The sequence below is a fragment of the Crinia signifera genome, chromosome 8, assembly GCF_055691185.1.
Source record: "Crinia signifera chromosome 8, ASM5569118v1, whole genome shotgun sequence".
Lineage (NCBI taxonomy): Eukaryota > Metazoa > Chordata > Amphibia > Anura > Myobatrachidae > Crinia > Crinia signifera.
Genome location: NC_139224.1, coordinates 19,274,203 through 19,397,017, shown reverse-complemented (window position 1 = coordinate 19,397,017; position 122,815 = coordinate 19,274,203). Strand labels below are relative to the sequence as shown.

The 122,815-nt window shown below is 47.8% G+C and overlaps 3 protein-coding genes across 3 annotated transcripts; 2 read left to right on the top strand and 1 right to left on the bottom strand.

The window, feature by feature from the left end:
* Window positions 1–46,038: 46,038 nt before the first annotated feature.
* LOC146026951 (CUB and zona pellucida-like domain-containing protein 1) lies at window positions 46,039–54,602 on the top strand. Its single transcript, XM_083157984.1, has 5 exons — window positions 46,039–46,588; window positions 47,168–47,409; window positions 48,657–49,024; window positions 49,343–49,599; window positions 53,822–54,602. The coding sequence occupies exons 1-5, from the start codon at window positions 46,186–46,188 to the stop codon at window positions 53,974–53,976; spliced, it is 1,425 nt and encodes a 474-aa protein (XP_083014110.1). The 5' UTR covers window positions 46,039–46,185; the 3' UTR covers window positions 53,977–54,602.
* An 8,391-nt stretch (window positions 54,603–62,993) lies between these two features.
* On the bottom strand, window positions 62,994–89,502 carry LOC146025825 (IgGFc-binding protein-like). Its single transcript, XM_083155911.1, has 6 exons — window positions 89,334–89,502; window positions 82,909–84,120; window positions 79,923–80,164; window positions 67,400–67,767; window positions 65,420–65,676; window positions 62,994–63,919 (listed from the first exon to the last, which is right to left on the bottom strand). Exons 1-6 carry the CDS (start codon window positions 89,440–89,442, stop codon window positions 63,765–63,767), a joined length of 2,343 nt encoding a protein of 780 aa, XP_083012037.1. The 5' UTR covers window positions 89,443–89,502; the 3' UTR covers window positions 62,994–63,764.
* Window positions 89,503–103,301: 13,799 nt separating this feature from the next.
* LOC146025824 (uncharacterized) lies at window positions 103,302–116,701 on the top strand. The gene is made up of 6 exons (XM_083155909.1): window positions 103,302–103,438; window positions 106,595–107,806; window positions 110,235–110,461; window positions 111,201–111,568; window positions 112,896–113,152; window positions 115,499–116,701. Exons 1-6 carry the CDS (start codon window positions 103,330–103,332, stop codon window positions 115,651–115,653), a joined length of 2,328 nt encoding a protein of 775 aa, XP_083012035.1. The 5' UTR covers window positions 103,302–103,329; the 3' UTR covers window positions 115,654–116,701.
* Window positions 116,702–122,815: the final 6,114 nt, after the last annotated feature.

Below are 122,815 nucleotides of genomic sequence, written 5' to 3'. Positions count from 1 at the left end.
ACGTATCGAAACATGGAATAAACTATCAGAGATATATCAGCGAAATATATTTTCTGATAGTGACCCGTAAAGGGGAGTCCTAGCCGTATCTGCAGTGAGCGACTCGCGGTGTATACGGCTAGTGGACCGTAATAACATGTTTTTTTTTTTCTCTTTTGCAAAACAAAAATAAATCCAAGACGTCAGAAAATATTTAAAATAAACTTTCAGGTGAACGTCCTGATCTCTCACCTCCACGCACCCGCTTGCGGTGACGGCTTCCAGCCCTAGATCCCCTCAGGATAATGCTCCCTGGACACTCTCATCCCTCGCTGCCTGTTATCAGCCTGAAAGCTGTCTCCTGTGCTCTCTATGGGATAATGAGCCGCCTAATTGAATGATGTCAGCCGCTGGCAGTGTTGTGTGGCACCGCCTGCCCATACAGGGATTATAGACTAGGCCACGTGGTACTCTGCCTGACGGGCCTTAAGCAGCGTGACCTGGCCCCGAATGACTGCAGAGCCTGGGTCTCCTGCTGCGGCCTCAGGGCAGAATTCAGCTTTGTTTTGACATATGTTTCCTGCTGTCAAATGGCTGAGGTAATGGGAGACGTTTACTGTCCCCATTTCTGCAATAAACGGTATTATTGGTTCATTTAATCCTTGGCGTGCCGCGTGTGGTGCAGTAGTGCGACAGGTGATCTAACGCGCGAGATTCTCCTCAGGATTGTTACATATCTCTTTATTTACATAGGTAATTCCTGGCTTTTATTACCTTTCTATAAATTCGGTATTATTGCCTTTTCTTTTACTACTTGATTCATAAACACATTATATGCAGAAGTTTAATTGGTTTCTGAAGAAAAAAAAATGCATTCCAGCGTTGTGTTTGCGGGGAAGACAATTTAGAAGCCTATTTATCAAGCCCCCTTTTACATAAAGTGAAGTAAATAAAAGTGAAGTGAGCAAGTGGAGACGTTGCCCTTGGCAACCAATCCACAGCTATGTATAATTATAGAATGCACTTGATACTTGTTACCTCAAAGCCGATTGGTTGCTATGGGCAACTTTTGCACCGGCTCACTTCTCCCCTCTCTTCACTGCTTCATGTATAGCCCCCATCATCTAATAAAGATTAGTTAGTGCCGCAGAATGCAGTCCCCATCATTCTGGAGAGCGCAGAGCATCTTCACGTGGTGTTAGCCGCTCTGTGTCTGCGGTCCTTCTCTCCCAACCTCCATCTGCCCCAGTGGTGAAGAATTGATGCACACCCATACCTCCCAACATGACACAATGCTCTGCTCCTGCTCTTTCCTCTTAGTGCAGTGGTTCCCAAACTGTGTGCTGTGGCTCCCTGGGGTGCCTCGGGACACATGCAGGGGTGCCCTGGGTTGGTGGTCCAGGACCAGTATGATTGCTCTCATCTGTGTTGAACAGGTAAATTGATAAGAAAGGCGCTTCAACACAGGTGATGGCAATTATAAATTAAGAGGGAAGTGCAGGAGCAGAGCAATGTGTCCCTCCTGGAGTGGGTCATGTTGGGAGGTGCGCATACCTCCCAACTGCCCTGATTACAATGGGACAGTCTCGCTATTTGGAGACCCGCTGTCCCTCCCGCGGGTGGCAATGTTTCTTCATGGCAGGGACAGAGCGGGGGTGGGAAGGGGTGCCCAGCTGTTTGAGGAGTGCTGGGCACACCCCTTTGACTGAGACAGTCTGTCGGATGCCACGCCCATTTTCCATATGGCTCCGCCCCCTCTCAGGCCAGATGTGCCAATGGTGCAGACGTTGGTAGGTATGCTGATGTGAAAGATGAAATATTATACATAGCACTGCACACATGGGCGGATTTAGGGGTGAGGGCGCCCATAGGCACTACAATAATGGCCGCCCCCTCTACCTAATTGTATTATTTTTATTGATTAGTTATAAGCCCTCATTTAATTGCAAATTTAATATAATAATAAAAAAGCCAACAACTGTAACTTTTTTTAGGTACTCTTTACCTAGAACGGCGCCCATCGCGACCATCACGACCATCGAATGCACTAAAAAACGGGTGCGATGCGATGCCCGCGATGGCCGCGATTTCCCATAGGGATCAATGTTAAAAGTGAGATTGGACGCGATTTTAGTGTTCAATGCCTCAATGCCCGCGATTTTTACATAGGAAACAATGTTAAATGGGCCACAGAGCCCTAATAGTCCCCCTGAAGTCTTAAATGGCCCCCACAATTTTTAACGCCACCCCACGATCAACGTGAACCCGAAGCGTGGCGAGCGGCGGCGGTACGCGTCCTCCGACCTTTTCATACCCCCACTATCCACGTCGGCGTGGAGTTGAGAATAGAATAGTGTGGCGAGCGCAGCGAGCCACCGAGCCCGAAGCGTGGCGAGGGGACGCGGATACCTTCACAGGTAAACACGTCCCTTCGCGGGCTTCACAGGTATCCGCGTCCCCTCGCGGGGCTCGCTGCGCTCGCCACGCTTCGGGCGCGGTGGCTCGCTGCGCTCGCCACACTATTCTTTTCTCAACTCCACGCCGACGTGGATAGTGGGGGTATGAAAAGGTCGGAGGACGCGTACCGCCGCCGCTCGCCACGCTTCGGGTTCACGTTGATCGTGGGGTGGCGTTAAAAATTGGGGGGGCCATTTAAGACTTCAGGGGGACTATTAGGGCTCTGTGGCCCATTTAACATTGTTTCCTATGTAAAAATCACGGGCATTGAGGCATTTAACACTAAAATCGCGTCCAATCTAACTTTTAACATTGATCCCTATGGGAAAATCGCGGGCATCGCGTCGCACCCGTTTTTTATGTGCATGCGATGTCCGCGATTTTTTAGCCCGCGATGCCAATCGCGGGCGCCATTCTAGGTAAAGAGTACCTTTTTTTATTATGTATACATAAGTAGGACCACTTACAGGGGCAGTACATGCATTTCCTATTCATTTACACTCTATTCAGGATGGAATATAGTACAGTACAGTGGATATTTTGCAGTTACTGGTACATTCCAGGCTGACAGTACTATCACATGCATCCAGGTGCCGCCCCCAAACATGTGCCGCCCCTAGGCACGTGCCTCACGTGCCTAATGGGAAATTCGGCACTGACTGCACAGTGAGGATTTCAGTCACCCACATCAGTCTCTGGGTCTAATTCAGACCTGCTGGTCCAGCTGCAAATTAGCAGGCCGCACGATTATTCATAGACTGCGCAGATCTGGGGCATGCCCGCTGCGAAAGTAATATGTGCTAAGTGCAGCAAAGCAGCTGGTCCAAGGCATGGCGAATGATGTGAGCCAATGCGAGGGTACGCGGTACACTTATTGGACCCAATTGATCCATACCCCCTGATATTAGCGTTCCAGGAGTCACCCGGGAGCAGAGAAACTGGGAGTTTCAGAGCTTGTTCCCTCATTTGCTGGCCACTGCACATCTGCTGTTTGCTGGGACTCTGCAGGAACCCCTGAATGAGACCCAAAGCATTCAGCATGAGTCAGGAAGAAAAAAAATCCTCGACCCATAATAATATTTTTTTTTTTAGGTTCAGACAAAGAGAACAAAAAGTGCAGTCAATGTGCAAAAAAGAACACAGCTGCCGTCAGGCGCTCCCCACATTATTCTCTGTCTGCTCTTTTGATCACAAAGGCACTGATGCAACCCCTATACTTGCTAAATCACATTATATTGGTAGGTACCTTGTAGTGATCTTGAAAACAAAACCACTTCAATCATAGCATCCTTCTAATCTCCTCCTCAAACAATTTAGTCAATTCACTATTATTATTTTTGGCTCTCCATCTGCCGCAGATCTGTATGCCTCAGCGTGTTTTTGTCAGTGACATGCATAATTCCTTATTTAGGAACACACGCTCCTGGAGTGCCTCTGATCCTTGGCTGGGGATCGCCAGCATGTCTCCGCTGGCGATCGTCGGCGCAGAGATTCTCCATCAGACTGGGACGTGCGTGCGTCTCACTTGCATGCGTGTGCCAGTTTCAGGACGGAGCCGCTGCGGGTCCCTGCCCGTCTTCACTTCAGGGAAACGGGCAGGGATAGGGGGGACAGCGGGGCGGCGAGGAGCACGGGGGAGGCGGCGGAGAAAGCTCCGTAGCCACGGGGCGCGCGCACCCCTGGCGAGAGTACTGTACTATATTTATAGACCTGGGTAGATTCGCTTTGCCATAACAGTCATTATACCTGGCGTGTGTCACAAGCAAAATAGATATCCCTGCCGCTTCCTGACATTACGGGCACATGACAACAGTGTACCGTACCTCGCAACTGTCCCCATTTTCACAGGACAGTTCCTTTTTTGGGACTCCTGCTGTCCTATCCCAGGGCAGTAGTGTAAAAAAAAAAGTAGTAAAAAAAAAAAAAAAACACAAAAAACAAAAACAAACAATAAAACGGTACAAATGACGTAACACACAATTACTGTATGTCCACAATGCAACACCCTGGAACTAATATGCCCGCTACAATGACATATATGATGACATTTAATGGTAAATCTCTTACTAACTGTTGCCTAGGGCTTGCACTCAGTTACGTATAAGAAAGAACAGAACATACCATTTGCGTGTTGAAGTCCAGTGCTGACTGTCTGTGAGAACACGTGTAGCTACCTGTTAATGTATGACAGTATGACAGTGCAGCGTTAGAGGTGTGTGATTCCTGTCAGGTTATAGACGTTGTACCGCACCTGCTGGGATACAGCCACACAAACAGACCTGGGTTTCTATGGACTTTGCCTCATACAGTCAAATAATTCTCCACATCAGATGTGTTTCCCTCTATATCCTGCTGCTTTGTCATTGAGCTTCGTCATCCTGGTGATTACTTCTGAGGAAATGGGTATTATAACAAGGATTAACCAGATGTTACGCTACCACGAACTATGTCCAATGTTTAATATGTTTTGTCAAATGTTTTACATTATAATGTAATTTATAGAGGCAATGGATGTATTGTTTTATTATGCTGTTACCTTGTTTGAGAGATTAGATCAATATGGAGCGCTAAACAGGGTAGCCATCTTGGATCCACAACCTATGATCTCCTCTGCGACCCCGACATATGACTATTCACTGTAGGCCCTTATCCAGAGGGGTATCCGGTCCCTAGGTCGTCAATGTCTACGTCGACACCTGCTACCGGGCTATCAGCTCTGGTAATTTTTCAAAAACATCCTGTAACATCTATCTCCACTTTATCCCTCTCCAAGGATTAGTATCATACTTACCTACTTTTATTGTTGCCTCTCCAGGAGAAACCCAAAGAGGCAACATGTTGTGGGGCGGGGATGAGGTTGATGTCAACAAACCCTGCCCCCATGCAACACAAACATGGCACCCGGGAAGGTGGACGAATCCCCCTCTTGATCCTTGGAGCCCCTGCACCCCCCCCTTCCCTGCTGACAAAAATACCATGATTTGCGGGTCCATGGTGAGGGGGCGTGGCCTAAATGTCGATAAAGTATGCTATTTTCATCATTAAGCTCCGCCCCCTCATCACGGACCTGCGAATCAAGGTATTTGTGTCAGCAGGGAAGGGTGGGTGAGGCAGCTCCATGGATCAAGAGGGAGATCTGCCCACCTTCCCGAGGGGGCCGGGAGGGGGACCCGATTTTCGGGAGCCTCCCAGCCATTCTTGGAGGGAAGGCAAGTATGGTTAGTACATCTCCCCCTATTTTTGTAATTTAGCTCTGGAATTGATGGTAATGTGGAATGTAATCTGGAATGTGGGTTTGAGGCAATGGCCGGAACAACTGCTAAAGACAGATGGCAAACCAATTTCATGCAGTGTTTAAAGGCTAGAAAGTCAGTGGTAGCTGTGACCGTAGTAAAAGTGCCTGGACCTATCTCTGGGGTGTGCTGTGGTGGAGAAGGATTGGGGCTAAGGAGTTGTGAGGGAGTCAAGGATCAGCGGTATAATACTTTACAGGAGTTGACTGCCACAGCTTCAGATATTGAACTTTTACTGGCGCCCAGTATTTAATAACTAGGAAACATTGCATTGTGTATTTGTTTTCTTCCATAATTTGGTGTACAGATTAGTGGATCGATTTTCTTATTTTATGGACCCAAGGTCATTCTGTACATTGCTCCCAAATAGGTGGATTGGCCATGCGGCACACAGGGAAGATTCCTGGTAGGACAATGTATATCTAAATCTGGCCATACATCAGAAGGACCTGCTCACAATCATGGATGTGTCCACATTTCCCTTCAACTCCCCGGAAGAATTGGTGATGTTTGGACACACAATGTGCAACAATCTATCATACAATCCAGCTGCTGCATACAACCAAAGGGTCAGTGCTCTTTGCCAAGGGCTAATGCTCGTTACCAGAGGTTAATGCTCATTGCCAAGGGTTAATGCTCGTTGCCTCAGAGCATTTGAGGAGACAGATACTAGAGGTCATAATTGACCTCTAGCGTCTGAAAGGGAGCACACCGCTATGCGCTCCCGGCAGCAGGGGAAGGCGGTGGTGGCGGGTTAAGGAGTGTGGGAGAAAGGAGGCGGTGGGCGGAGGAGTGCAGGGAAAGGCGGCAGCAGAGGAAGGTGGCGAAACCATCGAAGGACCGATTTCATGTGTTTAAAAAGAACATGCAATCTGGTCCCAATCATGACTGATCACATCCGATCAGAGGACCAACCATTCAACCTGCGGGACCGCGCATTGCACAATCGTGTGCACACAATCTTTGTGAAATCCGTCTTACAACCCCTCAAGATTGTACACTTGGGCACAATCTCGTTCTGGTGTATGGGGGCCTGGCCTGCTTTGTTTGCTGACATGTCCCCCCACCCCCCCCCCTGGTGCTGCCCATGTCGGGCTACTTCTACAAAATATTTCAGGGCCACTTATAGTTCCCAATCCACCCCTGGTTCTAATAAAATCTAATACATTTTTTTTAAATCTAAAGTGTGAATTTAGCTTTTGTTATAGAAAACCAAATAATTGTCATAAATAACAATTGTCCTCTGGCCTTTGCCATATCATTGTGAATCTGGTGATTTATCATCATTTATATTTGCCCTAAAAGGTATTTCTCTAAGGCGCAGTCATAGAGTCAGGGAGCTATAGGACACCCCTGTGTGGTGCCTGTTATGAAGAGGGCTTTATAAGTCAAAGAACCTGGAATTCTGACGGACGCCTCTGTACGGGAATATAGAACCTGCATTCCAGTAACGAAAGGACCAGCTGAACCAAAGGCTTCTAGAATAACGAACATGAAGGAACACGAAGTGTGATCAAAGGTCTTTTCCATGTCCAAGGATAATATTAACATAGGGGTTTTCTTTTCATAGCTGTGTGAGTTAAAGGCATAGTTAGCTTTCGGGCATGAAGCCCGCTTGGTCTGGGTGATCCATGAAGTGTGTAATCCATCACCTAAGAACTTGCTATAAATCTTAATCTCTGTACTAACTAGGGAGAGGGTTTATAGTGAGCACATGAATTAGGGTCGCTAGAAATTTTGCATCGCCCACCCAAAAAAGTTTCTGTTGCCCTCCTCCCCAACATTAATGAGTTTCTTTTTTTACTTACATGCTCGTTACCAGGACTACAGGCTCATTGTCAGGAGGTTACATGCTCATTGCCAGAGGTTACATGTTTGTTGCCAGAGGTTACATGCTCTTTGCCAGGAGGTTACATGCTCATTATCAGATGTTACATGCTTGTTGCCAGGTGGATTCTTGCTCAGAGCCAGGGGTTACATGCTCATTGCCAGAGGTTTCTTGGCCGTTGCCAGGGACTTCATGCTCATTGCCATGGGGGTTACATGCTCATTGCCAGGGGTTGCATGCTTGTTACCAGGGGGTTTTCTTGCTTGTTGCCAGGGGTTACATGCTCATTGCCAGTAGCTAAAGGCTCATTGCCATGGGAAAATTCACTTGTGTACTGTAATGTACGTTATTTTATCTACATTAACTATACAACTATTCAAATCTTAATAACAATAAGCAGTTTGTAATAGCATTTAACTATTGTTTGATGTTAAATCAAAACCTTTTCCCATTCCTAAAAGAGATATAATTCTTTAGAAACATTCAATATTACTTTGTAACAATTCATCTTTGTAGTATAAACACTAAGCAGTTTGCAATAAAATAATGATAAATAATGATAAATTCTTCACAGTAAGTTATGTCTACATGTTCTGACCCCTAGCAGGGAAACACATTGGGGGATATTTACTAAGATGGGAGTTCTATTTCACATGGGATGTTGCTATGGACAAGCAATCGGAATCTACTTCTTATTTATTTAGCACCTTCTAGAAGATAATAGAAATTATTTGATTGGTTGCCCATAGCAACACCCATATGAAATAGAACTCCCATCTTAGTAAATTTCCCCTAATTTATTTAAACAATATAGTTACAGTCCAAAATACATTCTGTCAATATTTGCTGTAAGGACAATTCCTGACTGGCTCATAATTGACTAGCAATTTTTTAATTGAATAGAAATTTCTTGGGTGTCCCAAAACTTGTATGGTGATAAATTGGGAACCGCTGTCCAACAAAGCTAAAAAGCTTAACGCCCTGTATCTCAATTTATAAACTTGGACACTTTCCCACATAGCGGGACCACCAGGCCCACAGTGCAGGACCGTCCATTGAGGAGACTCCCGCAGAGCGGCCTGAAATCGCGGGACTTTGTGGTCTCCGTATACTGTTCGTGACGCCAATAAATGTGATAATCAATTGTGGGACAGTTCTTTTTTTTTTAAATGGAGAAGCTGACTTTTTCCTCAGTGATAACAAGAGTTATCATTTCAGATGAGCTCTTTTAACTTATTCTATCTGTTTTCCTAAATAACAATAAGCAGTTTGTAATATCATTAAACATGTGTTTGATATTAAATCAAAACCTTTTACATTCCTACAAGAGATACAATTCTATATAAACATTCAATATTAACTTTGTTACAATTTACCTTTTTAGTATAAACCCTTTAAGCAGTTTGCAATAAAATAACGACAAAAGTAAAGTAAATCGTGTCTAGACTTCTTTCCCCTAAAAGAGAAACACAATGGGGGAAATTTACAAAGATGTGTATTCTACTTCCCATGTGATGTTGCTATGGACAACCAATCAGATCCTGTCTACTATCTTCTAGAGTGATAAATAAATAAGACATAGATTCTGATTGGTTGCCCATAGCAACATCACATGTAAAGTAGAACACACATCTTAGTAAATTTTCCCCAATATATTTGAACCATATAGTTAGTTACAGTCCAAAATACGGTCTGTCAATATTTGTTGTAAGGACAGGATCAATTCAAATTATTTATGGTCAATGTAACAGGCAAAACCAGTGTTTGTGGTTTCCATTCACAATATATGTAGTAAATCAGAAGCAAATCCTGTCCTACTCCATATAACTGGCCATAACGATGACATATAAACACTATTTACTTAATTGAATATTTTCTTCTGAAATTCTCAGTAAGAAACTTTTGGCCTAGGGGTGCCGTGAAAACATTTTCATGCTCTAGGGTGCCATGATGCAAAAATGTTTGGGAACCACTGAGCTAGCCAATGTGGGCTTAGTTAATGACAGTATTTAGTGGTCATCTGCTGCGCTATATAAAAAAATGTATATAAATAAGAGGTAACGAGGTACCAGTGTTTTCAACTGGGAAATCACTATCCACCTTTGTAACTGTAGGATAGAGAAGTACTAGTTTCTTGCTCGTTGCCAGAAGTTACATGCTCATTGCCAGGGGTTACATGCTCATTGCCAGGGGGTTTCTTGCTCGTTGCCAGGGGGTTTCTTGCTTGTTGCCAGGGGGTTTCATGGTTATCCGCACTTACTGGTAGCACTGTATGCTGTGTGCTCCCTGACAGACACTAGAGGTACAGTAGGACCTCGGCCATTAACCCCTTCAGTGGTGAGTTTTTCTAAAACAGGACAAACCTCCCAGAGCAGGTTTGTTTCTGCCCTAGAATTACTCACCCTGAATGGCCTGCCGATACTCCCCTAGACCCGCTGGTGCTCTCCTGCTGCTGCCCACTGTTGTATGTGTGGCTGCTCGCTTGTGTTCTGACACTCAGGTGCTCTCGGGTCCCCAGGTGATCGGCGTGGGGGAGTGATTGGCATCGGGAGCGGCATTGGAGAGGGGTGGGTGTGCAGTCGATGTGGTGAGCAGGGGGTGGGGCTATGTGTATGGGAGGGGGAGCAGCTGTACGGGTGGTGCTGCCAGATGGTGCACCACTGAAAGCATCACTGGCGCACACTTGGCTGTTGTGGTATGCCCGGAAATCCCGCACCGGCAGCACATCTCAGCCTGGAAAATGTCCTGGTAAACCACCGAAGTGGATAATGTATGTCGTCCATACTGTATGATGTCGACCTTTTGACTATTTATTATCTATATTTTAATCTACACCATTCTGTTTCTGGTGACTTGGAGGCGGAACCCTGTCTAACCGGCCAAAAAGGGGCCACACCCCACCAGCAGCATGTCAATCATTTGGGACACAGCGCACAACGTTGCAACCCCGGATCTGCACATGAGCAGTACGACTTCTGCCTAAGGACAGATCCAATGTAATTTCTCTACGTTCTGCTAGAACACTCTACACAGCAGCCAGTTTGGGGCAGAGGAACTCGCTGTTGTTGTTCTGTCACAATTACCGTAGGTGTCGGTTAACCCTTTCTACGTCCCAGGTACTCCGCGCTCACACAGAGAATAAAAGCATGTTTGTTATAAGCACCCACCCACTCATAACGACAACCTGCCAAGGAGCTGCAATTGGAGCTGTCAGAGAGTGGAGAGGGGCTCATCCAGCTGGTCTTTGTTTGTTCTGCATTGTGTCTGGATCCGTGCTCTTATCTGCTGCTCATCTGCTGGGATGCTGCTGATCTGCTGGGATGATACTGGGGTGCTGCTGATCCGCTGGGGTTCTGCTGGGCTGCTGCTGATCTGCTGGGATGCTACTGGGGTGCTGCTGATCCACTGGGGTTCTGCTGGGCTGCTGCTGGTTTGCTGGGATGCTACTGGGGTGCTGCTGATCCGCTGGGGTTCTGCTGGGCTGCTGCTGATCTGCTGGGATGCTACTGGGGTGCTGCTGATCCGCTGGGGTTCTGCTGGGATGCTACTGGGGTGCTGCTGATCCGCTGGGGTTCTGCTGGGATGCTGCTGATCTGATGGGATGCTACTGGGGTGCTGCTGATCTGCTGGGATGCTACTGGGGTGCTGCTGATCCGCTGGGGTTCTGCTGGGCTGCTGTTGATCTGCTGGGATGCTACTGGGGTGCTGCTGATCCGCTGGGGTTCTGCTGGGCTGCTGCTGGGATGCTACTGGGGTGCTGCTGATCCGCTGGGGTTCTGCTGGGCTGCTGCTGATCTGCTGGGCTGCTGCTGATCTGCTGGGATGCTACTGGGGTGCTGCTGATCCGCTGGGGTTCTGCTGGGCTGCTGCTGATCTGCTGGGCTGCTGCTGATCTGCTGGGATGCTACTGGGGTGCTGCTGATCCGCTGGAGTTCTGCTGCAGATGCTGCTGTATTTCATTAGGGAAAAAAACAACAAAAAAACCCAAATCAAACTGGGGAAAAGGCAAAACTACAAGCGTAAAGTCCATCATTCCGGTCAGTCCTGTAACAGGGAGCCAATGTTCCCTGAGCTTTACCTGCCCTCTGGATGGCGCTGACATCGCCATAAATAACATCCATTCGCACATTACACATCCACGCGAGCACATCGATTCGGAACAAGGGATTTCACTCTAGCGGAGCTGAACGCTGGCTGTGTGAATTCGCGGCCATGTGAGCCAGTCTGAATTACCCCTTTATATGCATAGGATGCACCAGAAATCAATTCTCCAGCCCTTGGGAATTCAATTAATTAAAAAAAAAACACTCAGTATTACGCAATAGCCAACCATCAAATAATTTTTCCTCTGTGCGGGATCATTCGAGCAGATGTGTAAGCATGCACATCTGCCCGCAGCGTATCGCAGGGATTCAGGTGGCGGGGTGGCGTTTACCTGCTCGCTAGGCAGTCTGGTGACCAGGTCTGAATCGGGCGCAGGGTTAACCCCATATTCTCACCATGTCTGAATCGGGCCCATAGTTTGAGTATATAGATTATATAGTGTAGATTCAGTTTAGTGTATATATAGTTTATGTTGGTACAGTATATTATGTCAACAGAGACCATGTTAAAATTCATAATGTGGACAGTGGACATGACAATGTCTACATGGTGAAAGTGTTGACAGACTTGTCAATATGCTGCGTGTTGACATTCATCATGCCATGGTGACAGTGTCGACAATGCATTTTCAAGTGAGCCTAACTCTAACAGTAATGTAGACATTTTCACTATGTCAACATGGAATATGACTGCATTTAGTTGTTGACTTGATATATGTCAACATTTAACCATTTTGACATCAGAACATTACACATTCTGAGGTCAACATTAAGAGGATATCACTGCGATTACTGCACTAATGGTTAGCATTACTGCCTCACAGCGCTGAGGTCATGGGTTCTATCCCCACCATGTGTTATATATATACGGGACAGTACGGATGGTGTAATGGTTAGCATTACTGCATCACAGCACTGAGGTCATGAGTTCTATCCCCACCATGTGTTATATATACGGGGCAGTACGGACGGTGTAATGGTTAGCATTACTGCCTCACAGCACTGAGGTCATGGGTTCTATCCCCACCATGTGTTATATATACGGGGCAGCACGGACGGTGTAATGGTTAGCATTACTGCCTCACAGCGCTGAGGTCATGGGTTTTATTCCCACCATGTGTTATATATACAGGGCAGTACGGGTGGTGTAATGGTTAGCATTACTGCCTCACAGCGCTGAGGTCATGGGTTCTATCCCCACCATGTGTTATATATACGGGACAGTACGGATGGTGTAATGGTTAGCATTACTGCATCACAGCACTGAGGTCATGGGTTCTATCCCCACCATGTGTTATATATACGGGGCAGCACGGACGGTGTAATGGTTAGCATTACTGCCTCACAGCACTGAGGTCATGGGTTCCATTCCCACCATGGCTCTAACTGTGCGGAGTTTGTATATTCTCCCCGTACTTGCGTGGGTTTACTCCAGGTACAACTGTTTCCTCCCACAATCCAAAAATATACAGGTAGGTTAATTGGCTCCCAACAAATTAACCCTAGAATGTCTGTGTGTGCGTGTACATGTGGTAGGGAATATAGATTGAAAGCTCCACCGGTGCAGGGACTGATGTGAGTGTTCAACTATTCTCTGTAAATCACTGCGGAATATGTGTGCGCTATATAAATAACCGATAATAATAATAATAAATAATTAGGCTGTAGGTCACAGAGTACATAGATTTGTGTAACTGCAGTTCTCCCTGATATCGCTGGGCCGGCTGATCTGTTTCCCACTGACATGACTGTGAGATCAGGTGAAGTAAAGCAGGTGCCGGACATGACGCAGCGAGTAACCAAATCCTCTAATGGCAAACGTGAGCCAGCTGCTCTCCGCTACAGGAAGGCGAAGCTCAGTGATACGTACGTCTCGTCATCAGTGACATTACAAAGGCGCATCATCTGATACAGGCGCTGGTGGCAGCTTCCCAGGTGTCTGCTGTTCTCCTGCGCCACATTCATTATCTATGGGGGAGAATAGAAGAAAGAGGATAGGTAGATAGATAGATAGATAGATAGATAGATAAGTAGATATATATGATTTCATACAAAGAAGTATTAGAGTGCGCTAATATAGATAGTACCACCGCCTTTACAGGTTAAAACCTCTTAGGCATAGAGAGATTTAGCATTTTTTATTATTTGCATTAGAATAATAAATTAAACAATGATGAAACAATGATATAAAACAAAGTACAAGTATTTTGTTCCCAATGTAGTATAATAGATGCTTGATAACCCTACGCGTTTCGTCTTGATGACGTCATCAGGGGAGATTCAAAGCAAAATATTTTATTAGGTTCAATGATTCATTATCCAATGGTTCTTCATTGAAAGAAATCTGGAAAAATCCACTTTGATGGAAAGATAAAAATAATAACCAAATGCTCCGAATAAATTATTCTCGGTGGGAGGGGCTTAAGCCAGGGGATAACCAGCGGGACTGTGGTATCACATGTGTCTCCTTCCCACCGGATGTGATTTCATATAAATGTAGATAGTTCTAGTAGATTCTGTATAAAGGGGGGTGGACGTTCGGGGGGTGTCAGGCTGGGACCAGCTCATGACCCAGCACTTCAAATGCCAGGTAAAAGCCAAGAATTCTAGACATTTCTGTGGTATAATTTGAGATACAGATATAAGAATGTACTGATAAGGGGAATTGTCCTTTGACAGAAACGTTTCAGCATTGTTTATATTTTTGGGAGCCGTTACTTCCTATTGTTACTGCGGCTGTTTGATGTTCTCAGGGCTGATTCTCTGTGGCTGTATCCTGTGCATTCATTGTCCTCATTTCTCCATCATGCGGGAAGTCAGAAGTCACATTCCTGCTGCAAACTTTCTATAAGCTTCCCAGAGTTCTCCCCAGCCTGGCCGCAGAGAACCCGATCCGCCAGCCGCACATTTTACCTATTAGTTTGGAAGCTGTGGAATTTGGTTAAAGGAAATAGTCTGATTTCCTTCCACACCCAAGAAAGGGCGTTTTTATGTATGTTTATATACACACAGTATACACGTATACACTGCGGCCTTCTTCCCATTCTCAGCATCCTATTAACTGTATACTGAATCTGCTTATTATTATTATTGTTTGATTACATAAAGTACAGAAACAGCAGGAACACACAAACCAACAGTAAAGGTGACTTACAGGAGAGAACACTGGAGAACAAGGACACGGACATTACTGCACCAGCTGCCACAAGACCCACATCAGCATCAGGACGGGCAACCAATCAGGTCTGTTGTCCTTGGTAGTGGGGAGATGATGCTTTAAGTGCGGGAAATAAAAGCTCAAGAGGGGCGAGGGCCTTGCCCGTTGGAGCTTACAATCTAAAGGGGAGGGGTGACAGAGGGGAGATACACTGTCCATCATAACTTTTACGTAATATTAATGGGTGGCACTGGGCAGTAAAGCCGTGTACCATACTTTTTAATTTGCCTCTCCAGGAGAAGCCCGGAGAGGACAGCCGAATCTCCTGGTGGGCGGGCGGGGACAAGGCTGACGACTCAAATCTCCACCCCCTATCCAAGCAAACGCCACGATTCGAGTAGGGGGCGGGGCTAAAATTATGCGATTTGCGTAATTTTAGTCCCACCCCCTCCCATGGACCCGCAAATCTCGCCATTTCTTTCAGCTGCCATTGGTAGTGTCCTTGGTAGTGGGGGAGATGATGCTTTAAGTGCGGGAAATAAAAGCTCAAGAGGGGCGAGGGCCTTGCCCGTTGGAGCTTACAATCTAAAGGGGAGGGGTGACAGAGGGGAGATACACTGTCCATCATAACTTTTACGTAATATTAATGGGTGGCACTGGGCAGTAAAGCCGTGTACCATACTTTTTAATTTGCCTCTCCAGGAGAAGCCCGGAGAGGACAGCCGAATCTCCTGGTGGGCGGGCGGGGACAAGGCTGACGACTCAAATCTCCACCCCCTATCCAAGCAAACGCCACGATTCGAGTAGGGGGCGGGGCTAAAATTATGCGATTTGCGTAATTTTAGTCCCACCCCCTCCCATGGACCCGCAAATCTCGCCATTTCTTTCAGCTGCCATTCCAGCCAGGCAGTTTGGACTATATAGTCCATTGCCTAGTAATTTAGGCAGAATTGCTAGGCTGCAGAACTTCGGAGCCCAGCGATCAAGTAAACGCCACCCCGCCAGTGTCCTCTCGCCCCTGCGCACAGCTCAGAATATGATTGCAGCAGTGCACATGGGGAAATCCATTCTCAATCACTCACCTTCTAATGGTTTTCCCCCTGTTTGCAGCTGCAGAGTATAGACTTACCCAGCGCTGCGGTGGCCTTGGGGAAATGTAGGCCGCTGCTGATGTAAGCCGCCCTCCCTCCCAATGGCCGGGCGCAGCCTGCATTTTCTGGGGCACTCCCACCCACAAATGGCTGCCGGCTGTCAATCAACTTGCAAACAGCCAGCGATGGTGGCTCGGTGTACCATGGTGGCGATGGTGTACCATGTGCATGCCCGGGCGTTGAATAACCGCTCCAGCTGCAAATTCATGGAATCCATCACTGAGATGTATAAATGCGGTCTGACCGCGCTAATGGACATAAATAGTAAAAAAAACAGCTGCAAAACTTTGACCACTTGGTGATGCTGAATGGTCCCAATTATACCAGGGTTGCCTACCCTCCCGGAATGGCCGGGAGGGTCCTGGAAATCGTGTCCCCCTCCCGGCCCCCCGGAAAGGGGGGCAACCCTCCCGCATTGCCCTTCATCACTGGCGGACACCCCCACCCGGCCAGGGATCCCTGGGTTAAATGACATGATTTCAGATTTTTAGCCCCGCCCCCTGCCGTGCAATGCTTGAAATACAGGCATGGCACTGCGGGGGCGGGGCTAAAGTGATGAGATCACTATAAACACGCCCCTAATAGGACAGCCAGCCCTGTAGCTCCGCCCCATGAACCACCCCTTTCCCCTCCCAGAGATGGCCACGCCCCCCTGCTTTATTGAGCTGGCTGCCCAAAAAGTCGGCAACTATGAATTATACATATATATGAAAGGCTAACTACTCCTCAGGTCTATGAGCTGAAGTACCGCCAGTGACCACTAGAGGCCACTCCAAGGACCAAATGACTCAATTGTGTTCTAAAAGATGTCATAACAGAAAGTGAAAACTATTTTGGCAGGGACACTGATCTCTTTTAAACTTGCTGGATATGGAGAGAGGAAGCTGTGAAGACTGGAGGTGGAGCAGATAGGGAATGGGGGTGGGTGGACAGTTTGTGGGCTAAAAAACTGTCACAGCTCAAAGTGAAAGTAAAAACTGTCACTGCTCAAAGTTAAAGTACATTGCGGAAGCGGTCATTTTGACGGGCTTTTAACTAATTCCGCTCATTCTCCAGGGCTGGGATGGAGAAAGAAGCATGACGTGGCAAGGGGAAGGAAGAGATAGAAATGGATTTGGGAAGTGTATCTATATATATATAAAAATCGATGTGTGTATGTTCCCTCTGGACTGCAATACGGCCTGACCGATTTTGATGAAATTTTCAGGCAATCTTCAGATAAGCCCAGTGGGTGATCCTGTGAAGTTTGGTAGCGATCAGATCAACAGAATTTTTGGGGGGTTTGGGGGCAATTAATTGATCGTGCAACGAATGAGATTTCATTCCCGCCGAACTTATGTCAAATGCAACTGAATATTCAAGCCTTTGTCGACAACGTATTCCCAAATCTAACACCCAACTACAAAAATACGGATTGGCTGTGCGAACGTGCAATTTTGGCACCAAAAAATGATGATGTCAAGAAGCTCAATGAGCAAATTCAATTGAAACTGCCGGGCAAAACAGTCACATACAAATCGATTGACACAGTAACGGACGAAGAACAAGCCGTCAATTATCCGATTGAATTTTTGAATTCATTGGAACCACCTGGAATTCCACCGCACGTATCACCATTGAAGGTTGGATCACCGGTGATGCTTATTCGCAACTTAAACACACCAAAGTTGTGCAACGGAACCAGATTGACCATCGGCACTGTACCTATAGATATCTGCTAAAACTTTGTCACATTGCCGCACCCATCCATCCACCAGAAGTCATCTGGCTATAGATAATTAGTGCTTCCCATGCGAAGCCAGGGCGGGTCGCTAGTAAAATATAAACAGAAAAGTAAAACGGAGGCAAAACTTGATTCTACCACTAGATGGAGCCACTGCTGATTACCATTTACAACTACGGTGGTTTCAGCACAGAAGCTATAAGTATTCTGAGATTCTCACTGACCCACACAATGGCCACTAAGGCTACTATCACTATTGTATCAGTTTTATGATTATTTCCACGTAGAGAGATTACACCGTAAATGATAATGTTAGGCTGCATCGCTCTATTGTCTTGGATTACTCCCACCCTGAATGGAAATACACCAATGCGGCGCTAGGTTATTAAATTCCACTACAATAGAGTAGGTAGAAAAAAATCCCTTTTTTATTGGTTCAGAAATTCCACGCCAGGCTCCTGCGGACACTTTGTTCCCAAATCTCCTGTGCTGCTCACATTATTTACATTCAAGCTGGACTTAAGTTTTAATTTAGCTTTGATTTATAGCGGTGTTGATTGGGCATCTGCTTGGCCCCACTCACTGTATGTGTCAGCACACGGTGTTGAGCGGCTTGCACAGCACAGCAGACCAGTGCCAGATTAAGCCTTCGGGGGGCCCGGGGCACTTTAGACAGGGGGGCCCCCTTGCACTTACTGGCCGGAAACTGCATGGGGGAATATTACACTGTCAGAACTTCATGGGATATATATATATATATATATATATATATATATATACACACACACACACACACACACACACACACACACATACCACATGAAAAGCCTGTGTTTGTCCCTCTGCACCTTACTCTGTAGGAGACCTCACAGTCCTAGTGCTGCCTCTGATTAAAAACCCTCCCATGACTAGGCTGCTGCTGCTGTTATCCATGGGCCTGAGAAGCATGTAATGAGCTCCACCAATCAGAGCTCAGCACAGATAGGGGAAGCTGCAGCACTACCCCACTCCCATGCACAAAACCTTTAGCTAAATACATGCCAAAACCTTTTTTAAATACATGCCAACCACAGGGGCCCCTAGCTAGAGGGGGGCCCAGGGGCACTGACCCCTTGTGCCCCCATTATAATCCGGCCCTGCAGCAGACCCCTTATTAAAGCTACCCCCCCTCCTTCATCCAGTGATTATACAGGTGGTCCTTTAATTAAATATGGCCATTGTTCTCCCCTACTGCAAGAACAGTTTCTCTGGTAAGCCTACCGCAGAGTCTTGAAAGGGGGCGCACAGTACTGCTTTGGACCCTTTATGTGTAGCCCCCAATATGCAGGAATCTCCAGGTCACTGTGGAAAATAGACAGGTATGGTAAATGATAGTCTTGTCATGGAAACTTACATACTGCAAAATATTAGACATATTATAAGCATAATATACACCATGGGTCCTCAAACTGCGTCCCTCCAGATGTTGTGAAACTATAAATCCCAGCATGCCTTGCCACAGTTTTGCTATAAGGGAGTGTTAAAACTGTGGCAAGGCATGCTGGGATTTGTAGTTTCACAACATCTGGAGGGCCGCAGTTTGAGGACCCATGATATACACGATTATTTAATATTATTTAATATAAACCATCACATAAGCAAATGGGATAGGGCAGTGGTGGAATTTGTGGGCTGTGGCCCCAGGAGCGAAAATATGCAACACAGGGAGAGGCAGAGGGTGACAAGGAGAGGCAGAGGGTGACAAGGAGAGGCAGAGTGTGACAGGGAGATGCAGAGTGTAACAGGAAGAGGCAGAGTGTGATAAAGAGAGGCAGAGGATGACAGGGAGAGGCAGGAGGAGGCAGAGTGTGATGGGGAGAGGCAGAGGGGGACAGGGAGAGACAGAGGGTGACATGGAGAGGCAGAGTGCGACAGGGAGAGGCAGAGTGTGACAGGGAAATGCAGAGTGTGACTGGGAGAGGCAAGAGGAGGCAGAGGGAGGCAGAGTGTAACAGGGAGAGGCAGAGGGTAACAGGGAGAGACAGAGGGTAACAGTGAAAGCAGAGGCTGACAAGGAAAAACATTGGGTGACAGGAAAAGAGTGACAGGGGCAGCAGTGGGCCCCTTAGCCCTCAGGGACCCGGGTGTACTGCACCTGCTGCACCAATGGTAGTTTCACCTCTGGGATAGGGTTCTCCTGGGAAACTGATTTCATTTTTCAATGTACCTCTATGCAACAAATGCGGTGGCCTCCTGGAAGAGGGGATCTTCCTCTAATCCCAACAGGCAGTTGCCTAGGGTGTCACTTACTGGGGCCCCGCTGTATAAGGATCCTGTATGCTGCATCAGGGCCACTGACCATATGGGGACAGTAAGAGGCTGAGTGATAAATAAACAGTGAAATGATAGCTAAGGCCTTTTCCTTACTTACAGCTTCAGACCCATCAGTGTAATACATCAGGAAGAGCTCCATACCACCAGGGAGGGATCAGAAGATCCCTCTCCAGCTTTCCGTCCCATGGAGGAGATGGAGCTGTCGTCACCTGATACATAACGCACTATATACATCACATCCGTCAGCCTCAGACAATACGACTGTACAGTACCTGCACCTTGCTAACACACATCCCTGTAATAATGTACGCTGGATAATCACAGACACAGCAGCGAGATGTCTACTGCTCCAGCCACAGGGAGCGGAATGAGGTCAGCCGAGCACATATATGTGTGTGAGATCAGCTCGGACGTGACCATCCCAAAGGCAGCATATGACCTACATCTCCCTGGTGCTTGGCTGAGTGAGTGCTAGGCTCAGGGCCATGTGAATCTCAGCCATGTGACTAGCACTGAGTGAGCTGTACTACAGTCACTGCCAGCCCTCATCTATTTGTAGAGAAAATATTGTTTATACAATCGCTGATTGGCCCCATGATTGGTCTGTATTGCCTCCATTAATTATCTATGAGCATATTAATGTGGCCACTCAGTGCAATATCCTAATCCAGTGGCAGCCAATCAGCTCTAACTGCCAATCCTACAGGCTGTGTTTAAAAGATGGCAGGAGCTGATTGACCAGTACTTTATCTCTCTCCACTTTATCACTCTTCAAGGCTTTACATCTGTCCCTTGGTCTGATGTGATCCATTGGCATAAAAAACAAAAAACATCCCCAATAGGTACCTCTGAGACAGTGTGTGTGTGTGGGGTGGACTCTACATGTTGGGAAAAGATGCACGAAGCTTCAAAAGTGATGAAATAGAGAGTGATGAACAACCAGCCAATCAGCTCCTACCTGCCATGTCCCAAACGGTGTTTGAAAAATGTCAGGCAGGAGCTGATTCGCAGTGGTTTATCACTCTCCATTTTATCACTTTTGAAGCTTAGTGCATCTGGCTTGGAATCTGCTGAAAACGGCCTTCCAAAAATGGCTGCCAAGGAGATAGATGCAAGAGGTCCTACTGGACTTCTAGCATCCAGCGTCTGTCAGTGGAGTGTAACACATGCAGCGCTAACCGGATATGTTGGATTCCGGGAGTACTGTGAGCGCAAAATCCCTGGCAATGAGCATTGGCAGTGAGCAAGAAGCCACTGGCAACAAGCATGTAACACCTGGCAACAAGCATATAACCCCTGGCAATGAGCATGTAACCCCTTGCAATGAACATGAAACCACTGGCAGTGAGCAAGAAGCCACTGGCAACAAGCATGTATCCCCCTGGCAACAAGCATGTATCCCCCTGGCATGGCAACAAGCATGTAACCCCTGACAATGAGCATGTACCCCTTGGCAACGAGCAAGAAACCCCTGGCAATGAGCATGTAGGTAGAAAATATATAATGTATGGAGAAGGACACCGGAAACCTTTTTGGTGGTGGTGGGGTGGTAAACCCCCGGTGTGAATGCCTTTGGCAAGTTTCATACTCTATAAGCGTACAGAATGCCCACACATCTTCTCGCATGCTAGTGTTTGGCGGGGCAGCGCTAACCTCCTCTCTATGCAGGGAATATACGCTGCCTGGCGGACGGGTCAGAATCGGCTCCTCAGTGGCAGTTATCATCTGTATAGCAGGACTCGGAAGAAAGCACTAATTACACTGGTAACTTTATAAAGACCCATTGCTACAATACAGAGAATGTCTTGGAATTTATATCATTTTCTTGGTAATGGAAAAAACTCCCGGTGTACTTTACATTTCCCTGTAAAACTTATTTACAGGACGGAGAATAATCCCACATGCCTCCGAATTAACATCGATGATCCGCACCAGTGTACAGAGGTTTCGCAGCTGTGCGCTGGCCGGCACCGGGGTGACTCTGTTACTACACACGTCTGTGTTTTGATTTCAGGAGGCGCAGAGATACCGTGGGAAGAGAATCTCTTATTGTCTCTGGCAGACGAGAACAAGCACTGATGTGTTTCTGGTGTGAGACCTGGAGAGCGATATTCTGCAATAACAATAAATAATAACACACCTTTGCAGACAATTACCAGCGCTCTCTACCATGGTGCTCGCTCCCTCGATCAGCGAGAACACAGAGGCGCTGACTGGGAACCAACTGGAAGACAATATTGTTACTCCACAGGGAGACACTACTGGGCAGGCCGGCCATAAATATCCACACACTCATTTCTGGAGAGATAACACGCAACAGACTTATCAAAGAATGAAGACCAAATGTTTATTACAGAATTAAATGTATTTTTATTTTTAATCCACTTATTTAGATAAATACACATAGGTGGGGGGGGCATTCCGTCTCTCTCTCACACATCACCGTTCTGACACCTGCAGCTATTAATATTGATATTTATAGCTGCAGGTATCGTTTCCCATACACAGCAGCGCTGTTTGCGGCATTTTCTGGCTCCAGGCTTCACAGGGGAAATCTCACGAGATTTGGCTGTTGTGCTATGCGCTTTGACAGGGATTGGCGAAGGGGGAATTTTGCCCCCCCCCCCCCAATTCGGCGCCCAACATATCAATACATTTCAGTGTTACGGCTAGCTGCCTCGCTTCGGTAAAGGGTAAGGAGAAGGGGGCGGTGGGGACTTCCCCCCCACCACCACACCACACAGAGGGCCAGATTCTCTAAGCTTCAAAAGTGATAAACAGCCAGCCAATCAGCTCCTACCTGCCATATCACAGACTGTGTTTGAAAAATGTCAGACAGGAGCTGATTGGTTGGCTGTTTATCACTCTCCATTTTATCACTTTTAAAGCTTAGAGAATCTGGCCCAGAGATTGAGAAATTGCCAGGGGGCCCCCCTGGCTGGAGTGCACTGACATCACTAGCTGTCCCTCTTATGCAGCAGCAGGACCAAGGCCCCTCCAACAGGCCTGGGCTGGGAGTAGAGAGTACCTGCTCCCCCCTCTCAGCGCCACTGTATGTAGGATACAACAAAATTGCTGGCCCATTGCAATGTGCTGGGGGAATTTGTGTCATGTTTTTCTGTTTATTATCCGTGTATTTGTCTCTGACACTATTATTAGCCGTGTCCTATTACTATTGCTAAATTCATATTTTCTTCCACAAATATTTGTGCGGTTAAACGAGCGTAGTAACGAGCCTGTGATTTCCCTCACACATGGCATCTGTCATGGTAAGCCCCCTCACGAGTTCCCCCAGACACATCCACTGACTTGACGCTTGTGACATCACTGAGGGGCGTTGCAGGGAGCGACCAGACGGGCCGGTGTCTGTAACAAACCTGGTAAACAAAGAGCAGACGTTCGATCCAACGGAAAGTATTTGTACTCCAGAAAAGTAAAAGTTTTCCTCAACAATGGGATGAAAGGCGGAGGAGGACACGAGATCCCGCTCAGCTGTAGCCACGGGTATTTGTCAACAGTCGTCTCGTAGAAGAATTGTATAATAACTTCTATAAATGGCGATATTCACTAATAATAACAATAACAGAATTAGCCTTGTTCTAGGCTCCCAGCTGCCCCTGCAGTTCTCTTATTGACCACAGTGGAATTCTATTCATGCCGCCACAGCACCGAAAACGGGGACTGTGTCCTCACGGGAGCGTTGCGAGTATAGACCACACCCACTTCCTGCTAGGCCACGCCCCCACAATTTCGGTCATGCGCAGGCGTCCCTTCTCCTCCCTCCTTAAAGTTGGGAGGTATGCAAGTCTCTAGGAAACAAAGCGAATTTTCGCTGCTTAGAATCCCCCCCCCCCAGTGTTACATCACAGCATTGTGCTATTTACAGTCATTAGTCCTGTGGATACACGTCTATGTACGCTAACAGCCTGTGTTATTTGCCTGTATATAAGATGCCACATAAATAACACATTGTCACACTTATAAGATCCCAGCTCTCTCCCCGGTCTCCTAATGACTGTAATCACCTACTGGTTAATTAGGAGCCATCGGTGTTCTGTTTCCTGGTATCACTAGTAGGGACACGCTGATCTCTGATGTAGACACATGCTGTGCACACACTGACTATACATCTGCTTCCTTATGTACTTATATTGTTGTTCTTACCGGACTGTAAGGGATCCATGCCTGTAATAAGATAAAAAGTAGAATCTAAATGGTTGCTACGGGCAACATCCCATCTTCAATAGCACTGCCATCTTAGGGCCGAGGGCCGAGGCTGAAAACACTGATACGGAGAATAATGTCGGAACTACAACCATGGATGCAGCTGCTACAGGGCTCTGGAGGTGAAGGGGCAGGGCGGCACTGGCCATCTGGTGCCTCTGGCAAATGCATAGACAGAGCCCAGACAGAATGTGCCCAGCGCAGCTTCCAGGATCTCTATTTGAGTAAACCCACCCCGCTGATGGACTCTTGTGTCCAGGAAAGACGTGATGCGAGGCCTTGCCCCCAACTCGTGGCCCAGTCCGCGATTAGCAGCGCCCATGACCCCGTAACAGGGGCACGCACCCTAATGCTAGGGTCAAAATACTGTAGACACGCCTTTAGATGGGAGATCGGGCGGTGCTAACAATTAAATCCCCCCACAGAGCACCAAGCAGTGTATTATACAGGTAGTGGCGCGCTGTGGTAGCAGGTATCTCTAGAATATCGTGGGGTCTCTCAGCAGTGAAACACTTCCATGTGTCCTACTCATGCACAGTGTCAAGAAAACCAAACAGCGGCCATCTTGTTGAAGGTCTGAAGCCTCCCTGAAGGAGCACACTCCATATTTCAACAGTCTTTTCTTCTGTGAACTTACAAGTCCTCCTAATTTTACATGAGTAAAACATTGTCTGGTTCATGGGTTGAACGTCCCACACCTATTAGCTGCTACAATTTAGGGATTTCTGGGGGAAATACATAGCATTTTGGTTTGGAAGTCTCTTTGGTGCTGTGTTTTGAGAAGGAAGAAGGGGATGGATGGGATTTCTTGCAGAAAGAATCCTCCCTTTACAAGTGTTTGATCCTCATGAGTGGCCGTTAATCTCAGTGCAAACCGCAGAGGGCTGCGCTATCCCCACCGCCAGGCCCAGCGCAGCCAGCAGCACTGGGGAATAATTCCCACTTTACAGAGACTCATTATTCTTTTCTAAACAATTCCATCTGGACCGAGGCTGGAGAGCAATAAATTATTCGTATTTTTCTTCATTATTATTTTACCACTAATGGGAAAGAAAAACTCAAATTTATTCCTGCCTCGTCCAGGAAATGATACACAGATGAAGTGAGTCTGGAGAGTGGTTTCCTCTGTGTGTTATTTTTTGGGGCGATACTGCCCAGAAATGAGGTACACGGTTGGAGGTGAATCGGACTGCGCTGCTCACAAGAACCATGCGCAGAATAATTGCGCATTGCCACTCATATTCAGAGCAGGGTGCATCTTGGGAAGTGGCCCCTGCCGCAGGGGAGGTTAAAGTGAGGAGTGGGTCTGTGGGCAGGCTCGGTTTTAAACATACTTGCCTACTTTCAAACTCTCCTCTCTGGGAGAAGACTGGAGAGGACACTGTCAGCAGCACTTCGGGGGGGAGGAGCTTGATGTAGACATCATCAAGCCCAGCCCCAGGGTCCCCGAGGAATGGGTGGGGCTAAATGGCAATATTTGCATATTTAACCCCCCCCCCCCTTTTAAAAGCCGCGAATAGCAGTAATTTAACGCTGCGGACGAGGAGATGTGGGGTCCGGTGGAATCCAGGTGAATTGCCCATATTTCCGGGGGGGCCAGGAGGGGGGACAAAATTTCCGGGTTCAGTAGTCAACCCTGGTTTTATCCCCCTCTTCTCTGCTGAGCAGTAGACTCTGGATTTGGGCCAGAAGCTATGTTGCACATGGAAGTCTCCAAGAACATGGTGCTTGTACCATATATGTGGTGACTTCTCTACTGCCCATGTGCATGTGCACAATTTTCCTGGGGATTTTTGCTGCTGCTGCAGTGCCAAAGTGGGGGGGCAACAGAGAGATGATTATAATTATGGGTACAGGGTGTGCAGTATGGGCCTATATACCCTGCACCCATTATTATATCTCCCAACTAATTTTGGCAGGACAGTCCCATTTTGTTGGGACTGTCCCGCTGTCCCACTGACAGATTGTCCTCTGGTGTATGCGTGTGTGTGTTCCCCCATCTTCAGGGCCAGATAAACTATGCGGCAGCCTCCATATAAAAATATACCCTTTGTCTACCAGCGTCTATTCAGGTAGACAGAGGGTCTGGGGGCATGGCCAACAGCTCTCAGAGTGCTGCCTATGCCCCCAAAAGCATTACGGAGAGCAGACCTGGCATTTCCCCTATGTGCTCCGCATTACGGAGAGCAGGACCTGGCGTTTCCCCTCTGTGCTCCGCATTACGGAGAGCAGGACTAGGCATTTCCCTTCTGTGCTCCGCATTACGGAAAGCAGGACCTGGCGTTTCCCCTCTGTGCTCCGCATTACGGAGAGCAGGACCTGGCGTTTCCCCTCTGTGCTCCGCATTACGGAGAGCAGACCTGGCGTTTCCCCTCTGTGCTCCACATTACGGAGAGCAGACCTGGCGTTTCCCCTCTGTGCTCCGCATTACGGAGAGCAGGCCTGGCGTTTCCCCTCTGTGCTCCGCATTACGGAGAGCAGACCTGGCGTTTCCCCTCTGTGCTCCGCATTACGGAGAGCAGGACCTGGCGTTTCCCCTCTGTGCTCCGCATTACGGAGAGCAGGACCTGGCGTTTCCCCTCTGTGCTCCGCATTACGGAGAGCAGGCCTGGCGTTTCCCCTCTGTGCTCCGCATTACGGAGAGCAGACCTGGCGTTTCCCCTCTGTGCTCCGCATTACGGAGAGCAGGACCTGGCGTTTCCCCTCTGTGCTCCGCATTACGGAGAGCAGCACCTGGCGTTTCCCCTCTGTGTGCCGCATTACGGAGAGCAGGACCTGGCGTTTCCCCTCTGTGCGCCGCATTACGGAGAGCAGGACCTGGCGTTTCCCCTCTGTGCTCCGCATTACGGAGAGCAGGACCTGGCGTTTCCCCTCTGTGCTCCGCATTACGGAGAGCAGATCTGGCGTTTCCCCTATGTGCTCCGCATTACGGAGAGCAGACCTGGCGTTTCCCCTCTGTGCTCCGCATTACGGAGAGCAGGGCCTGGCGTTTCCCCTCTGTGCTCCACATTACGGAGAGCAGGACCTGACGTTTCCCCTCTGTGCTCCGCATTACGGAGAGCAGGGCCTGGCGTTTCCCCTCTGTGCTCCGCATTACGGAGAGCAGGACCTGGCGTTTTCCCTCTGTGCTCCACATTACGGAGAGCAGGACCTGACGTTTCCCCTCTGTGCGCCGCATTACGGAGAGCAGGACCCGGCGTTTCCCCTCTGTGCTCCGCATTACGGAGAGCAGGACCTGGCGTTTCCCGTATGTGCACCGCATTACGGAGAGCAGAACCTGGCGTTTCCCCTCTGTGCGCCGCATTACGGAGAGCAGACCTGGCGTTTCCCCTCTGTGCTCCACATTACGGAGAGCAGACCTGGCGTTTCCCCTCTGTGCTCCGCATTACGGTGCAGCCGGACCTGGCGTTTCCCCTCTGTGCTCCGCATTACGGAGAGCAGGACCTGGCGTTTCCCTTATATGCTCCGCATTACGGAGAGCAGGACCTGGCGTTTCCCGTATGTGCACCGCATTACGGAGAGCAGGACCTGGCGTTTCCCCTCTGTGCTCCGCATTATGGTGCAGCAGGACCTGGCGTTTCCCCTCTGTGCTCCGCATTACGGAGAGCAGGACCCGGCGTTTCCCCTCTGTGCTCCGCATTACGGAGAGCAGGACCTGGCGTTTCCCCTCTGTGCTCCGCATTACGGAGAGCAGACCTGGCGTTTCCCCTCTGTGCTCCACATTACGGAGAGCAGACCTGGCGTTTCCCCTCAGTGCTCCGCATTACGGAGAGCAGGACCTGGCGTTTCCCCTCTGTGCTCCGCATTACGGAGAGCAGGACCTGGCGTCTCCCCTCTGTGCGCCGCATTATGGAGAGCAGGACCTGGCGTTTCCCCTATATGCTCCGCATTACGGAGAGCAGGGCCTGGCGTTTCCCGTATGTGCACCGCATTACGGAGAGCAGGACCTGGCGTTTCCCCTCTGTGCGCCGCATTACGGAGAGCAGGACCTGGCGTTTCCCCTATGTGCTCCGCATTACGGAGAGCAGGACCTGGAGTTTCCCCTCTGTGCGCCGCATTACGGTGCAGCAGGACCTGGCGTTTCCCCTCTGTGCTCCACATTACGGAGAGCAGGACCTGGCGTTTCCCCTATGTGCTCCGCATTACGGAGAGCAGGACCTGGCGTTTCCCTCTGTGCTCCGCATTATGGTGCAGCCGGACCTGGCGTTTCCCCTCTGTGCTCCGCATTACAGAGAGCAGGACCTGGCGTTTCCCCTCTGTGCTCCGCATTACGGAGAGCAGGACCTGGCGTTTCCCCTCTGTGCGCTGCATTACGGAGAGCAGGACCTGGCGTTTCCCCTCTGTGCTCCGCATTACGGAGAGCAGGACCCGGCGTTTCCCCTCTGTGCTCCGCATTACAGAGATCAGGACCTGGCGTTTCCCCTCTGTGCTCCGCATTACGGAGAGCAGACCTGGCGTTTCCCCTCTGTGCTCCGCATTACGGAGAGCAGGACCTGGCGTTTCCCCTCTGTGCTCCGCATTACGGAGAGCAGGACCCGGCGTTTCCCCTCTGTGCTCCGCATTACGGAGAGCAGGACCTGGCGTTTCCCCTCTGTGCTCCGCATTACGGAGAGCAGGACCCGGCGTTTCCCCTCTGTGCTCCGTTATTAAGGTTGTTTGATATATTTACACTCAGCACAGTTCTATTTCCTTTCCCCGACTTCCCTGAGAGAAATTTTGGCAGCAAACGCCTGCACGGGTCACCCACAGCCTGGGCGTGACGGTAATTAGAATCCACTTCAATCATCCAGGATGACATCATTGTTCTGGGCTCTAAACTGTGAATGAAAACTGCCTCTTACATATACATCCAGCCAATAGAAATGTCACCTTGTCCTTCCAAACATCGTCTATTCTAAATACAATCATCATCATCCTCAGCAGCAGCAGCAGCAATCCTGTTACTTATTGGCTGCGCTCCTGCTATTGTCACCTGTGGTTCCCTGCACTGTCCAGTCCTGTGCTCCTGTAAGGATGTATGCGAGTAAACTCCACCCACTGCGCATACTCCACCCACTGCGCATACTCCACCCAAGCTGGCAATTATTTATCCACAGCGCGCATCATCGACAGTGGAGCCACAGATACTACCAGTGAGTCCCGGCTGGTGATGGAATTGGTATTCCCAAAATCCCGGGATTGGCCTCCCTAATAAAAATAAAAAAATGACCCAGACCTTAAATGTCACTATAAATGCCCCCCCCCCAAATGTCACTATAAAGCCCCCCCAACCCCTGACAATCCTCCCTTTCCTTTCCTGTCACTTAAGGCGGTGGTCCAGTGGACCATCTCCAGTGGGTGGGTGGCTGGGAGCGGAGCAGCACAGCGTGTGAGGCCAAGCGTCCGGTTCAGGACAGTGTGCTCTGCTGACAGGCATGGCGGTGATGTCAGGGGTCATGCTGCGCAGCCTGGGCGCCGCCATGCCTATCAGCAGCACAGTACACTGTCCCGAACAGCGGCAGTAGCAGTCAGCTGGGCAGCATCATATACTAAAGTACTAATCCCGGAATCCCGGGATTGGAAGCTTTAATCCCGGGATTCAAATCCCATTAATTTTAAGACAAAATCCCAGGATCCCGCTGATGTCGATCCCGGGATTGGCCTCCCTAGTTGGCAGTGGTAAGAATGGCAGTTGGTTTGGCTCCACTATTAGAATTTTGAATTGTGCTGCAGCCCCACCCCTGGATTCGCCACTGGTCACAGTCCCTCCACTGCGTATGGAAAAGCAGCACTAAAATGGTATGTGATCATTACTTCAACAGTGTCTAGGTTGACAATAAAAAGGTCGACCACTATTGGTCGACAGTCAAACTGTCGACATGCAAAACAAAAGGTCGACATGCAGTACAGTAGATCAACATGGTCAGAAGGTGGACACCAGCAAAAGGCTGACATGAAAAAAGTCGACATGGTATAAGGTTGAAAAAAAGGTCAACATGGTAAGCAGGTGCAATTCCAGCCGGCCTGCTTCAGCTCCCATCGGCCTCATTGGCTAATACCAGCTCTAGAAAGTCCATTTTCCCGTACAGAATAGGCATACAGCGCTACAGAGGAAAATGAGGGATTTGCAGCATCGTACATCTGTATAGTGTTTCTTGGAGTGGGTGTCTGAGAGCAGGAAGCAGCTCTGGCGATGAGGCTGCGGCACCGATGTCCGGGGATTTGTGCTTGGCGAATATAAGGGAAAATAAAGGTATTAACTGGACGTGTAAGACTGGACAGAGCCAGAGGAAGAAGCGATGACACAATGGGGTTATGGAGGCGTTAAGGGGACAGCGGAGGGGGGGAAACTTTGCAGTCAGTCCTGTTACAGTCATGAAGTCATTATTATATAGTAATAACTTAAAGTGGCTGTTCTGTCAGTTGACACATGAAAAGGTTGACACGCATTACTTTAACATGGTCAAACGGTCGACACAAGCAAAAAGCCAACATGGGAAAAAGGTCGACTTGAGTTTTTAATGATTTCTTATTTAAACCAACTTGTTTATACTTTACCATCCCTGTGGGCATAGAGCAGTGATTGTCAACCTTTTTCAACTCTGGGAACCAAGCCCGGACTGGCCATCGATGGCCTTGTGGGCCTATTTTGTGCAGAAAGTTCTTAGAACTTAGAGGTTCTTAGAACTTTCTGCAGCCACGCTGTTCACCCCCCCGCCATCCGCCGTCCGTCATGATGCGGCGCCACCCCTGTCATGATGCGGGGTGAAAGTGCTACTGAATGATGCTGTAGACTACAGCCACAGACCACATCACCCACAAGGCACCACCAAGTCTCCTCCCCACAGTGAGTTGAGCGCACCGACGTGGCCTATGTGCTCTATGCGCCGAGTCCCGCAGGCCGGCATCCTTCTGTAGCACTGTCACCCCGTCAGTGGGGATACAGACGTCATCTCAACGCGTGGCCACGGAAGGGTGCACAGCAGTATAGTGCGCACCGCACCCGCAACACACCCCGCCCCAGGACGAGCCATCTCCTGCCCAGCCGGGTACCGGACGAAGTCGCAACGCACACCAGGAAAAGCGTAAGAGGCAAGGTGCGGGACACCGCCCCTTGCCTATCCGTATCCCTCTCAACGAACAGCTGCATCGCACATTGGGGCAGATGTATTAAGCCTGGCGAAGATATAAACTGGAGATAAAGTGGAAGGAGATAACGCACGAGCCAATCAGCTCCCAACTGTCATATTTCAAACACAGCTGATTGGCTGGTGCGTTATCTCCTTTCACTTTATCTCCAGTTTATCTCTTCCCCAGGCTTAATACATCTGCCCCATTGCGCCCACCAGTTATTGGTGATATCAGCGCAGTGTGCAGACACCTACACGCCAGCCATCTGCGTGCAAACACAGGAGAGATAAGTCCACTCACATCCCCCATAGAGTGCGCAATCTAAAATCCCATAATTTGCCTCCTTTTTTGATGCCACGCCTCCTTTCTATGAGGCCACGTCTCCTTTCTGTGAGGACACACCCCTTAAGGGTCCCGTCTGCTTTAGGTGGGCCTGTGTGCTGAAAATGCCAGGGCCGATTTCTGGTCCCAGTCCGGCCCTGCTGGGCACACCAAACGAGATCTTAAAATTGCCAAGGCACGTCACCAGTCCCCCACAGGGAAAACACATTGGTCCCCACTGTAAGAAAACAAACCTACTGCCACCCAACAAAAAAACAATCAAACTGGTCCCCACAGGTAACAATTTAAAAACCACATGAAACCAAGTTGGCGGGCCCAGGTTTCAGAGGTGTGGCCAAACACAGCGGCGCGATCGCTTAGAAGGAGGTCATCCATGCTTGTACTGGGCCCCCTTTAAGCCCCCTACATGAGCCCAGGAAACCAGTACCCTCCCATCCCCCTCTTGGAACCCCCGCACACTGTCAGGTGGATCCATTTGTCTGTATACATTGTTACATTGTATGGTATTTCTATTCTGCCAGTGGCTCTCTCCTGACATTGCTGTTGTGTTATGTTGTGTAGCGCGGGTTGCTATGTTGTTTTATTCCGTAATTATTTTACCATAGACCGGAGATGTTTGTGTGGTTCTCTCATGTGATATTCTTGTATGTTTACAGTTTTCTATCCTTGTTTTTCTGGCTTCAATAAAAATTGTTGGAAAAATAAAATAATCTCCAGTCCGTGTCCCACAATCCAGATAGTCATTGTGTTGTGATCTTTTTTTTTCTTTTGTATGAGAAGAATGTCAACCAATCAGTCTAATCCCTGAGCCGCGGTTCAGAAGTCACAAGTGGGTCGGGAAGGGATACAGAAGCAATAGGATGGGGGCGGGCAGGCGAGTAACTGTGGGGGCAATTACCTATGGTTACTACTGTATGTGCTGCTACTGCTTAGAAGTGTCTTCTATACAAGCATTATGGCCCTTATTCTGGTTCACTCGCAAAGGAAAATTCCTTCTCAGATGGACAAAACCTTGTGCACTGCAGGGGGGCAGATGTAACATGTGCAGAGAGAATTAGATTTGGGTGAGTTATTTTGTTTCTGTGCAGGGTAAATACTGGCTGCTTTATTTTTACACTGCAATATAGATCTCGCTTTGAAGAAAACCCCACCCAAATCTAACTCTCTCTGCACATGTTACATCTGCCCCACCTGCAGTGCACATGGTTTTTCCATTTGAGAAGGAATTTGCCTCTAGCTTTCTTATAAAGGGGATACGGTCATTAGGTTGAAGCATGCATTAGGTCGACAGTCAAAAAGTCGACATTGAGGTTTTCATGTTTTTTGAGCCGACGTGCGCCGACAGGCAGCGTTTCATGCCCAACCATCTACTAGGGCGTGGAGGGAGAATATAATAGTCTGCCGAACGTAGCGAGGACCGTGCCCGAAGCATCCGAGGGGACACGGTGCACTTTTTTAGTGTCCATGTCGACGGTGTCGACATTCTTGATAATAAACACCATGTTGATCTTTTGACTGTCAACCTAGCCCATGTCGACCTAATGCATGTGTCGACCTAATCACCTCTCAATCTAACCCCATGGCGACCTTCAGGTGTGTTGACCTTGATGCATGTTGACCTTCAGTGGTCAACACAATGCATGTCGACCTTCCCCTTGTCGACCCTATGAAGCATCCCTTTATAAAGGCACTCAGGTACTAGCAGGTTACGTGTCCGCTATCAGTGGAATGTTAATCTGGAGTCGCAGCTCCTCATGAGATCAGGAAAACGTTGTGTGGAACAGACAGATAACTGGCAGCGAGAGATGACAGCGGCTCACATACCAGGCTGACACAGGCCAGGCCGGGCGGGATGGGGATGGGAGTGTGTGATGCCTGGTAACGAGATAGCCAGAGATTCACTTACTTTATCTTGTGACATTCTCAACACATAGTCGTCATTTATTATTAATAAAATAGTTACTCATTAATCCTTAAGATGCTATATGTTATCATACCTCCCAACTTTGTGACGATAAGAATAGGGACAAAAAGGGGGCGTTTTGTATGAAAATGAGGGCGTGGCTTATGCAAATCCCTCGTTTTCGGCTGCGAATAGACGCTGTGCGCATGCGCACAGCGTCTATTCTGTGAGATTGGGGGGGACTCCCAACTGCCCCCCGCAGCGGGACACTGCCGGCCGCGGGAGGGACGCGGGAACGTACCCGAAAATCGGGACGTTCCCGTGTTTAGAGGGACAGTTTGGAGGTATGTGTTATTGTCATCCAAATTATGGGGCAGATGTATTAAGCCTGGTGAAGTAATAAAGTGGTGATACGATGGAAGGTGATAACCAGTGGCAGTGTTTACCTATGGGCTGCCACCCCCCGCACCCGCGTCATCGGACGATTACAGTGGGAATGCCCATGATATGCTAGTCGTTCCCATGGGCTGTGTCCCCCCATGTAGTTCGCCGTGCACGCTCGCACATTGCATCTGCACATGTGCAGAAATGCAGGACCGAATCAATTAGAATAAGCGCCAGTGTGTGTGTAGAGCTTTAAATCATTCTAACAAGCCACAAAGAGGATTCATGCAGAAGCCAGGATTATTATCTGTCCTCTGCTGCCCTCTGGTGGCAGGTGAGAACTGTGCTGTCTAATTCACATTCTTAAGGAAAGCATGTTTATTAAACTTATATTGTGTACAAAATCAAATCCCTAACGCATACCTCCCAACTTTTGCAGATCAGCAGGCGGGCTGCTGCTGCGCGCCGGAGGCGCGTTGAAATTTTCGGGGGGCGCTATGGGGGCATGACCCAGAGGCTCTGTGAGCCTCTAGCCATGCCCCCAGCCCCCTGGCTGCGGGAATAGACGCTGTGCGCATGCGCACAGCGTTTATTCCCCGCTACTTAGCAGCTGACAGGGGGGACTCCCAACAGCCCCCCCACACCGCGGGACACTGCCGCCCGCGGGTGGGACAGCGGGACAGGCCCTGACAATCGGGACTGTCCCATTAAAATCGGGACTGTTGGGAGGTATGCTAACGTAAGTGTGTATATATTTATATAGATAGATATCATTTATTTATTTATTTCAGGGAGACTAGGAATAGATCTAGTGATATAATCAACAAATTATGTTTTACAGGTCATTTCACATTGAATGTACCCTATCCCACAGGCTCGTTGCCTAGGGGCCATCCTTGACTCTGAACTGTCCTTTCATTCCCCACATTCATTCTGTCTCCAAATCATGTTACATGCATCTAAAAAACATATCCAATATACAACCCTATCTCACACAAGACACTACCAAATCTCTTATCCATGCACTCATTATATCCCGCATTGATTATTGCAATAGTCTCCTAACTGGTCTTCCCAAGAACAGACTCTCACCACTACAATCCATTCTAAATGCTGCTGCGAGGCTGATATTCCTAGCAAGACGCTCATCGTCTGCTGATCCGCTCTGCCAGTCCCTCCATTGGTTGCCTGTATCTTACTGTATTCAGTATAAAATACTTCTACTCGCATATAAAGCTATTAACCATACTGCACCAGCATATATCTCTGCACTTATCACAAAATATCTCCCATCTCGACCACTCCGCTCTGCACATGATCTGCGTCTCTCTTCTGCACGGATCACCAGCTCCCATTCACTATTACAGGACTTTCATTGGGCTGCTCCCATCCTATGGAATGCCTTTCCACGCACAATAAGACTCTGCACTAGCCTCCAAACTTTCAAGCGTTCCCTGAAAACTCACCTCTTCAGGCAAGCCTATCATTTAAGTAGCACACATATAACCCTCTGAGGCACTTATGTATTATATAGCTTCCCTTCTGGACTTGTAACTTGGTGGGACTGCTATGCTGTTACTGGTGCCTGTCCTTGTGTTTCCCTCCTATGTCCCTATAGATTGTAAGCTTGCAGCAGGGCCCTCCTACCTCCAAGTCTGTCTGTTTGTTCTATCACGGTCTACAATTGTAAAGCGCAACGGAATCTGATCGCAGTACAAATATGTTCTCATAATGGGCAAAACCATGTGCACTGCAGGTGGGGCAGATGTAACATGTGCAGAGAGAGTTGAATTTGGGTGGGGGGTGTTGAAACTGAAATCTAAATTGCAGTGTAAAATTAATCCAGGCAGTATTTACCCTGCACAGAAAAAAAATAACTCACACAAATCTAACTCATAGAAACATATAGAAACATAACTCTCTCTGCACATGTTACATCTGCCCCACCTGCAGTGCACATGGTTTTGCCCATTTTGAGAACAAATTTGTACTGCGATCAGATCTGAATAAGGGCTTATATGTAAAAGATAAATCCTCCTCACCTCTGAGGTGCAGTACCATCAGTGACCACAATAGGCCACTCTATGGAACAAATGACTCCTAACAGAAAGTGAAAGCGAAATGATCTGTTTCAAACTTGCTGCATATGGAGAGAGGGAGCTGTGAAGACAGAGATTGGAGATAGGAGCAGATAAGGTGTAAACTGGCATTTAGGCTTTTAACTTCATCAGTGAGTAGTGAGCAGGACCGGTCTGAGTAGTTTATCACCGGCCAATCAGCTCCTACAGTAACTGTGAAGTTACTGTACTGTAAATGCTTGGCTTGAAAAAATGAAAGGTACTGTACAGCACAGTAATGTCCTGTACTATACAGTAGCAGCTGATTGACCGCGGATAAAAACCAGACATTTTGGGGGAAATTTACTAATATGAAAAACCTAGTTTTTCGTATTAGTATTTTCCCTACGACTGCATACGACTGTTTTAGTCGTATGCAAAGTCGTGTTCCGGAGGGGGATTTACAAAGCAGTCATATATGTAACCCTCCGATGTCGTAGGAATTCGTATTAGCGGCACATATATACGGCTGCTAATACGAATTATTTGTAGCAGTCTGCACGGATCAGTCAGATCCGTGCTAGCTGCAGGGTGTAAAAAAAAATTAAATAAATAAATAAATAATAAAAAAAAAAAAACGGCGTGGGGTCCCCCCCACAGCCGAAACCAGCACCAGGCTGACAGAGGCTGGAGCCGGTAATTAAAAATCAGGGAACCCGACAAATAGGGGTTCCCTGATTTTTAACAACCAGCCCCAGGCTCCTGCTCTGGGGCTGGTTCCCAAAATACGGGGGACAAAATGACTAGGGGTCCCCCCAGAGCCGAATTTCCCATTAGGCACGTGAGGCACATGCCTAGGGGCGGCACATGTTTGGGGGCGGCACTTGGATGCCTGTGATAGTACTGTCAGCCCAAAATCTACCAATACCTGCAAAATATCCACTGTACTGTACTATATTCCATCTTAAATAGAGTGTAAATGGATAGGACATGCAGATACGGCCCCTGTAAACTGTCCTACTTAGTAAATATGTATTCATAATCCATTATATTGTATATTATCAAATGAGGGCTTATATGTAATCTATAAAAATAATACAATTAGGCGGGGGGGGGGGGGCAACATTATTGTTGTGCCTAGGGGCGCCTTCATCCCTAAATCCGCCCATGGGTCCCCCGTATTTTAAGAACCAGCCCCAGGCAAAACCAGCCAGCAGGGTAATGCCACAGCCGGGGGGAGACTTTTTATGCAAGTCCCCCCGGCCAAAGCATTAACCCTACCGACCAGTCAGCCTGGCCAGGGGCCCTGGGGGAGTGGGGACCCCCCCAATAAAGGGGTCCCCCCCCTCCAGGACTTACCTGACCAGGCTGAAGCCTGGTGCTGTCCTCGATGCCCCTGGGCGGTGGGCATCGAGCTGATAGCGGTGTAAAAAATAGAAAAAACTATTGTTTTGACTGTGGCACTACAAGTGCCAGCAAGCTGGGACTTGGAGAACCACAAGTCCCAGCCTGCTGGGCATTAAAGGGCCCGCTGGCACTTGTAGTGCCACAGTAAAAAAAATAGTGAAATAAAACACACTGACACCCATTTAAAATAAAAGTTTAATACACACATCACAAACATACTGATACTTACCTATCTTGATCCCGTAGGTAGGTCGCTGGCTCTGGTGTCGGCGGCTCCGGGGTCGGCGGCTCCGTGTCGGCGGCTCCTGTGTCGGCGGCTCCGGGGTCGGCGTCCTGTCCATGGATAATCCATGTTGGACCTGTGGAAGGAAATCCTACTCACCAGGTCCACCATGGATGGTCTTCTGTCTTCATCTGTCGACATCCTGGAAGTCGTCAGCAGCTGCCGGCATCTTCCGCGACGCTCCCCGGCTTTCAGAGCCGGAGAGATCCTCTCTCTTCGCCGTCTGGGCTCAGAATGAATTCTGGCCAATCAGGAGGCGCCTAGCCGCCTAGCGGCCAATCAGGAGAGACACAGGAGCCGCCGACACGGAGCCGCCGACCCCGGAGCCGCCGACACCAGAGCCAGCGACCTACCTACGGGATCAAGATAGGTAAGTATCAGTATGTTTGTGATGTGTGTATTAAACTTTTATTTTAAATGTGTGTCAGTGTGTTTTATTTCACTATTTTTTTTACTGTGGCACTACAAGTGCCAGCGGGCCCTTTAATGCCCAGCAGGCTGGGACTTGTGGTTCTCCAAGTCCCAGCTTGCTGGGGAGGCTTGCTGGCACTTGTAGTGCCACAGTCAAAAACAATAGTTTTTTCTATTTTTTACACCGCTATCAGCTCGATGCCCACCGCCCAGGGGCATCGAGGACAGCACCAGGCTTCAGCCTGGTCAGGTAAGTCCTGGAGGGGGGGGACCCCTTTATTGGGGGGGTCCCCACTCCCCCAGGGCCCCTGGCCAGGCTGACTGGTCGGTAGGGTTAATGCTTTGGCCGGGGGGACTTGCATAAAAAGTCTCCCCCCGGCTGTGGCATTACCCTGCTGGCTGGTTTTGCCTGGGGCTGGTTCTTAAAATACGGGGGACCCCTAGTCATTTTGTCCCCCGTATTTTGGGAACCAGCCCCAGAGCAGGAGCCTGGGGCTGGTTGTTAAAAATCAGGGAACCCCTATTTGTCGGGTTCCCTGATTTTTAATTACCGGCTCCAGCCTCTGTCAGCCTGGTGCTGGTTTCGGCTGTGGGGGGGACCCCACGCCGTTTTTTTTTATTTATTTAATTTTTCTATTTTTTTTACACTGAAGCCTGCACGGATCTGACTGATCCGTGCAGGCTTAAAGCAAATAGAACAGGAAAATGGTGTTCTATTTTCCTGTCGTATTTGCGTGGGTGTTTCACACCACTAAGCAGCCGTATTGTCGGTACGGCTGCTTAGTACATCAGGAATCACCATTCTTTTGAATGGTGATTTCTGTCGTATCCTATCGATGGTGTAGCATTCGTATTTGTAAATACAAATACGAATGTTCCATCTTTAGGACTACGAATTGTTGTATTTTTGGGATTGTAAATCCCGAAAATACAAATTCGTAAAAAAAGGTGTATTTCTCCCTACGAATACACCTTTTTTCTACGAATCCATTTTGGTAAATGTCCTCCTTTATCACTTCACTGAGCTTACTAAATCTACAGTACCACTGTATACAGTACATGACTGTAACAGTGCTGTGTGTAAAATTAAAATGATCCCTTTACGAATCAGTAACTTACTGTGAATGTCATGACACCAAAAACAATACACGCATTAGCGTCCGAGCTGCTCCAGTGTAGTGCCCGTGTAGACGCTCAAACGTCCGTGCAAATTTAGACGCCCGGAAAGCCTTATTGGGAAGCTGGTAAGGTACAGCTTACTGGACAGTACAATAGTAGCAAAGTGTACTTTACTGTAGTTCCTGTGCTTCATGCACGCGCTGCAGCACAAATTTCACGCATGCGCAATGAGGATTTCAAAAAGTGACATCTGGTGGATGATCACTGGTAGTGCACTCAGCCGGAGATGCCACTGCGAATCGCCAAGCTTTTAAAATGTATTGCGATCAGGGCCGGCGCCACCACTAGGCAGCTCTAGGCATTTGCCTAGGGCGCCGGCACCTGGAGGGCCACAGTTCGCCCCTCACCCCCAGCGAACTGTGTAAAAAAATTGCTGCCCCGGCATCCCTGCAGTGCTGGGGCGGTCAGGGGTGTCCGTGCCGTAGGGGTACCTGCGGCGCCGTCATGTCTATAAAGCTGGCTGCGGCCGGCGGGGTCCTGGTAGTGAATAGCAAATAACTAGCGCTTCCCGCGCCGCCGTGCGCATAGCGCTAGTTATTTGCTATTCACTACAGGGACCCCGCCGGCCGCAGCCAGCTTTATACACATGACGGCGCCGCAGGTACCCCTACGGCACGGACACCACTGACCGCCCCAGCACTGCAGGGACGCCGGGGCAGCAATTTTTTTACACAGGTACTCCCTCCCCCCGGCACCGGGGCGCCCCCACCCCGACCTGCCTGGGGCGCTCCGGTGCCTTGCACCGGCCCTGATTGCGATGCTGCGCCCCGTGGCCTGCCATGGCGGGCTGGCGGTACAATCGCCATAGGTACAAAGGATGAACGGCGCTACATCTGTAGTAAGGGTATAGACATGGTACATTAAATGTGTTCTGATTGGCTGCTTTTACATTCTGTGCACTGTGATTGGTGTTATTTTTTAGTGGATTTTAGATATGGCGAATTGTGATGCGCATTGGCCAAATTACAGACCCTCATTGCAGCCCCCAGCTCGGGCATCTGATGAAGATGGAGCTGTGTATGTTGTGTGGTTGGGAAAAGTACTTTCGTTATCATCATAATATTGCCAGTCAAAAAATGATATATTGGTATTTGAGAGAAACTTTTTCCAATTCTCATCGTCATTTCCTTAGTACAGTAGTAAGGGTTATACACTATGGGCCTTATTCTGGTTCACTCTCAGAGGCAAATTCCTTCTCAAATGGACAAAACCATGTGCACTGCAGGTGGGGCAGATGTAACTTGTGCACAGAGAATTAGATTTGGGTGGGGTTTTTCTTTAAAGTGAGATCTATATTGCAGTGTAGAAATAAAGCAGCCAGTATTTACACTGCACAGAAACAAAATAACTCACCCAAATCTAATTCTCTCTGCACATTTTGCATCTGCCCCCCCTGCAGTGCACATGGTTTTGTCCATTTGAGAAGGAAATTGCCTCTGAGAGTGAACCAGAATAAGGGCCTATGTGAGACTGGTGCTTGGGATGTTGGCAGTCAGTGGAGCACTGGTGGTGGCCGTACTGCATTCCACAGCATCGCCCTCAACAGCAATGTACCAGCCAATCAGCTCCTAGCTGCCATGTTACTGGTTGTGTTTGTAAAATGACAGTTGGGAGCTGATTGGCTGGTATTTAATCGCCACAGACCCCCATCTCCGCTATCATTCTGTATACTCATGGTTACCTCTACACAATACCTGTGCACTAGTCTACAATAAATAAAAGCTTAATACCCACATCCACTAGGGTAGGTATCGCATGCGGTACCCCGTCAACGCACCCAGTGGCGGAACTCCGGGAGACAACGGAGCCTCCAGCCGCCGGGTCCTAAGCCCTCAAGGGGCACTTTGCTCTTTCACAATTCCTGCTGGCTCAGGGAGCAAGTATCCCTGGGCTCCTCCTCACCCGCCATGGATTGCTACGCAGGCGGTGATAGACAGCCACCGGCGCTGCAGAGCTATCAGCTGTCCATTGGAACATGTATCTGCAGCCACGGGCTCCATGACAGGACGGTGGGCAGGGCAGGAGCAGGTGGGAGGCCCGCATACATCAGAGGCACTGCAGGTCCTGTGGCTTCCGGCACCGCGGCTCCAGCAGTGTCACTAAGGTGAGGGCTGCTGGGAGCAGCCGGGAGTTATGCATGCATGTTACCTACTTTTACTCCCCTCTCTGCCTGGCCCCCCTCGTTCTCTGCCTCACCCCCTCTCTCAGTGCCGGTGCAAGGCGCCGGAGCGCCCCAGGCGGAGGGGGCACCCCAGCGCTTACCCGCTCCACGGGTGGGGGGTTGGGGAGGAATACGGCTGGCGCGCTAATCTGGGGGGGGGGAGGGACACGGCAGGCGCGCTGATCTGGGGGGGGGGGGATACGGCCGCCGTGCTGTTCCCTCCGGTGCATATATAATTACTCACCCGGGTCTAGCTCATCGGGCGGGAGCGAGAGCTGGAGGTCTGGCTTAGCAGGCAGGAGGGAGGCCTCGCAGTTCAGTCCCGGCGCAGTGTGACTGACATCTTCCTCCACCCGCACCGTGTACAGCCGCTCAGCCAGGCAGCGCTGAGCACTTGGCTCACCCTCAGACGCTGCCCGGCTGAGCGGCTGTACGCGGTGCGGGTGGAGGAAGATGTCAGTTAACATGCACCGGGACTGAACTGCATACAGCGCAGCGAGCCCTCCCTCCTGCCCGCTAAGCCAGACCTCCAGCTCTCCCTCCTGCCCTGCTCCCAACTACCGCCCCCCAGTGGCTGGCGCCCTAGGCAAATGCCTAACACTGCCTAGTGGTGGCGCCGGCCCTGCCCTCTCTATATGTCTGCCCCCTCATCCCTCTCTCTCTGCCTGGCCCCCCTCGTTCTCTGCCTCACACCCTCTCTATATGTCTGCCCCCTCATCCCTCTCTCTCTGCCTTAGCCCTCCCCCACTCTCTCTCTCTCTCCCCATTTCTCTCTTTTTGCCTGAACACCCTGTCTCTCACCTCTCTCTCTCTCTCTCTGCCTGACACCCCTCTCTCTCTGCCTGAACCCCCTCTGTCACCTCTTTCTTTCTGCCTGACATTCACCTCCTCTCTTTCTCTCCATCGCTCCCCCTATCTCATTCTCCCTCTCTATAGTGATCTATCAATGGGGGGCACCAGCTTTTATCTTGCCCCCGGCCTACATGGATGAACTTACGCCACTGAACTCACCCGAGCGGCAGGATCGCATACGATACATTGAAAGCAGCATTTCTAGGCAAAACCCTTCTAGCAGGGTTGCCTACTTTTAAGCTCTCTCTGGGATTGGGCAGCCAGCTGGAGGAAGCAGGGGAGGGCAGTGCTATTTTTCAGCAGGAACCAGCAGGAACTCAGTTCCTGAACCTCTAATTAAATATGACATTATCAGGAATTAAACATGTACCTCTCTCTCCCATTCTGTATTATATATATATTTTTTATTTAATTGATCCACCCCCAGACCTGGAGTTCCTGGACCTATTTTTCCAGAAAAATAGTGCTGGGGTGGGGCATCATTGTGGCCCCGCCACTGCTGTGAAATGCCGGTATTACAGTGGGGAGCAGAACCACGATGACAATATTCGAGCCATCGGATGCCCACGGATCCTCTGCCAACGGGGATTGTGGGAGGCTGGGGGGATTGCTGGGGACTTGTCCACCTTACCAGGGAGACGGGAGGTGGACTCAATTTTCTGCCTTCTAGTAGACCCAGTCCTGAGTAAGTAGGGCCCCCTGCTAGTTATAATAAGCCCCCGGGAAACCTTCTCACACAGCAACAGGTCTTAGTGGGTAAAATACTTTTTCAGACGACCAGAGAAAAATCCAGAACCTGAAAATGGCGTTCTTTCTACTTTCCGACAACCCATTGTAAATGATAGGTTTCCTATCTCCATCTGTGCGCCTCACATGTCACTTGTGCTATCAGTGCGTTCTGCTCATTTCCTTCCATTAATCTTTAAAAGTTAATGTGTAAGCAGAAAGGATCCCACAGCCAAATGGCACGGTACAGGCTGGGGGAGGAGACAGAGAGGAACCGAATCAGCCACACGATCATTAGTGAGCGATGCAAACAGCATAAGATGGGAGTTCTAATGAAAATGGGCTGTCGCTATGGGCAACCAACCAGAAGCTACTTATTTATTTAGCACCTTCTAGAAGATAATAGAACAAATCTGATTGGTTGTTGTGGGCAACATCTCATCTTCAACAGAACTCCCATCTTAGTAAATAAACCCCAATGAGAATATCACATTTCCTCCATCTTCTGAGAATGACGGAAGAGGCTAATGTGTACTCTAATGATGTTACAGAGATCTTCTAGGTGTCTGGGGCTGATACGGCATTGGGAACCAGGGCCGCCAATAGGGGGGTGCTTTGGGTACAGCTGTCCCGGGCTCCAGCCTCTGGAAGCCCTGTTGGGAACGACACCAGGCATCCTTCTGCATGACCAGAAAAAGAAAATAAAAGCAGCGCTACCCAAACGTAATTAATAAGTAGAAAAACGATTGGACTGTCTTCACAATTTTATATTGTAATAAAAAACTAAAAACATTATATACTGTATAATGAATATTTAAAAGCAAATGAATGATTGAAACAATTGCAGTAGCTTATACTCATTGATTACAGCCAATATGTGCATTCCTATTAATTGGAATGAGGTTAATTACCCTTAAAGTATTTATAATTATCAACCACCTTTCAAGCAAAGTGGTCGGAATTTGGTGCATCCGGTTCCCACTGGAGAAGGAATGGTTTGAGTCCCTTTATAGTCCTCAGCAAGTTATCAGCGTGGCTTGTCTGCTGGATTGCGGAAAAGATGGATGCAGTTCAAGTGACTCCCAGGCTGGTTCGGACAAAGAAGCAGTGGTGGGGGATGGCTATCAGCTGTGGTCTACTAACGCGTTTCGCTGTGTAGACAACTTTTTCAAAGGTGGACCACCTCTCTAGTGAGGTGCAGTCTGCACCGGGAGGATGACCCCAAAATGACATCGCCTCGGTGGCAGAGTCGGGTTATCATTATGCAACATTATCATGTGACATGTTACCATAGTAATGGATGAAAATGAGGGCATGTCATGAGGTCACACCCCTTTACTCAATACCACACCGTTGCACCAGATGTAACTGACCCCAGTGATGCCAATGCCTTTAGCCCCTCCTATAAAACACTTATTACTGCCTTTACTGATGGTACACCCATTGCTGGAATAACCACCAAGGCTACCTGTTCTACCCCAAAGGGTTGGAGAAGAGCCACTTGGGGACGGAACTAACACAGGTATTCTCCTCATACATTGTGATGAACACAACCATAAATGGCTGCACCAAGAAGACCTCTTAGACCAAATTGTTGCCTGTGCCCCCACAATAACAAGTACAGTATAAGGCAATGTAGTGTTTGTTCTTAGACAAAACAAGTCCGAAAAACAGATGGTGCCGGGCAATATCTACAGTTGGTCAAGGTTGAAAAATATTTCTTTTGGCAACAATAAGTCATGGTCAATAAACCTAATTTATCAATGAGTACAGAGTCTGTGGTAATCGGCAAATACACTAAAATTCAGTATAAAAATGATAAGGAGCTGTATAAGTTTCACCTACTTCTCAGACATCAAGATCATGGAAGGTCGTAAGGCGACCACCCTACGAAGACACTGCATCCTGCTGCTTCTAATGGGAATGTTTGTTGCTGGTAACAAGTCTTGAATAAATGTGTTTGGTGTTATGTTATGGCCTAGACAGTATATGCTATGCGATGATGGAAGGCTATCAGTATCTGCAAGCCCTCCTAGATGTCCTGTGACAATTGCCTATCATTGGTAGTGGTTCACAGGTGGCTCTTAAAGCTTTGTGACAGAGAGGTATGTGTGCCCTTCGCCTCTAATAGCCAGGAATGTTGTATTATATCCAGCCAGGGGTTAAAGTGTGTGTGTGGGGGGAACGGTGTGTAACTGAGTTCCACCACCTGTAATGGTGAGGTGGAACTAGTTCAGCCTCCACCTTGTCCCTGCACAGTAATTTTAACAGAAAAGCATTATAGTGGGGTGTCAATATCAATAACACTAGTTCTTGGTTCTTTTTTTTTTTTCCAGGACAGACTCAGAGAAAATATATAACAGCTTTCATGGAAAACCACGCCGCATCCCCTGATGTAATGTTCCAGCTGTATCTTGCGACATATGACCAGGCATCCACGGTTACGGTCACGGTGTCCAAGCCTCAATTCAATCAGACGCTGTTCATTGAGAGGGAAAGCAGTGCACTGGTGACCCTAAACTACATGTATATGATCACGGAAAGCCAAGAGACTTCCAAGGCTGTGCTGGTGACATCCGACAATGACATATCTGTCTTTGCTTTCTACACATATGCCACTTCTGCTGATGCCATGGCCTGTGTTCAACTTGAAGACCTGGGAACAGAGTATTACATAGCAACTACTGGGTCGGGAGCAAGCAAGCAATTTGCCGTTGCCAATGGCCTAGAAGAAGTTGTCTCAGTGACTGTGACCGTCTCTGGGTCCATCACCTTTAAAGGCATCTCCTACACCAGTGGAGATTCCTTCTCGTTCCAACTTGAGTATCAACAAGTCGTTCAGTTTCAGAGTGCAGATGACCTCACAGGCACCAGAGTCTCATCCACAGGCCCAGTGGCTGTGTTCAGTGGCCAAAAATGCTTCTTGTCTCTTAATGGGTGTGATGTCTTGGCTGAGCAGCTACATCCTGTGGAGAACTGGGGGAGTTTTCTTGCTGTGTTTCCCTTGCTAAACCACGCAAAGGATGTCATTAAAATTATATCAGCCAGTCCAGATACCCTAGTGGATATTAGTAGTCCGAAGGGAGACACCCACTACAGCCTACAAAATGGATCCTATATCGAAATTGTGGTAGAGAAAGAAATGACTATTAATGCCACCAAACCCATTATGGTTACATACATCTTCCAAGATTCTATACCAGGAGTAGTTTCAGTGTATGATCCCTTTATCACTAATGTCCCTCCCTCATTAGTCACAAGGATGCATTACAGATTTGTAACACAGACAAGATACTACAACTACCTCCTGATTGTATCTCAGGCGTCTTCTGGTGATGGCTTCTTCCTGGACCACCAAAGGCTCAGTTCATACAGTCTTTCATCTAAATCTTGGAATGGATTCCATGCTTGGGAGGTCTCTTTGGGTAAAACCGAGGGACCACATGAAATATATCATGAGTCCATGCCGTTTACAATCTACGTTTTTGGAATTGAGTACTATGTTTCTTATGGTTACTCAATGGGACAGGAAGCAATATATGCAGGTAATGACGCCTTATTTTCTCTTCTTCCGTTACACTTGTTCTCCCCAACCCACACCGGCATATTTTAGAGTAACGGCATTCTGAGATGGCCTAATACAAACATAGTGTGTATTAATCCAGGACCACACACGGAGATAACAACACATCATATACACTTACCCAAACATATATCCCACAGAAGACGAAAAATGTAACTCACGCCAAGGCTCCAGGTCCTCTACCATTGCACTAACCCAATACCGCACTTCTGGATTTATGGCCCGGCATGACCATAGGATATAGGATACCCCTATTGTTGTCTGTGCTTCTCAGACTTGTATTTATATCCTCAGATATGTCATTACTCTTTGTTGCCATGGGACACAACACAGATCCATTCTGCTGCATTGTTTTCAATCGTATCAAGATGGCAGCTATGTGGTGTCTCCCCCAGCTCATATAAAAACATGGTTACAAAGCATAGAATTACAGTAGTACAGGAGTAAACAATACATTAACGTTATCAGATGGAAAACAAACCACTGAAATATGCACTTACTGCAGTTATTGATGAGGCAAATATCTTGTATTTCTGGCCAGATAAACCGTCCCCAGCACCAACAGCTGAGCCGTCCCCAGCACCAACAGAGGACCCTAAACCCAAGGGCGCGCTGAGCTGTCTCTCTCATGGAGCAGAATACCATCTACCTCTCCGCTTGGTGACCGAGGCCAACCTCAATGTGTTTGATATTCACCTGGAAGACCCTCTGTGCCAGGCGGAGCTGGATGGAAATGTCGCTGTCATTAAAATACCGTTCAGCGGATGTGGATCTCGTGTCCTGGTGAGATTTACTGTACTTCCAGCAGCCTTTATTGCTGAGTTTATCCTAGCGCTAATCTTTAGTTACTAATCAGCTACTCTGGTGCCGAAACACAGTATTGGGGGCTACAGACACAGGGCCTTATTCAGATCTGCGTGCAGTACCGTATGTTGCGCATCTGCGCATGTGCAGGCGGGTATCTGCGCATGTGCAGGCGTATGGTATGTGCACCCACGGCGAGGGGGGGGGGGGGAGATGGGCGGGGGCGCCGAGCTGCCCCACTACCATATGGGAACGCCCAGCGTTCCATGGGCGTTTCCATGAGAACGCTGTGCGTTCTCATGGTAATGAGGCAGTGACGCGGGTGTGGGGGGCGGGTGGCTGACATCACCGGATGTCAGCTGCCCGCCCATATCCACATCAGCGTGCACGCAAATGTAAGTAACTGAAAAGTCACTTTTATAGGCGTGCACGCCAAACATCATTCGATGGTCGGTGACCATCGAATGATGTGGGCGGTTACCCGAGCCATGCGAATGGATGTTTATGCAAAACATCCATTCGCAGCTGTTCGGGCAAAGCCGCACTTTGAGGGGGCGGCGGCGGGGAGGGGGGGGGGGGCGTTCGCCGGGCGGGGTTTGGTGGACTCGCAAAGGCTACGAATTCAACCAGAATAACCCCCACAGTCTCACAAGAGTTTTAGGGGCACATTTACTAAGATTTACTAAGATTTCGCAATTGTTGCTGAAATGTATAATTTATCAGCACATATTGTAGAAATAAGAAAGTATTGGCAGAATTTACAAATGATCACTTATCTATGGTGGGAGCCCATTCCCGCTATGAGTAAAAGGTAATCCGTAATGTCAGCGATGTTCTACTGGTTTCAGACCCCAGTTGCACTAATGCACATGTGCTGGTTACCGGTTGGCTGGGGAGGAGGAGCAACCTGGGATCTCCCTCTGGAAAAACTTTGCATAACATAGACCATAGACTACAATGGCTACGCCATCTAAAGATGTGTTCGCATTTGGTGCCAAGCTCTTGACTCTTTTTCCAATTAAGCAGCCGCATAGTAACCTATAAAATAGGGGGACCACAGCAGATATCTCTGACACCCCCCTCCCCTTAAATTCAGGAGATACTGACATTTTGCCTGTATCCTTCAGGTAATTGCTGTTTTTTAGGGATTTCCCACAAATCAGATTGTAGTCTTTCTCTACACACTACAATCATGTAAACCTCCTACTATCTGGATGTTTCCACAGAGTGAAGACGGGGTGACGTTCTATGTAAATACCGTCTACGGAACGATCCCGGAGACCAACGTGCACCGCATAGAGATCCCAGTGAGGTGCGAAATGGAAGCCAATGAGACCCTTGGGTTCCTCTTTCATCCTAAAGTCACAGATGTGGTCTCCCAGGGTCACTATAACGTCTCCCTGAAGCTCTATCAGAACAGCGACTTTTTTGACCTTATTACCACGTATCCGTATGCGGTTGACATCCATGGTCATCTACATGTGGAGTTCAGAGTGGAGTCAGACGATAGAGAGCTCCAGATAATGGCAGAGAACTGCAGGGCTTCCCCGTCACTGGAGGATACAGAGCATATATACAGTCTCATCCAGCACGGGTAATTATTACATACATGTAGACTTAATACAACATGTTGGTATGTTATTGCCATGCTGTGGTGGGTGCACTAAACTGATCACAAAAATAGCAGCAGTAAAAATGACCTCAAACCTCTTACCCCCTTCCCCTAATGTGATATTACTGAACTGAGGTGGGGTTCAGTGAAGAAAGAAGAAATAAGGGAAGTATTTCATACCTCTATAATTGCATTATTGTATAGCTGTGGTAGGAAGTCTCACTGTGGTGGATCTTCAAGTACCAGAATGCCCTACCAGACAATGTTTTTCCATTACATTGTACCTCTGCTTGTTCTCAGGTGTTCCCGCGACTCTACCTTGCAGACTCACCCAGTCTCAGACCAGAGGCTGAAACGCTTCAGCTTCCATGTTTTTAGGTTTAACAACTTCCAGGAGGTTTATCTGTCCTGCAACGTCATCATCTGTCACAATGAAACTTCTCCAAACCGCTGTACACAGGGCTGCCTCATGGGGAGACACCGGCGTGATACCCAAAACTCTGACAGGCGGCTAAACTCAGCCAGGCTATCCCAGGGGCCTATTCTGTTTAAGTCTGGTGAGTAACTTCTACTACATTGCTTTCATTTGTAGTTTGCCCTTGTGGTGATATAGAAACATAGAAATCAGCCGTCCATGTTTAATGCGATCAATCAGCCGTCCATGTTTAATGCCAGGCACAGCTATGATCCCAATTCTTCAGCTTATTGATCAGAGCAATGATTGCCTTATAAATCTTGTCAGCAAGTAACATATGCCGAATTTGACGGCATATTAGAATCATTTGGCCCATCTAGTCAGTATCTAGATGAGGCCGTACCAGTGACCTATACAGAACTGGTCACAGTATCTAGATGAGGCCGTACCAGTGACCTATACAGAACTGGGCACAGTATCTAGATGAGGCCGCACCAGTGACCTATACAGAACTGGGCACAGTATCTAGATGAGGACATACCAATGACCTATACAGAACTGGGCACAGTATCTAGATGAGACTGCACCAGTGACCTATACAGAACTGGGCACAGTATCTAGATGAGGTTGCACCAGTGACCTATACAGAACTGGGCACAGTATCTAGATGAGGCTGTACCAGTGACCTATACAGAACTGGGCACAGTATCTAGATGAGGCCGCACCAGTGACCTATACAGAACTGGGCACAGTATCTAGATGAGGACGTACCAATGACCTATACAGAACTGGGCACAGTATCTAGATGAGGCTGCACCAGTGACCTATACAGAACTGGGCACAGTATCTAGATGAGGCCGCACCAGTGACCTATACAGAACTGGGCACAGTATCTAGGTGAGGCCGCACCAGTGACCTATACAGAACTGGGCACAGTATCTAGATGAGGCCGCACCAGTGACTTATACAGAACTGGGCACAGTATCTAGATGAGGTCGCACCAGTGACCTATACAGAACTGGGGGCAGTATCTAGATGAGGCCGCACCAGTGACCTATACAGAACTGGGGGCAGTATCTAGATGAGACTGCACCAGTGACCTATACAGAACTGGGCACAGTATCTAGGTGAGGCCGCACCAGTGACCTATACAGAACTGGGCACAGTATCTAGATGAGGCCGCACCAGTGACCTATACAGAACTGGGCACAGTATCTAGATGAGGCCGCACCAGTGACCTATACAGAACTGGGCACAGTATCTAGATGAGGCCACACCAGTGACCTATACAGAACTGGGCACAGTACCTAGAGGAAGCCGCACCAGTCACCTATACAGAACTGGGCACAGTACCTAGATGAGTCCACACCAGTGACCTATACAGAACTGGGCACAGTATCTAGATGAGGCCGCACCAGTCTCCTATACAGAACTGGGCACAGTATCTAGATGAGGCCGCACCAGTCACCTATACAGAACTGGGCACAGTATCTAGATGAGGCAGCACCAGTGACCTATACAGAACTGGGCACAGTATCTAGATGAGGCTGCACCAGTGACCTATACAGAACTGGACACAGTACCTAGAGGAAGCTGCACCAGTGACCTATACAGAACTGGGCACAGTATCTAGATGAGGCCACACCAGTGACCTATACAGAGCTGGGCACAGTATCTAGATGAGGCCACACCAGTGACCTATACAGAACTGGGCACAGTATCTAGATGAGGCCGCACCAGTCACCTATACAGAACTGGGCACAGTATCTAGATGAGGCAACACCAGTGACCTATACAGAACTGGGCACAGTATCTAGATGAGGCCACACCAGTGACCTATACAGAGCTGGGCACAGTATCTAGATGAGGCCACACCAGTGACCTATACAGAACTGGGCACAGTATCTAGATGAGGCCGTACCAGTCACCTATACAGAACTGGGCACAGTATCTAGATGAGGCAGCACCAGTGACCTATACAGAACTGGGCACAGTATCTAGATGAGGCTGCACCAGTGACCTATACAGAACTGGACACAGTACCTAGAGGAAGCTGCACCAGTGACCTATACAGAACTGGGCACAGTATCTAGATGAGGCCACACCAGTGACCTATACAGAGCTGGGCACAGTATCTAGATGAGGCCACACCAGTGACCTATACAGAACTGGGCACAGTATCTAGATGAGGCCGCACCAGTCACCTATACAGAACTGGGCACAGTATCTAGATGAGGCAACACCAGTGACCTATACAGAACTGGGCACAGTATCTAGATGAGGCCACACCAGTGACCTATACAGAGCTGGGCACAGTATCTAGATGAGGCCACACCAGTGACCTATACAGAACTGGGCACAGTATCTAGATGAGGCCGTACCAGTCACCTATACAGAACTGGGCACAGTATCTAGATGAGGCCGCACCAGTGACCTATACAGAACTGGGCACAGTATCTAGATGAGGCCGTACCAGTGACCTATACAGAACTGGGCACAGTATCTAGATGAGGCCGTACCAATAAAGATATTAAAGGGCACAGGTCCAAGTGTGAGTAGATGTGTACAGCTAGTGAAGACTTCACAGCCAAATGAAAATGTCCAATCCATTAGTTACACGCTCACCATCGTATGATTGTTACACTGGGCACCAGTCATCGCACACTAGGAGTAGCCAGAGACTTACTTAATACAGGCCTATCTGGCCTGGAGCTGATGTCACGCACCCTCTCATAAAATGCTTGGGAACGCTTGCATTTTCCTAGGCAAGCCCAGCGAGGTAAACGTCGCCACAAGCTGCCCCGTACACATGAAATCCCACCCATGTGCACGGGTGCAAATGCGTTCCTATATGCTGAAGTTAAGGTTGCACAGATGAGGTGATGTGTTGTATGTACATGTTTAAAATGCAAATAAGAAAGGCAAATGTGCAGGCAGGAATGGCTATCTCTTTACCTCTAAATCCCTCTTAATCAGTGGCGTAACAATATCCCCGCAGACCCCGCGGTGGCGGTGAGGTGCTGAGGAAGTGTGGGCGCCGGTCCGTGGGGCTATGGTTACGCCACTGATGGTCCCTGGCTCTCTCCTCCTGGCTCCTGCTGCAGTGCTAATTGAAACTAACCCTCACAAAATGGCTGCCCTCATACAGCAGACAGTTTTTCAGGATGCTAGAGGAGGCGGCGGCCTCCTTTAGTATCCTTAAAAACGGTCTGCTATTAAGGGCAGCCATTTTGTGTGGGTCAGTATTCATTAGGAGGAGCGCCGGACCGCGGCGCGGACCAGATCTGCGGGTCCCTGCCAAGAATGCGGTGGTGGCTGCAAGCAGCATATAGAGGGGTAAGGTTTACTGGGGGGGGGGTGCAAATTTACTAGTTACGCCACTGCCCTTAATGCCTGATGGCATTCAGACTGTAGAGTTGGGATTACATACAGTAGCCACACTGAGCAGCACCACTGTCTGGCTCAAATACAGCCCTGTCAGGGCCGGTGCTAGGGTGTCCGGCGCCCTCCTGCAAACCATACATTTTGCGCCCTTTCACATTCCCATTGCAACTAGCTGCAGACCAATGGTGGGAGTGTATGCAACATGCGATCCTATGGAGGATCTCGGGAGCATGTACATGTATGCATACACCATCTCAGTGCTGTGTCCGCAAAATGTTGCAGGCACTAAAGGTGCCCATACACGCTGCGAGAATCGCATACGTTATGGGCTAGATCGCATTGCACGGCATGCATGCAATGTGTGTGCGATGCGATCCGAAAGCAGTACAAAAAGTATGTGCAGCACTTGTGACTGAGGGGAGAGAAGGAGGAGATGAAAGAAGAGGGGAGGAGATAGAGGGGTGGAGTGTTGAGGACTGGCAGTGGCACTGGCACAGCACACTGAGAAGAGGGAAGGAAGGGGAGGCGGCGCTGCTGCCTGTTCGTCATTTGATTGACAGCTGACAGGCGCAGGGAGCAATGGGTAGGGGGCGGATCCGGACATGACATGTCATCCAGGCATTCACAGACAACGCTACATGCCTCAGCGCAAGTGTCCGTGAGGAAGAGGGGGCAGGTCGCAGGAGGAGGACAGTGAGTGCGTGGTGCAGGGAGCTGCTCAGCCTCTCCATGGCTGTGTGCACTCGCAGTGCAGGGAGCAGCTCTTTATACTGCCGCCCGCCCGCTGTCAGACAGGAGGCAGTGACAGTGAGGGCTGAGGCAGCTTTAGCAGAGCAGGGAGGGAGACAGCGCCTTTTCAGCATGGCGCCTCCCTGCTTTGCAGGAGCTGCTGAGTGGGTAGCGCCGGCCCTGAGCCCTGTGACTTACCGCAGTCACAGTACAATGAATATCTGTAACTTTATCACCCACTCTCTCTGCAGGTCAACTCCAGGCTGCGCATACCATCCCTTCCTCGGTGCTTGTGGCTGTGGTTGGAGTTATGGGCATCTTGTCTGTGCTGGGACTGGTGATCCAAAAGCGTTACTATAGGAGACACGACTATACCCTGCTGGGAAACGGGAGCCACCAACAGTAAAGCAGGACGGAAAATCAGCCAACATGGCCGATAACATTGAGTTTTTACAGAAGTTATTGTGGTGAAATACATAGGGGCCGATTCAGTCCTGATCGCTGTTGAACAAATTTACATCGGCGAGAGAGCAGACAGCTGCTGCTCACCATTGAATTAATTTTTACATTGGGCACCAATCATCGTAAGCTAGAAGTAGCCAGGGACGTGCTCGGCAGCTGTGATGAATACAGGTATATCCGGCCTGGAGATGATGTCACACACCTTCCCCTAAAACGCTTGGGCACGCCTGTGTTTTGGGTTGTTTGGGTTTTTTTGGCACATCTGCGCTTTTATTTTTACCACCCCCTGATGCCTACTTCCTGTCAATCACTTTGCGAATGGCTATTGCAGGAAAAAAGTAACAGGATTACCTTGCTAGCAGGTGCCGCGCACAAGCATTAATAATCTGCCACTGTTCAAATTTGCTCAGCAGTGATCAGGTGTGAATCGGCCCCATGATAAAATGTGTTTATATTATTTCTAATTACTGAAGGACAGTAGTCCTGCTACGTACATTACCATCTTGTTTTATTAATACCTTGTAAAGTGTTAATTCTCTCAAAAGCTCAGAACAATAATTAAAAAAAATCTCTTTGATCTTTGCCACAGTGATACTTGGTGAACAATAACACATTGCCACTAGGGAACCCAGAACTATGACACACCACTACTAGAGGCCCAAGAACAATGACACACCACCACTAGGGGACCCAGAACAATGACACACCACCACTAGGGGACCCACAACAATGACACACTGCCACTAGGGGACCCAGAACAATGACACATTGCCACTAGGGAACCCAAAACTATGACACACCACTACTAGGGGACCCAGAACAATGACACACCACCACTAGGTGACCATGAACAATGACACACTGCCGCTAGGGGTCCATGAACAATGACACACTACCACTAGGGGACCCAGAACAATGACACACCACCACTAGGGGACCCAGAACAATGACACACCACCACTAGGAGACCCAGAACAATGACACACTGACACTAGGAGACCCAGAACAATGACACACCACCACTAGGGGAGCCAGAACAATTACACACCACTACTAGGGGACCCAGAACAATGACACACCACCACTAGGGGACCCAGAACAATTACACACCACCAGTAGGAAGACCCAGAACAATGACACACCACCACTAGGGGAGCCAGAACAATGACACACCACCACTAGGGGAGCCAGAACAATGACACACCACCAGTAGGAAGACCCAGAACAATGACACACCACCACTAGGGGACCCAGAACAATGACACACCACCACTAGAGGAGCCAGAACAATGACACACCACCACTAGGAGACCCAGAACAATGACACACCACCACTAGGGGAGCCAGAACAATGACACACCACCAGTAGGAAGACCCAGAACAATGACACACCACCACTAGGGGAGCCAGAACAATGACACACCACCACTAGGGGAGCCAGAACAATTACACACCACTACTAGGGGAGCCAGAACAATTACACACCACTACTAGGTGACCATGAACAATGACACACTACCACTAGGAGACCCAGAACAATGACACACCACCACTAGGAGACCCAGAACAATGACACACTACCACTAGGGGACCCAGAACAATGACACACCACCACTAGGTGACCATGAACAATGACACACTACCACTAGGAGACCCAGAACAATGACACACCACCACTAGGAGACCCAGAACAATGACACACCACCACTAGGGGAGCCAGAACAATTACACACCACTACTAGGGGAGCCAGAACAATTACACACCACCACTAGGGGACCATGAACAATGACACACTACCACTAGGGGACCCAGAACAATGACAAACTACCACTAGGGGACCCAGAACAATGACACACCACCACTAGGTGACCATGAACAATGACACACTACCACTAGGGGACCCATAAAAATGACACACTACCTTTAGGGGACCCATAACAATGACACACTACCACTAGGGGAGCCAGAACCATGACACACTACCACTAGGGGACCCAGAACAATGACACACCACCACTAGGGGACCCAGAACCATGACACACTACCACTAGGGGAGCCTGAACAATGACACACCACCACTAGGGGACCATGAACAATGACACACTAGCACTAGGGGACCCAGAACAATGACACACTACCACTAGGGGACCCAGAACAATGACACACTACCACTAGGGGACCCAGAACAATGACACACCACCACTAGGGGACCCAGAACAATGACACACTACCACTAGGGGACCCAGAACAATGACACACTACCACTAGGGGACCCAGAACAATGACACACCACCACTAGGGGACCATGAACCATGACACACCACCACTAGGATACCCAGAACAATGACACACTACCACTAGGGGACCAAGAACCATGACACACCACCACTAGGGGACCCAGAACCATGACACACCACCACTAGGGGACCCAGAACCATGACACACCACCACTAGGGGACCCAGAACCATGACACACCACCGCTAGGGAACCCAGAACCATGACACACCCCCACTAGGGGACCCAGAACAATGACACACCACCACTAGGGGACCCAGAACCATGACACACCACCACTAGGGGATCATGAACAATGACACACCACCAGTAGGGGACCCAGAACCATGACACACCACCGCTAGGGAACCCAGAACCATGACACACCCCCACTAGGGGACCCAGAACAATGACACACCACCACTAGGGGACCCAGAACCATGACACACCACCACTAGGGGACCATGAACAATGACACACTACCACTAGGGGACCCACAACAATGACACACTACCACTAGGGGACCCAGAACAATGACACACCACCACTAGGGGAGCCAGAACAATTACACACTACCACTAGGGGACCCACAACAATGACACACTACCACTAGGGGACCCATAAAAATGACACACTACCTTTAGGGGACCCATAACAATGACACACTACCACTAGGGGAGCCAGAACCATGACACACTACCACTAGGGCAACCATCCATAACAATTACACACTACCACTAGGGAAACCTGAACAATGACACACCACCACTAGGGGACCAAGAACCATGACACACCACCACTAGGGGAGCCAGAACAATGACAAACTACCACTAGGGGACCCAGAACAATGACAAACTACCACTAGGTGACCCAGAACCATGACACACTACCTTTAGGGGGCCCAGAACAATGACACACTACCACCTCTTTGGAAGCCAGAACACTGGCACACTACCACTTGGGGACAGAAAACACTGGCACACTACTATTAGAGGACCAAATACTCTGGCACACTATCACCAGGGGACCTGGAACAATGGCACACTACATCATTGGGAACAGAACATTGGCACACTTTCTATTGGGGACTTAGAACAATGACACACTACTACTTCATGGGAAACAAGAACAATTGCACTCTACTACTTGGCACACAACTGCTAGGGGACACAGGACACTTGCAAACTATGACTTGGGCATCCGCACTTCAGCCTATTGGGAAACCAGAACAATGAAACACAATCACTAGGGGACCTACAACAGTGGTACAATACCACCAGGAGTACCAAAACAGTGGCACACTACCACTTGGGCATCCAGAAAAAATGCACACTAACAATTGAGCACTTAGAACAACCTGTAATCTGTAAACAATGGCACACTACCACTCTACATCTTTGTGTCCAAGAGCAATGGCACACTACTGTACCAGTAGGGGGACCCAGCACAATGCCACACTGCCTCTTGGGAACCCAGTATAATGGCACACCACCACTTCAACTCCTAGAACAATGCACTACCACTTGGGCTCCCAGAACAACTGGCACACTCCATCTTGGTGACCTAGAGCACTTACACATGGGCCGCCAGAACAAAATCACACGACCACTTGGACAATCAAAACAGTGACACACTACCACTTGGTCCCACAGAACAATGATACACTACCACTTGGGCCCCCAGAACAATGACACACTACCACTTTGTCCTTTTGTCCACACTCGCACTTTAGTAAATTTACCCCTATGTGGCAACATATCCACTGTATTGCAGTCTAAGGGTTGACACATGTACCCTTATGTGCTGTTCCCTAGAAGAGCTGTGCTGATAGCTGACCAAGTGGAACCGTAACAATAAATGCAGGCTCACTTTTCCTCAACTGTTCATATCCTGGTGAGTACACAAGCACACTGTACCTCCTAAAACTGGAGGTCTCCGCAGAAGGACTGTTGGGGTGCGGTGGAGCACACTGGTAAAACAGTGGTACACTAGTGTCAATGATCCAAGTTTTCATACTACAAAAAGTGGGCGGGGTCGAAATCACCAGGGCCTACCAGTGAATTCCCTGGTCCGAGGTTGGCTACATCATTCCCCGCTTGTCTCTGGGGTAAGTGAAGACTCTGCATCTTGGCAACTGAAACTATTTCAAAACAGAACTAATTATATTTCCACCGCTCAATAGTAGTTTTCTACCTGATATCTCTAACGCTGTTGATAACGGAACATTCAATCCTACCCCACAAGCTCAATGTCATCCTTCACTTGGAACTGGCCTTTGTTCCCCTGGAAGTGATTATATAGCCACCACAAAGCCCTGATCTCAACATCCTGGAGTCTGTCTGCCCCCTCAAACATGACAGCATTATGGGCATTGGGATCTGGAGTGAGAGGCAGAATTCTATTTATTCTGTGCCCCTCCCAAGTTGAAAACATACTGGCACCCCTGGCTATAATAACACTAAGTAAGGGTATCCTGGTATTCCACGCCTTCTTATTTAGAGGTAGCTCAGGGTTGCCGACCCTCCCGGAATTTCCGGGAGTCTCCCGAAAATCTGGTACCCCCTCCCGGCCCCCGGAAGGGTGGGCAACCCTCCCGGATTCAGGGGGGACCCCCGCTGACCCCCGGATCGCGGCATTAAAATGCCGCAATCCTCGGGTCTCAGAGGAGGGGGCGGAGCTAAAACGGCACAATCGCGTCATTTTAGCCCCGCCCCCTCCATGGAGATCCCTGAATTAGCTGCTTTTAACAGTATGGGGGCGGGGCTTAGTGATGTCACTCGTTAGCCCCGCCCCCTGAACGGCTGCTGAAACTCTCCTCTCCGGGCTTCTCCCGGAGAGGAGAATGTTAAAGTCGGCAACCCTGAGGTAGCTGTAATTAAGTATATTCTGCAGGCATTCCCAACCTCAGTCCTCAAGGCACACTTACAGTGCAGTTTTTAGTGTTATCCAGGTGTGGCATCGCAGACACTGCAGGGGTTAATAAAGTGACATGCCTTATCAGTGAGTGGGGGAGTGTATGACCCAAACCAGCTCTGCTAGTTCTTCCAGGTCCTGCCACATGTAGGGGGGTAGGACAGGAAGTGAGGGGAGTTTCAGAACAAAGGACACAGGACAGGTGTAGTGCAGTTTCATTAAGGGATGAAAGCCCAGGCTGGGACTGTGGAGAACCGGCAGAATGATTTTCCACAATCCCTGGCCTTATGGAAATGAGAGTAGTGTTTGATGAGTAACAGCATTTAAATCAGTGGAAGAAACAAGGGGGATCCCCACCTTCAGGGGTACCCTAGCAGCAGGATGGGAGCAGTGGCGTAACTATAGCACCGCAGCCCCCGCGGTCCCAGGGGGGCGCTGTGCATATGGGGGCGCCGGGGGGGCTGCGGTGCTATAGTAATCCCCCCGCCCCCCATCCCCCGCATGCTTACCTGTCCGCGCATCCCGGCTCCCCTCCTGGCTTTAAGCAATGCTATGGAGACGGACCACGATAAAATGGCCGCCCCATAAAGCAGACTGTTCTCTGAAACTGTCTGCGGTATGGGGGCGGCCATTTTATCGTGGTCCGTCTGCATAGAATTTATTGAAGCCAGGAGGGGAGCCGGGACGCGCGGCCGGACAGGTAAGCATGCGGCAATGGGGGGAGGGGGCACGGGGGGCACGCCGGACCGACGGGCTGGCAGGGAGGGGGGGCGCCCCCCATTAATGGCGGGGGGGCACCCCAAACAAAGCTACGCCGCTGGATGGGAGGTGTGAGTCTCGGGAGAGGACGGTCTGGGTGAATGGTAGGAAACCACGCGAGCCATGAAAGGCCCCCAGCGACGAAGTCAGAACAGATCCCACTTAGATAGAATGCAGAGATCCCCCAACGAATAGGGGGAGAATGCACCGATAATGATCTCAGTTTGCGGCCACCGCACTACTGATTCCCAGAGAACACTCAAGTATGTAACGTAATGCTGTCCCATCAATGTTGATGCCGCTGTTGCCATTGAAGTGAATTAAAGGAAATGCTAACCCGATGTAGCCTATAGGAATATTGTGCTAGAGAGAGAAGGGCAAGGGAAAAAAAGATGTGATTGCCGTGATAATCCTTTCTGAACTGTGAATAAGCTGCTTGCTGTTTATCATGAGATGGCCTGGTGTACCATTGTTACCTCCACTCCCATGCCTGGCACGGGAATAACACAGGTTTCAGTGCAGGTGACTTAATTAGTACCTACATTTCCTATCCAGCATATCATAGCATGGTGTTTCCAGAGTTATGCCTCTTGTTCTTCGGTTAGCTACAGTCATTAATCAAACAACTTTTTAATGGCATTTATTGGCTTTTAGTTTTTATTTTACATTTACATTTTTTTTTATAGCAGCCTAACTTAAAAACAAATTGAAACAGTATTAAAACAATTTTTATCTTGATATACATGGCTGAAAATGTGGCTCTTAATAATTTCAATGTGATTCTTGAGCTTGTTTCATTTCATTGAGCTGAGTTTTTTTAAATCAGGTTCAAATGAAGACAGATATAATCACAGATCAGGAGCTGCTCCGAAACGTATTGCAATATTTATGTACATAAGACTAGCATGCTTTTCTGAAGAAGCAGAGGAGTCGTGTGCGGTCAGGAATCGGGTCCCTCTGGGGAAAATTTACTAAGAATATGAATACGTCTTACCAGGAATGAATATGACTGGCAATGGCCATATTTTTGATAAAATACGATTCGTATTTGTACTCAGCCGATGGCGTAGGCAGTCGTATTCTGGCCAATACAAATTTGCATTTAGCGGCCGTATATACAGCCGCTAAATACAAATACAAGTCGTCAGCTTGCATGGATCAGCTAGATCCGTGCAGGCTGCAGTGCAAAAAAACCCCAATAATAATAATCTAAAAAAACGGCATGGAGAATTTACTGGCCCAGACATAAGCCTGTGTATCGTTTCATACATTAAATTCAGGTGGTTTTAATCTATTCCATCAGTAATAATTATTCTTTCCCCCAAAAAATTGCTGTTCCGCTGTATATATTGTGTTATGAAAGAACTAACATGGGTAACACTTTAATAAATGTACAGTAAGTTGTTAATTAAACAAAGGGAATTGTACAGTACATAGTAGTATACACAAGTGTAGTAACATAAACAAGGTGATACTGTACAGTACATAGTAGTAGACACAAGTGTAGTAACATAAACAAGGTGATACTGTACATACTGTAGTAGACACATGTGTAGTATCAGAAACAAGGTGATACTGTACAGTACATAGTAGTAGACACAAGTGTAGTAACATAAACAAGGTGATACTGTACATAGTAGACACAAGTGTAGTAACATAAACAAGGTGATACTGTACATAGTAGACACAAGTGTAGTATCAGAAACAAGGTGATAATGTACATAGTAGACACAAGTGTAGTTACATAAACAAGGTGATACTGTACATAGTAAACACAAGTGTAGTAATAGAAACAAGGTGATACTGTACAGTACAAAGTAGTAGACACAAGTGTAGTAACATAAACAAGGTGATACTGTACATAGTAGACACAAGTGTAGTATCAGAAACAAGGTGATAATGTACATAGTAGACACAAGTGTAGTAACATAAACAAGGTGATACTGTACATAGTAGACACAAGTGTAGTAATAGAAACAAGGTGATACTGTACAGTACATAGTAGTAGACACAAGTGTAGTAACATAAACAAGGTGATACTGTACATAGTAGACACAAGTGTAGTAATAGAAACAAGGTGATAATGTACATAGTAGACACAAGTGTAGTATCAGAAACAAGGTGATACTGTACATAGTAGACACAAGTGTAGTATCAGAAACAAGGTGATACTGTACTGTACATAGTAGACACAAGTGTAGTAATAGAAACAAGGTGATACTGTACAGTACATAGTAGTAGACACAAGTGTAGTAACATAAACAAGGTGATACTGTACATAGTAGACACAAGTGTAGTAACATAAACACGGTGATACTGTACATAGTAGACACAAGTGTAGTATCAGAAACAAGGTGATACTGTACATAGTAGACACAAGTGTAGTATCAGAAACAAGGTGATACTGTACTGTACATAGTAGACACAAGTGTAGTAACATAAACAAGGTGATACTGTACATAGTAGACACAAGTGTAGTATCAGAAACAAGGTGATACTGTACACAGTAGTAGACACAAGTGTAGTATCAGAAACAAGGTGATACTGTACATACAGTAGTAGTAGACACAAGTGTAGTAACATAAACAAGGTGATACTGTACAGTACATAGTAGACACAAGTGTAGTAACATAAACAAGGTGATAATGTACATAGTAGTAGACACAAGTGTAGTAACATAAACAAGGTGATAATGTTCATAGTAGACACAAGTGTAGTAACATAAACAAGGTGATAATGTACATAGTAGTAGACACAAGTGTAGTAACATAAACAAGGTGATAATGTAGATAGTAGACACTATGGGGGAAATTTACTAAAGGAAATTTGTAAAAAATAGGTGTATTTGTATTTAGAAATACACTTATTTTTGACATTTACTATCCCGAAAATACGGCAATTCGTATTCGTATTGATAGCACATCAATAAGAAATCGAATTGCCGTATTTTCGGGATAGTAAATATCAAAAATAAGTGTTTTTCTAAATACAAATACACCTATTTTTTTACAAATTTCCTTTAGTAAATTTCCCCCTATGTAGTAACAGAAACAAGGTGATACTGTACAGTACATAGTAGACACAAGTTTAGTAACATAAACAAGGTGATACTGTACAGTACATAGTAGACACAAGTGTAGTAACATAAACAAGGTGATACTGTACAGTACATAGTAGTAGACACAAGTGTAGTAACATAAAAAAGGTGATACTGTTTAGTACATAGTATACACAAGTGTAGTAACATAAAAAAGGTAATGATGTACATAGTAGTAGACACAAGTGTAGTAACATAAACAAGGTGATAATGTACATAGTAGACACTAGTGTAGTAACAGAAACAAGGTGATACTGTACAGTACATAGTAGTAGACACAAGTGTAGTAACATAAAAAAGGTGATACTGTACAGTACATAGTAGACACAAGTGTAGTAACATAAAAAGGTGATAATGTACATAGTAGTAGACACAAGTGTAGTAACATAAACAAGGTGATACTGTACAGTACATAGTAGTAGACACAAGTGTAGTAACATAAACAAGGTGATAATGCACATAGTAGACACTACTGTAGTAACATAAAAAAGGAGATACTGTACAGTACATAGTAGACACAAGTGTAGTAACATAAAAAAGGTGATAATGTACGTAGTACAACTGGTATTCGCAAGTAGCCACAATTGTAGCGATAAAAACCTGTTTAGTGTATTTTGTGTTCCAGCACAATAACTACTAGGAAAACACTTATATTATCGGTCATGTTGGCTGATTTTCTGTCCCGTTTTATTGTTGGTGACTCTCGTTCCTCAACAGCGGATTTTCGTGTCTCCTATAATGATGTTTTTGAATCACCAGCCCCAGCACAGCCAAGAACCCCATAACGGCAACCACAGCCACAAGCACGGAGGACGGGACGGTATGTGCAGCCTGGAAGTGACCTGCAGAAAGAGTGGGTGATAAAGTTACAGATATTCATCGTACTGTGATTTTGCTGCAGTAAGCCATAGGGCTGTATTTAAGCCTGGCAGTGGTGCTGCTCAGTGTGTCTACTGTGTGTAATGCTAACTCTACAGCCTGTATACTATGGAATAGAGCAGGGGTTCTCAAAATCGGTCTTCGTGACCCCTCACAGTTCACGTTTTCCAGGTGCACTCATTACTCATTGACACATTTTAATAGAGCCACAGGTGGAGCTAATTATTTCACTTGTGATTCTGTGAGGAGACCTGCAAAACATGTACTGTGTGGGGTCCTGAGGACCGAGTTTGAGAATCTGTTGAATAGTGTTATGCCCCATCACTCACAGCGACTTACAGATGGAAGTTAAAAGAGGCCCAGAATTAGCAATTGGTAATTAAAAGTAGTATGATAGCAGTGGCGTAACTATGAATTGGGCGCCCCCCCGCCGTTAATGGGGGGCGCCCCCCACCGCACCCCCCGCCCGCAGCCTTACCTGTCTTGCTGGTCCCGTCCCGGCTCCCTTGCTGGCTTCATTCTTCTGCTAGTGAGACGGACCAACACAAAATGTCCGCCCCCATACAGCAGACAGTTTCAGAGAGCTGTCTGCTATATGGGGCGGACATTTTATTGTGGTCCGTCTCACTAGCAGAAGAATGAAGCCAGCAAGGGAGCCGGGACGGGACAGTGAAGTCAGGTAAGGCTAAGGGCGGCGGATTGGCGGGCGGCAGATGGGCGGACGGGAGGAGGCTAACTATAGCACCACAGCCCCCCGGCGCCCACACATGCACAGCGCCCCCCCCCCCCCCCCGCGGCCGCGGGGGCTGCGGTGCTATAGTTACGCCTCTGTATGATAGTTGTAATCTAAAATGTTTGGCAGGGACTGTAGCTTCACAGAGCGTCCACACCCTAACTATAGTCTACTTACATGTCAGCCCCCCAGATATTCCTCTAAAAGTTAGAGTGAGGCCGTGGGCACTGATGGCATTATGGTTAGCATGATCAACCCACAGCACGGAGGTCATAAGATCAAGTCCCGGTCATGGCCCATCTGTTTGGGGGATATTTTATGTTTTTGCCTCCCTAATCCAACAAACCCAGACCTACATTGGCAGCTGTTTTGCTGTGGATGAAGCATCCATTGGATCAATTCATAAAAAAATTAAATATCTATGATGAGTTGAGCCATTGACACCTTCCAAATTCTGACAAATGTAAACTGGGACCCTGCCACACACTGAAGTTGCATATGGCCAAAAAGAGGATGCGGCCTCATGTCATTGGGCGTGGCTTTGTAGGAAATGCAGAGATTGCAAGCCACGCATTTTGGGAGTTGCTGGCCACGTCCACAGCATCTATTCACCGCTGATTGAGTGTGGCTGATCTACTTTGTTTTGCTGCCTGGGAATTGGATATTTATGGGTTATACGGGCAGATACCCCAAAATAATCTAACTACAAATGTAGTAGATGTTTACTCACCAGACTTAAACAGAATAGGCCCCTGGGATAGCCTGGCCGAGTTTAGCCGCCTGTCAGAGTTTTGGGTGTCACGCCGTTGTCTTCCCATTAGGCAGCCCCGTGTACAGTGGTTTGGAGAAGTGTCATTGTGACAGATGATGACGTTGCAGGACAGATAAACCTCCTGGAAGTTGTGAAACTTGAATACGTGGACGCTGAAGCGTTGGAGCCTCTGGTCTGAGACTGGGTGAGTCTGCAACGTAGAGTCGTGGGAACACCTGAGAACAAGCAGAGGTAGTTACTTGTAGTTACAGCCCCTTCTCACTTCAGTAACGTCACATCAGGTGGGGAGAGTATGGAGTTGAGTCTATAGAACCCACTAAAGCATGGCATTACCACACTCAGGGGTAGATGTATGAAGCAGTTATAAGTCAGGAGAGGTGATAAAGTGCCTGGTACTTTATCACCGGCCAATCAGCTCCTGACTGTTAAGTTACAGGCTGGATTTAAAATGGGTCATTTAGTAGCTGATTGTCCCGGGCACTTTATCACTTCTCCTCCCTTATTACTTCTTCATACATCAACTGTTAGGGATCTGGGTGTGAACCCACCGTTGGAGTACAGTGACAGGCACGTGTGGACGATGGTGGTGGACTGTGCCCTCAGCCGTGATTGCTGTTTAGGACGGCCACGGCGCACCCTACACTGACCCTATTGGCCTTCTCGGGCTGGTGACTGTAGACTGCGGATTGCTAGGCTTCTCCTGTAGTCGCCACGTTCAAAGGAGTGAGTTAAGCCCGCTCTAACCCTGATAAAAACCAGGTTTTAAGGTAATACAAGTCTACGGCGACCGCTCGAGACAGGACCAAGAGGAGATCTAACTACAGTCGCTAACTGGACAGGACACCCTGGCTAACGGCACCAGGCCAAGGATGGGGAGTGTGACCAAGTCACAGGCACCAGGCCAACTAATGACGGGGTGCCACCAAACAAAATACACACCAACAAAAATAGTACACTTAAAGCGATGGTACCCCAAAACAGGCGTGAACCCACAGTCATGGGCCTCTCCGAATCACTGAGAGCTGGACCAGGACAATAATAATAATAATAACAACTTAGGATAAAGGGCAGCTTGCCCACAGAAAAGAAAGATAAGGAACCAGGCTCCACAGGAGGACTTACGTGACCGGACCCAACCCTCCGGCAGCACAGGATGATAAGGTGCACGCCAGGGGTGGCTTGGCAGGACTGGATGGAAATTCGCTGACCAAGATGGAACGGGACCAGACAGGACCAGGAGTGGATAGTGACTGCACCAAGACGGGACCAAGACCAGACTAAGACAGGACTGGATGCAGACAGCAGCCAGATGACGACTGGACAATGACTGGACCACAACTGGACTAGGACAGGAGTGGATCAGGATGGGACCAGGACAGGATAGAGACTGGACCAAGGCTGGACTGTGAGTGGACCCAGACTGCAGCAGGACAAGACACTTGACAGGACCAGGATTAACAGGACCGGGACAGACCCAGACAGGACAAGACAAATCTAGACCAGGACAGGAGTGCAGCCAGGACAAGCTGCAGGGAGCAATGACCTGACAAATGACCAACGGAAGCCAAAAGACTGCAGCTCTTAGCAACAGGAAATTGCAAACAGGAAACTAGAAGCTATCACCGGCTCTGCATTGCTCAGGAGAATGCCTTCAGAAGGACTCAGGTGATTAACCTACCTGTGACATACCCAGCCAATCTGCCAGCAGGAATAATGAGCTCATTATCTATCAGCCTTGTGAATAAATCACGTTTCCAGAAGAGTTGAGCTGCAATGGCACAGACTGACCACTGGAGGCCACCAGTGAGTCAAATGCAAAACACAATCTGAACAGAACACAAGACAGAACTGAACCATTATTAATGGTTCCTAACATCTACCTCTCATTTATTAATTGCCCAACATGTTGTATTAAGTCTACATGTATGTAATAATTACCCGTGCTGGATGAGACTGTATATATGCTCTGTATCCTCCAGTGACGGGGAAGCCCTGCAGTTTTCTGCCATTATCTGGAGCTCTGTATCGTCTGACTCCACTCTGAACTCCACATGTAGATGACCATGGATGTCAACCGCATACGGATACGTGGTAATAAGGTCAATAAAGTCGCTGTTCTGATAGAGCTTCAGGGAGATGTTATAGTGACTCTTGTAGACCACATCTGTGACTTCAGGATGAAAGTAGAACCCAAGGGTCTCATTAACTTCCATTTCGCACCTCACTGGGATCTCTATGCGGTGCACGTTGGTCTCCGGGATCGTTCCATAGACGGTATTTACATAGAACGTCACCCCGTCTTCACTCTGTGGAAGCATCCAGATAGTAGGAGGTTTACACTTTTGTTGTGTGCAATGCAGGGCCATGTTGGGAGGTACGCACAGTACACCTTACCCCTCTTCCTCACGTCCCTCTTTTTTTAAGTCACTTAAGACAGGAGGGCGTTGGGAACATGACCCATTCCAGAAGGGACAAAATGCTCTGTGCCGGAACTTCCCCAGTAATATATGATTGGCATCACCTGTGTTTAAGTATTCAATTTATAATAAAGGAATTTCAACACAGGTGATTGCAGTTTTAAATTAAGAAGGAAGTCCTAGGATGGGTCATGTTGGGAGGAAAGGATTATGTCATTACAGTTAAACGTTATTAATTTAATAATCCCTAATACTGTCTATAGCTCCACCTAATTGAAAACTATTATTTTATAGTGTTCTTGTAGTCAAAGAAAGAAAATTTAAACCACCATAAAACACACACAGTGTCCCCGGCTTCCCCTCTTTTATCAGATTATGGTGCAGAGAATGACATTCATTTAATATAAAAAAAAAAAGACCGAACATCTAATAAAGTAAGCATTATATAAGTGATTTCTATTTCCTAACAATTTTACCTTCCCAAATTTATCAAATCAATTTTTTGGAGGAAATCCTTCATAATCAGGGGGTTACAGACAGGGGTTTATTTAGTAAGACGGGAGTTCTATTGAAGATGAGATGTTGCTGTGGGTAACCAATCCGATACTATATACTGTATTATCTTCTAGAAGGTGCTAAATAAATAAAAAGTAGATTCCGATTGGTTACTACGGGCAACATCCCATTTTCAGTTGAACTCTCATCTTAGTAAATAAAACCCAAAATGTCAGAATCTCCAGGATTTAAGAAGGGTGGGAGGTCAGAGATACAGTGGCGGTTTTGACCTATGGGCTGTGAGACTGCACTGGCTTCACTGTGACTGGTAGTGACTTCCTATTGGAGGTCCGACCTGCCAGTCACCCAAGGCAGTCCCATTGGTAGGTGTTCCCTCCTTCCAAGATGCCTCTATGTGGGCTGCTGCACGACAGCCCATGAAATTGGTTCTGCGCATGCGCAATACGGAGGACGTTACGGCGCATGTGCCAAGTCGGGACCCTGAATATTTGTCGGTGGGCTGCTACCAAAGCAGCCCATAGAGGCTGGGGCCAGCGCATGCGCAGTACCAATGAAGCTACGGCATCGCGGCAGCCCCCCTCCTCCACAGAGGTAAAAGCCACCAATGCAGAGAAATCTGCTGCAGTCCTGCATATTCCATAGGTTTCTATGAAGGCTTTTAAATGGAATTTGAGAATTTGGCGCTGAGAGTGATTGCCATCTTTACCGGTTGGCAGCTGTTGCAGTCTATGGCAGCGGTGTAGCTAGGTGCCATGGTGCCCGGAGCAAGGGCATATTTCGCGCCCCCCTACCCCGGTAATTGGGGGCGTGGCTAACATGTGTTTTCATGTTACATTTGAAAAGAAAAAACTTAAGTTAACTTAACCCCTTCCCGACAATTGACGTACATTTACGTCATGGTCGGGAAGTACTTCCCGACACATGGCATAAATGTACGTCATGGATGTAAACTGTCACCGCGTCTATAGACGCGGTGACAGTTTGGAGATGTCTGCTGTCCCTGACAGCAGACATCCCCCCTCGCCGCCCGGGGGGGGCAGGGATGCCCCCCCCCGGTCGGCGATCGCTGTGATTGGCTGTTCAAATGTGAACAGCCAATCACAGCTATTTCTGTGTTACCGGCGGCTATGCCGCTCGGTAACACAGAAAACGGTGGTGATCGGTGCTGTTAAGTACAGCACCGATCACCACCGATCCGCGGACACCCCCTCCCTCCCACCCGGCAGCACTATGTGCTTACCCGGCACCCGGCAGCCGCTCTCCTCCCTCTGCTATGCGCTGCAGCGCTGCCTCCCCCCTCCCTCCCCCCGCCAGCAGCAGCAGCAGCACTAGGGACAGTTTAAAAATGAAAAAAAAATAAAATGAGACATGAAATGAAATGATTATATATATATATATATGCACGTCTTGTGGTCCCCGGCACTCCCAATGCCCCTGCTGGAGGGGTTTCCTGCCCCGTTGCCTTCCCGGAGAAGGGGATGCCTCCTAATCAATACAGGTGAAATGACGGGCGGCACTCGGAGTCTTTATAAACGTGAAGCAGTGAAGGTATTTATTCTACGTTTCGGAGCTCGTGGCTCCTTCGTCAGGATAACACACCAAGTGTACAGCAAAGTGAATTTAAACATAACTTACCGGCATGTCTCCTCCCCGCCGCGCTCCCGCACGTCCTCCGTCGCCGGAACTCTCCTGTGACCGCTTCCGTCTTCCCCACTGGCTTCCGGCGGGTACTGGAGGTCCCTGGCGTCATTGGTCGTTATGGCAACGCGGCGTCGTCAGAGGCTGCACTACAGAAAAAAAACATATAGTACAAATATTGTTTAAAACACGTGTAAATTCATTGCAAACTTGCATCTGCAATGTAAGTGCTCTATACAGACACATACTGCGTGATACATTCTTAAAAAACGAAAGTGACCAACATCATAAGACCATGTATGCATACATGGATATACTAGTGTGCTAATTGAAGAACGCTACTAACATACATAAAACAAAGTACCCCTTAGGGCACCATGATTAAAAAGGAGCACCATCACCCTGTTTCTGCAGGGGAGTATAAGCTCCTGTGAGCGCTTCTACCTGTATCGACAGAGTCGACAGCATCTGTGTCGACCATTTGCAGCTGGTGACAAAACTTTGTCATATTGTTAATATATTTGCAACTGCTAGTTTTAGGAATTCTATTAGTGATGTTTAATACATCTATCTAATGGATTACTCTGCTGATAGTGTGTATTTAGACAAAATGAATGAGCCCTAGTGAATCATTGAGTCCTCGTGGATGGATGGTACTTAGTTTGTAAATCCATCTGGACTCTAGTTGCAAAAGTTTTTTTGCCCTATTGCCTCCTCTCATGCTTTCTGGTACATGATCTATGATCTTGTACTGAAGTGTGGCCATGCTGTGTTTTTTTATCGCAAAATGGCGTGCCACTGGTTGTTCACTTGACCCTGTGCTCAGGGCTGCTCTGATAGCTGTTCTATGTTGTGCCATGCGGGTCTTGAATTGACATTCCGTCTTACCGACGTAGTACAACCCGCATGGACAGATGATTACATAAACAACGAATTTAGTGGAACAAGTGAGGGGCCATTTGATGGGGTACCTTTTGCCAGAATGGGGGTGTAGAATGGAATCCCCTGCTGTGAGATAGTTACACGTAACACAACCTAGGCATCTGAAACACCCATTCTTTCTACGTAGAAAGTGTTGGGTGGTGTTTTTCTTGAAATGGGTGAGATCAGTTTTGACTAAAAGGTCCTTTAAATTGGCACTGCGCCTATAACTTGGCATAAGTCTGGTGTTATTAAGGGGGAGTTCCGTGTCTGTGGTGATAATTGGCCACAAGTTTTTAGCCATTTTGGCTACCTCCCTGCTCCCTGTGTGGTATTCTTGTACCCAGGGGCAGACCTTCTTTTTCTCGGTGGTCTTCTGGGGGAATAATAATTCATTCCTGGACTTCGCCAATGCTTTGCCTTTGGCTACTTTTAGCTCTTTGGGGGGATACCCTCTCTGGAGGAATTTGGTGGTCATTTTGTCTAGTTGTCTTTGAGTTTCTATTGGGTCACTAGTGGCCCTACATACCCTGATGAACTCTTGAAATACAAGAGGGAAAAGCTGGTAAAAGTCCAACAAGACTATGCCCAGCATAGAGTCTACACCTGGCTCAATACCCCACAGGGGGGCAAGAGAAGGCAATTTACCCCAGTTTACCGCCGCCAGCGTCAACCACAAGGCACACATCAATATTCCAGCACCTCAGCCAGCGAAACGGAGGACCCGGGACAAGGCACATCAACAACGACAGCGGGTGTCCCTTTAGGGGTCAGTACCCGAAGGGGTCCGGTCGCGAGAGGCAGAGGAAGAGGCGCACAAGGCGAGGGGGGCAAGCGTGGAGGGAGAAGGGCCAACAAATAAAAGCGAGTAAGGAAGAAGCCATTTTCAACTTGTCGTCTACACCGCTTTCGGAGGCTGAGAGACAAGTTCTAAATAAAGGCCTCACATTTGTGCCCACCCACCAACGAGACGACTTCACGTGGAAAGTGGACATGTTTAAGTTCAATCGTACTCTAAAGATCAAGGAACATTTCCACAAACACCCACAACCCCCTACAGCCCCACCACTACCACCATCTGTACAAAAACTTGGACCAAGATCCAGGTTTGACCCTCAATCGCATAATGCAGCCATTAAAACATTTAATAGGATGGTTGAAAAGGAGGGATTAAGTCCTACAGTCCACAGACATTGTAATCTAAACAGAGAACAACAGATGGCCCTGAAATCGCTTAGCAACAGACAGGACATAATTATCCGAGGGGCGGACAAGGGCGGCTCCATCGTGGTACAGGATACGGAAGAATATATCAAAGAATGCAATAGACTTTTGGGGGACTTGGACACATATGTCCAGCTACAGAAGGATCCCACAGTGCAATATCAACGGGAATTAAAACTGATCCTAGATGAGGCAACAAAGGGACAAATTATTTCACAACAAGTGTCCAATAAATTATATAATGAGCATCCAGTTGTCCCCATATTCTATAGCATTCCAAAAATCCACAAGGATAGTTCACATCCACCAGGACGCCCCATCGTGTCTGCAAGGGATTCGCTATGTGAAAACATAGCGATATACCTTGATGCATTTCTGCAACCGTGTATACAGGGCCTACCAACTTACCTCAGGGACTCTGGTGCCCTATTACAAAAATTGGATCAGTTGGGGGTAGTACCAGAGAACACCACCATGGCAACTATTGACGTTACGAGCCTGTATACCTGCATCCCGCATGGGGCAGGCCTACAGGCCGTACGCAGGCTCATTACAGGCAATGCAAGATACTTGGGCCCACAAATTGATTTCTTTATGTGTCTGTTGGGATTTGTCATGTCGCATAATTTTTTTCTTTTCCTGGGGAAATTCTATCGTCAAGCGATAGGATGTGCAATGGGGTCTGCCGTGGCTCCGTCATTTGCTAACGCGTTTATGTGGGAGGTGGAGGGAGATTTGTGGCTGTCCAATGTGGTGGCCACACCCCATATTTTGTTATATTATAGGTACATTGATGACCTCATACTGTTTTGGACAGGGAGCCTAGAGGCACTAGAAGAGGTCATCGAGGTCCAGAATGATTCATCAAGTCCTATAAAATTAACAATGCACACCAGTATAGAAACCATCTGTTTTCTGGATTTACAGATCAGCCTAAATTCCAGGAAGATCTCCACGAAGCTATATAGCAAACCCCCGGACAGAAACACCATTTTAAGCCACGATAGCTTTCACCCCCTGGCCACCACTAAGGGTCTACCATACTCGCAGTTCATCAGGGTATGTAGGGCCACTAGTGACCCAATAGAAACTCAAAGACAACTAGACAAAATGACCACCAAATTCCTCCAGAGAGGGTATCCCCCCAAAGAGCTAAAAGTAGCCAAAGGCAAAGCATTGGCGAAGTCCAGGAATGAATTATTATTCCCCCAGAAGACCACCGAGAAAAAGAAGGTCTGCCCCTGGGTACAAGAATACCACACAGGGAGCAGGGAGGTAGCCAAAATGGCTAAAAACTTGTGGCCAATTATCACCACAGACACGGAACTCCCCCTTAATAACACCAGACTTATGCCAAGTTATAGGCGCAGTGCCAATTTAAAGGACCTTTTAGTCAAAACTGATCTCACCCATTTCAAGAAAAACACCACCCAACACTTTCTACGTAAAAAGAATGGGTGTTTCAGATGCCTAGGTTGTGTTACGTGTAACTATCTCACAGCAGGGGATTCCATTCTACACCCCCATTCTGGCAAAAGGTACCCCATCAAATGGCCCCTCACTTGTTCCACTAAATTCGTTGTTTATGTAATCATCTGTCCATGCGGGTTGTACTACGTCGGTAAGACGGAATGTCAATTCAAGACCCGCATGGCACAACATAGAACAGCTATCAGAGCAGCCCTGAGCACAGGGTCAAGTGAACAACCAGTGGCACGCCATTTTGCGATAAAAAAACACAGCATGGCCACACTTCAGTACAAGATCATAGATCATGTACCAGAAAGCATGAGAGGAGGCAATAGGGCAAAAAAACTTTTGCAACTAGAGTCCAGATGGATTTACAAACTAAGTACCATCCATCCACGAGGACTCAATGATTCACTAGGGCTCATTCATTTTGTCTAAATACACACTATCAGCAGAGTAATCCATTAGATAGATGTATTAAACATCACTAATAGAATTCCTAAAACTAGCAGTTGCAAATATATTAACAATATGACAAAGTTTTGTCACCAGCTGCAAATGGTCGACACAGATGCTGTCGACTCTGTCGATACAGGTAGAAGCGCTCACAGGAGCTTATACTCCCCTGCAGAAACAGGGTGATGGTGCTCCTTTTTAATCATGGTGCCCTAAGGGGTACTTTGTTTTATGTATGTTAGTAGCGTTCTTCAATTAGCACACTAGTATATCCATGTATGCATACATGGTCTTATGATGTTGGTCACTTTCGTTTTTTAAGAATGTATCACGCAGTATGTGTCTGTATAGAGCACTTACATTGCAGATGCAAGTTTGCAATGAATTTACACGTGTTTTAAACAATATTTGTACTATATGTTTTTTTTCTGTAGTGCAGCCTCTGACGACGCCGCGTTGCCATAACGACCAATGACGCCAGGGACCTCCAGTACCCGCCGGAAGCCAGTGGGGAAGACGGAAGCGGTCACAGGAGAGTTCCGGCGACGGAGGACGTGCGGGAGCGCGGCGGGGAGGAGACATGCCGGTAAGTTATGTTTAAATTCACTTTGCTGTACACTTGGTGTGTTATCCTGACGAAGGAGCCACGAGCTCCGAAACGTAGAATAAATACCTTCACTGCTTCACGTTTATAAAGACTCCGAGTGCCGCCCGTCATTTCACCTGTATATATATATATATATATATATGTGTGTGTGTATGTGTGTATATACACACACACACACATATATATATATATATATATATATATGTGTGTGTGTATGTGTGTATATACACACACACATATATATATATATATATATATATATGTGTGTATATACACATATATATATATATATGTGTGTATATACACACATATATATATATATATATATATATATATATATATGTGTGTATATACATATATATATATATATATATATATATATATATATATATATACAGATAGATATTCCCGACCGAAGACGTATATATACGTCATGGTCGGGAGGTACTTCCCGACCGAAGACGTATATATACGTCATGGTTTTAAACTGTCACCGCGTCCATAGACGCGGTGACAGTTTGGAGATGTCTGCTGTCCCTGAGCCCCGGTCGGCGATCGCTGCGATTGGCTGTTCAAATGTGAACAGCCAATTGCAGCGTTTTCTGTGTTACCGGCGGCTAAGCCGCTCGGTAACACAGTGATCGGTGGTGATCGGTGCTGTTAAGTACAGCACCGATCACCACCGATCGCCAGCCCCCCCCCCCCTCCCACCCGGCAGTCCCCCCTCCCACCCCCCCACCAGCCGCAGCGCCAGACCCCCTCCAAAATCTGGTGAGCAAAATGGGGTCACATGTGGGGGGTTTCCACTGTATTGGTGCTTCCGGGGTCTTGCTAATGCGACATAGCACCCACCATTCATTCCACCACCAAATATCACTCCTTCCCTTCTGAGTCCTGCCATGCACCCAACTGGTATTTTTTGGTCACATGTGAGGCATTGCCATACTCGGGAGAAATTGGGGCACAGATTTTGGCGTGCTTTGTCTCCTTCATTCCTTGTGAAAATGAAAAACTTTGAGCCAGAACTGCATTTTTGTGTAAAAAAGTACATTTTTTTACACAAAAATGCAGATCTGGCTCAAAATTTTTCATTTTCACAAGGAATGAAGGAGACAAAGCACCCCAAAATCTGTGCCCCAATTTCTCCCGAGTATGGCAATGCCTCACATGTGACCAAAAAATACCAGTTGGGTGCATGGCAGGACTCAGAAGGGAAGGAGTGATATTTGGATTTTGCAGCACAGATTCTGGTTGAATGACCCCTGAAGCACCCATACAGTGGAACCCCCCCACAAGTGACCCCATTTTGCAAACTACACCCTTCAGGGAATTCATCTAGGGGTATAGTGTACATTTCAAACCCCCAGGGGTTTCACCAATTTTGATACAACTGAGCTGTGAAAATGAAAAATTAAATTTTTTCATTTGCACAGCCCAGTTGTATCAAAATTGGTGAAACCCCTGGGGGTTTGAAATGTACACTATACCCCTAGATGAATTCCCTGAAGGGTGTAGTTTGCAAAATGGGGTCACTTGTGGGGGAGGTTCCTAACTTTTAGCATCTTATGGTGCCTAGAAACCTATATGGTGCCTAAAAAATAATCTCATAAAAAGGAGGCTCCAAAATCAAGTAGGTGCTCCTTCTATTATGAAGCCTGTGGTTTGGTCACCGTGCACACTAGGGCCACATATAGGACATTTATGAAAACCAAAGAATTGGGGGAATCAATTTTTAGTCACATTTCTCTAGTAAAATCTACTGTGTTCCTTAGAAAAATGTATTAAAATTGAAAATCTGCAAAAAAAATGAAATTTTGAAATTTCACCTACACTTTGTTTTAATTCCTGTGAAACACCTAAAGGGTTAACAAACTTCCAAAATGCTGTTTTGAATACTGTGAGGGGTGCAGTTTTTGAAATGGCATCATTTATGGGGGTGTCTCACATACAAGTCCCTCAAAGTCACATCAGAACTGAACTGGTCCCTAAAAAAATCAGTGTTTGAAATTTTCTTGAAAATTTGAGAATTTGCTATTCATATTTTACGCCTCCTAGTGTCCAAAAAAATGAAAAGGAAGTTGAAATAATGATGGCAACATAAAGTAGACATATGGTCTATGTTAGTTATTAACTATTTTGAGTGGTAAGATTATTTGTCTCACAAGCAGAAAATTTAACATTTTGCAAATTGCTAAATTTTCCATTTTTTTCCGACATTTTGGTATTTTTCACAAAAAAACACAGACTGTATCGACCCAAATTTACCACTAATTTGAAGTACAATGTGTCACGAAAAAACAATCTCAAAATCACTGGGATAAGTAAAAGCAAAAAAAAGTTATCCCCACTTAAGTGATACATGTCAGATTTGAAAAAAAGGGCTCTGTCAGGAACGCAAAAACTGGCTCTGTCAGGAAGGGGTTAAAAATAAGACACTATATAAGACGCTGTAATGGAATCTGCTGCGCTATATAAGGTGCCGTAACGGAATCTGCTGCGCTATATAAGACACTGTAACGGAATCTGCTGCGCTATATAAGACGCTGTAACGGAATCTGCTGCGCTATATAAGACGCTGTAACGGAATCTGCTGCTCTATATAAGGTGCCGTAACGGAATCTGCTGCGCTATATAAGACACTGTAACGGAATCTGCTGCGCTATATAAGACGCTGTAACGGAATCTGCTGCGCTATATAAAACACTGTAATGGAATCTGCTGCGCTATATAAGGTGCCGTAACGGAATCTGCTGCGCTATATAAGACACTGTAACGGAATCTGCTGCGCTATATAAGACGCTGTAACGGAATCTGCTGCGCTATATAAGACGCTGTAACGGAATCCGCTGCGCTATATAAGACACTGTAACGGAATTGCTGCGCTATATAAGACGCTGTAATGGAATCCGCTGCGCTATATAAGACACTGTAACGGAATTGCTGCGCTATATAAGACGCTGTAATGGAATCTGCTGCGCTATATAAGGCGCCGTAACGGAATCTGCTGCGCTATATAAGACGCTGTAACGGAATCTGCTGCGCTATATAAGACGCTGTAACGGAATCTGCTGCGCTATATAAGACGCTGTTACGGAATCTGCTGCGCTATATAAGACGCTGTAACGGAATCTGCTGCGCTATATAAGACGCTGTAACGGAATCTGCTGCGCTATATAAGACGCTGTAACGGAATCTGATGCGCTATATAAGACGCTGTTACGGAATCTGCTGCGCTATATAAGACGCTGTAACGGAATCTGCTGCGCTATATAAGACACTGTAACGGAATCTGCTGCGCTATATAAGACGCTGTAACGGAATCTGCTGCGCTATATAAGACGCTGTAACGGAATCTGCTGCGCTATATAAGGTGCCGTAACGGAATCTGCTGCGCTATATAAGACACTGTAACGGAATCTGCTGCGCTATATAAGACGCTGTAACGGAATCTGCTGCGCTATATAAAACACTGTAATGGAATCTGCTGCGCTATATAAGGTGCCGTAACGGAATCTGCTGCGCTATATAAGACACTGTAACGGAATCTGCTGCGCTATATAAGACGCTGTAACGGAATCTGCTGCGCTATATAAGACGCTGTAACGGAATCCGCTGCGCTATATAAGACACTGTAACGGAATTGCTGCGCTATATAAGACGCTGTAGTGGAATCCGCTGCGCTATATAAGACACTGTAACGGAATTGCTGCGCTATATAAGACGCTGTAATGGAATCTGCTGCGCTATATAAGGCGCCGTAACGGAATCTGCTGCGCTATATAAGACACTGTAACGGAATCTGCTGCGCTATATAAGACGCTGTAACGGAATCTGCTGCGCTATATAAGACGCTGTTACGGAATCTGCTGCGCTATATAAGACGCTGTAACGGAATCTGCTGCGCTATATAAGACGCTGTAAGGGAATCTGCTGCGCTATATAAGACGCTGTAACGGAATCTGCTGCGCTATATAAGACGCTGTTACGGAATCTGCTGCGCTATATAAGACGCTGTAACGGAATCTGCTGCGCTATATAAGACGCTGTAGCGGAATCTGCTGCGCTATATAAGATGCTGTAACGGAATCTGCTGCGCTATATAAGACGCTGTAACGGAATCTGCTGCGCTATATAAGACGCTGTAACGGAATCTGCTGCGATATATAAGATGCTGTAACGGAATCTGCTGCGCTAAATAAGGTGCCGTAACGGAATCTGCTGCGCTATATAAGACACTGTAACGGAATCTGCTGCGCTATATAAGACACTGTAACGGAATCTGCTGCGCTATATAACATGCTGACAGCTGTAAATATACATACAGCACAGCAGGGCAGCAGCAGATGCCAGAGAGATTCACTCCCCCCCCCCCTCCTCCCCTCCCCCAGGACCCACAAATCCCCCAAACCCCAAGTTTATTTTTATGCATATTACATCATTAATTATCTGTAAAAAAAAAAAAGAAATCCACCTTGAATAGTGATAGCAGGGCGGCAGCAGAAACTCTCCTCTGGCAGCGCTTGGGAAGTTCGGATGGCTGTGGCTGATGACGGAGGAGGGAGTGAGAGGCAGTCGACTCTGGGAAGGAATCTGAGTGCTGCTGCGCTGCCCGGAAGCCGGTCCGAGCAGCAGCAGCAGCACCAATTTACATTTAAGTGAGTCAGCCGCCCAAGCGTCACGGACTGGGCAGGGGGCAGGAGGCAGGCGCCGGGCAAGGCAGCCGCCGGCGCACGCTGCCCGTACAGATGATCTATCTTGTGCGGCAGCGGGGATGATTTTTGCGGAGGGGGGGCGGGCCGGCGGCGCCATCCGACCAATCAGCGCCCGGAGCGTGAGCTCCGGTGGCTCCGCCCTCCCTACGCCTCTGGTCTATGGGCTCCGTTATGCAAAGCTGTACTCAAATTAGAGATCACTTAACTTTTTTACACATTCCAGGATTGGACTTCTATTGGATAGAAGTGATTATTGGTAAATTATTGGTAAATTCCGGCATTCCTTGGTGCCACAATATGTGTTGATAAGGAATTCAAAACCTTGGCACCATTTGCAGAATGTTAGTAAATGTAACCCTAAAAATCTTTTAAAAATTGTGCCCGTAGCCACAAATATTGTATCTCTTTGTCCCAAAGAAGTATCAGAGATTAACAGCTAAAGATTAGCGCTAGGATAACTCAGCAGTAAAGGCCATTGCTGGTAGTACAGTAAATCTCACCAGGACACGAGATCCACATCCGCTGAATGGTATTTTAATGAGAGTGACGTTTCCATCCAGCTCCGCCTGGCACAGAGGGTCTTCCAGGTGGATATCAGACACATTGAGGTTGGCCTCAGTCACCAAGCGGAGAGGTAGGTGGTATTCTGCTGCATGAGAGAGACAGCTCAGCGCGCCCTTGGGTTCAGGATCTTCTGTTGGTGTTGGGGACGGCTCAGCTGTTGGTGTTGGGGACGGCTCAGCTGTTGGTGTTGGGGACGATTCATTAGACAAGAAAATAAAGATATTTGCCACATCAATAACTAAATGTATATTTTTATGGTTTCTCACTCTCTGCTAACTTGAACATATTGGTCGGTATGTAATAAGTGCCATTTTTAGGGGCCGGGAAAAAGTTGCACAAAGTTGGATATTATAATGTGTGTGTCACATCCACCATGGCGTTTACCCAAAACCCCTGTGCTGTACTCAGCCCTAGGCTCTCTAGCTGCACTTATAGAACCATGGTGCTCACCTCTGCTTGTGTCCCTGGCTCCGGTGGGGTACATGTGGCCGCATTGTCATCGCGTGGTGAAACTGGTGTTATGTGCTCCGCTCCTATGCAGATAATGATTGGCGTGCCGCCATGTGTGTTTGTGCCTGGTTAGCTCTCTGACTGAATGCCGGCGTTGCGCAGCTGCGTACAATCCAGGCCGGCTGAAATCTGTCGCCCTCACTGGCGGGCGCCATCTTGATGGTTACCTCAGCCTCTCCTGTGCAGCTCCGCCTCCCCTGTCAGATTGCCTGACCTATCGCTGCACAGTTCACCTGTTAAGTACTGACTGGCCGGGTTAGACCGGCAGTCAGTACAATGATGTCGATCCCTCAGCATCATTGCTCCAGCCTGGCTCTGTAGCTATCCGCTACAACCCTGAGTGTTCTCACTGAAGATTCCTGCTGGTCGTCTACTGCTCCAAGTACCAAGGACTCCCTACCGCCAAAGAGGATCCAGCATGGTCAGCCCTTCCAAGGGGTCTCACCTTGCTTTTATTCCCGACGGTTACTTCCACGGTTACCTCTGTCTGCAGCTACGACCATAATCAGCAAGGACAAGTCTTCTTCATTTACTTCTTTATCCATTTGCCTCCAATCTTCATTCGCTCATCCAAGCTTCTAACCAATCATCCGATCTTCAACTCAATCATCCAATCCTCAATCCCATCATCCAATTCTCAATCCAATCATTCAATCATCAATCCAATCATCCAACCCTCAAACCAATCATCCAATCTTGAACTCGATTATCCAATCTTCAATCCAATCATCCAACTCTCAAACCAATTATCCAATTCTCAATCCAATCATCCAATCCTCATCCAATCATCAAATTCTCAATCCAATCATCCAATCATCCAATTCTCAATCCAATCATCCAATTCTCAATCCAATCATCCAATCCTCATCCAATCATCCAATTCTCAATCCAATCATCCAAACTTCAATCCAATCATCCAATCCTCAATCTAATCATCCAATCTTCAATACAATTATCCAATCTTCAACCAATCCTTCATTCTTCAAAATATCCAATCTGATTCTTTATTAATTCTACAACTCTTCAAACAATATCACAATATTCTTTCGAAGACCAAGCATCATCATCTTCTGCAATAATATATTGGACTATTGACTTTATATTTGCATATCTGCCATATATCTTTTATGCCATCAGTATCATTGTCTTTATCAAATCAATTTCATTTTATCTCACTTGTTTCACTCCATTCTGTCATGGATACAACCCCCATACGTTAAAGCACCCAGCCTACGTTACTCTACGGCTGGTGCTTCTAAGAGCGTGACAGTGTATCTTTAACGCCCCAATACAAACCGCTGCAACCCCAAACATGGCAACATGGCTTCGCAGCTAGACTGCATAGCCAGGGGGAAACCAAAAAATGTGTGAGTTGTGTAGCAAAGCGCTTGCACAATAGTAATGTGCCTGCATAACCTGGCATGCCGCCCAGCCTTGCCCTTTGCTGGGCAGTTTCCTGCAGCCTGCCTGTAGCAGTTTTCACATACTGGATTAGGGTCCCAACATGGAAAGTCAGACTCAAAACAGATCTTTAAAATCAGACTCAATTAGAGCTCAAATGAGGGGGCAACCTAGGAGACCCATAAAGATATATTGGTCATCCAAAATGTTTCCAGAGGAGCGTTGCATGACTACCGTGTGAAGTGATGTCATGACATCACATGGTCCTGCCCACACTCCCAAAAGTACCTTTGATGTTCTTTGAAAGGATAAAAAAATTTGGACACACAAAATGGTTCCCTCTGTGCTTGGGGCATGGTCTAATGACATTATTGGGGGTGATGGAGGCAATAATTATGTTGTGGTATGACTAATGGAGGTTGCCCATAGCAACCAGTTAGGATCTAGCTATGTGCAACACCTCTAGATAAACAGCAACTACATTCTGATTGGTTACTTTGGGAAACACCTACACTCATCGTTCTTAGAAGGTTTGATGAATCTAACCCACGGGTGTTTTTCTAACGTCTTCTACAAACCATTATAACATGTTGGGTGAAATTTACTAAGATGTGTATTCTACTTCACATGTGATGTTGCTATGCGCAACCAATCAGATCCTGTCCACTATCTTCTAGAAGGTGCTAAGTAAGTAGATTCTGGTTGGTTGCCCATAGCAATATCACATGTGAAGTAAAATACACATCTTAGTAAATTTCCCCTGTTGTTTGCACTTTAAAAGACAACTGTTTATATTTTTAAGTGTTATCTGCCAAAATGGCAAATGCCCCCTTCTCTACCCCACCCAACCCTACCCCATCCTTGCAGCCTAAATTGAATTCTTCAGGCAGCAGAACACAGGCAGGTCAATGTTAGCAGCCAATTACATAACTGGTAATATTTAGGCCGTGTCTGTGTTTATATTGTAGATGTACTAATATTAGGGCAGAAGAGAAAATAAGTGTTTATTACCTGGATATACTGCTTCCTGTCCCATTGAGTAGCCGTATGAAATAACGTGCTCAATTCCATAAACGAAGATTGTAAACGGCGCTGACTCGTGATAGATTTCATGTGGTCCCTCCGTTTTACCCAAGGAGACCTCCCAAGCATGGAATCCTCTGAACGAGTTTGATGAAACAGTGTACGAACTGAGCGGGCGGTGGTCCAGGAAGAAGCCCTCACCAGAAGGTGCCTGAGATACAATCAGGAGGTAGTTGTAGTATCTTGTCTGTGTTACAAATGTGTAATGCATCCTTCTGACTAATGAGGGTGGGACATTAGTGATGAAGGGGTCATACATCGTAACTACTCCTGGTATAAAATCTTGGAAGATGTATGTAACCATAACGGGTTTGGTGGCATTAATAGTCATTCCTCTCTCTAGAGTATTTTGCATATAGGATCCGGTCTGTAGGGTGTATTGGGTGGTCCCCAGAGGACCGTTAATATCCACTAGGGTATCTGGACTGGCTGATACAATTTTGATGACATCCCTTGTGTGGTTTAACAACGTAAACACAGCAAAAAAACTCCCCCAGTTCTTCACAGGATGTAGCTGCTCGGCCAAGGAATCACATCCATTATTGATCCCGGTGAAGCATTTTTGGCCACTGAACACAGCCACTGGGCCTGTGGATGAGACTCTGGTGCCTGTGAGGTCATCTGCACTCTGAAACTGAATGACTTGTTGATTGTCAAGGTGGAATGAGAAGGAATCTCCACTGGTGTAGGAGACGCCTTTGAAGGTGGTGGAACCAGAGACGGTCACAGTCACTGAGATAACTTCTTCTAGGCCGTTGGCCACGGCAAATTGCTTGCTTGCTCCCGACCCAGTAGTTGATATGTAATACTCTGTTCCCAGGTCTTCAAGACGAAGACAGGCCATGGCATCAGCAGAATAGATGTGTGTGTAGAAAACAAAGACAGATACGTCAACATCAGATGTCACCAGCACAGCCTTGGAAGTGGGTTGGCTTTCGGTGATCATATACGTGTAGTCAAAATTCAGCAGCGCACTTTTTTCCTTCTCAATGATCACCATCTGGTTGAAGTGTGGGTTGGACACTGTGACCGTGACTGAGGCTGCCTGGTCATATGCAGCAATATACAGCTGGAATGTTGTATCTGTAGATACGGCGTAGTTTTCCATGAAAGCTGCGATGTATTTTCTCTGAGTCTCTCCTGGAGAAATAAAGTTGCAAAACAAGGTGTTATTGATGCACTGAATGTTGATATTAATATTATGCCTCATTGCATACCCAGTGTGTACACAGCATAAGACTTAAATATATAAGTCTCTTGGGAATACATATGCGAAACCAGCGGTCGAGGGTGCAGGTGGTCCCGATGATCAGAATCCTGACAAGGACTGAGAAAGTATAATTACCCCCTCCCCCTACCCCCCTAACTCTGCCCCTATAGCCAAACCCTAAGCCTCCCCATTAGTGCATAGCCCTCCCCACAGTGGTGTTTTTTACCAGGTAAAATCTGCCACTTACTCAGTATTAGTGAAGTCAGTGGTTTCACTGTGACTGCCAGTGACTTCCTATTGGAAGTCTGACCTGCCAGTCGCCTGCAGTAAGGCAGTCCTATTGGGAAGTGTTTCCTCCCATCCTGGCCTGCCAGTCTGGGCTACAATAGGCAAAGAGCTGACTTCCTGTAGGAAGCCACTCCCTGCCTTACCGTACAGTTCTAGCCATCTTTTATGGGCTGCAGCTGATGCAGCCCATAGAAGCCAGGCTTTTCTGCATGCACAGTACATGCACCATACCAGGGCCGGCACCAAACAAATGTATTGTAAAGTGGTACTTGTGTATTATCACGGCGCCCACTAAGCAATTTGCTTAGTGGGCTATTCTGCGTAGGAAAATCACATTGCATCGCATGGGCCATTTTAGTGCCATGCGATGTGCGATGCGATGCGATTTTCCTATGTAATTTATTCACTGCTCTCTCAGCCCCGGGGATCGCATCGCATGGCATCGCACCTCCCACAAAATTGCATGCGATTTTATAGGGTGTGCAATGCCATGACATTAACTATACTATCAAATGATTGTATGACTTACGCCCCCCCACTATCAACCCCACCCCGAAGCGTGGCGAGCGGCGGAACGCATCCTCCAACTTTTTCATTACCCCACTATCCACGTCGGCGTGGAGTTGAACATATATATAGTGGCGAAGCATGGCGAGCGCAGCGAGCCCCACGAGGGGATGCGGAATACATTTAAAGTAATCCGCTTCCCCTCGCGGGGCTCATTGCGCTCGTCACGCTTCAGGCTCGGTGGCTCGCTGCACTCGCCACACTATATATAATCGACTCCACGCCGACGTGGAAAGTGGGGTAATGAAAAGGTCGGAGGGCGCGTTCCGCCGCAACTCGCCACACTTCGAGGTGGAGTTGATAGTGGGGGGGGGGGGTCTAAAACATCATAATATGCAGGACTATTTTTCATCAGGCTCCATCAGGAACTGAGGCCCTTATTCTAGTTCACTCTTTCTGACAAAATATTTCTTAGATGGACAAAACCATGTGCACTCACCTACGGTGCCGTATGTAGCAAAACTGGGCGCCGTGATAATACACAAGTACCTGTAAAGTTGCCGGGACCAGTGGTGGTTATCAATGGAGATCCGGTGGAGGTGACCGGCGCATCTTATAGAATTTAATAGGTGGAATCTGATTGGTTGCTAAGGCCTAAAAACCATAATTTTAGTAAATATACCCCCTAGTGTGAAACAAGGTATTTCAATGCAATACAATAGTCCACAGGTTCTCAAAGTCAGTCCTCAGGACCCCACACAGTGCATGTTTTGCCGGTCTCCTCACAGAATCACAAGTAAAATAATTAGCTCCACCTGTGGATCTTCTAAAATGTGTCAGTGAGTAATGAGTGCACCTGTCGGGTGACCTGGAAAACATGAACTGTGTGGGGTTCTGAGGACCGAGTTTGAGAACCACTGCAATAGTCATAATACATCTCTAACAAGGGGATGCGTTCAAAATTCCAGTGAATACCGTCGCCGGAATCCCGACCGCCGCATGCCGGCACTTTGTCACTCTATGGGTTTCCACGACACCCATAGAGGGACCAGACCAGCTGCGTGGAGAGCGCAGCGAGCCCGCAAGGGGGGGGATCCCCCCCTTGTCGGCATTGCGGCAGTCGGGATTCCGGCGTCAGTATTTCGACCGTCGGGATTCCGACCACCGGGATTTCATACTGATCCCCTTACAAGGTATAATCCACTCTTAAACCATCATAGTCAGTGTTTTACGTCTATACTCTGAATATATAGTAATAAGGGTTATATGTGTATGGTAAGTATGGGATAAAGTGTTTTATATCACATCTATACAGCTGCCGCCATGCTTCTGTTTCTCATATGTGTGCTATTGATATATTGCTGTATATTGATATATTGCTGCTTACTGAGCGCCAAAGAGCCTGTCCCGCTAAATACCCACCCCCCTTCCCCTGCAGCCGAGTCCCGTTGTTACCATGCAAGACTCAGTACTCACTGACACATTAGGTTTATCTACTTTGTCTTATGGTGCCCAGACACGGTGCGATGGTCACATTGCATGTAGTTCAGATCGCACTGTGTGCTGTCTATAGGACTTGAGAAGCCCAGGGAGGAGACTCTCTGCAGCTTTCCCTTGGGCGGGGATTGTCGGCATTAAGCCCCGCCCCATCCCTGTAAATGCCATTATTCACAGCTCTTCGGGGAAGGGGGTAGTACTAAATGACACGATTTGTGTCATTTTAGCCTCACCCCCTCCCGAAACATCCGCCAATGCCGGCAATTGACTGGCAGAGGGATGGGGTGCGGGGCCAATGCAGGGGGGGAGCCCACTAAATGCAGGAGGCTTGCCGACCCTTCTGGGGTGGGGGGGGGGCGGAGGGGGACCTGACCATTCGGGGAGGGTAGGCAAGTATGATATATATATTCGCACACTTTGGAGTTCTGGATGGCCTACTTTATGCATCCCTTCAGCGCGGACCATAGCAGATTGTATTTATAGAACATATGCAGCCAGAACATCAAAACAAGGCTGGATAAAATGACTGTAAACATATTGTCATCTGATGCTGTACAACTCCTATTTTATTGTGAATTTCTGATATGACATCTAAAACATTTTATCACTAGACCTTTATACCATCTCCTTTTCCACTAATCCTTCCCATACAGCCATCCTATTGTACAGTGCATGCGCAAGGTGGGTGCAGCCCGCACCTGAATGTCACCCCCGAACTGCCGGCTCTCCTGCAGTGACAGGAGCTGGGTGCTGCAGTGTTATAGTCTCCAGCTGCACCAGGCACCTGTCACAGTGGAAGAGCCCCCTCCCATGCAAAACAACACCCCATTTCTATTAAGCACCGCTTGTCAATACACCCAGTGATGCTTCTGCTTGCTCCTATATGGCTGGGACCCCCGCATCGGATGATTTACTATCATGAGTGGGCGTATGTAATACGGCCGGGTCAGCCATATTCGGCTGTATACGAATGCATACGAATGTATTCGATATTGATAGAACACGGCCATATGTGGCCATGGTGTACTACGTCATCCGCAAATTTACTATCACCCGTACCGGTGAACTCAAATACAAATTCACCAGTAAATACAAATGATAAGTAGACCACGTACAGGCATAAGGCACCAGGGCAGGGCCATTTCTGATTGGCTGCCAATTCATGAGCAGCGATTGGTTCCTGAATGGTGCCAAATTCAAACCGCTGTGGGATGCGTTTCTCATTGGCTCCCGCCGCATAAAGTCTGGCCCCGGACACCTGCCGCTGCAGCACTGTTGGCACGGGGATCAGACAGCTGATCCCCATGCTGGCTGGAGCCGGGTCCTGCTGAGGACACAGCTCCCTTCCCTACTGCTGCTGCCCCGGTGCTGGGAGCAGAGGAGCTGTCCCAGGACCTGAGCACTTCACTACACATCCTACTGTAATCCATACTTGCCTACTTTTGAAAACTAGTTTCAGGGAGTTTATAGTTGGTAGTAGAATTTTGCACAGCGCCCCATTGAGGGGGCGTGTTATGCTCCACCCAAAGGGCGTGTCTAGTTCCATTTATAGAGAGATTGTGAATGTGGCACCTAGAAGCGTTCGTGTGTACTGCTACATCTGAGATTGTGTTTTACACGTGGTTTCATATAAATGGCCACAAGACATGCATGTACCCATAGGGATCATTGGGGCAGATGTATTAAGCCTGGTGAAGAGATAAACTGGAGATAAAGTGGAAGGAGATAAAGCACCAGCCAATCAGATTCCAACTGTCATATTTCAAACACAGCTGATTGGCTGGTGCGTTATCTCTTCCATGTTATCTCCACTTTATCTCCAGTTTATCTCTTCTCCAGGCTTAATACATCTGCCCCACTGTGTTTGGTACTTGTATGTTAGTTGGGTGCCCACTAAGCTATTTGCTTAGTTTTCCGCGTCCCCTCGTGGCGCTCGCTACGCTCGCCACACTTCGGGCTCAGTGGCTCTCTGCACTCGCCACATTATATAAAATCTACTCCACGCCGACATGGATAGTGGGGGTATGAGCGTACTAACTATAGTAGGTGCCCAACTAACATATAAGTACCTTGGGCCGTATTCTAGTTCACTCTTTCTGACAAAATCCTTCTAAGATGGGCAAAACCATGTGCACTGCAAGGGGGCAGATGTAAAATGTGCAGAGAGAATTAGATTTGGGTGAGTTATTTTGTTTCTGTGCAGGGTAAATACTGACTGCTTTATTTTTACACTGCAATATAGAACTCACTTTGAAGTAAAACCCCGCCCAAATCTAATTCTCTCTGCACATGTTACATCTGCCCCAACTGCAGTGCACATGGTTTTGTCCATCTAAGAAGGAATTTGTCAGAATATCACAGGAAGACTTCTACCCACACTAAAGGGCACCTCTATGTGGCTCCTGTAATTTTTCAAATAAATGACAGTTAGGAGCTGATTGGTTGGAGTCCACTGGTGGCTCCAGGGGGTGTGGTATATGATCCCGACTGGCCCAGACTCAGACAGTGGGGCAAGCGCAACAAAGCCCCTTGCGGGCTTGCTGCACTCGCCACCTATTCTATTCTCCCGTTAGGACCCCGGGGTTTTGATGTCGGGGTAATGACTGTCGGGATCCTGACTGTCAGGAAACTGTCTGGCACCCGCTCCGGGGGGGGGAGGGGGGGGTCACCACACCAACTGCCAGTGAGACCCAGGCCAGTGATGTTTGGCAGTTGATTTGCCTCCCCCAATTTGAATTTTGGATTCATGGAGACACTTATATTAAATATAAAAATCACACCTGGTTTTGGATTTTATCTTATTGATATTATTGACATATAACAAATGTCACCTGTAGTGATATGACCTCACCTGCTCCGATCCTCAGCCCCAACAGCAGAATCACCAGACCCCACGGCTGTCCCATGCTGGCAGCGCCTCTGGCAGACGTTACTCCTCTGTATTCGGGATTGTGGAACATGCGGCTTTTATCAGAAGCTTTAAAACATTGCGAAATATCAGAGGAGGAGAATTCCGGGGAAACCTTCTCTGTTATTTGTGTGTCCAAGACATTAAATAGTAACTAATTATAAAGACAAAAATCAGCGCTACAATCACTGACACAACTTAAAGTAAATAACAGAAATGAGTAAAACAGTGTCTTGTCCAGAATCAGTCTTACTGCCGTGGAGCGTCCGGAACCCCTAGGCAGATTATTTCATAAACATAGCATCCTGCAGTTCCCGTGGAGTAAGACTCGTGAGCAAATGTCGCTATCACCAAGTGTCGTAGGCTAGTGGATATACCCACTATAAATAGTGTAATGAGAACGCATGTCTACTCAATAGTATTTTTGGAAAAAAAGTGTCTATCTAACATATGGAACAGTACAGTAATGCACAGAAAAGTAGGTTTTGCGCTATAGTGCATTTCAATAAACACTTCACTGATTTTAAAAAGCGACATCTGGTGGATGATTGCTGGTATTGCGCTTAATGTGTATTGCTAAATGACAAGCTGTGCTACTTATGCTGCTTCCAGACCACAAAACTGGCTTTGACCAGGTATTTTAAAACGTTTCTAAAAAACGGGTCTGCCAGCTAAAACCCCTCTCACACCGCATGTCTTTAAACGGTATTTCAGTGCAGTTTTTGTCCGTAAACGGTATTTCAGTGCAGTTTTTGTCCGTAAACGGTATTTCATTGCAGTTTTTGTCCGTAAACGGTATTTCAGTGCAGTTTTTGTCCGTAAACGGTATTTCAGTGCAGTTTTTGTCCGTAAACGGTATTTCAGTGCAGTTTTTGTCCGTAAACGGTATTTCATTGCAGTTTTTGTCCGTAAACGGTATTTCAGTGCAGTTTTTGTCCGTAAACGGTATTTCAGTGCAGTTTTTGTCCGTAAACGGTATTTCAGTGCAGTTTTTGTCCGTAAACGGTATTTCAGTGCAGTTTTTGTTCCTTCACAACTCTGAACCCGTTTTAACCCATAGAAAACAGTGGATGAAAAAAACGGGTCTGAAACGGGTAGGACCCTGCTTTATTACCAACTAGGTGCTTTGTGGCGAGTTGGTGGGCCAAACACCATAGGCAGGCTAGATGAGCGCAGCTCTATCCGGATTTAAGGGAGTCTCTTGCAAAATGCAGGGGGGTAGGCAGCTATATCCCAGACTCTCTCTCTCTCTCCTCTGTGCCAACAAATCCCCCACCATGGGACACTGTGGCCCGCTGGTAGGACCAGCGGCGTAGCTAGGGCGGAGCACAAGCTCCGTGCCCCAAAATACAACATGGCCCCGCCGTGCTCGCCCGCTGCCCCAGCTTGCTCGCTCCCCGTTACCTTCCCCGCTGTGCTTGGCTGTAGACGAAGTCCCCTGCTGGACCACTAGCCAATAGGCGCTTGTGGTCCAGCAGCCAATCAGAAGCAGCATTGGCTGCTGGACTGTGAGCGTCTATTGGCTAGCGGTCCAGCGGGAGACTTGAGCTCTGGCTTAGCCAGGCACAGAAAAACGGGACATTAAACTGAATTGAACCATATGTATCAGCTCAGTAGGATTATGCGAAAAGTGGTCATGCAGAGGTGGGGGAACTCATTTCTTTATGCCACCTAGTTACACCCCATCCCCTCCCCCCATTAGGCAGAGACAGAGGTAGGGTTTTTGGCATCCCCCTACAAACTATAATGCTTTCCTGTAAGAATTACTGTGCAGGGCCAATGTGGAGGTTAAAATGTTCCACCTCGCCATTAGAGGAACACCTCACCATTAGAGGAACTCAGTTCCACCCCGTTCCCCCTCACTTTAACCCCTGCCTGGGCCTGCCAAACGCTCTACACCCCATGTAATTGTATCAGGCTTCGATGGATTCCCAGTGATTCTCCTTAATGATCAAAAGTAGTAATTAATGACGCAGCTATATCGGGTGAACAACTGAATTGGTCCGATTAGTGCTCATTTTTTTCTGGGTGCCCACAAAATAACTGAATTCCCCCTATGTTGGAAAATGGGAAATATAATCCAAACCCCGCTGTGCTGTAATGCCTATTTATCAAGAAATATATTAGTATTATTTACAGTTTCCAGGGAAATCCTCTGCAGATTATCTTATCTGGGCTGTAGCCAGGTGGCAAGAAGAGAGAAGCGCTCTTGTTTGTGTATCCAGGTGACCGGGGACAGTGACATTGGGTAGAGGGGGGTTTGGTAAAACAGAGAAGATCATTCAATCATCGGAAATCACAGCAAATCTAAGATATATGGAATGTAAGAGAGGATTATAATACATTTCCACGATGTGGCACGCATAATAAATTATTGTATTTTCTAATATTTCAATACTATTACAACACACAAACTGTACTACATGGGCATTTGCTAGGGATATGCACCTCAAGAATGAATACCTGTGTAAAATCACAAGTAAACCAGGTGACAATCCTTAACCTGATGTAGACGATAGAGACATGGGAACCAAAGGCTTAAGCTTGGATCAGTATGTTCATTCCATAAATAAATCAATGGAAAATGTCAGTTTATGACAAGTGAATACTCCTGCAGATAACATATAAAGATAAAGGTATAATGGGGAGAATACATTTGCATACCTCCCAACTTTTGAAGTTGGGAGGTCGGGACGTTCGCGTGGCGAAGCCGCGCGCGCTCCCGAAAAGGGGGCGTGGCTTTGAGAAAATGGGGCGTGGCCTCACTGGGTGACGCAAACTCCGGCCACGCCCCCGTTTTCGCCGCTCGTCGGCGCTGAATAGATGCTGTGCGCACAGCGTCTATTCTCGGCAAGCTGGGGGGCTCCCAACTGTCCCCCCCACCGCGGGACAATGGCGGCCCCGGGCGGGACGCGAGAACGTCCCCGAATATCGGGACGTTCCCGCGGAAATCGTGACAGTTGGGAGGTATGCATTTGACCAGATTCCAGCAGATTAGCGTCAGTAACCAGATTCCAGCAACAGGATATCCTAGACACGGAGGAGTGTTGTGTGATGACATCCTCTGGTTCAAGTACTGTTATACCCCTTTCACACAAGCCTAATTTCTTGGGTTGGTCCGAGGAACAACCCGCGACTAGAGCCGAGGATCCACACATGTGGTGGGCGCAAATGACAGGACAGGCGGCGGATGAAGATGACGCAGCTCTCCGGCACCTTCACACTGCCGCCGGAGAGCTGTGTCATCTGCACCCGCCGCCTGTGTGGATCCCCGTTCTGCACCGAGGACCAGCAACCGGGGTAAGTACTCGCTGCCATCAAGCCGCCTGCATGCCTCCTCCCCGCTTCCTTCACACACCAGAAAATGCATGGACTTTTCTGGTGTGAAAGGGGCCAACCCGGGAATGGCCATATTCCCGGGTGGGTCCCTGCATTTTCTGGTGTGAAAGTGGTATAAGCATACCCTCCAACAGTACCGAATTTGCCGGTACGGTACCGTTTTTTTACGGTCTGTACCGGCAAATTAAACAAGTACCGAATGTACCGAATTCAGAGCCGGGCAGCGCACAGACAGCAGTGAGCTGTCTGTGCGCTGCCCGGCTGGATCTAGTTTCTGCCATCTGCTTACCTAAAGCGGCGGCAGCAGCAGCATAGTCTCTAGCAGCTTGTAATTATCAAGGGCAGGCTCTTTCTCTTCCCTAGGCTCAGGCTGGAGTCAGTGGATGGCCGCGAGCCAATAGGAGCTTGCGGTCTAGCAGCCGCTCATGATTGGCTGCATGACCGCGACCTCCTATTGGCTCGCGGCCGCCAAGCGGGAGAATTGAAAATATTCAGTGAGGGACGAGGATGCTGCCGCTGCTTATACTATACAGCCGGGCAGTGCACAGACTGCTCTCTCTGCCCGGCTGTCATTTTATTCAATTGTGTGCGTCTGGCGGCTCCCCCTTGACAACGAGCAATCCCCCCCCCTTGACAAGAGCATTTTCTCCCCCCTTGACAACGAGCAATCCCCCCCCCCTTGACAAGAGCATTTTCTCCCCCCCTTGACAACGAGCAATTTCCCCCCTTGACAACAGCATTTTTTCCCCCCTTGGCAACGAGCAATTCCCCCACACTTTGCAATCAGCATTATATTCCCCCTTGGCAACATGCCATGCACTCCCTCTTGGCAACAAGCATGAAGCCAAAGCCTCCTTGACATCAAACATGAAGCCCTGGCATCAAGAAAGAACCCTCTGGCAATGAGCATGTAGGTAAGCAGCATTTATGCGTCAAATATGTTATGGGCATTATGGTTTGTTATATAGTATGTAATGGGCACCACAATGTGTTGTACAATGTGCATTGGGCATTACGGTGTGTGGCCTTATGTGTAATTGGCATTACAGCGTTTACTAAAATGTGTAACGGGCATTACGATGTGTCATGTAATGACACGCCCCTTTTGTGTGGTACCACGCCCCTTCCATGTGGCCACGCCCCCTTTCTGAATGTGTGCCGATTTCTGCCCTTCAAATGTTGGAGGGAATGTATAAGTCATTCTCTGGAACTCTGGCACAGGTGACTAGATCACCTGGGGCCTGATAATAAAGCCAGGAGTGACATAGAGAGGCCGACATGTGAACACTGTTTAATGAGTCTGATCTCAAGATAAGTAACCAAAGCTGAGACTCCCCATGCATTGGTGCATACAGATGGAAGAAAAAATGATACGTGAATACCAGAATTTTCCAACAATCATTGATGACATCACAAGAATAACAGTAAAGTAACAAGTAAGATTGCAGATTTCAAGAGATCAGCAGACACCCAAGCTGGTCAGAATCTTAGGTGCGTATTCAATTAGTCAGGAGTAACCACAGTTATTGCTGCCATGTGGAAAGGCTATTCAATTAACTATCCAAACCTAAGGAATTAATGCATGGCATCTCTATGGGGCACATTTACTAAGATGGAAGTTCTATTGAAGATAGAATGCTGCCCATACAAGCAACTTCTTCTTTTTATTTACTTAGCACATTCTAGAAGATAATAGATAGAATCTGATTGGTTGCTATGGGTAACATCACATCTTCAATAGAACTCCCATCTTAGTAAATTGACTCCCAATGATTCTACGTAAACTGTAGAAATAATGGGTTTTCCCTTCACGTTGACCTCTGATGGTCAGTGCCGCTGCCAGGAATTTTGGGGCCCAGGACTGATTTTCAGTCTGGGCCTGCCGCCGCCACCTCTTTCCCCCTTCCTGCCTTCTCCCTCCCCAATTACTCACCCGGTGGCAGCGGCGCGGCGTCACCCTCTTTCATCCCCTCGGCGTCTCCTCGGTCGTGCATGCACAGTGCAGCCTGCAGAGTGCCGAGCCTAGGACACAGAGGGGAGCACCCGGATGATGCTGATCGGTGGTCCCCCTCTGTGTTCTGGGCTCGGTGCTCTGCGGGCTGCCCTGTGTGGTGTGAGTGCCTGCCTGCCTGGGGAGAGGCGGGGGGTTGGAGTAAATTGAGCTGCCGGGCCCTTCCAGAGCCCCCCCCCCCCCCCCCCCGTCAGCCCTGCTGATGGTGCCTTCTTCTCCTCACAGTTCCTGAAGCTGTGAGGAACAGTAGACATCAGGGACTAATGCACGGATTAATATCCACTAAATGAATCATGCTGATATTGTAATTAGTCGTGAAGAAAACCCAACCTATAATTGAATATGCCCCTAGAAGTCTTGAGATTGTACAATGGAGGTGAAAATGAAAGTAGAGTATGTATGGTACTAGGCATAAACTAATTGTTCCATACATGCCAGAACGGTGAGCATGCCAAACACACAATTGTGGGGAGAGTGCAGATTAAAGAAGCCTAGGAAAGTGTTTTTGGGCAGAAGCAGTGTCCACAGCCGTATACCTAACGAATAGTGCAACAGCTGATGTCGTACAAGGAAAAACACTGCGAGAGGCGTGGTCTGGAAGTAAGCCAATCATTTCAGAGTAACTGGATGTAAACCACATGCTGACATAACAAAGCAAAAAACAAGCTGTATCCCAAGTCAGTGGACTGTATCATGGGCAGTATTCAATGAGAAAAATTCGCCCTGTTTTATGGCGAATTTGTGCTTTTTTCACCTTGGACGGAGCACTTTGCTCTCCAAAAGCGAGCAACCCTATTCAATGTGAAATATTCGCCGTCTTTCTAAGTGATTTTCGCCGTCTCTCTCCGTGTAGCAATTCTCCATCTTTTCATGGAGAGCTGGAATGTGAACTTTTAAACTAAAAGGTTTTTTTTTTTTTATTTTGGTGTAAAAAAAATCAGGATTTTTTTTCTGTGAAGGGGCATGTTATTTTTATTCATGTGCTTATAGCACATGAATATATATTTAATTTAAAAAAAAATAATAATTTTTTTTTAACTTTTTTTTTTACACAGAGCAGCCAGCAGGGGGCCGGAGCACTCGAGCCGCTCATTAGATATTCATATATTCACTGCATCCGATCATTACATATGCACGATCGGGTGCAGTGAATACTGGGTCCCCCGCTGGCTATAGGGGGGGGGGGGGGGGGGGGCAGCTTGTGCTGCCTGGGTCCCGGGGAGCCCACCTCCCCTCCACATATGTTCTGGGGCAGCCAGGGAGACTTTAATCTCCCTGGCTGCCACCGCCCCACGGCTCCCTGCCAGCTCCCTGCCGCGGACACTCGTCCGCTGCAGGGGTTAAGACTCGCTGCGAGTGGCGGCGAGTCTTAACCACATTGAATAGAGGGAGCAGGAGTGGCAGCGAGCCCTCCGGAACAGGGCGAGTGCATGGCGAGAGAAAAAATCTCTCGCCATGCACGGCGAATTTTTTTCATTGATATTGCCAAGAAAGTGACGGGTACAGACTCTGGGCCAATACAAAAAAAAATCTAAAAAAAACACAAGAGATGTTGTATTCCATGAAACAGTTGGATGTGGCTAACTATTTAGAGCCCTATCTGAATAATATTTATAATGGTGTTATTATTAAATTCCAGTCAATGGTGGTTCACCTTATACCATGGCATTATGTGTAAAAGGAACTCTACTGTGGTATAACACATATAAGCGGATCTACTGTGCTGTAATGTGTAAAGGACTCTACTGTGTAGTGTAATGTGACTACCAGACTCTACTGAGCGATGGAATGCGAATTGGTACCAGGGACGTGCGGTGAGGTAAATGGCAGAGGAGTCCCAGGCAAGTACCAGAGCCAGATTTGCACACAATATATGGGCCATGGGGTACATGCCAGCATTATACACATGTGCCGCAGTATACACTGCTGGAGGTTCACTGAGTTTTAATAAGAGATGTGCAGAAAAGGCAGCCAGGTGAGGCACTGCAGGTGAGGCACTGTAGGTGAGGCACTGCCTCACCTGCCATAGATTTTTTACTCCAGAGTTTTGACCATAAAAATTATTAGAATAATAAAAATAAGATTTTTTATATATATTCTTTGTATTTTTGCCATACTTTATAAACTCAAAACTCCAGCATATACGTTCGTATGACAGGAAAGGTCGTGCCTCACCCCACCGCACGCCACTGATTGGTACTATACTTTGGCCTCACCTCTGCTCCATGAATCCATGTCCCCATATATTCTACTATGGGGAACAAAAATATATATTCGCTTACCAAAATAATTGCCTTGGGCTGTCCCTGGGAAGGAGCATGGAGCTGCCGATAGTGACCCCCGGCTCTGCCCGACAGGCGAGGATGGGGCGCTGCTAGGTAGCTGGAGCCTGGCAAGGAGGAGAGATCGTGATGGGACCCGCAGCATGATGGAGCCAGGGAGATTGAGGAACTTTATGCCAATTGAGTGTTTTGACTCAATTGTCAAGCAGCGCCGCTGCCACATGGAAAAATAGTTCATCCTTCGAAAACTAACACTCTCTTATATATTTAGCCAGATCTGTCACTCATCCCGTGTGTAGCTAACGTCCCCCCCCCCCCCCACCTAGGGAAAAGACCAGCGTTTTATGTGTATAACGTTCTCATGTGTATAACGTTCCACCCCCTTGACATCACCTCCCCCCACCCAGCCAGGGCTACAGTACACGCCCACCATCCACCATTACTCCACAGCCACCATCCACCATTACTCCTGCCCCCCCCTCCCCCCCGCGACACCCCTCCCACGATTAGCGGGACCCCCGCGATTCACGTGCCCCCCCCACCATGATTCGCGGACCACCGCCCCGTCCCCCTCCCGCGATTCTCGGCACCTCCCTCCTACGATTTGCGATCCCCCCCCTCCCGCAATTCGCGCCCCCCCCCCCCATCCCACAATTCGCTCCCCCACCGCGATTTGCGGACCCCCTCCCGCGATTCATGGAACCCCCCGTAGCGCCCCCCTCCCGCAATTTGTGGACCCCCTCGGCACCTCCCATGCCCCCCCTCCCGTGATTCGCGGACCACCCCGCTATTCACACTCCCCCTCCAGCGCCCGCTCCCGCAATTTGCAGACCCCCTCCCGTGATTCATGGACCCCCCCTCCCGCGATTCACGCAATTCACGGCACCCCGCAACCCCCCTCCTGCGATTCGCAGCCCCTCACGACCCCCCCTCCCGCGATTCATGCCCCCTCCCGTGATTCACGGACCCCCGCGCCACCCCCCCTGCGCCTCCCCTCCCTTGATTCACAGCACCCCCCGCACCCCTCCCGCACTTCACGGACCTCCACAACCCCCCCTCCCGCGATTTGAGGACCCCTACCCCCTCCAGCTAATCGCAGATCCCCGCACACCCCCCCCCCTCCCGCAATTTGCAGACCCCCCTGACCCCCTTCCGGCAATTCCACCCCCCAGTGGACCCCCGCGACCCCCTCCTGCATTTCACGTACCCCCGTGACAATGGGGGATCCTGTACCGCCACAAGCAGGTGCCGCCCCTAGGTGGGAAATCCGGCCCTGGCTGCCACGCTGCAGGTTCCCCCACTGCCAGAAGTGACCCCACGGTCCTCTGCACCAGCCCCACAACTTTTATCAATGTCTTGCCCACATACCACTATTATACAGCCTCCTGCTCTCATGCACGCTCACTCCCTCCCAGTGGGAGGAGACGCTCACCCACTGCCGGGAGCTGCATACTGTCCCCCATCCTCCTCCAGTTCTAGGAATGCCCATCGACCATCAATGATTTCAAATAATCGATGGTTTATGGCCGATGTTGAATACTTTTGCCATCGATGTGGGAGGACTAGATGGTTTCCCTACATCGATGGCAAAGGAGAACCGATCAAGTTTCAAATTTTTTTAAGGTGCCGGGACACGGAGCATAGCTCCGCCCCCCACACCCGGAAGTCCCACCACCAAGTTCTGATTGACCCACGGCCTATTCAGTCAGATATAATGGATGACCATCGATAGCTACAACAATCGATGGTTATCCAAGTAATATGTTACTACTACCGATGGCAGGGTGCAAAATCGCCATCAATGCCAACCATCGATGGCGTCTGCACCAATGCCTATCCCTACTCAGCAACAGCCAAAAACCTTTACTACCCCTCATGCCCACACAGCTCTATCACTGCCCTGCCTCCTGTTCTCCTGCCCTGTAACTTCCGCCAGTGGAGACCCGCTCACCCTGTGTTGCCCACATTCCCCTATCACCGCCCAGCCTCCTGCTCTCATGCACCCTAACTCCCACCCAGTAGGAGGAGACACTGACTCAGGGCCACCATCCTGTACTCCTGTGCTGCCACGCTGGACCTCACTCACTGGCAGAAGCTGCACAATGTCCCCCACCCTCCTCTTTAGTCCCCCATATGCCCACACAGGGCCGGCGCTACCCGCTCAGCACAGCCTGCAAAGCAGGTAGGCGCCGGCTCTTGAAGGCGCTTCCTCCCCTCCTCTAGGACTGTAGATGCCCCTTCCTCCCCTCTTCTGAGACTGGAGCTGTGGGCTGCCGGCTGCCGTAGCCTGCGCCTGTCAAAGTATATGACAGGCAGCGGCGCCAGCAGCAGGGAAGATACTGGTGCTGAACATGTGGGGCATTTAATTACATTTCTGCACCGGCTGCGTGGCACTCTTTCCTGCCGCCCAACTTGAGACGCGTCGCACTGTCCCGCCGCCCACGCTGCTGTGTGATGCTGCCTGGCTCCAGTCCTGCCCGCGCCCAGGAGACACTGCAGAAGCCAGGACACAAGTCAGTGAAGCCACGCTGCAAGACCTGTGTGACTGCAACAAAGGTGCATGCCACTATAATACACACTGGCACATAGACTTTAACAAAGCTAGCACGGCACAACTCACTGCCTGTGAGTGAGTTATTATGAGTGTAACCGCTCTGGACTGTGGCCCTTATTCTGATCGGTGCGGCCGGATCCGAATATGCGGCCAGGACCATGCGTGCGAAACCCCGCCTTCCATACGGATCGCCAACTCCGTCCGTACGCGGTAAGAAGCTGTCCGTACGGACCGCACGTGTATTTTTCATGGAATACGCCTCCTCCATCTCAGGGAACCTCCCCCATCATTCGGTGGTCGCAGACCATCGAATGCAGGACCGAGTGGTCAGGCAGCTCCCGCAACCTCAGACCACACGGGCATTTCTCCGTGCAAAAGCAGGGATCTGGGCGGGCAGCTGACATCCGGCGATGTCATATGTCCGCCCCCTACACGTGCGTCACGGCCGCATTACCATACGTACGCCCAGCGTTTGCATGGGAACGCCCATGAAACGCGGGGCGTACGCATATGGTAATGAGCCCAAATAGCCCTTCACGCCCCTCTCCACCCCCTGTTCGGAGTGTTCACATTTCATGCGGGATTCGGCCGTACGCCCCGCTCGCACATGCGCAGAGACGCCTCTGCACATGCGCAGACACAAAACATCGGCGGCACGAACGCACGCGGATATTACCGCACCAACCAGAATAAGGGCCTGTGTAAGGATATATGTGTGTGTGTGTATATATGTATATATATACATACTGTATACATAGATATATGTATATGTCTGTGGGTGTATGTGTATATATATATATATATACACACAATCCATATGGCTGGCACTCTCATCTGGCGATAAGGCTTGTTGCTGGGGTGAACATCTATATCCATAGGTTATATTGCAAACCATATGGTAGATACATATTTGAGAAAATGATGTCACTCACCAGTCTTGATACTAGTCAAATAATTTTAATCAGGCAACATGGCAGGGGGTACAGAGCGTCGACGTTTCGGTCCTCCTCTGGGACCTTTGTCAAAGGTCCCAGAGGAGGACCGAAACGTCGACGCTCTGTACCCCCTGCCATGTTGCCTGATTAAAATTATTTGACTACTATCAAGACTGGTGAGTGACATAATTTTCTCAAATATATATATATATATATATATATATATATATATACACACACACACACACACACACACACACATTAGGGGAGGTGGCTGGTTGTATGTTAAAAAGATGAAAGTGGGAATTGTGTGAATACTATGGGGATTATATGTAAGCAACACTATGGTTGACTGGGCATTGCGGGTAACTGTCACTACTCCGGCCATTAATGCATAAGCAATGCTGCTCTGGGCATTATGTGTAGGCGGCAATACTGCGTGCATCAGGTGTGACCTGCATTACTTTGGGCATTAGGTGTACCCTGCATTCATCTGGGCATTATGTGTAGGCAGCACTACTATGATCATTAGGTGTAACCTGCATTACTCTGGAATGTATGTATAAGTGGCATTACTGTGGACGTATTTCTCTGAGCATTATGTGTAAAAGGCACTACTACTACTAATAGAATTTTATATAAGGGGCACTACTGTGTGGCATTATGTGTGTAAAGGGTACAAATGCCTGATGTAACCTAAATAATAAACATAATTACTGTGTTTCTTAAAGGGAATAAGGGAAACTAATGTGTGGTATAGTGTGAATCAGTGGCACTACATGCAAATGAGGTTTCTACTGTGTGGGGTAATTTTAGAACACATTCCTTGGGAGAACACAGTTCCTTTTTTTGTGGTGCGTTCCTCTAGTGTGAGCTCTACTATAAGGTATGGGAGGGAGGGCGCAAATTTAGAGTTTGCAGGGAGGCGCCGAGCACCCTAGCACCGGCCCTGTGCCCACACACCCCTATCACTACCCAGCTTTCTGCTCTCCTGAACCGCAACTTCCACCACTGGGGAGTCGCTGACGCTGTGTTGCCCACATTCCTCTATCATGCCTCATAGCCCAGCCTCCTGCTCTCATGCACCCTAACTCCCATCCAGTAGGAGGAGACACTGACTCAGGGCCACCGTCCTGTACTCCTGTGCTGCCACGCTGATCCCTCACCCACTGGCAGAAGCTGCACAGTGTCCCCCACCCTCCTCTTTAGTCCCCCTTATGCTCACACACCCCTATCACTACCCAGCCTCCTGTTTTCCTGTGTCGTGACCTCCGCCAGTGGGGAGCCGCTGACTCAAAAACACCCTACTATACTATTGCACACACACACACACCTCAACAACACGCACGCACACACCCCCCCCCCCCACACCCACAAATGTCACTGTACCCTCCACACTATCAATGTACATCTTATTCTGTAACCGCTTTTTAATTAAACAAAACAATACACACCCCCTTCCAAATCATATGCTCTCTATGTAACACATTTCACCTATAACTCAAGTTGCAATACAGGCATCTTTCATACAATTCTAACCATATGTCTCACAAATACTAACGTTCACAAATGAAGGGGGCGCAGCCCCGTACGACGGTGTGAAGAGCGCCCGTGGGGCGCGATGAATCACCTAGTGTAACAGATATTTATATATATATATATATATATATATATATATATATATATACACAGCATAGAATCAATCTTTGCCTCTTTTTCATAATTTTTTCAAAATCCCCCCAAGGTACACTGTCCTAACTCACCTGATCCGATAATCAGCAGAGGATTTCCATGGAAGCCGGTAACCAGACTATTATTCGTCTGTTTGTGGACAAATAAACATTACAGCATGTTATCTTTGGCTTATATTTTGTATTGTAGAATTTAGTGAGAATCCAATGGTTGTGAAGGTGCCCAGTTCTCTGTTTGCTGCGGGGGGGGGGGGGGAGACAGTGGTGGGGTTTTTTTAGGGAGCGATCCCCATAAAAAAACTTAACCACTGGTGAGGGCTCCCTAAAAGAAAACCCACCACTGAAGGGGTTAAAATGTTAGGACACATGCTCTAGGGATCAGCCCCCAGTCCCATCCATGGCCAGTCACGTTGCAGAGGTGGAGAACATGATTCCGTAGTAGCTCACAGCTGAGTCTCTATGGAAAGAGCACGTCCATCTCTAGCTTACACATTGGCAATGACACCCTATGTGGCACCCTTTGCCCCGGCTCAGTGGCGTAAGTTCATCCCAGTTGCCCGGAGGCAAGGTAAGTACTGGTGCCCCCCCCCCCAAATAGCTCATTCAGTAAGGTGTCTGTCTCCAGTAAGGTCATGGGTCTAATACAGGGTGTGACACTTGCAAAAATAATGTTAGAAGGGGGGAGTAACCCACATTAGCAATATCAACTGTTTTCAATGAACTGATTTAAACTGGCAGGGGAGGAGAGGTGCCCCCTTGAGAGCAGGAGCCCGGTGGCAGATGACTCCATTGCCTCCCAGAGTTCTGCCTATGCCCCAGCTGGCTGAATGCTCAATCCATACAAAGCTCTCGCTATCCCATGTGTACACAGAAACACTTCTGTGTAAGATCTCGCTGCAGGACAGGGTGGCACATGCCAGGCAGACTTGGCAGAGGGAATGTTGTGTCAGTAATTTATCCCCCCCCCGCCCATAGTATGTTGTTACTTATCGCTCCAGTTTGCATAAAATTGGGTCGAATTTTATTATTTGTATTACAAAAATAAATATTTAATCCCCAAATAATAGGTTTCCCCAGAATTCTCCTCCTCTGATATTTCACAATGTAAAACTTCTGATAAAAGCCGCATGTTCCACAATCCCGAATACAGAGGAGTAACGTCTGCCAGAGGCGCTGCCAGCATGGGACAGCCGTGGGGTCTGGTGATTCTGCTGTTGGGGCTGAGGATCGGAGCAGGTGAGTTCATATCACTACAGGTTACGTTTGTTAGCCAAGGAAATATCGAAAATCAATCCAGTAAATCCAATGTGTACATTGTGCCTTGAATGTAAATCAAAAACGATATAAAATCGAATCGATTGCAAAAGTGCAGATCGAATGGGAAAACTGATGGAAAATCAAAGGCAAAATCGAAAGGTGGTGGTGAGGGAAAATCGAATCGAAAGCAAATCGATGCTTATGTTACGCACCATCAAGGAAATCCGGCCACAGTCAGTAAGATCAAATACAAAATCAGGTGGTTTTTTGGTACTTGTGTATTATCACGGCGCCCAAGATTTCCATCGTAGGGCATCGTATTGATCGCATCGCATCACATGCGATCCAATCGCATGCGATGCGACCCGATTTTTAATTGTACAGGCACCCTGATGGGTGATTACTATGTTAAATGCACCCCCATTGTTAACGCCACCCCCACTATCAAAGACAACCGGTACGCGTACCTTTTCATACCCCCACTATCCACGTCGGTGTGGAGTTGATTTTAGACAGTGTGGCGAGCCCACCGGATTACATCACATGTATTCCGCATCCCCTCACCACGCTTCGGGCTCGGTGGCTCGCTGCGCTCGCCACACTATCTAAAGTCAACTCCACACCGACGTGGATAGTGGGGGTATAAAAAGGTCGGAGGACTCGTACCGCTGCGCTCGCCACGCTGCGGGTTGGCGTTAATAGTGGGGGTGGCTTTAACAATGGGGGTGCATTTAACATAGTAATCACCCATCAGGGTGCCTGTACAATTAAAAATCGGGTCGCATCGCATACCTTAATTAGTGGTATGCGATGCGATGGGCGCCGTGATAATACACAAGTACCGTTTCGACAGTCATTAGCCCAGCATCAGAATCCCGACTGCACAGCGGGGGGAGCGCAATGAAGCCCCTTGCCCCTCACCACGCTTGCAAAATAAATAGCTGTGCTTCAGCCCACAAAAAGTCTTTGCATTCTCTTTGTCCCTGCATCTCCGCTGTCACTCTCTCTGTCCCTGCATCCCCGCTGTCACTCCCTAGGTCCCTGCATCCCTGCTGTCAATCTCTCGGTCCCTGTGTCCCCACTATCACTCTCGGTTCCTGCATCCCCAATGTCACTCTCTATGTCTCTGTGTCCCCACATCCCCGCTGTCACTCTCTCTGTCCCTGCATCCCCGCTGTCACTCTCTCTGTCCCTGCATCCCTGCTGTCACTCTCTCGGTCCCTGTTGTCACTCTTTCCCTGCATTCCCACTGTCACTCTGTCCCTGCTTCCCTGTTGTCACTCTCTCTGTCCCTGTGTCCCCACTGTCACTCTCTGTCTCTGCGTCCCTGTTGTTGCTCTCCCTGCACTTTGGCTCAATCCATGTGGAATAACGTGAATTGTTTCTTAATCCGTGTGGCATAATGTGAATTTTGACTCATTCCATGTGAATTTTGGCTTAAACTACAGCCTTCGCTTTTCCATACCCCAACTTCAAACTTTCCACTTCTACCACTGACACACTGCATATGACCCACACTGTGTCCAACCCTCACTGTAACCTGCACTCTATCCGACACACAATATTTCCCGCACTGTATCCGGCCCACACTTTATCCAACCACTGCTTGGCTGGGGGAAGCACTTTCAGAAACGTAATTAATTGGGAGGGGGGGTTACTGTGAGGTGGGTCATCATCAACCACCACAGAAGGAACACCACTAGTGATGCAACTGTGCAAAAATGCCCATATATTTAAGAGCGGCAATCATTTACTAGGCAACACCGACTTGGCTGCCTTGTATATGATTGCCGCTTTAAAAATACAAGCATTCCTGCATAAAGTCCCATACCTCTGACTTCTCGCGGCTATTACATTCAGCCCCAAGAATTTGTCACCAGAAAGACCACCATGGAAGATCATAAAGGCGACCACCCTACGAAGATGTTGTATCCAGCTGCTTCCTATGGCAATTCTTGAAGAAATGTGTTTTGTGTTAGTGGCTAGGACAGCATATATTATATAGGTGGTCTTGCAGATGATGTTAGGCTACCAGTATCTGCAAGCCCTCCTAGGATATCCTGTGACAATATCCTACTGTTGGTAGCAGTTCAAAGGCAACTCTTCAGCAGGGCCAGTGTAAGGTTTCAGCTTACTGCTCCAACCACCCTCACACCAATATTGACTTCCCAGTACTTCAGGTGAACGTGTAGAGGCGGCGTCTTAGAAGTTCAGCACCTGCCGTTTGCATTAAGTTCAACAAGGATCCCTTTCTCAGAGACATCCTTTATTTTGTGATAGACTCAAGGGTGTCCACTAGATTCTGGTGCCCCTATGCAGCTGCCTAATGCAGGCCTGCTCTTCAAGGTATGTGACAATGGGGTATGTGTGTGGAGGGCACCTCCACCTCTAATAGCAAGGAATGTTGTATTAGATCCAGGCTCAGGCGGCGGGGAGTGGAAACCCTGCCCATCTCCACTTCAGGTAGACGGGCAGGGTTAAGGGGGGGGCGGTGTGCGAGAACCAGCAGGGGGAGGCAGCCGAGAGCTCCGTCGGAATGGGGCGCACATGCCCTCTGCCGGCGGGGGCTGGCGATTCTACCACCTCTGTTTTGGGTAACTTTCTTTTAATAGTTAAAGAGAAGATCTGGCTTTAATTACTGTTTCATTAAACACAATATATAGTGTTATATCCATATTTTTGGTTTCCATTATTGCAGCCTATTCTATCATCAGACTTGCTAGCAATTAAAACCCATGCAATCCATCGAGGCTTATTATCTCTCCAGGAATTTTCCTGATTTTTTTGGGTAGGGTTGGTGCACCTCCCACATTCCATCCACTTGCTAGTAAAGCAGGGAGAATGGGGAGACAATTGTTGGAAATGCAGGTTCAAGTAGAGGGGGTGGGGCTCAATTATACAAAGTTGCTTCAATTAACTCCACCCCTTCAACACCGAACTGCAAATCATGGCTTTCTGCCATGATGGGGACAAGGCTTAATCAGACCACAGTCCAGCCACGGACCCCCAAGTGTCCAGATGCTTCTTCTCTACAGGCTTCTCCCATTGGGGAATTTATAAAAGTAGGTAAGTATAATTATAATTATTCAAGTTCCGTACATCAGTAACACCGGCTTTGCACTTTTATTTCCCCAGGAGAGACTCAGAGAAGATATATCACAGCTTTCATGGAAAACTACGCCGTATCTACAGAGACAACATTCCAGCTGTATATTGCTGCATATGACCAGGCAGCCTCAGTCACGGTCACGGTGTCCAACCCACACTTCAACCAGACGGTGTTCATTGAGAAGGAAAAAAGTGCGCTGCTGAATTTTGACTACACGTATATGATCACCGAAAGCCAACCCACTTCCAAGGCTTTGCTGGTGACATCCGATGTTGACGTATCTGTCTTTGTTTTCTACACACACATCTATTCTGCTGATGCAATGGCCTGTCTTCGTCTTGAAGACCTGGGAACAGAGTATTACATATCAACTACTGGGCCGAGAGCAAGCAATCAATTTGCTGTAGCCAACGGCCTAGAAGAAGTTGTCTCAGTGACTGTAACCGTCTCTGGTTCCACCACCTTTAAAGGCGTCTCCTACACCAGTGGAGATTCTTTCTCGTTCCAACTTGAGTATCAGGAAGTCGTTCAGTTTCAGAGTGCAGATGACCTCACAGGCACCAGAGTCTCATCCACAGGCCCAGTGGCTGTGTTCAGTGGCCAAAAATGCTTCTCCGGGATTAACAATGCATGTGATTCCTTGGCCGAGCAGCTACATCCTGTGAAGAACTGGGGGAGTTTTTTTGCCGTGTTTCCATTGTTGAACCACAAAAAGGATGTCATAAAAATTGTATCAGCCAGTCCAGATACCCTAGTGGATATCAGTGGTCCTCTGGGGACCACCCAATACACCCTACAGACCGGATCCTATATGCAAAATACTGTAGAGAAAGGAATGACTATTAATGCCACCAAACCCATTATGGTTACATACATCTTCCAAGATTTTATACCAGGAGTAGTTACGATGTATGACCCCTTCATCACTAACGTCCCACCCTCATTAGTCAGAAGGATGCATTACACATTTGTAACACAGACAAGATACTACAACTACCTCCTGATTGTATCTCAGGCATCTTCAGGTGATGGCTTCTTCCTGGACCACCGCCCGCTCAGTTCGTACACTGTTTCATCAAACTCGTTCAGAGGATTCCATGCTTGGGAGGTCTCCTTGGGTAAAACAGAGGGACAACATGAAATATATCATGAGTCCATGCCGTTTACAATCTACGTTTATGGAATTGAGTACATTGTTTCCTATGGATACTCAATGGGACAGGAAGCAATATATGCAGGTAATGACGCCTTATTTTCTCTCCTGAAAAATCCAGGGAAGAATATATAACTTGGGAATACAGACATGGCCTAAATATGTTAATATATATAAATGCAAGTATATAGGTGCGCTGACACTGTTTAAAAAGTCCGTTCCTTTCAAGGAACTAAAAAGTTCTTTTGAAAATCCACACCAAACCGGCTGTACTGGATGCAGCTCCCCTCCAAAATGACCCGATTCCCACGGGACCTTCAATGCGTACAACTCCTAAAACAGATAGAGGGGGCGCTTCATGGTGTATTATCGTTTATTAAAAAACGTGGAAATCACTTTAAAAATTTTTCTCACACAGAGAAATTAATACCCGTACCGAATATTTCATCCGGTGTGGGCTAAAATACCACAAGGTTTTATCACAGAATCCACTGGCTCAACAGCTCGCTGCTAAGACGCTGAGACGCTGGTGTGCTGTGGGACGCTCGTGCCTGTTGGTCTCCTCCGGTATCGTGAGTCTTACACCGCACACTGTTTGAGCATGCTGTTGAGCCAGTGGATTCTGTGATAAAACCTTGTGGTATTTTAGCCCACACCGGATGAAATATTCGGTACGGGTATTAATTTCTCTGTGTGAGAAAATTTTTTAAAGTGATTTCCAAGTTTTTTAATAAACGATAATACACCATGAAGCGCCCCCTCTATCTGTTTTAGGAGATGTTAATATATATATTAAAAAATAGGTGGTATAAAAGACTCTCTGACAGTCCAGATGGGGGCGCGCGCATCCCATTGCCTATTCTGGGGGAGGGGCTATTATGATGTAACCACTTCTATTCCTATGGGGCATACACACGGGGTGATTACAGCCCCATTTGTAAGCGATCTGTCTAGATTGCCTAGAAATGAAGTACGGGTTGCTGCGTGTGTATGGCCTCCGGCGATGTGAGGTGCCTCACGTTGCTATCCCCTGACTAGATTAATACTGCCTGTAGCATAACTCTAATTATCGCCCTTGTTCTCTCTCTTTCCCTCCTCTTGGCAAGTGCCTTAAATTATGACAATAGCACTGGTATATAATATGATTACTTGTGCTGCCACCACACCATGCAGTGTAAGGGACAGAGCAAGGCTGCTGCACATGCCCAGTGTACCAGCTTCTTCTATCACATTTACTGTATGTGTGAATCTGAGCCCTCAAACATCGCAATGGACCAGAGAGCAGCTGCCAGGAGGAAGAGACAGAAGCCTCACCATGAAGTGGGGGATTGTGAGCTTAGAAAGTGCAATACTGGTTCTATTTTGTTGTTGAATTTATTAACTACTTTAATTATTATTATTAGTAGTAGTAGTAGTAGTAGTAGTAGTAGTAGTAGTAGTAGTAGTAGTACGTTTATTTATAAGGCGCCACAAAGTGTCCGCAGCGCCGTACATAGCAAACAAACAAAAAAAAAAATTACAAGGTAACGTACAGGGTGTGTTGAAAGATACAGTATAAATAGGGGTATAGCTGGTAGAAATAAAATCAGCATCAGTTCAGAAGTAGGTGTCAAAATTGTCAAGGAGACTGAAGATGAAGTAGAGGAAGGGAAGAACAGGAAAGGAGCACAGGTGAGGTAATGAGGTAGGGTGAGTACGTGAGGAAGGAGGGCCCTGCTCATAAGAGTTAACATACTAAAAATAGGTGGGTGGACGAACGAAATACAATAGGATAAGTAGGAACGGAGGGGAACGGAGGCAGGATAGGAGGATCAAAAGAGGTTAGGAGGAGGGATAGGCTAGTCGAAAAAAGTGGGTTTTGAGGGAGCGCTTGAAGGAGGTAAGGGAATCAGATAGCCTGATGGGTGGCGTGAGGTTGTTCCAGTGCAGGGGGGCAGCGCGAGAGAAATCTTGGACACGGGAGTGGGAGGAGGTGATTAGGTGAGAGGTCTTATTATATGCTTAACCTTTTCTTGACCATGTATCTTATTTAAATTTTCGAAACAGCCTATACTATAGACCATAGACCATCTGTCCCCCCCAGTAAAGATAACGAACACCCAACCCCCACCCCCCGCCTTACTTTCCGCTGTCCTTCAGTGCCAGGGACCCCCAGCCTGCTCCCCTCCTGGCTTCTGCTGGTATGAAGAACGGACCATACCAAAATGTCCGCCCCCATAGAGCAGACAGTTTCAGAGAACTGTCTGCTCTATGGGGGCAGACATTTTATGATGGTTAATTTCAGCAGAAGCCAGGAGGGGAGCCGGCTGCGGGTCCCTGGCACTGAAGGACAGCGGAAAGTAAGGCACGGGGGCATGGGCGGCGGGGGTTTTTGTTTGGCATTACAATAGACCCGCAGACCCCCCGGCGCCCGCACTTACACACGACCGCGTGGTCTGCGGAGCTATTCTGAAATATGCAATTAGTTAATGATGTGGAAAATATCTTGTCTTTTTTGTTAAATGATCTTTCAGAACCAACAGCTGAGCCGTCCCCAGCACCAACAGAAGACCCTGAACCCAAGGGCGTGCTGAGCTGTCTCTCTCATGGAGCAGAATACCATCTACCTCTCCGCTTGGTGACCGAGGCCAACCTCAATGCGTCTGATATCCACCTGGAAGACCCTTTGTGCCAGGCGGAGCTGGAGGGAAACGTCACTCTCATTAAAATACCGTTCAGCGGATGTGGATCCTCTGTCCTGGTGAGATTTACTGTACAATGGCCAAGTTTTCCTAGCGCTAATCTTTAATGTTTAATCGGATACTTACTTGAAGCAGAAATACCATATTGGAGGCTGCAGGCAGAGTTTACAAGAGGCTTAGGGGCACATTTACCAACATTACACTATCGATGCCAACATTTATCCGCACATATTGTGGCAATGAGAAAAGAAGTATTGCCGGAAATTACCAATAAACACACATCCCTGGTGGGAGCCCATTCCGGCAATGAGCTTAAAGTAAAGTGGTCTCTAATGGGTGCGGCTTTCAGACCCCAGCTGCGCTAATGCACGTGTGCGGATTACTGAAGGGAAGGGGCATGATGACGGGATAACCTCTCTGGAAAAACTTTGTATAACGTAGCCCATAGACTACAATGGGAAACGTCATCTAAAGATGGCATTTGCTATCGGAGCCAAGTTCTTGAGCAATTACCCAATTTAACCGCCCCCCTACAAACCTTTAGAATTGGAGAGATCGCAGCAGATACCTATGAACCCCCCCTTCTTAAATCAGTGTATTCCCCCCCCCCCCCCAAAAAAAAAAAAAACAAACAAACAAACTGCTGTTTATGTGGGAATTCCCACAAAGCTTATTTGATAAATATGGGTAAATATAAAGCTCCTGCATTAGGTGTGCAGCCTTGTTTTATATTAAATTAATGTTATTCTATGGAAACCACAATCATGTAAACCTCCTACTATCTGGATGCTTCCACAGAGTGAAGACGGGGTGACGTTCTATGTAAATACCGTCTACGGAACGATCCCGGAGACCAACGTGCACCGCATAGAGATCCCAGTGAGGTGCGAAATGGAAGCCAATAAGACGCTTGGGTTCCTCTTCCATCCTGAAGTCACAGATGTGGTCTATAAGGGTCACTATAACGTCTCCCTGAAGCTCTATCAGAACAGCGACTTTATTGACCTTATTACCACGTATCCGTATGCGGTTGACATCCATGGTCATCTACATGTGGAGTTCAGAGTGGAGTCAGACGATACAGAGCTCCAGATAATGGCAGAGAACTGCAGGGCTTCCCCGTCACTGGAGGATACAGAGCATACATACAGTCTCATCCAGCACGGGTAATTATTACAAAAATAGGTGTCATTCCCATGGTGGGTTCTGTCAGGCGCCGGGGGCACACTCTGGCAGGGAAGGGGTGCCCGGCCGCCCGACAGCGCAGCGTCTGGTTGCTCGGCAACCAGAGACGCTAGCCGTCTCCACGTCAGGACGCAACCCCCGGCAGAAGCCGTCGGGGTTGCTAGGCAACGTAGGACGCCTCTGACAGGCGCCGGAAACACTTCTCCCTGCTCTGGCGTTGCTGGGCAGCGTGTGGGACGCTGTCCAGCGCGCGTTATCCCAGCAGGGATTAATTAGGCTACTGCCCATTGGTCACACTCCCTTTTTAAGGGGAGTCAGTTCAGCCAGACCCCGCCGATGATAGCTTCCGCTCTGACGCTGTCATCTGCCTGATCCCCGCTTCTCCTGTTCCCGTGCCTGTCTGCTTGCTGCTTGGAGTCATCCTGATCCTGACAATCAGTTCCTGGTACTGTAAGTTCCCCTTTTGGGGGTCTGGTTCTTTCCCCTTTTGCCAGTTGCCCGCCTGGGTATTATTTGGTTTAGTAACCCTCCGTTTTGATTTCTTGAGGGCATCTCCAGCAGTTGCTGGGTGTTCAGTTACCCTGTCTGGGGTTTTCCAGTTTGGGTTATCTTCTTTGTTCTGTGTTAGTGCGTATCGTTTCGTTGTGTGCTTTGGTGTGGTGTATTTATATTGTGTATGCGACGTGGTCGCAGTTGGTGGCGACTAGGTCGCTGGCGCCTTTAACCGCGTTAGTTAGCTTCGGCAAGTTGCCTTTTTCCTTAATTTCAGTTAGGGTCCCTCAGCTAGATTATCCTTTTGACTGTACCCTGAGGGGGTCCCCGGTTCTTTGTTCTTACCTAACTCCTGGCTGCACCGGAGCTAGGGCGGGCTTAACTCGCCCTCCCAAACGTGGCGGCTACAGGTGAAGCCTAGTTCTCGCAGGAACCGGTCACCCAACTCCGGGGGTCAACAGAGGTAGCGTAGGACTCCGCCGTGGCTGTCCTAAACAGCAGTCCCGGCTGCGGGTGCACACCCGAAACGTAACAGGTTCTCTACATTGATCACAAAAATTCAAGTAAAGTGACCCCTTGTGGCCAATAATCCATGAAATGAGCCCATCGCCCCTAATGTGACGTGACAGAAGTGAGGTGGGGCTGTATAAAGGATTTAATTAAGAAAATTAAGACATATGAATGTAAGGGAAATACCTCTATAATTGCATTATTGTATAGCTGTGGTAGGCAGTCTCACTGTGTGGGAACTACAAGTACCAGAATGCCCTGCCAGACAATGTTTTTTCATTACAATATACCTCTTCTTGTTCTCAGGTGTTCCCACGACTCTACCTTGCAGACTCACCCAGTCTCAGACCAGAGGCTCCAACGGTTCAGCGTCCACGTATTCAAGTTTCACGACTTCCAGGAGGTTTATCTGTCCTGCAACGTCATCATCTGTCACAATGACACTTCTCCAAACCACTGTACCCGGGGCTGCCTAATGGGGAGACACCGGCGTGATACCCAAAACTCTGACAGGCGGCTAAACTCGGCCAGGCTATCCCAGGGGCCTATTCTGTTTAAGTCTGGTGAGTAACTTCTACTGCATTGCTTTCATTTGTATTTTGCCTTTGTGGTATCGGTCTACATATTCCATACATACAGAATGAGCTGCAACAAACTGACAGGGATCAAACAGAAATAGAAAATCTCATACACTGGTTCATAGAAGGACATATTATTACCCCTTTCCCACCGCATCCTTAACCCGGGGTATTGCCTGTTTGATGACGTATCAACCAGGGTCAAGGTGCAGTGTGAAAACACCATTTGAAATTTCCTGGGTCCAGCAACCGTGCATTCCGACCCGGGTTAAAAGAAGGGTCGGATCCGGGTTGCTGTGCAGTGTGAACAGTTACCGCGGGTCAAGTGATCTGGGTCCCGTTCACACTATGGAGGAGGCAGCGCTTGGAGACCGCATCAGATGAGATCCAGTCGCTGCCTCCTCCCCCAATGACTCTCCACACCTGCCTAGGGATGGCCATCGACCATCGATGATTTTAAATCATCGATGGTATGTGGCCAATGTCGAATACTTTTGCCATCAATGTGGGAGTATCAGATAGTTTCCCTTCATTGATGGCAAAGTAAAAACAATGTTTTTTTTCTCAAGGTGACTGGATCACGGAGCATAGCTCCGCCCCCCGACACCCGGAAGTCCCGCCCACGAGTACTGATTGGCCCACGGGCCATTCAGTCACATACAATGGCTGACCATCGATAGCTAAAACTATCGATGGTTATCCATCAAATAGTTTGCCACTATCAATGGCTGGGTGCAGAATCACCATCAAGGAAAACCATCGATGGCATCTGCACCGATGGCCATCCCTACCCCTGCCTGATGTCAGCGACGCGGCTTATTGCCGGGTTGCTGTGTGGGGCTTAACATCGTGGCTTATTGTTGGGTCGCACCTAGGACGGACCCGTGTTAAAATTCTGGGTGCGATGTGAAAGGGCAACGAGAGAGATGTAGACGGAAAGCTGTTTGTAAAAAGCCATTTAACCCACTCGTTTTTTTTTTGGGGGGGGGGGGGGGGATTTACGGCATGAAGGGGGCACCAGGAGGAAATACCTACAAGGGTGTGGGGAACATGTAAACTCCACACTGTTAGACCATGACAGGAATTTGATCTCATGACCTCAATGCTGTGGGTGAGCAATGCTATCCTCTACTTCATCCATGCTGACCAAAATATGAGCCTGCTCACCTGCAAGTAGAATACAGAAAGGATGTGGACAGTCACTTGAGTTACAGCCCCTGTCAGAATTTTAGGATAGAATTTAAGTATCATCACAAATTTGAATTACAAATAGTGTATAGTGTGCTCACACAAACAGGGGCCAAGTGTGTTCCTGACATCAAAATATTTGCACAACACGAATACTATATGCTGTAGTTAAGGTTGCACGGATTAGGTGATGTCTCGTATGTACATTTCTAAAATGCAAATAAGGTTTTATTGTTCCTCAGTGAGAAAAACAAAATAGCAATCTAGCAAATATGATACCTTTTAATGGCTAACAAAAATAAATGTTGTTAAAATGCAAGCTTTCGAGACTTCTTAGGTCTCTTCCTCAGGCATGGTATAACAAGGTGTGTGAAGAACCACATATATATACACAGCAGAGTAGGAACAAGATGTGATAGATGGACATTCTTAAGATCAAAACAAAACAAATCTATCACATCTTGTTCCTACTCTGCTGTGTATATATATGTGGTTCTTCACACACCTTGTTATACCATGCCTGAGGAAGAGACCTAAGAAGTCTCGAAAGCTTGCATTTTAACAACATTTATTTTTGTTAGCCATTAAAAGGTATCATATTTGCTAGATTGCTATTTTGTTTTTCTCACTGAGGAACAATAAAACTTTTCTTATCAACTGGCTAACACGGTACCAAACTTTTTTCTTTTAAAATGCAAATAAGAAAGGCAAGTGCGAGGTGTCTTTACCTCCAGCTAAAAGTCCCTCTTATCCCAACACTGCTGTGAGCAAGCCTCAAAATATCCATTGAAAATGCCAGAGCCGTCACAGCGACTGTTTGTTTTTTGTGTGCAATATTTAACTAAACTTCATTGAATTGACTTGTCTGTATTTGTATTTATTTATACTAACAGTCGCTGTGAGTGGCGCTGGCATTTTTAGCAGATATTTTGAGGATTACTCACAGCAATGTTGGCACTCAAAGAGTTAATACCCCATGGGGCATGACACACCTCCATAGTATACAGGCTGTAGAGATGGGATTACACACAGTAGACACACTGAGCAGCACCACTGCCAGGCTTAAATACAGCCCTATGACTTACTGCAGCAAATTCACAGTACAATGAATATCTGTAACTTTATCACCCACTCTCTCTGCAGGTCACCTCCAGGCAGCGCATACCGTCCCGTCCTCCGTGTTTGTGGCTGTGGTTGGTGTTATGGGCTTGTTGGCTGTACTGGGGCTGGTGATCCAAAAGCGTTACTATAGGAGACACGACTATACCCTGCTGGGAAACGAGAGCCAACGGCCGTAATACAGGACAGAAATTCAGCTAACAATGCTGACAAACAATATTGAGTTTTCACATAAGTTATTGTGCTGAAACATACGTAGTTGCCTACCCTCCATTCTGCAGGAGACTCCCTGAAATAGCAGCTATATCCCTCTCTCCCTCATTAGTCTAGCAATCTCCCTCATGTCACCTAGCCCACATTACACTGTTACATCATAGTTACCTCCCCTCCTGCATTATGCAGGAGACTCCCTGACATAACAGCAATCTCCCTCTCTCCCTCATTAGTCTAGCAATCTCCCTCATGTCACCTAGCCCACATTACACTGTTACATCATAGTTACCTCCCCTCCTGCATTCTGCAGGAGACTCCCTGACATAGCAGAAATCTCCCTCTCTCCCTCATTAATCTAGCAATCTCCCTCATGTCACCTAGCCCACATTACACTGTTACATTTTTTGTGAAAAAAGGAATGAGAGATAGATACATTTACATTGAATCATCAGCACCATTTCCCAGCACATTACCAAGTATAGTAGCTCTTACTAACTGCTTTGTGGCTCATCTACATTTGGATCTTAGTCATTTTAAAAGATTCCTCTCAGATGTAGCAGTACACAACCACTGATTTTAGGTGCCACATTCACAATCTCTCCATTAATGGAACTAGACACGTCCTTTGGGTGGAGCATGACACGCCCCCTCAATGGAGCATGGTGCAAAATTCTACTACTAACTATAATCTATAGATTGTAAGCTTGCAGCAGGACCCTCTAACCTCCAAGTCTGTCTGTTGTTACCCAGTTTGTTTTATCACTGTCTACTATTGTAAAGCGCAACGGAATCTGCTGCACTATATAAGACACTGTAACGGAATCTGCTGCGCTATATAAGACACTGTAACGGAATCTGCTGCGCTATATAAGACACTGTAACGGAATCTGCTGCGCTATATAAGACACTGTAACGGAATCTGCTGCGCTATATAAGACACTGTAACGGAATCTGCTGCGCTATATAAGACACTGTAAATAAATATAAATAAATAAATAAACTCCCTGAAACTAGTTTTCAAAAGTAGGCAAGTATGTGCTGAAATATATAATACATAAAATGTGTTTATATTATGGCTACAGCTGTAATTACTTGGGATAGTTGTTCTGCTACGTACATTACCATCTTGTTTTATTAGCACCTTATAAAGTGTTAATTATCTCACAAGCTCAAAACAATAATTTAAAATAACTTTTGATTGTTGCCACAGTGATACTTGGTGACCCCAAATAATGGCACACTACCACTTGGGCACCCAGAGCAATGACACAATACCACTAGATGACTCAGAACAATGACACACTACCACCAGGGAACCCAGAACAATGACACACCACCACTAGGGGACCCAGAACAATGACCCACTACCACTAGGGGAGCCAGAACAATGACACACTACCACTAGGGGAGCCAGAACAATGACACACTACCACTAGGGGAGCCAGAACAATGACACACCACCACTAGAGGAGCCAGAACAATGACACAATACCACTAGGGGACCCAGAACAATGACACACCACCACTAGGGGACCCAGAACAATGACACACTACCACTAGGGGACCCAGAACAATGACACACCACCACTAGGGGACCCAGAACAATGACACACCACCACTAGGGGAGCCAGAACAATGACACACTACGACTAGGGAACCCAGAACTATGACACACCACTACTAGGGGACCCAGAACAATGACACACTACCACTAGGGGAGCCAGAACAATGACACACCACCACTAGAGGACCCAGAACTATGACACACCACTACTAGGGGACCCAGAACAATGACACACTACCACTAGGGGACCCAGAACTATGACACACCACTACTAGGGGAGCCAGAACAATGACACACTACCACTAGGGGACCCAGAACTATGACACACCACCACTAGGGGACCCAGAACAATGACACACTACCACTAGCGAACCCAGAACAATGACACACCACCACTAGGGGACCCAGAACAATGACACACCACCACTAGGGGACCCAGAACAATGACACACCACCACTAGGGGACCCAGAACAATGACACACTACCACTAGGGGAGCCAGAACAATGACACACCACCACTAGAGGAGCCAGAACAATGACACAATACCACTAGGGGAGCCAGAACAATGACACACCACCACTAGGGGACCCAGAACAATGACACACCACCACTAGGGGACCCAGAACAATGACACACCACCACTAGGGGACCCAGAACAATGACACACCACCACTAGGGGAGCCAGAACAATGACACACTACCACTAGGGGAGCCAGAACAATGACACACCACCACTAGGGGACCCAGAACTATGACACACCACCACTAGGGAACCCAGAACTATGACACACTACCACTAGGGGACCCAGAACTATGACACACCACTACTAGGGGAGCCAGAACAATGACACACTACCACTAGGGGACCCAGAACTATGACACACCACTACTAGGGGAGCCAGAACAATGACACACCACCACTAGGGGACCCAGAACTATGACACACTACCACTAGGGGACCCAGAACAATGACACACTACCACTAGGGGACCCAGAACTATGACACACCACCACTAGGGGACCCAGAACAATGACACACTACCACTAGGGGACCCAGAACTATGACACACCACTACTAGGGGAGCCAGAACAATGACACACCACCACTAGGGGACCCAGAACAATGACACACCACCACTAGGGGACCCAGAACAATGACACACTACCACTAGGGGACCCAGAACAATGACACACCACCACTAGGGGATACAGAACAATGACACACTATCACACTACCACTAGGGGACCCAGAACAATGACACACCACCACTAGGGGACCCAGAACAATGACACACCACCACTAGGGGACCCAGAACAATGACACACCACCACTAGGGGATACAGAACAATGACACACTATCACACCACCACTAGGGGATACAGAACAATGACACACCACCACTAGGGGACCCAGAACAATGACACACTACCACCAGGGGACCCAGAACAATGACACACTACCACCAGGGGACCCAGAACAATGACACACCACCACTAGGGGACCCAGAACAATGACACACTACCACACTACCACTAGGGGACCCAGAACAATGACACACCACCACTAGGGGATACAGAACAATGACACACCACCACTAGGGGACCCAGAACAATGACACACTACCACTAGGGGACCCAGAACAATGACACACTACCACTAGGGGAGCCAGAACAATGACACACTACCACTAGGGGAGCCAGAACAATGACACACCACCACTAGGGGATACAGAACAATGACACACTATCACACTACCACTAGGGGACCCAGAACAATGACACACCACCACTAGGGGATACAGAACAATGACACACCACCACTAGGGGACCCAGAACAATGACACACTACCACTAGGGGACCCAGAACAATGACACACCACCACTAGGGAACCAAGAACAATGACACACCACCACTAGGGGATACAGAACAATGACACACTACCACCAGGGGACCCAGAACAATGACACACTACCACCAGGGGACCCAGAACAATGACACACCACCACTAGGGGACCCAGAACAATGACACACCACCACTAGGGAACCAAGAACAATGACACACCACCACTAGGGGAGCCAGAACAATGACACACTATCACACTACCACTAGGGGACCCAGAACAATGACACACCACCACTAGGGGATACAGAACAATGACACACCACCACTAGGGGACCCAGAACAATGACACACTACCACTAGGGGACCCAGAACAATGACACACTACCACTAGGGGAGCCAGAACAATGACACACTACCACTAGCGAACCCAGAACAATGACACACCACCACTAGGGGATACAGAACAATGACACACTATCACACTACCACTAGGGGACCCAGAACAATGACACACGACCACTAGGGGACCCAGAACAATGACACACCACCACTAGGGGATACAGAACAATGACACACTATCACACTACCACTAGGGGACCCAGAACAATGACACACCACCACTAGGGGACCCAGAACAATGACACACTACCACCAGGGGACCCAGAACATTGACACACTACCACCAGGGGACCCAGAACAATGACACACTACCACTAGGGGACCCAGAACAATGACACACTACCACCAGGGGACCCAGAACAATGACACACTACCACCAGGGGACCCAGAACAATGACACACTACCACTAGGGGACCCAGAACAATGACACACTACCACCAGGGGACCCAGAACAATGACACACTACCACCAGGGGACCCAGAACATTGACACACTACCACTAGGGGACCCAGAACAATGACACACTACCACCAGGGGACCCAGAACAATGACACACTACCACCAGGGGACCCAGAACAATGACACACTACCACCAGGGGACCCAGAACAATGACACACTACCACCAGGGGACCCAGAACATTGACACACTACCACCAGGGGACCCAGAACAATGACACACCACCACTAGGGGAACAATGACACACCACCACTATGGGACCCAGAACAATGACACACCACCACTAGGGGAACAATGACACACTACCACTAGGGGACCCAGAACAATGACACACCACCACTAGGGGACCCAGAACAATGACACACTACCACTAGGGGACCCAGAACCATGACACACCACCACTATGGGACCCAGAACAATGACACACCACCACTAGGGGAACAATGACACACTACCACTAGGGGACCCAAAACCATGACACACCACCACTAGGGGACCCAGAACAATGAGGATGACACACTAAAACTAGGGGACCCAGAACAATGACACTACCATTAGTGGACCCAGAACAATGACCCACTACCTCTGGGAAGGCAAAAAGATGGTACACTACCATTACGGGACCCAGGACACTGGCACACTACCAATATGCCACCCAAGAAATTGGCACACAACCAACTCTTGGGACACTAAATCAAACAATGGCATGCAACTGCTAGGGGACTTAGAACAATGGCACACTACCACTTGGGAACCCTGAATAACATTACAATACCACGCAGAACAATGGCACACTACCACTTGTGCACCTACAACACACTATCACCTATTGTGAAACCAGAATAGTGTCACATTACCACTAGGAAACCCAAACCAATGGCACACTACCTATTGTGCACCTCAAACACACTATCACCTATTGGGAACCCAGAATAGTGTCACATTACCACTAGGAAACCCAAACCAATGGCACACTACCTATTGTGCACCTCAAACACACTATCACCTATTGGGAAACCAGAACAATGCCACTTATGCTCACAGTACAATTGCACACTATCATTAGGCCTCCTAGAACAATAACACACTTCCACTTGGGCTCCTAGACCAAATGCATACTACCTGTTGGGCTCCCATAACAATGGCACACAATATATTGGTGTCCCAGAGCAGTGGCACACTACCACTTGGACAATCAGAACAATAACACTATACCTCTTTGGCTCCCAGAACAATAACACACTACCACTTACACACCCAACACCATGCACAACACTTCTTGGTGTCTTAGAATAATGTTAAATGACTTTTGAGGACAAAAAGCAATGTCACATACTCATTGTCCCAGATCATACTTGCCTACCCTCCTGGAATGGCCGGAAGCTCCAGAAAGCCCACTGCTGCCCGACTGCCCACTTAGCAATTTAAGTGGGCGGTCCAGGCAGCTAATGGTTTGATTCTCTCTGAATTGCATCACTGTAGCCACACCTCCTGCATTACAATGACTGTACTCTTGGCATTGTGAAGCAGGGGGCATGGCTACGCTGACATGTTAATTGCCACCACGACCTCTGCGCCACCGTCTTTTTTTGTTGTTTGCCTTGTACCCAGAGGTGTAAATACCATTGGTGCAGCAGGTGCAGTGCACTGGGTCCCACTGCTGCCCCTTGAACCCTCTTCCTGACACCCACTGTTTTCCCTATTACACTCTGCCTCTCCCTGTCACCCACTGCTGTGTTGCATATTGTGATCTTGGGTTGGGGTAATTATATTTTTGCACCTGGGTTCACAACCCAGAAGTTCCGACACTGCTAAAACCCTCCCCCCTTTTAATATGTCACTCTCCCCGCACCACCCCATAGCTGAGCTGACATGGCTGTTCTCCTGGAGGGAGCAGCCCTGAAGTCAGCAACTATGCCACAGATTGAAAAAAAAAAAATGGACAGCAGTTATATGTTGGCTATGATATGGAAAACCAGAGAAGGGGAGCAGCTAATCATGGGGGATCATGTACAGGTGTCAGTCCCATACAATTACCCTGTACAGCTGCCTTCAGCTGTTCTCAAGTTTGCCACCGGAGCTAGAGATGTCCACACAGATTTACAGCCAGCACCAGTCAATTGTTATTCACTGTTCTCGAGTTTTCATGTGAGGGCCAATGTATTTTATTTTTGTTACTTGTGGGGACTAATGTGTTTTTTTTTCATATGTGGGCCGATGGGTTTCTTCCTTTTCATGTGGGGGGGGATGTGTTTTTTCCCTGTGGGGATCTGATGGCGTGCCTTGGCAATTTTAAAATTTTGTTTGGCGTGCCGCAAGGGTAAAATGACTGCTCTAGAGACTGTTACTTCCATCTCTACATATAGGAAATAAAAAGCGATCTACTGAAGTGCACCATCTTACAGTACTCAGCTAAACATTAATATTTGAACTATTTGGGGATATGTATAGTCCCAAGTAGGACATAAGTGAATATGATTATGTACACACCATCCTGAAGAAGCCTGTTTGGCAAAACTAGTCGATTCATGTGGAGATCCCGCCTATGCCGATTGCGCAACACGGCATTGACGGGTAAGTCTTCCGGCAGACCCCTTGTACCCTGGGAACAGGTATTTTCTCCTAACCACTCTAACGAGCTTACAAGACTTTGAACAAAGCTACTATATCTACACCTACTTGGCCAGTGCACCAGGACTATATATGTTTGTCCTGTGACCCCCTGTCCTTTTGTGTGTGTATACCGGTAGTAGCAGTCATCTAGTTATTATTATTATTTTAAATTGAGCATTATTCAGTGTATTTTAAACACCTATATAGTGATAATTTATTGCTATTCAAACTGTCCTTTTTATATTGT

Excerpts from the sequence above, each read along its gene's own strand:
- LOC146025825 (XM_083155911.1), bottom strand. The coding sequence starts at position 89,442 with ATGTTCCACAATCCCGAATACAGAGGAGTAACGTCTGCCAGAGGCGCT. Across the intron at positions 80,165-82,908 it reads ACAGGAAGCAGTATATCCAG|CTGAGCCGTCCCCAACACCA; the intron begins GTAATAAACACT and ends CAACACCAACAG. Across the intron at positions 63,920-65,419 it reads GCCTATTCTGTTTAAGTCTG|GTCACTTCCAGGCTGCACAT; the intron begins GTGAGTAAACAT and ends CTCTTTCTGCAG.
- LOC146026951 (XM_083157984.1), top strand. The coding sequence starts at position 46,186 with ATGACTATTAATGCCACCAAACCCATTATGGTTACATACATCTTCCAA. Across the intron at positions 49,025-49,342 it reads TACAGTCTCATCCAGCACGG|GTGTTCCCGCGACTCTACCT; the intron begins GTAATTATTACA and ends GCTTGTTCTCAG. Across the intron at positions 49,600-53,821 it reads GCCTATTCTGTTTAAGTCTG|GTCAACTCCAGGCTGCGCAT; the intron begins GTGAGTAACTTC and ends CTCTCTCTGCAG.
- LOC146025824 (XM_083155909.1), top strand. The coding sequence starts at position 103,330 with ATGTTCCACAATCCCGAATACAGAGGAGTAACGTCTGCCAGAGGCGCT. Across the intron at positions 110,462-111,200 it reads GATGTGGATCCTCTGTCCTG|AGTGAAGACGGGGTGACGTT; the intron begins GTGAGATTTACT and ends ATGCTTCCACAG. Across the intron at positions 111,569-112,895 it reads TACAGTCTCATCCAGCACGG|GTGTTCCCACGACTCTACCT; the intron begins GTAATTATTACA and ends TCTTGTTCTCAG.